At 46.8% G+C, this 115,115-nt stretch overlaps 2 protein-coding genes across 8 annotated transcripts; both read left to right on the top strand.

Annotated features, from left to right (window-relative positions):
• Positions 1 to 38,305: 38,305 nt before the first annotated feature.
• Positions 38,306 to 79,010, top strand: PARP16 (poly(ADP-ribose) polymerase family member 16). Of its 6 annotated transcripts, none has more exons than XM_082648721.1 (7): positions 38,306 to 38,761; positions 49,879 to 50,016; positions 52,312 to 52,518; positions 55,276 to 55,447; positions 56,853 to 56,994; positions 58,975 to 59,053; positions 59,668 to 60,389. In XM_082648721.1, exons 1-7 carry the CDS (start codon positions 38,588 to 38,590, stop codon positions 59,773 to 59,775), a joined length of 1,020 nt encoding a protein of 339 aa, XP_082504847.1. In that variant the 5' UTR covers positions 38,306 to 38,587; the 3' UTR covers positions 59,776 to 60,389. The 6 variants fall into 6 exon arrangements, with proteins under 6 accessions (XP_082504847.1, XP_082504846.1, XP_082504850.1 ...); XM_082648720.1 differs by having other exon boundaries at positions 58,972 to 59,053; XM_082648724.1 differs by lacking the exons at positions 58,975 to 59,053; positions 59,668 to 60,389 and adding an exon at positions 78,921 to 79,010.
• Positions 79,011 to 97,646: 18,636 nt separating this feature from the next.
• Positions 97,647 to 111,622, top strand: CILP (cartilage intermediate layer protein). 2 transcript variants are annotated; one of them, XM_082649283.1, is made up of 9 exons: positions 97,647 to 97,685; positions 99,568 to 99,737; positions 101,625 to 101,717; positions 102,694 to 102,963; positions 104,227 to 104,409; positions 104,806 to 105,120; positions 105,891 to 105,999; positions 106,629 to 106,786; positions 108,587 to 111,622. In XM_082649283.1, exons 2-9 carry the CDS (start codon positions 99,677 to 99,679, stop codon positions 110,950 to 110,952), a joined length of 3,555 nt encoding a protein of 1,184 aa, XP_082505409.1. In that variant the 5' UTR covers positions 97,647 to 97,685; positions 99,568 to 99,676; the 3' UTR covers positions 110,953 to 111,622. The 2 variants fall into 2 exon arrangements, with proteins under 2 accessions (XP_082505409.1, XP_082505410.1); XM_082649284.1 differs by lacking the exons at positions 101,625 to 101,717; positions 102,694 to 102,963.
• Positions 111,623 to 115,115: the final 3,493 nt, after the last annotated feature.

Genomic DNA, 115,115 nt, shown 5'->3' with positions numbered 1-115,115 from the left:
GAGAGATAAATTTTAATTTGCTGGAAACCAACAAAAGGGATCTAAGCTACGTCTCCAGGCTGCACCCTGCGGTTGATAAATCTTGCTGGGAGCACCTATTCTGGAGCCGGTTGGGAAAGGGGGCGGGGTGGGGGAGGGAAGCAAAGGGGTGCAGACCCCCGCGTCTGCCTCTCCCACACAGAGGGAAGGGAGCCCCAGAGGGCCTGACTCAGCGGATGCTTCCAGCGTGGCCGCGTCCCCATTAAGCCTTCTTTGGCCGTTGAAGTGAGTTAACCCACCAGCCACAGCTTCTCCTGTGTGAGCTCAGTTCCCACTTTCCCAGATGACGGAACAGGCTCCGAGCGGTCTCAAAACTGGTCCCACTTATCACAGGTAGGAAGTGGCAGGGCCAGGGCTGCAATCCAAGATTTTGTTCTCCTTGTAAAACAATGGATTCTTCCCACCCACCCCCATCCTCCCACCCCAGGGAAACAATGTAAATGTTCTTCTCATTTCCATCGTTTAAAGAAAAAACGTTCCAAACTGTTATCTAATATACAGTCCATTATCAAATGTCCCCAGTTGTGCCAACAATGTCCCCCTCACCCGTGTGTTCCCCATCCAGGATCCAGAGACTCGCCCACTCCCTTGGTTATCCTGACTCTTTCCTCTCCCTTCTTCTAGAACAGCACCAGCCTTTCCTGTTTTTCCTGACACTGATGTTTCTGAAGAAACAAGGTCAGCTGTCCTGCATAGTGAGCCACATGTGGATTTAGAGTGTCCTGTTCGGCTGCTCGTTGCTCAAGAATCCAATACTGAGAGAGAAGTGTCAGGTAAAAAGGAAAGACAGCTTTACTGAGGAAGCTGGCAACCCTGGGGAGAAGGTGGACTCGTGTCCCAGAGAACCAACTCCCCAGGTTTTGCTCGGAAATTATATAGGGAAAAGAGGAAGGGGCTACATGCTGGGGAGAGGGTTGTGGGGTGTGTGATCAGCTCGTGGACCTTCTTCTGATTGCTTGGTGGTGAAGTAACTGAGAATCAGCATCGTCAACCTTCAGGTTCCAACCAGTCTGGGGTCTACGTGCTTGTGAATAGCAGACAGTTAACTTCTCCCACCTGGTGGGGGTTTCAGTCTCTGCAAAACAGCTCAAAGGATGTGGCTCAGGATATTATCTCTAGCCCTTGAGGAGGAACTAAAGGTCCTTGACTTTGTTTAATGGCTAAACTATTATTGTTTTGTCTTGTTTGACTGTTTTCCTTTGCTTCTGCATTTTCCTCACTTCTCTGATTAAATGTATTCTTTGGAACTGGGGGAAGGCCTGGAGGCTAAAGTTTTTCTACAGACCAGAGGCAGGCAGAGGACAGGGTGGGAGGGGAGGCCACATAGGCTCCAGCTCAGTTACAGTATGTAGGGCATCACATCTGGAGGCCCACGGGGCCAGCTGTTTTTGGCAAGGGACCCAGGATTTCCAGCTCCAAGGCCAATGCTTATTCTCAGCCTCCTGGGGGCTTCCTGGCATGCAGGGAAGGAGTGTGAATGCTTCCACCTGGGGGCGCTGTCAGCACTGGCCACCAGAGAAGCTTGTTCTCTGGGATTCTTCCAACCCCACAGGTTGCAACCTTGAACCTTGGGAAGAAGCCTACCCATCGCGGCCTGAGATGCATTTGCCCAATTCTTCTCTCTGGAATGTTCCTAAGGTTGTGTCAAGGCTTCATACCTCCCTGCTTTCTGCTTCCGCAGCCCTGTGTTTCTGCCTCATTGCATGACTTGTCTCAGTGTAGCAGAGGTCACCATGGATGGGGTTTGCTGAACAGCCTGGAAGAGGTGCCAGAGGATCAATTATATTACATGTCATATTCTAAAGAGTCCTGAATATTCTCTTTGACCATCTTCTTCCCTATTATCTCATGGCTTCACCTTCACCTCCAAACCTCTCTCTCTCCCCAACTCCTGTCTATACTGGATTTTCTCTTATTCTTGCCCATATCCCTCCTCCCTCTGGATCAACTTGGTTCCTCTTCAAGTAGCTCTATGCCTTTCAATTTTTAAAAATTAATTTAAGGGACTTCCCTGGTGGTCTAGTAGATAAGAATCCACCTTCCAGTGCAGGGGATGCGGGTTCGATCTCTGCTCGGGGAACTGAGATTCCATACGCTACAGGACAACTAAGCATGTGCGCTCTAGAGCCCAAGTGCCACAACTAGAGAGCCCGCATGCCACAACCACTGAGCCCGCGTGCTGCAACGAAGATCCCGCAACTAAGGCCCGATGCAGCCAAATAAATAAATAAATAAATATTTAAAACATAAAATAAAAAAATAAAACTCAGGTCTCCCAACTTTCAGTCCCAAACATGTAGAAAACTATTGGCATAGAGATAATACCTGTAAGAATGTGAACTCCCTGGAACACCCATCAATATTTTTAATATAGAGTAGTTAACTTCTTAAAAATAAATAAATAAATAAAAATAATTTAAGTTAAATAAGCAATACACAAAAACATTCTCACTGTTAAAAAAAAATAGTAAAATATTACAGAGGTCCCCTCTCCATTGCCCCAAGCCCAGTCCCTCTCCCAGGGGTAATCATTGCTGTTGCATGGTATGGTATCCTCCCAGGCCTTATATGGAATTATAGATTTCCATATGCACTCAAGACAAATATATGGTATACTAAATAATGCCATTTATATTTTCTGTTTCCAATTTTTGGTGCTGTAGTGGATACCCTTGCACTGTCTCCCTGTATTCACCAGTGTGTGTTTCTCTAGAGTAGGAATGAGAGGAGTTGCTGTGTCTGTGGAATGACCACCCTGCACGACTGTGTGTCCTTACTGTCTGCCTGCAGACCGTGAGAGGGCTGGGCCTGTTTCTGTCTTGCACGGGCAACTTCCTTCCCTCCCAAGGCAGCTTTGCAGATCAGAGAGCATCCTGAGAACTTTGCCCATCAGTAAATGCCCAGTTCAGTCCCAACAAACCCCATCTATCAATCTTAGCTGATTTAGAAAGGATTCACCCTCTAAGTATTGCAGCTGTTTTCAAGTTGGAATGATCTGTTTTCTGACTTGGCCTCCTTCTCCAGTTTCTCGGTGTCCTACCTTCTCTCTGTCCCCTGGTCCCTCTCCATTTCCCTGACACCCCTTCCCCACATACTTGCCTCTCTGACCCTCCAATCCTCCTCAGCCAGGCTGGACAGTAGCCCCGGAGCCGGGGCTGGGAATGAACGTGCAGCCCCCAGGCCAAGGCCCCGTTCGAGTCCCTTTGCTCCTGCCCAAAGTGGACACAGGAGTCCCGCCCGCCTCTGCCGTCATGCCTCACAGCAACCCTGCAAATGTTGTGGCCTGTGTATGTATTATTTATTCAAGAACATTATATGTTTAAAAAAATCTAAATCACAAAGCAAAAAGTAATGGCACCATAATGAAATTGTCATGTAATACAAAGAAAACATCTGCATAAAAATACTCAGCATAGAAAAATTTCAATTAAAAATAAAACGTGTCTCTTTTCACATTCCTACTGTTCTCTTAACTGAGATCCTCTTTTTTTTTCCCCTCATGGTTTTTGTTTGTTTGTTTGTTTGTTTGTTTTTTGCAGTATGCGGGCTTCTCACTGTTGTGGCCTCCCGCTGCGGAGCAGGCTCCGGACGCGCAGGCTCAGCGGCCATGGCTCACGGGCCCAGCCATTCCGCGGCATGTGGGATCTTCCCGGACTGGGGCACGAACCCGTGTCCCCTGCATCGGCAGGCGGACTCTCAACTGCGCCACCAGGGAAGCCCCCTTTCCTTTTGTTTTGATTCAGATCAACGGAGAGGGCCAGTGCCTGATTTTAGTAATGTACAATAGCCTCCCTTATATGGCACAGACTAGATGCCACACGCCCATGTTGACACTCTTAAAACTAAACTTATGAGGTAGATACTACTATCATTATGCCTGCTCATGGATGAAATATTTCAGGCACAGAGAAGTTAAGTGACTTGCTTGAGGTCACACAGCTAGGAAGTAGAAAAGCTGGGATCAGAACCCAGACAGGTTGGCTCCAGTGCTAGGATGGTAACCACTGTACCACACTGCCTCTCAGCCTTAATGTGGGCAACTCCCACCCCCCAATTAGGCACATATGTTTGTTTTCCAAAGCACTATTCTTATTCTGATATTTCACTTGAATCTCTTAATGACTCTATGAGGGAAGGGAAGACCCAGCTTATGGGCCAGCACAATGCCCCACACCCAGCCTCACACACAGACCTCAAGAAATGGTAGCTTGTGACCAAGGGCAGAGAAATGGGTTGGTCCCCAGACTTGGTAGTGCTGTGTAGCACGCAGCACTTGGCGGTGTGTGTGCATGAAGTTGTGCGTGAATGCGTGAATGTGTGAGCATGCGCACATGCATGTTTGTGCATGTGTGTGTTTGCATGCACGTGCATGGTGTGTGTGTCGGGGGGCATGCACTGGTGTGTCCAGCCTGGCCATCTCGGCATGACCATGTAGCCCTGCGTTGGCCCCGCTGCGTCTTTCATCCCCGCAGGGAGCAGCGCCTCAGTCGGGCGTAGTGGGATCAGCTGTGTCACTGAAAGCAAGGGCTGTTCAGATCATAGGCAGTACTGTTTGTTTCTGTCACACTCTTATCTTTGCTCCCCTGAGCCCAGACCTTAGCATCATAAAATGTCAGAGCCTGGATGAAAATGTGGAGATTATCTAACTCAGGCTGTCCCTTGACAAATGGGAAGACCAAGCCCCAGAGAGGATATTGTTAACATTAAACACAAAATGGAGACCGGACTTGAGAATTCCCTGAGCAGATAAAACCGTGTAGGTCCTGAAAGCAAAATGAAATCCAGCTTATTTCATGAAGGTAAGTGAAAGTTAACTTAGGTTATTTCTTGTTAATGCCCCTGACAATCATAAGAGAAACTTTATAGTCTTTTTCCTAAAAATGGTATGAGATGATCACTTTAAACCTGCCAGCTGAAACCCCATTGTAATCACCAGTCATTGTAAACGCTAGTAACTTCCTCATTTTCATTTTATAAGCCATCCTATAACTTCATGCCCCTGAGCTTCGTATCAGTCTTTGAATTTGGAAGCTCCCAGTTTGCGAATTGTTTTTATAGGCATGATAAACTCTTACTATTTACTGATTTGGTGGTTTTAGTTTAGCTATTTCTGGATTTTTGACAGTACTCACGACTGGAGGAGGTCACCCAGCTAGTTAGGGGCGGGGCTGGGATGAGAACCCACATCTCCCCACCCAGTTTCACGCTCTTGCCACAGTCCTGGACTTTTGTCTGCAAATAATAGACCAAAGGTTCCCAGGCTGCGGCTGAGGCTGCCTCAAGGCTGGAGAACGTGGTCGGGAGTCAGAGCTGCTTTGATGTGTCCACCGCTGTGCCTTCTCCACCTTCTCCTCCCAGGGCTAGCATACCATCCTCTCTGGGAGAGCGCTCTGTTCTCACGCTGATCAGAACTCCAGTGCGTGAGCGAATATGCTTTTGATTCATTACAAATGGAAAATGAATAAATTCTTAGTTGATAAATGCAATGAGAAGAAATAGTAAATTGTGTCTTTGATGAAGGTCTTGGGAATGTTTGTGGAATGAATGAATGAAGCATGACAGGATAACAGGCGCCCTGGGAGAGACTGAACTTGAGAGGGCTTTGGTCTCTTCATCAAAAGAAAGGGTCAGAAAGTCCCTTGTGTCACCTCAGGAGGTAAATTACCTTTGAGGAAATGAAGAGGCTTCTCTATGGTGGAGAAGGGGTTCCCCTAGACAATAACTCAATTGTTCTGGAAAGGGGGTGTCATTAGAATTCCTGTGTGTTCTAGTGGCCATCCTGGGGCTGTCCTTAGAAAGCCAGGATGGGAAAGGGGTCTTGAGGGACGGGCTCTGAAGGGAGGGGCAGCTAGCACTTGCTGATTCGGGCTCTGAGGAAACAGAGGGGTGTGTGCTTGGGGCTGCCCTCTCAGCTATGTGGCAGGCTGAAAACAAGGAGGGGATCCCTTCATGCCCGGAAGACACCCAAAGCAAGGCGCCATCACTGAGTGGAGGTCCCCATCTGTATGATCAGGCCACTCAAGACGACTGTTCTCTTGCTCTCTGGACATCCCCTGCTCGACCAGTCCCTGCCTCACCTACACCCAACTCACCTGACTGACCTTCCCTCTTAATCATAGAGCCTACTCAGTCAATGCCTACATACTTGCCCCCAGCCTCAGCTGGTGATTGTTCTAATCTTTAGATCAGGACATCTCCACCAAGATAGCTTATGAAAGGGGCAGTGAGGGGCATGCGCCTCTGCTGGTTTCCCTGGCAACCAATGAGCCAACCTGATGTCAATTCCCTCTGTAACTAACCTCTCTCTTTACCCAGGAGTAAAGACTGCTGGTGAGGTGTCCCTCCAGGATCTTACTTCAGCCAGGTAAGCTCCCCCATCCATTAAACCACTGATGTCTCTGTCGCTGACTCCGGGCTCTTGCTTCAGTCTTGAGGCTGGGCAAGTACAGGGCTTGCAGGCCTGCGGGGTGAGCCCACTGCTGTCCTTAGCGTCCGTGAGGTGCTGTTTGCACGGTGATGTGGTGTGGCTAGAGCAGTTCTGGCTGCAGGGACTGGCTGGACAGTGGGGCTTCGGTGTGGAAGGCACCAAAGGCTCTCAAGCCTCCAGAGTTTGGAGCAAATGGTGTGTGTGTGTGTGTGTGTGTGTGTGTGTGTGTGTGTGTGTGTGTGTGTCCGGAGCAAATGGTGTGTGTGTGTGTGTGTGTGTGTGTCCGGAGCAAATGGTGTGTGTGTGTGTGTGTGTGTGTGTGTGTCCGGAGCAAATGGTGTGTGTGTGTGTGTGTGTGTGTGTGTGTCCGGAGCAAATGGTGTGTGTGTGTGTGTGTGTGTGTGTGTGTGTGTGTCCGGAGCAAATGGTGTGTGTGTGTGTGTGTGTGTCCAGAGCAAATGGTGTGTGTGTGTGTGTCCGGAGCAAATGGTGTGTGTGTGTGTGTGTGTGTGTGTGTGTGTGTGTGTGTGTGTGTCCGACTGGTTTTATTTGCCTCTTTCTGGATCAGGTAGGTCATGCCTGTTACTGAACACATAGGGAGGGGCTCCGCAGGAAGCCTCTGAGTTACTGCCTAGTTTTGGAAGATGAGAGCAATGTTTTATTTTGCATATCACTTTTAAGCATCTCTCTTTTGTATCCATCTTCTCACTTGCTTCTCACCACACCCTGTGAGGCAGGCAGGGAGGTACTTACCTCCATTTTCTCACAGAGAGGACTGCCTCCTGTGGAGATCATTTAATGAGAGACTATCTTTCTCCTGCTGCTTCCTTTTACATTTCCTGGGACCTACTGTTTCCATGGTCCTGACCAGGGACTACAGGAAGGATGAGAGTGAGGCTGTTGGGTGAAGCTTCTAGGCTGGGAGGAAAGCCAAGCCACAGGGTGACATCCAGCAGAACGCCTGAGACCAGGTGTGGTGACTTATAATATCACTGCGATAAAGATTCAGAAAGGGAGTGTCTAGGTCTTTTCCTTTTCCGAGAGTATTAAAATCAGTTTGTTGAGTGCCATGAACATTCCTCTTGAAGCAATAGAAAAATATCAGAGAAAGTAAACAGAAAAGTATACTGAAAATATAAACAGAAATTAGTGAGGAAGAAAAAGATACACTGGAGAGAGATGTCAAACTCCAAATTTAGTTATTTGAAAAAGAAAACTAATAAAATTGACAATTGTTTTTCTAAATTTTTAATTTAATTTAATTTTTGGCTGAGTTGGGTCTTCGTTGCTGCGCACAGGCTTTCTGTATTTGCAGCAAGCAGGGGCTACTCTTCGTTGCAGTGCACGGGCTTCTCATTGTGGTGGCTTCTCTTGTTGCAGAGCATGGGTTCTAGGTGTCCAGGCTCAGTAGTTGTGGCGCACTGGCTTAGTTGCTCCGCGGCATGTGGGATCTTCCCAGACCAGGGCTTGAACCCGTGTCCCTTGTATTGGCAGGCGGATTCTTAACCACTGTTCCACCAGGGAAGCCCCAAAATTGACAACTTCTGACAAGATTTATCAGATCAAGAAAAAGAGAAGGCATAAATAAATAAATAATATGGGAATGAGAACAAGGGACATAACTGAAGAGATGGCAGAAATCTAAATAATAGATTATGAACAACTGTGTGCCAATAAATCTTAAAACTGCAGAAAAGGTATTATCTATGTATCTCTCTTAGAAAAACTGACTCAAGAAGAAATAGAGAAGTTAAATATCTATAACTAATAAAGACAGGGATCACTAGCAAAGTGTCAGGTCTAGAATGACATTTTACCATTTGCAACAACATGGATGGACCTGGAGGGTATTATGCTAAGTGAAATGAGTCAGTCAGACAGAGAGAGACAAATACTGTATGCTATCACTTACATGTGGAATCTAAAAAATAAACAAATGAACATAACAAAACAGACCCACAGACATAGAGAACAAACTAGTGGTAACCAGTAGGGAGAAGGAAGGGGTGGGGCAAGATAGGGGTAGGGGATTAAGATGTACAAACTACTATGTATAAAATAAATAAGCAACAAGGATATATTGTACAGCATAGGGAATATAGCCAATATTTTATAATAACTTTAAATAGAGTATAATCTATAAAAATGTTGAATAGCTATGTATACCTGAAACTAATATAATATTGTAAATCAACTATACCTTAATTAAAAAAAAAAGTAATAATATGACCAAGTTGGGCTTTCCAATGGTCTGAATGTTTGTGTCCCCTCTCACAAGATTCATATGTTGAAACCCTAATACCAGTGTGATGATCTAGGAGATGGGGCCTCTGGGAGTAATTAGGCCATGAGGGTGGAGCCCTCATGGATGGAATTAGTGCCCTTATAAGAGGAAGCCACAGTGCTAGCTAGTTCTCTTTTCTGCCCTGTGAGGATACAAGAAGTCAGCTGTCTGCAACCCGGAGGAGGGCCTTTACCAGAACTGGAACCATGCTGGCACCCTGATCTCAGACTTACAGCCTTCAGAACTGTGAGAAATAAATTTCTGTTGTTTGTCACCCACTTTACAGTATTTTGTCATAGCGGCCTGAGCTAAGACAAGTTTATCCTAGAAATGCAAGATTGGCTCAACATTTGGAAATAAACGGCATTCACCACATTAACAATTTAAAAGAGAAAAAGCATATGATCATCCTAATACAGCAAAAACTTTAAACAGAGAGCATAAGCAAACATCTGATAAAAGGTGTCTAATACTTACAAGAAACATCCTACTCAACGGAACAGCATTTCTTTTAAAATCAGGCATAAGATAAAGAGGATCTCTATGATTTCCACTTCACATTATACAAGATCAACATCGTATATGCTAACTGCTCAATAATATAAAAAAAAAATCAGAAAAGAAGTTTTTAAAAAAATGTGTAGGGGCAGAGTCAAGATGGCTTATTAGGAGGACACAGAATTCATGTCTCCTTACAACTAGGGCACCTCCAGGCACCGGTGGGGGACCACGGATACCTAAGGGGATGGGGGGAACCCCCAGTGACTGGATAGGATGTGGGGCATGCTGGGGGGGTGAAGAGGGAGAAGTGGAGGTGGGACGGGACTGGGACCTCTGAGGGGTGGCTGGGGGAGGGGAAGGGATTGAGAGGGCAGAGGATCAAAAGGGAGTGTGGCCATGTTTCCCCTGTCCACTTGGGCCCCCAGGAGCCTGCTGATATCCAGGGCCTGATCCTCTGCCCACCGAGGCCCGTCCAGCCGCGCGGGTCCTGAGGGAGTAGGAGGGAGGGAAGGGGGAACAAAAGTAAAGGCCGGACCTTCGGGACCGGCACCCCTGAGGGCGGCTGGGGGAGGGAAGGAATTCCTACACCCAGCGGGACCCACCTACGGTTAGGGGTCCAGCGGCGAAGGTGGAGACCCTGGGGGAGACGATGGGGGAGGGGTGCAAAGGACCGGAAGGGAATGCGGCCAGTGCTTTCCCTGTCCACTTAGGCACCACGCGCTCCCGGGCCTAATCCTCTGCCCTAGGAGCCTCCCTCCTCCTGCACAGAGCCCAAGCCCCGCCCCTACACCCCCTCCCAGGGCCCCACCTCTACACTCGGAGACCCCCTCCCTCCAACTGCGCTGGGCCTGAACCCCACCCACACACCCTCACTCAGGGCCCTACTGCCAAACTCCGGAACCCCACACTCCAGAGGCCCTCCTTTCCACGTGCTGCCTCTCCCCTTCTGCGCAGGTCCTAAGCAGAGGCCCTGCCCCACATTCAAACGTCACCCCGCCCCCTGCCTAGGTCCCGCCACACCCTAAACCCTGCCCCTGCCTAAGTTCCACCTCCGCTCCTGTAGCCATGGCATTTTTTTTTTTCTTTTCTTTTTTCCTCTTTTAGATTGGGGTTCTGTTTTACCTTGTTGATTCACTGTTGTTGATTCTTTTATATTTTTATGTTTCCTAATAAATGTTTTATTTTTCTAATTTTATTTTATTCTTTATACTTTGTGAGTGATCCCTCCTTTTGGCTTGTTGCCCCTACCCCACACCCCCCCCCCTTTTTTTCTTCTTTCTGCTGTGGTTTTATTTTACCTTGTTGCAGTTGTTTCAATTATAGTTTTATTTTTCCTAATATATTTTTTATCGTCGAATTTTATTTTGTTTTTTATTCTTTGATATTGTACTGCTCCTTTTTTGTTTCTTCCTTTTTTTTTTTTTTTAACCGCACCATGAAGCTTGTGGGATCTTGGTTCCCAGGCTGGAGGTCAGGCCCGAGCTCCTGTGGTGGGAGCTCTGAGTCCAAACCGCTGGACTAACAGAGAACCCCAGACCCCAGGGAATATCAGTTGGAGTGAGGCCTCCCAGAGGTACTCATGTCAGCACCAAGACCCAGCTCTATCTAACTGCCTGCAAACTCCAGTGCTGGACGTCTCAGGGCAAACAACCAGTAAGACAGGAATACGGCACCACCCATCAAAAAAAAAAAACAAAAAAAAAAACGAAACGACAAAATAATATGTTACAGACGAAGGAGCAAGGTAAAAACCTACAAGACCAAATAAATGAAGATGAAATAGGCAACCTACCTGAAAAAGAATTTAGAGTAATGATAGTAAAGATGATCCAAAATCTCGGAAACAGAATGGAGAAATACAAGAAACATTTAACAAGGATCTAGAAGAACTAAAGAGCAAACAAACAATGATGAACAACACAGTAACTGAAGTTAAAAATACTCTAGAAGGAATCAATAGCAGAATAACTGAGGCAGAAGAACGGATAAGTGAGCTGAAAGATAAAATGGTGGAAATAACTGCTAGGGAGCAGTTTAAAGAAAAAAGAATGAAAAGAATTGAGGACAGTCTCAGAGACCTCTGGGACAACATTAAACGCACCAACATTTGAATTATAGGGGTCCCAGAAGAAGAAGAGAAAAAGAAAGTGTCTGAGAAAACATTTGAAGAGATTATAGTCAAAAACTTCCCTAACATGGGAAAGGAAATAGTCACCCAAGTCCAGGAAGCCCAGAGAGTTCCATACAGGATAAACTCAAGGAGAAACACACCAAGATACATATTAATCAAACTATCAAAAATTAAATACAAAGAAGAAATATTAAAAGCAGTAAGGGAAAAGCAACACATAACATACAAGGGAATCCCCATAAGGTTAACAGCTGATCTTTCAGCAGAAACTCTGCAAGCCAGAAGGGAGTGGCATGACATATTTAAAGTGATGAAAGGGAAAACCTACAACCAAGATTACTCTACCCGGCAAGGATCTCATTCAGATTTGATGGAGAAATTAAAACCTTTTTTTTTTTTTTTTTTGCTGTACGCGGGCCTCTCGCTGCTGTGGCCTCTCCCGTTGCGGAGCACAGGCTCCAGACGCGCAGGCTCAGCAGCCATGGCTCACGGGCCTAGCCCCTCCGCGGCATGTGGGATCTTCCCAGACCGGGGCACAAACCCGTGTCCCCTGCATCGGCAGGCGGACTCTCAACCACTGCGCCACCAGGGAAGACCCTAAAACTTTTACAGATAAGGAAAAGTTAAGAGAATTCAGCACCACCAAGCCAGCTTTACAACAAATGCTAAAGGAACTTCTCTAGGCAGGAAACACAAGAGAAGGAAAAGACCTACAAAAACAAACCCAAAACAATTAATAAAATGGTAATAGGAACATACATATCGATAATTACCTTAAATGTAAATACATTAAATGCTCCAACCAAAAGACAGACTGGCTGAATGGATACAAAAACAAGACCCATATATATGCTGTCTACAAGAGACCCACTTCAGACCTAGGGACACACACAGACTGAAAGTGAGGGGATGGAAAAAGATATTCCATGCAAATGGAAATCAAAAGAAAGCTGGAGTAGCAATTCTCATATCAGACAAAATAGACTTTAAAATAAAGACTATTACAAGAGACAAAAAAGGACATTACATAATGATCAAGGGATTAATCAAAGAAGATGATATAACAATTGTAAATATTTATGCACCCAACATAGGAGCACCTCAATACATAAGGCAAATGCTAACAGCCATAAAAGAGGAAATCGACAGGAACACAATCATAGTAGGGGACTTTAACACCCCACTGTCACCAATGGACAGATCATCCAAAATGAAAATAAATAAGGAAACACAAGCTTTAACTGACACATTAAACAAGATGGACTTAATTGATATTTATAGGACATTCCATCCAAAAACAACAGAACACACTTTCTTCTCAAGTGCTCATGGAACATTCTCCAGGATAGACCATACCTTGGCTCACAAATCAAGCCTTGGTAAATTTAAGAAAATTGAAGTCATATCAAGTATCTTTGCTGACCACAGTGCTATGAGACTAGATAATCAGTTACAGGAAAAAAAAAAAAAAACTGTAAAAAATACAAACACATGGAGGCTAAACAATATGCTACTAAATAACCAAAAGATCACTGAAGAAATCAAAGAGGAAAAAAAAAAACCCTAGAAACAAATGACAATGAAAACACGACAACCCAAAACCTATGGGATGCAGCAAAAGCAGTTCTAGGAGGGAAGTTTATAGCAACACAATCCTACCTCAAGAAACAAGAAACATCTCAGATAAACAACCTAACCTTACATCTAAAGCAATTATAGAAAGAAGAACAAAAAACCCCCAGAGTTAGCAGAAGGAAAGAAATCACAAAGATCAGATCAGAAATAAAGAAAAAAGAAATGAAGGAAACAATAGCAAAGATGAATAAAACTAAAAGCTGATTCTTTGAGAAGATAAACAAAATAGATAAACCACTAGCCAGACTCATCAAGGAAAAAAGGGAGAAGACTCAGATCAACAGAATTAGCAATGAAAAAGGAGAAGTAACAACTGACACTGCAGAAATACAAAGAATCATGAGAGATTACTACAAGCAAATCTATGCCAATAAAATGGACAACCTGGAAGAAATGGACAAATTATCAGAAAAGCACAACCTGCCAAGACTGAATCAGGAAGAAATAGAAAATATAAACAGACAAATTACAAGCACTGAAATTGAAACTGTGATTAAAAATCTTCCAACAAACAAAAGCCCAGGAGCAGATGGCTTCACAGGCAAATTCTATCAAACATTTAGAGAAGAGCTAACACCATCCTTCTCAAACTCTTCCAAAATATAGCAGAGGGAGGAACACTCCCAAACTCATTCTACGAGGCCACCATCACCCTGATACCAAAACCGGACAAAGATGTCACAAAGAAAGAAAACTACAGGCCAATACCACTGATGAACATAGATGCAAAAACCCTCAAGAAAATAATAGCAAACAGAATCCAACAGCACAATAAAGGATCATACACCATGATCAAGTGGGATTTATCCCAGGGATGCAAGGATTCTTCAATATACACAAGTCAATCAATGTGATACACCATATTAACAAATTGAAGGAGAAAAACCATATGATCATCTCAGTAGATGCAGAAAAAGCTCTTGACAAAATTGAACACCGATTTATGATAAAAACTCTCCAGAAAGTAGGCATAGAGAGAACCTACCTAAACATATGAAAGGCCATATATGACAAACCCACAGCAAACATCATTCTTAATGGTGAAAAACTGAAAGCATTTCCTCTAAGATCAGGAACAAGACAAGGATGTCCAGTCTCAGCACTGTTATTCAACATAGTTTTGGAAGTTTTAGCCACAACAATTAGAGAAGAAAAAGAAATAAAAGGAATCCAAATCGGAAAAGAAGAAGTAAAACTGTCACTTTTTGCAGATGACATGATACTATACATAGAGAATCCTAAGATGCTACCAGAAAACCACTAGATCTAATCAATGAATTTGGTAGAGTAGCAGGTTACAAAATTAATGCACAGAAATCTCTTGCATTCCTATATACGAATGATGAAAAAATCTGAAAGAGAAATTAAGGAAACACTCCCATTTACCATTGCAACAAAAAGAATGAAATACCTAGGAATAAACCTACCTAAGGAGACAAAAGACCTGTATGAAGAAAATTATAAGACACTGATGAAAGAAATTAAAGATGATACAAACAGATGGAGAGATATACCATGTTCTTGGATTGGAAGAATCAACACTGTGAAAATGACTCTACTACCCAAAGCAATCTACAGATTCAGTGCAATCCCTATCAAACTACCACTGGCATTTTTCACAGAACTAGAACAAAAAATTGCACAATTTGTATGGAAACACAAAAGACCCCAAATAGCCAAAACAATCCTGAGAAAGAAAAATGGAGCTGGAGGAATCAGGCTCCCGGACTTCAGACTATACTAAAACTACAGTAATCAAGACAGTATGGTAGTGGCACAAAAACAGAAAGATAGATCAATGGAACAGGATAGAAAGCCCAGAGATAAACCCATGCACATGTGGTCACCTTATCTTTGATAAAGGAAGCAAGAGTATACAGTGAAGAAAAGACAGCCTCTTCAATAAGTGGTAAAACTGGGAAAACTGGACAGCTACATGTAAAAGAATGAAATTAGAACACTTCTGGGAATTCCCTGGTGGCACAGTGGTTAGGAATCCGCCTGCCAATGCAGGGGACACAGGTTTGAGCCCTGGTCCAGGAAGATCCCACATGCCGCGGAGCAACTAAGCCCGTGCACTACAACTACTGAGCCTGTGCTCTAGAGCTCGTGAGCCACAACTACTGAACCTGCGTGCTGCAACTATTGAAGTCCATGCACCTAGAGCCCATGCTCCACAACAAGAGAAGCCACTGCAGTGAGTAGCCTGCGCACTGCAACGAAGAGTAGCCCCCGTTCTCCGCAACTAGAGAAAGCCTGCGCACAGAAACGAAGACCCAATGCACCCCAAAATAAATAAATAAGACTTAATAAATAAATAAATCCTGTTTTAAAAAAACAAAAAAGAACACTTCCTAACACCATACACAAAAATAAACTCAAAATGGATTAAAGACCTAAATGTAAGGCCAGACACTATAAAACTCTTAGAGGAAAACATAGGCAGAACACTCTATGACATAAATCACAGCAAGATCCTTTTTGACCCACCTCCTAGAGAAATGGAAATAAAAACAAAAATAAACAAATGGGACCTAATGAAACTTAAAAGCTTTTGCACAGCAAAGGAAACCATAAACAAGATGAAAAGACAACCCTCAGAATGAGAGAACATATTTGCAAATGAAGCAACTGACAAAGGATTAATCTCCAAAATATACAAGCAGCTTATGCAGCTCAATATCAAAAAAACAAACAACCCAATCCAAAAATGGGCAGAAGACCTAAATAGACATTTCTCCAAAGAATATATACAGATTGCCAACAAACACATGAAAAGATGCTCAATATAACTAATCATTAGAGAAATGCAAATCAAAACTACAATGAGGTATCACCTCACACCAGTCAGAATGGGCATCATCAAAAAATCTACAAACAATAAATGCTGGAGAGGGTGTGGAGAAAAGGGAACCCTCTCATACTGTTGGTGGGAATGTAAATTGATACAGCCACTATGGAGAACAGTATGGAAGTTCCTTAAAAAACTGAAAATAGAACTACCATATGACCCAGCAATCCCACTACTGGGCATATACCCTGAGAAAACCATAATTCAAAAACAGTCATGTACCACAATGTTCATTGCAGCACTATTTACGATAGCCAGGACATGGAAGCAATCTAAATGTCCATCGACAGATGAATGGATAAAGAAGATGTGGCACATGTATACAATGGAATATTACTCCGCCAGAAAAAGAAATGAAATTGAGTTATTTGTAGTGAGGTGGATGGACTTAGAGTCTGTCATACAGAGTGAAGTAAGTCAGAAAGAGAAAAACAAATACTGTATGCTAACACATATATATGGAATCTAAAAAAAAAAAAAATGGTTCTTATGAACCTAGGGGCAGGACATGAATAAAGACACAGACGTAGAGAATGGACTTGAGGACAAGGGGAGGGAAAGGGTAAGCTGGGACGAAGTGAGAGAGTGGCATTGACATATATACACTACCAAATGTAAAATAGATAGCTAGTGGGCAGCAGCTGCATGGCACAGAGAGATCAGCTAAGTGCTTTGCGACCACCTAGTGGGGTGGGATAAGGAGGGTGGGAAGGAGATGCAAGAGCGAGGGAATATGGGGATAGACGTATGCATATAGCTGATTCACTTTGTTATACAGCAGAAACACAACACTGTAAAGCAGTTATACTCCAATAAAGATATTAAAAAAAAATGTGTAGAGGGAATTCCCTGACAATCCAGTGAATTCCAGTGAATCAGGACTCTGAGCTCTCACTGCTAAGGGCCCGGGTTCGATCCCTGGTAGGGGAACTAAGATTTTGCATGCTGCATGGTATGGCCAAAAAAAAAAAAAAAAAGTTAAAAAAAAATTGTGTAGGTAGAAAATTCAAAATAATCTACACACAATTATTAGAGTTAATGAGAAGAGTCAGTTGCATTTGTATAAAACGTGAATGCACAATTAGGACATGCAATTTAAAAAATTAACAAAAGATACATCTTTAGTAGAAAAATGTAACAATTAATTGAAAAATAATAAAGAAGACCTAAACATAGACAAATCATGTCCATGAGTAAGATGAAACTTCAATTCTCCCTCAATAATTTATGTATTAAATTCAGATCCAATAGGGATTTTCATGAAAATCAACAAGGCAATTCTAAACATTTTTGGAAGGACAAAGGATAGCCAAGTTAGTTCTGGAAAGAAAACCAAAGAGGGGGATTATGCCTACCAGTTTCAAGTATTGTTATGAACCCACAGGAATTAGGATATGTGATGTTAGCTCAGGGATAGATAAATTAGACCCATGGAATAGAATAGAGAGCCCAGAATGTTTATGGCATTGATTGTGGTAACATTTTCATGGGTCTGTACTTAACTCCAAACTCAAGTTGCACACATTAAACATATGCAGCTCTTTGTATGTCAATCAGACCTCAATAGAGTGATGTGAAAAGAAAAAATAGTGTAGAAACATTCCCATGCATGTAAGGAAAGCTGATGTGTGTCAGAGCTGTCACTGCAGATCAGTGGGGAAAAAGACATCAATCAATAAAATAGTGCTGGTGGATGGTACTAGTGATTCATTCAATAAACATTCAGTGACAACACCAAAAAAAAAAAAAAAAAAAAAAAAGTGATGCTGGTGCCGTGGGACAACTAAGCCCAGGCGCCGCAACTACTCAGTCCATGTGCTCTGGAGCTCGTGCACCACAACTAGAGAGCACGCACAATTACAGAGCCCGTGTGCTGCAATAAGACTTAAAGCAACCAAATAAATAAATAAATATTAAAAAAAATAAAAACCATTACTCTGATATGAAAATAACCTTTAAAAAAACAAATCAATAGTGCCGGGCAATTGTTATCATTTTGGGGGGGAGATAAAAATGATCCACACCTCACATTCTATACAAAAATTCAGTTCCTGGTGAATCAAGGACTTAAATATGAAAGACATAACTTTAAAAGATATAGAATTGCTTTAATAATTTGAGATAATTATTTATTAAGTAAAACAGTGAAAAAGCACAAATCACAATAAAAAAATTTTAAAGAGATCAATCTGACATTAAAATTTAGACCAGGGCTTCCCTGGTGGCGCAGTGGTTGAGAGTCCGCCTGCCGATGCAGGGGACACAGGTTCGTGCCCCGGTCCGGGAAGATCCCACATGCCGTGGAGCGGCTGTACCCGTGAGCCATGGCCGCTGAGCCTGCGCGTCTGGAGCCTGTGCTCCACAACGGTAGAGGCCACAACAGTGAGGCCCGCGTACCGCAAAAAAAAAAAAAAAATTTAGACCAGCTCACCAGGAGACACTATAAGAAAAATGGACAGGAGGCTTCCTTGTGTATATCAGTTATACATATACATACATATACATATAGTGTATATGGTTAAGAATCCTCTTGCTACTGTAGGCGGCACGGGTTCCAGCCCTGGTCCGGGAAGATCCTACCTGCCAGGGAGCAATTAGACCCGTGCACCACAACTACTGAGCCTGTGGTCTAGAGCCCGCAAGCTACAACTACTGAGCCCACATGGCACAAACTACTAAAGCTCACGCACCTGGAGCCCGTGGTCCGCCACAAGAGAAGCCACCGCAAGGACAAGGAAGCACACCGCAACGAAGAGTAGCCCTCACTCGCTGCAACTAGAGAAAGCCCGCGCGCAGCAACGCAGACCCAACGCAGCCAAAAATATATAAATTAATAAAAAAAAAAGAAGAACACTACTGTAAAACAATTTCATGATTACCAGATGAACAAAACTTAAAGTCTGAGCATACCAACGGCCAGTACGGCCGAGAGGCAATGAGAATATGCATAGACCATTGGAGGAAGTGTAAGCACTATGGGGAAAAATTATTGCACCTGCCTGCCCTGAGAACCTGCAACTCCTTTCCACACTCTAGGAACGCACCAGGAGTAACATTATTATTATTTTTAAAGCAGTCTTTATTCTTCTAAAGATTCCCTTTTTTAAACTTCTTTTGACTGCGTCCGTCGAGTCTCCGTCGTGACACGCAGAATCTTCGTTTAAGGGTGCGGAATCTTTCGTTGTTGCAGACGGCATATAGGATCTTACTTCCGTCTCCACCGATCAAACCTGTTTCCCTTGCATTGCAAGGCAGATTTCACTGGACACCAGTTTAAGTCCCAGAGATAACATTCTTCTAATAACCAAAACTTGGAAGAAGCAAAACAAACTAAGTCATTCTAAATCCATGAAGGAAAAACAAGATCTACGAACTGTGTCTTGTAAGTACACTGTAATTCCACAGAGCTGAGCTGTCCAGTACTACCACCAGCCACAAATACCTCTTGCGCTCTTAAGAAGGTGACTAGTCGTAATTTAAGTGTACTGAACATAACACACGCAACGCATTCCAGAGTCCTCGTAAAACAAAGAACCAAGAAACTGCTTCCCGGGAGATCAGCTCTGTGCTTTGTGACCGCCTGGAGGAGTGGGATAGGGAGGGTGGGAGGGAGGGAGAGAGACGCAACAGAGAAGAGATATGGTGACATATGTATATGTATAACTGATTCACTTTGTTATAAAGCAGAAACTAACACCATTGTAAAGCAATTATACGCCAATTAAAAAAACACTGCTTCCCATTTTTTCACGTTGATTACATGTGTCAACGGTAAATAGATTTACTGGATTAAAACAAAACATGCTTGTCTCTTTTAAATCCACCCCTAAAGAAATGGAAAGTGAGTCTATGAACACCTAACATCACTTAACAGCAACATCAAAAAAAAACCAGTAGGTGCCTCGGGGTTATAACCGTTTTCTACCGGTAATGTAAAGATCCGGAATATCTCCATTTAAGTTTGAATTTTTTTCGGAACAATGACAGTTCCAGAAAGCGTAAAACGCAAAAGAAAATATTTTAAACCTACAGTGATCAGACTACAATCGAAACTACATTGATTGCTCGGTAACAGTCTCTTTATGAAATATTACTGTCACCGGAAACTCTCACACATAAGCGGAAAAACAAGACCTGGAAATACGGCTTAACAGAAATTCCTCCGAATAAGTCTCATTTTTTGACAGCTTTGAGTAGCCTTGCCGAAACAAGGCCTCAAAAAATTAGTTTAAAACTCAGAGTTGTTCCTCTCCACGGAAATCTTTAGTAAAAGGCGAAAGATTTATACGATCTGAAGAGAAACCAGAGTATAACAAACATTTTTGTAACTCACACCTGGGGTAAGAGAAACTCCTAGAACACTGATAGTGTCTAGTTAACACCAAGATCCAGCGCCTGAACAAAAATTTCTAGACTAGTCTGTAAATAAAGGGTCTAATTTTAGAAAATATAAGTAGAAGATAATTTAAAATTTTGCCATTTTAAACTTGTACTATGTGCAGTGCACTGTGGGTATGCAAATAAGGCAAGCCGGCGTCCTTTCCGTTAGGGAAAGATATTAGTATTCACACAGTGCCCCTGCGTCACCACTAGGCGGCGAAGCGGAGGATTGGCAGGCTGGCATCCACACGCCGGACTGATCAGAGACCCAGGTTTTATGTTTTGTACATTTGTACGTCTGAGTTTGATTTCTGTTAAAGACTTTGCAGTTAAATTGGAAAAGAAAAAAACAGCAAGTAAGTAATCGGCACAAAATTCAGGACCGTGGTTTTCTCCCTTTGGTGGAGTGAGGGCATTCGGGAGTTTTAAAATTTGACAATTTCCTTTTTCTTAAAGTGAGTGGTGGGCGCACAGGTGTTTTGTCTGTTATGCACCGTGCACGTCTGGGATGTACACTCTAGAATATTATGCCGTTTGTGAAAAATTCGTAGCGGTGTCCTCTTTAAAATTGCAGTTTGCGGAATTCCCTGGCGGTCCAGTGGTTAGGACTCGGAGCTTTCACTTCCTGGGCGGGGTTCCATCCCTGGTGGGGGAACTAAGATCCCTTAAGCTAAGCGGCAAAAAAAAAAAAAAAAAAAAAAAAAAAAAAAAATGGAGATTGCGCCCTCCGTTCGGTTTCAGGTTTCCTGCCTCCTCATCTGATGCTACTTATGGCGATGAAATCTTGTATTTCAGTTTCAGACCTCGAGTCTCATCCTGTGTTTTTAAAATGAGCTGTACTCTCAGCGGTGCTCAGCTGCTGGGTCGCCCGGCCTACACAGACTCCTTCTTAACTATTGTAGTAACTGAACCATCTTGGGAAAGGAAACTGAAGCTCCTTTTTTTTTTTTTCTGGCATCTTGTGTCAGTGTTCCACTTCCCAACTTTGACACCTTCTCTGAGCTGTCATGTTTGTTTGCATTTCTTTTTGCTGGTTCTTTTGCTAACAAGTCGATCACATTTGACATATATTTGATTTAAATTTGTCTAATACATTTTAAAAACAGCTTTTGGGGGGATATAATCCACTTACCATAAAGTTCACCAATTTAACGTGTACAATTCAATGGTTTTTAGCATATTCACAGAATTGTGCGATCATCACAGTCTAGTGGGTTTTTTTTAGGTTTTTTTTTAGGTTTTTTTGGCCTTCCCCGCGGGGCATGTGGGATCTTAGTTCCCCCAACAGGGATGGAACCTGCCCCTCCTGCAGTGGAAGCTCAGAGTCTTAACCACTGGATCACCAGGGAAGTCCCCACAGTGTAGTTTTAGAACATCTTCATCAACCCAAAAAGAAACTGTACCCATTAGCAGTTATTCCCCATCTTCCCCATCCCCCAGCCTCTACCAAACACTAAGCTACTTTCTGTCTGCACCTACTCTGGACATTTCATATAAATGGAAGCATAAAACCTGTGGCTTTTATGCTTTTTTTTTGTGACTGGCTTTTTTTGTGTGACTGGCTTCTTTCACTTAGCATAATGTTTGTGAGATTCATTCACACCTACATTTGTTTTGATACTCTTTTGCATTCTTGCTGTATTTCACAGAGTAATGGGGAATTAAAGACCCATGGAGATGCAGAGGTCCAGCACTACAATGATAGCTATTTACCTCACAGGGCTTGGCCTGGGGCTAAGGCACTGAGGAGACAGGAAAGGAGCAACTCTCTGAAGAGTGTTTCCCTGCTCGGAGATTGTAGGGGACCTTTGGTCTCCTCCATTCTAGAAGGTCCTGGGCAGCTTTCACTGGTTAGAGGACCACAAGGAAGGTTAACTTTTTTTTTTTTTTTTTTAAGTAAAGGAAAGAACTACTTTTCACAGTGGATATTCAATTAATAGGACTCCTTACTTTTATTTATTTATTAATTAAAGTTTTTATTTATTTTTGGCTGCGTTGGATCTTTATTGCTGCACGCTGGCTTTCTCTAGTTGCGACGAGTTGGGGCTACTCTCTTGTGGTGCATGGGCTTCTCATTGCGGTGGCTTCTCTTGTTGCAGAGCACGGGCTCTAGGCACACGCGCTTCAGTAGTCGTGGCACGCGGGCACAGTAGTTGTGGCTTGGGGGCTCTAGAGAACAGGCTCAGCACTTGTGGTGCACGGGCTTAGTTGCTCTGCGGCATGTGGGATCTTCGCGGACCAGGGCTCGAACCTGTGTCCCCTGCATTGGCAGGCAGATTCTTAACCGCTGCGCAGCCAGGGAAGTCCCTAGCCTTGCCTGTTCTTGTGGATTGTTCTCTGGTTCCTATTTGTTGTGGCTGGATTCCAGAGGCCACAGCTACAAGTGGCAGGTCTGAGAGTTGGAACGACACCTAACCCTTTCAGATTCTGCAGTGGAGAAGCACGCTTCTGTGGAAGGTGAACTGAGCCTCTAGGTGTCAGCTCTTGTCCCTTGCTCATTTCTGCTGCAACGTCTATTTGCCACAAGGAGGTGCTGCTTCCCTTTTAGTGTTCAATTCCTGCCACAAGGCCCACCTCTTAAGGACAGGGATTCCAACGTTTTCTCTCAGGCCTCACTGAAAGAATTTTGAAACTATGTTTCTCTTGCACATTTTAAAGATCATATGTACAGTTTTTGTAAGATAACTTAAAACATGATATGTTTAAATAGATGCAAAAGATGAATATTGTACATTGTAAATATTGATACTCTAAATTGTTACATCACTTAATTTTTTTTTACATCATTATTGGAGCATAATTGCTTTACAATGTTGTATTAGTTTCTGCTGTATAACAAAGTGAATCAGCTATACATATACATATATCCCCATATCTCCTCCCTCTTGCGTCTCCCTCCCACCCACCCTATCCCACGCCTCTAGGTGGACAAAAAGCACCGAGCTGATCTCCCTGTGTTATGCGGCTGCTTCCCACTAGCTATCTGTTTTACTTTTGGTAATGTATATATGTCAATGCTACTCTCTCACTTCGTCCCAGCTTAACCTTCTCCCTCCCTGTGTCCTCAAGTCCATTCTCTACATCTGTGTCTTTATTCCTGTTCTGCCCCTGTTACATCACTTTAAATTGTAACCAGTGGAAGATAAATGCCCAAGAAATTTGATACCTACCGTTTGTAATTATTTTTTAATAAATTAATTAATTAATTTATTGGCTGCGTTGGGTCTTCGTTGCTGCACGTGGGCTTTCTCTAGTTACAGCGAGCGGGGGCTACTCTTCGTTGTGGTGCGCGGCCTTCTCATTGCTGTGGCTTCTCTTGTCGAGGAGCACAGGCGCTAAGCACGCGGGCTTCAGTCATTGTGGCTCGTGGGCTCTAGAGCGCAAGCTCAGTAGTTGTGGCACACGGGCTTAGTTGCTCCGCGGCATGTGGGATCTTCCCAGACCAGGGCTTGAACCTATGTCCCCTGCATTGGCAGGCGGATTCTTAACCACTGCACCACCAGTGAAGTCCCTGTAATGTTTTGGTTTTTTTTTTAAGTTTTTGCGTAATTCCTTTTGATTCTTGAACTTTTTTTCCCGCTTCCATTTCCCCAAGAATTTAATACAATTACATTTTTATACCTGAAATTATTTTATTGATCACCCAATCATATTCTTCTATGACAAAATAAGTACATTAATTGAATTTTAAAACTTTTTTCACATCCTTTAATCCTTTCAAATCCTTAAAAATTTTTTAAAATATTTATTATTTAGGCTGCTCTGGGTCTTAGTTGCAGCACGTGGGATCTTCGTTGTGGCATGTTTAGTTGCGGCATGTGGACTCTTAGTTGTGGCATGCAGACTCTTAATTGTGGCATGCATGCAGGATCCAGTTCCGCACCCAGTGATCGAACCCGGGCCCCCTGCTTCGGGAGTGTGGATTCTTACCCACTGGACCATCAGGGAAGTCCCTGAACTTAAAATTTTATGCACTAATGTTTTTCTTCTGGATTGACTTATTACAGTTATTAGTACATGCTTGATCAATACAACATAAATATATTACAACTTTTGATAATTATTAAACATAAAAGTGTCGGGACTTCCCTGGTGGTCCAGTGGGTAAGACTCTGCACTCCCAATGCAGGGGGCCCAGGTTCAATCCCTTGTCAGAGAACTAGATCCCGCATGTGTGCCACAACTAAAGATCCCGCACACTGCAACGAAGTTCCCACATGCTGCAACTAACACCCAGAGCAGCCAAAATGAATAAATATTTAAACAAATAAAGTTTCCAAGAGATACTTTCCACCTCTTACATTGGCAGAGAACAACAACAACAACAAAAGTTAAAAAAAAAAGTCATTGTGTTGGAACAGCATTTCTTAATTAGATGGATGCGTAGTATTGGGTTGGTAAAAGAGTTAGTTCGGGGTTTTAACATCTTACGGAAAAAGCCGAATGAACTTTTTGGCCAACCCAATACTTATTGCTAGAGAAGACAGAGTTCAGTTTCAATGCTTCCCCCCACCACCGTTTTTATAGCTGTAACCTGAGAAAGCTTTTCCCCATGAATCAGTAGATAGAAGGGGTTTCAACAGTGTCACTCACTACTGTGACCAAATAGAACTTGGGTCTGCTCGCCCATGCCTCCAGTAATTCCCCTGACGCTCGGTTCTGGTGAAGGAAAGTGCAGCATTCATTGCAGGGCGCCAAGCAAGGAATCCAGGTAGTTAAGGCCTGATGGTTTTCAGGAAAATGTTTCTAAAGACAGGGTGCAGGAGAGGGTTGTGGTGTGAGTAATCAGCTGTGGACATTCTTCTGATTGGTTGGTGGTGAATTAATAGGGAATCAACATCATCAATCTTCAGGCGGTTCCAACACAGCTGGGGTCTATGTACTTGTGGTCAGCATACAGTTAACTTCTTTTTTCTGATGGGGATTTCAGTCTCTGCAAAACAGCTCAAAGAATATAGCTCAGAATATTATCTGTAGACCTTGAGGGGGAACTAAAAGTCCTTGACTTTGTTTAATAGCTGAACAATTTTTTTGTTTTGCTTGACCGTTTTCCCTTGTTTCTGCATTTTCTCACTTCTCTGCTTAAGTTTATTATTTGGAACTTCCGGAAGGCCTAGGAGGCTAAAGTTTTTTTTACAAACAGGAAGCAGGCAGAGGACACTGTGTGTGTGTGTGTGGGGGGGTTCTGACTTGGGAAGACCCCATAGTGTCCTGCTTGGTTATACTACCATATAATGAATCTTCAGGTGACAACTGAAGTAAGTCTTCCCTACACTCTGTTGAACGAAAAGATTTGGAATTCTTTTATTTTTGTTTTATTTGTTTATTTTGGTTGCATGGGGTCGAAGTGGCAGCCTGCAGGCTCCTACACTGGAAAATGGATTTTTTACCACTAGACCACCAGAGAAGTCCCACTCAATGATTACTTATATTATCCAGACACAGAACATACAAAGTTTTAGAAAAACCTATTTGATTAAGTAAACTGTTATTAATATCAATTTCACCTGTTTCTCTTTTATCAGGCTTCTTTTTTCAAAAAATAATTTTCCCTTTTACTTCAGTATTTATTTAGGCTGTACTGGGTTTTAGTTGCAGAATGTGGGCTTTTTAGGGATTCTTAGTTGTGGCATGTATGCATACAGGATCTAGTTGGATTGAAACTCGGTATTCTGTACGGGAACCAGGAAGTCTTACCCACTGGAACACCAGGAAAGCCCCAATCTAGCTTTTATTTGCATATCATCTGCAAAATATGTAACTCTGTAACTACCCCCCCACCCCCAGAGATTAAACAACAGAAAAAAACTACAAACACCTAAAGCTACACCTCGTGGAACACAAGTATCTAGAAAATTAATTTCACATCAACACACCCGCATATATAGCCAGACAAAAACTTGCAAGTAATTTTGCTTTTAAAAGCAAAAAAGTATTACTTTTTCTGTTTTCACCACAGTTAGACAGCCTTACCAAAGTAAGGCCTCAAAAAATTATTGTTAAGACTCAGTTGTTTCTCTCCACGGAAATCTTTAGTAAAAGGCGAAAGATTTATTCGATATGAAGAGAAACCAGAGTATACCGAACAACCTGCGTAACTCATTTTTCCAGTAACTACAACTCCTAGTTCACTGATGGTGGCTATTTATCCCCAGAGTTACTGCCGGAATAAATTTATTCAAGGAATTCTGAAAATAATATTTTCATACTTAGAAAAGTTGAGTAAGAAAGAAATTTTTATTAACTTGAAAACAATTAAACTATTTGCAGTGTATTATGGGTATGCAAATGAACCTGAATAATCTCCCTGTACACTCCGGAAATATTTTAGTACTGTATTCAACCATTGCTCTGGGGCCACCTTTAAGGGGCAAAGCGGTGGCTTGGCTGCCTGGGATCTTAACTCCATCCTTGTCTACTAGAGACGTTATGATTTTATCTATTTGTACACTGGGACTATGATATCTTTTTTTTTTTTTTTTTTTTTTTTTTGCGGTACGCGGGCCTCGTGGCCTCTCCCGTTGCAGAGCACAGGCTCCTGACGCGCAGGCTCAGCGGCCATGGCCCATGGGCCCAGCCGCTCCGCGGCACGTGGGATCCTCCAGGACCGGGGCACGAACCCGTGTCCCCTGCATCGGCAGGCGGACTCTCAACCACTGTGCCACCAGGGAAGCCCTATGATATCTTTTAAATAAAATAATTTTCTGATAGTTGGGGCGGGGGTGAGCCATGAGAATAGCAAAGTAATGGTTAATATGAAATCCAGGATACTGGTTACCTGCAGTGTGGAGTGAGGGGTAAGATTGTGGAAAGGACCACAGAGGTTTCAAAGGTGTTGGCAATATCGTTTTTTGTAAAGTGGGAGGGAGGCATCAAGTATTCATTTTATTACTTTAAAAATGTTATTTATATATCATATAACATTGTATATCATATTCATGAACATTATGAATCTTTCCCATCATTGAGGTCTACTTTTTATGTCATTTCATACAGTTTTATAATTTTACCATAAAGATTATTTTGGTTAGATTTACTTCACTCTTTTTTTTTCTTTTAAATTTTTTAACATCTTTATTGGAGTATAGTTGCTTTACAATAGTGTGTTAGTTTCTGCTTTATAACAAAGTGGATCAGCTATACATATACATATATCCCCATATCTCTTCCCTCTTGCATCTCCGTCCCACCCTCCCTATCCCACCCTTCTAGGTGGTCACAAAACACGGAGCTGATCTCACTGTGCTATATGGCTGCTTCCCACTAGCTATCTATTTTACATTTGGTAGCATATATAATTCCATGACACTCTCTCACTTCGTCCCAGCTTACCCTTCCCTCCCTGTGTCCTCAAGTCCATTCTCTATGTCTGTGTCTTTATTCCTGTCCTGCCCCTAGGTTCTTCAGAACCTTTTTTTTTTTTTTAGATTCCATATATATGTGACAATACGGTCTTTGTTTTTTTCTTTCTGACTTACTTCACTCTGTATGAGACTCTAGGTCCATCCACCTCACTACAAATAACTCAATTTCATTTCTTTTTATCGCTGAGTAATATTCCATTGTATATATGTGCCACATCTTCTTTATCCGTTCATCTGTCGATGGACACTTAGGTTGCTTCTATGTCCTGGCGATTGTAAATAGTGCTGCAATGAACATTGTGGTACATGACTCGTTTTGAATTATGGTTTCCTCAGGGTTTATGCCCAGTAGTGGGATTGCTGGGTTGTATGGTAGTTCTTTCCCCTCCCCACTTTTTTTTTTTTTTTTTTTTGCGGTACACAGGCCTCTCACTGCTGTGGCCTCTCCCGTTGTGGAGCACAGGCTCAGTGGCCATGGCTCACGGGCCTAACCGCTCCGCGGTACGCGGGATCTTCCCATACCGGGGCACGAACCCGCATCCCCTGCATCGGCAGGCAGACTCTCAACCACTGCACCACCAGGGAAGCCCTTCCCTAACTTTTTATTTATAATTTATTTTAATTAATTAATCAATTTTTTTGGTGAAGGATGACTTTTTTTTGAATTTTATTTTATTTTTTTATATAGCAGGTTCTTATTAGTCATCCATTTTATACACATCAGTGCATACATGTCAATCCCAGTCTCCCAATTCATCACACCACCCCACCCCCACCCCCCGCCGCTTTCCCCCTTTGGTGTCCATACGTTTGTCCTCTACATCTCTGTCTCAATTTCTGCCCTGCAAACCAGTTCATCTGAACTATTTTTCTAGGTTCCACATATATGTGTTAATATATGATATTTGTTTTTCTCTTTCTGACTTACTTCACTCTGTATGACAGTCTCTAGATCCACCAACGTCTCTACAAATGACCCAATTTCATTCCTTTTCATGGCTGAGTAATATTCCACTGTGTATATGTACCACATCTTCTTTACCCAGTTGTCTGTTGATGGGCATTTAGATTGCTTCCATTACCTGGCTATTGTAAATAGTGCTGCAATGAATATTGGGGTGCATATGTCTTTTTGAATTATGGTTTTCTCTGGGTATATAACTAGTAGTGGGATTGCTGGGTTGTATGGTAGTTCTACTTTTAGTTTTTTAAGGAACCTCCATACTGTTCTCCATAGTGTCTGTATCAATTTACATTCCCACCAACAGTGCAAGAGGGTTCCCTTTTCTCCACACCCTCTCCAGCATTTGTTGTTTGTAGATTTTCTGATGATACCCATTCTAACTGGTGAGAGGTGATACCTCATTGTAGTTTTGATTTGCATTTCTCTAATAATTTGTGATGTTGAGCATCTTTTCATGTGTTTCTTGGCCATCTGTATGTCTTCTTTGGATAAATGTCTATTTAGGTCTTCTACCCATTATTGGATTGAGTTGTTTGTTTTTTTAATATTGAGCTGCATGAGCTGTTTATATATTTTGGCGATCAATCCTTTGTCCGTTGATTCATTTGCAAATATTTTCTCCCATTCTGAGAGTTGTCTTTTCGTTTTCTTTATGGTTTCTTTTGCTGTGCAAAAGCTTTTAAGTTTCATTAAGTCCCATTTGTTTATTTTTGTTTTTATTTCCATTACTCTAGGAGGTGGATCATAAAAGATCTTGCTGTGACTTATGTCAAAGAGTGTTCTTCCTGTGTTTTCCTCTAAGGGTTTATAGTGTCCAATCTTACATTTAGGTTTCTAATCCATTTTGAGTTTATTTTTGTGTATGGTGTTAGGGAGTGTTCTAATTTAATTCTTTTACATGTAGCTGTCCAGTTTTCCCAGCACCACTTATTGAGGAGATTGTCTTTCTCCATTGTATATCCTTGCCTCCTTTGTCATAGACTAGTTGACCATAGGTGCGTGGGTTTATCTCAGGGTTTTCTATCTTGTTCCATTGATCAATACTTCTGTTTTTGTGCCAGTGCCATATTGTCTTGATGACTGTAGCTTTGTAGTATAGTCTGAAGTCAGGGAGTCTGATTCCTCCAACTCTGTTTTTTTCCCTCAAGACTACTTTCGTTATTTGGGGTCTTTTGTGTCTCCATACAAATATTAAGATTTTTTTTCTAGTTCTGTAAAAAATGCCAATGGTAATTTGATAGGGATTGCATTGAATCTGTAGATTGCTTTGGGTAGTATAGTCATTTTCACAATATTGATTCTTCCAATCCAAGAACATGGTATATCTCTCCATCTGTTTGTATCATCTTTAATTTCTTTCATCAGTGTCTTATAGTTTTCGGCATACAGGTCTTTTGTCTCCTTAGGTAGGTTTATTCCTAGGTATTTCATTCTTTTTGTTGCAATGGTAAATGGGAGTGTTTCCTTAATTTCTCTTTCAGATTTTTCATCATTAGTATATAGGAATGCAAGAGATTTCTGTGCATTAATTTTGTATCCTGCAACTTTACCAAATTCATTGATTAGCTCTAGTAGTTTTCTGGTGGCATCTTTAGGATTCTCTAAGTATAGTATCATGTCATCTGCAAAAAGTGACAGTTTTACTTCTTCTTTCCCGATTTGGATTCCTTTTATTTCTTTTTCTTCTCTGATTGCCGTGGCTAGGACTTCCAGTACTATGTTGAATAATAGTGATGAGAGTGGACATCCTTGTCTTGCCCCTGATCTTAGAGGAAATGCTTTCAGTTTTTCACCATTGAGAATGATGTTTGCTGTGGGTTTGTCATATATGGCCTTTATTATGTTGAGGTAGGTTCCCTCTATGCCCGCTTTCTGGAGAGTTTTTATCATAAATCGGTGTTCAATTTTGTCAAGAGCTTTTTCTGCATCTACTGAGATGATCATATGGTTTTTATTCTTCAATTTGTTAGTATGGTGTATCACATTGATTGATTTGCGTATACTGAAGAATCCTTGCATCCCTGGGATAAATCCCACTTGATCATGGTGTATGATCCTTTTAATATGTTGTTGGATTCTGTTTGCTAGTATTTTCTTGAGGATTTTTGCATCTATATTCATCAGTGATATAGGTCTGTAATTTTCTTTTTTTGTAGTATCTTTGTCTGGATTTGGTATCAGGGTGATGGTGGCCTCATAGAATGAGTTTGGGACTGTTCCTTCCTCTGCAATTTTTTGGAAGAGTTTGAGAAGGATGGTGTTAGCTCTTCTCTAAATGTTTGATAGAATTCACCTGTGAAGCCATCTGGTCCTGGACTTTTGTTTGTTGGAAGATTTTTAATCACAGTTTCAATTTCATTACTTGTGATTGGTCTGTTCATATTTTCTCTTTCTTCCTGGTTCAGTCTTGGAAAGTTATACCTTTCTAAGAATTTGACCATTTCTTCCAGGTTGTCCATTTTATTGGCGTAGATTTGCCTGTAGTAGTCTCTTAGGATGCTTTGTATTTTTGTGGTGTCTGTTGTAACTTCTCCTTTTTCATTTCTAATTTTATTGATTTGAGTCCTTTCCCTCTTTTTCCTGATGAGTCTGGCTAATGGCTTATCAATTTTGTTTATCTTCTCAGAGAACCAGCTTTTAGTTTTATTGATCTTTGCTATTGTTTTCTTTGTTTCTATATCATGTATTTCTGCTTTGGTCTTTATGATTTCTTTCCTTCTGCTAACTCTGGGTTTTGTTTGTTCTTCTTTTTCTAGTTCCTTTAGGTGTAAGGTTAGATTGTTTATTTGAGATTTTTCTTATTTCTTGAGGTAGGCTTGTACTGCTATAAACTTCCCTCCTAGAACTGCTTTTGCTGCATCCCATAGGTTTTGGATCATCATGTTTTCATTGTAATTTGTTTCTAGGTATTTTTTTGATTTCCTCTTTGATTTCTTCAGTGATCTTTTGGTTATTTAGTAGCGTATTGTTTAGCCTCCATGTGTTTGTGTTTTTTACGTTTTTTCCCTGTAATTGCTTTCTAATATCATAGCGTTGTGGTCAGAAAAGATGCTTGATATGATTTCAATTTTCTTAAATTTACCAAGCCTTGATTTGTGACCCAAGATGTGATCTATCCTGGAGAACGTTCCGTGTGCACTTGAGATGAAAGTGTAATCTGCTGTGTTTGGAGGGAATGTCCTATAAATATCAATTAAATCTATCTGGTCTATTGTGTCATTTAAAGATTGTGTTTCCTTGTTAATTTTCTGTTTGGATGATCTATCCATTGGTGTAAGTGAAGTGTTAAAGTCCCCCACTATTATTGTGTTACTGTCGATTTCCTTTTTTATAGCTAGCAGTTGCCCTATGTATTGAGGTGCTCCTATGTTGGGTGCATATATATTTATAATTGTTATATCATCTTCTTGGGTTGAACACTTGATCATTATGTAATGTCCTTCTTTGTCTCTTGTAATAGTCTTTATTTTAAAATCTATTTTGTCTGATATGAGAATTGCTACTCCAGCTTTCTTTTGATTTACATGGAATATCTTTTTCCATCCTCTCACTTTCAGTCTGTATGTGTCCTTAGGTCTGAAGTGGGTCTCTTGTAGACAGCATATACACGGGTCTTATTTTTGTATCCATTCAGCAAGCCTGTGTCTTTTGGCTGGAGCATTTAATCCATTCACGTTTAAGGTGATTATTGATGTGTATGTTCCTATTACCATTTTCTTAATTGCTACGGGTTTGTTTTTGTAGGTCCTTTTCTTCTCTTGTGTTTCCCACTTAGAGAAGTTCCTTTAGCATTTGTTGTAGAGCTGGTTTGGTGGTGCTGAATTCTCTTAGCTTTTGCTTGTCTGTAAAGTTTTTGATTTCTCTGTTGAATCTGAATGAGATCCTTGCCAGGTAGAGTAATCTTGGTTGTAGGTTCTTCCCTTTCATCACTTTAACTATATCATGCCACTCCCTTCTGGCTTGTAGAGTTTCTGCTGAGAAATCACCTGTTAACCTTATGGGAGTTCCCTTGTATGTTATTTGTTGTTTTTCCCTTGTTGCTTTCAATAATTTTTCTTTGTCTTTAATTTTTGTTAATTTGATTACTATGTGTCTTGGCGTGTTTCTCCTTGGGTTTATCCTGCCTGGGACTCTCTGTGCTTCCTGGACTTGGGTGACTATTTCCTTTCCCATATTATGGAAGTTTTTGACTATAATGTCTTCAGATATTTTCTTGGGTCCTTTCTCTCTCTCTTCTCCTTCTGGGACCACTATAAGGTGAATGTTGTTGCATTTAATGTTGCCCCAGAGGTGTCTTAGGCTGTCTTCATTTCTTTTCATTCTTTTTTCTTTATTCTGTTTCATGGCAGTGAATTCCGCCATACTGTCTTCCAGGTCACTTATCCGTTCTTCTGCCTCAGTTATTCTGCTATTGATTCCTTCTAGTGTATTTTTCATTTCAGTTATTGTATTGTTCATCTCTGTTTGTTTGTTCTTTAATTCTTCTATGTGTTTGTTCTTTAATTATTCTAGGTCTTTGTTAAACATTTCTTGCATCTTCTCAATCTTTACCTCCATTTTTTTTCCGAGGTCCTGGATCATCTTCACTATCATTATTCTGAATTCTTTTTCTGGAAGGTTGCCTATCTCCACTTCATTTAGTTTGTTTTCTGGGGTTTTATCTTGTTCCTTCATCTGGTACAAAGTCCTCTGCCTTTTCATTTTGTCTATCTTTCTGTGGATGTGGTTTTCCTTCCACAGGCTGCAAAATTGTAGTTCTTCTTGCTTCTGCTGTCTGCCCTCTTCCTTCATGAAATTCTTAATAATTTTTGAGCAAAGGTCCTGCATCTTCATTTTGTACTGGGCCTCAAAATGTATCTGGTAAAAATTGTTTTGATTAAACTAATAGCATTCTGTTCCTAGTATATTGCATTTTTTTTTCTTCTTGCAGTGTAGGTGGCTATTGAGATAATCATAAGTTTTCCCTTTTAATATATGAATGTGGGAAATTTTTCATCATAAATTATCTCTGTATTTATATCCTAAACTCAACTTAACAATAATGGATTTTTAAGTAGACATTATTATTATTATTTTTTTTTTTGCGGTACGTGGGCCTCTCACTGTTGTGGCCCCTCCAGTCACGGAGCACAGGCTCCGGACGTGCAGGCTCAGCGGCCACAGCTCATGGGCCCAGCCGCTCTGCGGCATGTGGGATCCTCCTGGACTGGGGCACAAACCCATGTCCCCTGCATCAGCAGGCGGACTGTCAACCACTGCGCCACCAGGGAAGCCCAGTAGACTTAATTTTTTAAGAAAAGTTTCGAACTTATTTTAAAAATTTAAAGAAAAATTATGAAGATAATGTGGAGTTTCTGTATACCCCACACCCAGTTACCCCAATCATTAACATGTTATTGTTAATATGGTACATTTGTTATAATTAATGAATCAATAGTCTGTAGTTTATTCAGATTTCCTTGGTTTTTATCTAATGTCCTTTTTCTGTTGAAGGATCCTACCCAGGATACTACACTGTATTTCGTTGTCTCCTTAGGTTCCTCTGGGCTGTGAGTTTCTTAGACTTTCCTTGTTTTGAAGACTTTGACAGTTTTGATATTTTGATATTTTACAGAATCCTCCTCTGTTGGAATTTGTCCGATGTTTTTCTCATGATTAGACTGGGGTAATGTGTTTTTGAGAGGAAGACCACATAGGTATATTGTCATTTTCATCATCTCATTTCAAAGGTACATACATCAACATGACTTATCACTGTTGATATGATGACATTAATCACCTCCAGAGAGGGGAGAGTGGATGGAGGTTGAATAAATCACCAGTGGCCAATGATTTAATCAACCATGCCTCAGTAATAAGGCCTCCATAAAAATCCAAAAAGGGTGGGGTTGAGAGAACTTTGGGGTTGGGGAATATGTGGTGATGCAGGGAGAATCGTGTGCCCAGAAAGAGCATGGAAGTTCTGTGCCCCTTCCCACATACTTGCCCTGTCATCTCTTTCATCTGGCTCTTCCTGCGTTCTATCTTTTTAGACAGTAAGTTAACTTTTTTTCTGAATTCCATGAGCCACTGAAGAAAACTAATCAAATCCAAGGAGGGGGACATGGGAACCTCTTATTTATAGCCAGTTGGTCAGAAGCACAGGTGACAACCTGGACTTGAGATTGCAGCAAAAAATTGTGAGACATGCAAAGATAGAGGAAAGTGTGACCCATACACTGGGAAAAAAAAAAAGTCAACAAAAACTGCCTGTGAAAGCAACCAGATGTTGGTTTAACAGGCAAAGCCTTCAAAGTAGGCATTATAAATATGTTCAAGGAATGAAAGGAAGTGATTAAAGAAGTAAAGGAAGGAATCAGGACAATGTTATATCAAGTAGAGAATATCTTATTGATAGAAATGATACAAATTATTTAAAAAGAAAACAAATGGAAATGCTGGAGTTGAAAAGTACAATAATTGAAATGAAAAATTCACTAGAGGGGACTTCCCTGGTGGTGCAGTGGTTAAGAATCTGCCTGCCAATGCAGGGGACATGGGTTTGAGCCCTGGTCCGGGAAGACAAACAATCCAACAAACAATCCTTGAGGCCAGTGAGGTGGCCCTGATACTGAGCAGGGCCTCGTGGGGCTCCTGGGCACAAAGCCTTTCTGTGTCCCCCATTTCTTTGATCACAGGAAACAGCCTTCATTCAGCCTCGATGACCTTCCCTGAGTTCCAATGGGCAGATTCAAGCAGTTGTTAATTAAGGAAGGGAGGGGATGCAAGACCTGTTTCCCCATCAGCGGATACACAAAATAATATCTTTGAGCTATTTTGCAGATACTGAAACCCCTCCAGGTGGGAAAAGTTAACGATTAAGGATGGTATGCTGCCCACAAGCATGCAGACCCCAGACCAGTTGGACCTGAGGGTTGATGATGCTGACTTCTGAGGCAGGAGATGGATGGGCTCCAGGCTAGGCATTTATAACTGGCCTCCTATTCACAGCTCCTACATGAGAAGAAGATGAGCTGCAGGCCGGACATTCATTACCAGCCCGTTTACATTTCCTGAAGCAAGAGACAAACAGGCTCTAGGAGTACGTATTTATGACCAGACTCCTGTCTATATTTTGATATCTGCACCTCAATATAAAAACCAGCAACAGGAATAGGGTAAATAACCAGACATTGGACACTTTTATGGCAGGGACAGAGACGGGCTAAACCCTGTTAAAAGATCAAGAGGTCATACATTTCCCATCCTTGGGGCAAGGGAGACATTGCACGTGCGCTGAAAGGCTCCTTGGGGTCAAAAAGGAGGGGGCACCACCCCATAACATGTGATATTAAGGCCATCCCGTAGGCCTCTGGGCTGTAATCCATATTGGAAAAAAGTTGCGCATGCATGTTGGGGAGGGTCCTAGGGCAGGTCAGGTGTGGAAACAGAAACCAGATAATTGGCCAAAGGTAATCAAAGACCTGGAAGAACTGCCCTATATAAATGACTTAACCTCCTCTTTACTGCACTCCTCCTCATTAGGGAGGATGCCCACACCCTTACTTTCTGGGTGTGCATCTCTGCCTTGCTTCTTTTTTTTTTAATTTAATTTTATTTATTTTTATACAGCAGGTTCTTATTAGTTATCTATTTTATACATATTAGTGTATACATGTCAGTCCCAATCTCCCAATTCATCCCACCACCACCCCACCACCTCTGCCACTTTCCCCTCTTCTGCCTTGCTTCTATCTTAACTAAACAAACTGTTTCTCTGTGTGCTCTCCCACTTGTTGTTGTGCTATGTCTCTAATAATAAACATTGTACCTGTTTTTACAGTTTTTGCCTCCATGAGAAATGCATTTTTCACTGGGGGCAAAAGCCAGGGGGTATGGTAGCTAGGATTCCTGGTTTTTATCCAGGCTACCCAGGTTCAATTCCTGGACAGGGAATTAACATCTTGCTTCACGCCACCACTCACTGCTGCCTCTCCGAGATCACTCCTACTTACCTCACCAGCAACCCATCAGAAGAATGTCCACAAGCTGATCACGCCCTCTTTGAACAATTACTATAAAACTTCTCACTATCTTCTCCAAGTGGGGGGATGCACGGTTTTGAAGGCATTAGCCCGTTGTGGCCCCCTTTGTCTGGGAAACCAATAAAGCTATTCTTTTCCACTTCACCCAAAACTCTGTCTCCGAGATTCAATTCAGCCCTGGTGTACAGAGAAGCTGAGTTTTTGGCATCAGCCTTGCCTAAGGGCCCATAGTGAAGAAGAGGAGGAAGGAGGGATGGTTCCCAGGTCACCCGCCCTCCTGCTGCAGGCCCTGCCTTTCTGGGCCTGAGCTTCAGCAGCCGTGTTAGAACTCCTGGGTCCCATGAGGCTCCCAGGACTTTGGGGGCACTAAGGGCCTTTTCTGAGGCCGTAAGGCTCTCAGAACTTTTTGGTGCTTCTGGAGCAGTACAGGCCTCACAGCAACCAGAGGTTTGATGCAGACTCCTGGAAGCAGCCAGCACTCATTCCCCGGCCTGGGAAGCCCTGTGGTGGCTGGGGTCTGGTCTCACTCTTGCTCCCAGAGTCATACATACAATCCAACAGCAAGGACCTCTGCTCTGAGCTCAGGGTCCTGCTCAGCCTGGATGCAGAAGGTGGAGAAGTTCCTCCCTCAGAGGATGCTGGAGTGTGGAGGTGTGGGTAGGGTGCTGAGGGGCTTCTTGGTGTAGGAATTAGTGATGACCTGTGCTTAGATTTCCATGTGACCATGAGGCCAAAATGTGGGGTTTTCTCTAATGGGCAGAGGGCATGGGAGTCTTGTCCCTTCCCTCCTGCAGAGTTGGGTCAATCTCCCCTCTGCCCTCCCCCATTACTTGTCTCCTCAGGCTCCCTTTCATGCAGGGCCCCAAAGGAGGCTCTTGGCATGTCTTGTGAGAGGCCAGAGACTTTAGCAATGCAGAGAATTCTGGAGGCTGAAAGGCAGAGGAAAGGTCTTTTAGTTTTCAGAATCCCAGATTTACCTCGTCTGGCTGTGCAACCTTGGGCAATCATGCCAGCAGTCTGGGACTCAGTTGCCGTGGGTGTTAAATGGCTCCTTCTGCACGGCCCATCTTGGAGGGAAATGATTCAAGACGGAGGCAGTAGGTAGTAGCAATTCCCCAGGAGAGACGAGCAGGCTGAGCCCGCGGAGCTGGGACAAAGGGAAGTCCAAGGGTGGGTCAAAAGGGTGCCTGGGTCATTTTCTACTCGGGGCTTCAGTGAGGATGGCCCGCAGCAGCGTGGGCGACTCAGCCGGGTCCGCATACCTGGCAACTGGGGAACACTCACTCGGTCGGGCGGACACACCCTGCACCGGGGAGCGGGTGGAGGCGGGCGCGGAAAGGGGCGGGCCCTCGCTGGGCTGGGCGGAGCGGTAGCCGCGGTCGGGAGGTCAGGTAGGCCTGGGCGCGCGATGGGGCGGGGGAGTCCATCCGGCGGGCGGCGCGCGGCGAGTGGACGCGCACGGCTGGCGGAACGCAGGCAGCGCCGAGGGCAGCCAGGCGAACGCTGGGGCTTCGGCGGCGCCTGTCGGAGGCGGGGCAGGAAGGCCCGTGCAGCGCCTTAGCCTCGCCGGGCGTGGGGAGAGGGCTCGGCCCACGGTCCCCGCTGGGGGTGCCCCCCCACCCCAGGCCTCTTCAGAGGACACGTGTCAGTACTTTGTCGTCTCACCCCATGTCATAGCCCCTCCCCCAGGCCTGGGATCCCCCGTCCGTCAGGCTCCGTTATCCCCAGGCCCAACCCCCCGCTGACCCGCGCGCGGTCCCGGCCGGATCCCTCTCCTCCCTGGCCCGTCTCCCTGGGCGGCGAGCGGCCCGGCCCCCGCAGAAGACACTCGTCAGCAAGTTCTCACCCCTGTCATCTCATCCCTCTGCATAACTCACCCCAGGCCTAGGGACTCCGGCCCATTGTCCCCGGACCCAGCCCCTCGCTGAACGCAGGCTCGGCCCTAGCCCCCGCCCGGCGCGTCTCCGGCAACACGCCGCGACCCGGGATGCAGCCCACAAGCTGGGCGACCGTCAGGGAGGCGGCGGGCCGTGACGTGCTGGCTGCCGACCTCCGCTGCAGCTTCTTCGCCTCGGCCCTGCAGAGCTACAAGCGCGACTCTGTACTTCGGCCCTTCCCCGCATCCTATGCCCGCCACGACTGCAAGGATTTTGAGGCCCTGGTGAGTGTACTTTTCCCCTGTGCTGTCCACTGCTTCGCAGGGCACGTTGTCTGTGGAACTCCTGTTAGTGATGGTGCCAGCCCCCGGACTTAACATTCCTAGCCCGGCCGTGGGGAAGGTTTGTTTCCAGGAGCTAAGAACACTCCCAACAACCTTCACACTCCCAAGTGACTCCCAGGGGTGAACTGAGGAATTCAACAGTTGCACAGGCCTCCACAACATTTCCTAGTGTGGCTTAGGGTGTTGATCTGAATCAGCTGGTTCTGCTAAATAGGAAGTTATCTATCCCTTTGCAAATAATGAGACACCGTAAGTCCCCAAAGCCACCCGGACCTCATCTTCAGATGAGGTAATATATGGCCAGTACTTTTATAAATTATAACATATGTACAGTACACATGTGAGCTGTTATTTCTCTGATGATTCAGGAGGCACTTAATTTCTTGCAGAGTTCACCTCAGGCTCAGCGTTCCAGATATTAGTTATCTTTGTAATCCAAATGTTTGAAATTACCTAGAAAAATATAACTTGCCAAAATTGATTCTGTAAGAAATACAAAGTCAAAAGCCTATAATCATTAAAGACATTGAATTAGTAGTCAAAGATTTTCCCTCAGAGAAAACTCCAGGCCTACCCAGTTTCATTGGTGAGTTCTACCAATCACTGAGGGAATAAGTAATTCCAGTTTTACACAATTCTTCCAGCGTATTGAAAAATAGGGTAGTGTAATCTTGATACTAAATCTAATAAGAATGATACAAGAAAAGAAAATTATAGGCCAATGTCACTCAAGAGTATAAATATAGAAATCCTCTATAACAGGATCCTAGCAATATATAAGAAGAATAATTCCTTATTAATAGGTTGGGTTTATCCCAGGAATACGAAATTAGTTCAACATTAGAAAATCTCTTAATGTTATGAACCACATTAACAGAATGTTGATCATGTTTAGAATCAACAGATGTTTAAAATTATCTCCGATGAGGTGGTCAGTATTGGGTGACCCTCTTTGCTATTGCTCCCAGGTGGTCAAGGGACAAAGGCCAGCCTCCTGTCCCCTACCAGGTCCATTGCAGCTTAGGCTGGGGATGTGTTGAGGGCACCTCAGGTCTTGACCACAGTGCACAGGGGTTTCGGGTACAGGGAGTGGGAGGTTGGAGAAAGAGGCAAGCAGATTGACTTCCCCCATGGTTTGTTCTGCAAATTCAGATATTTAATTTTGTGAGTTTGTGATATCAGAGTGTTGGAGATGAAACTTTCTTCAGTTTTGTCAGTGGATATTTATGGAGCTCCTGTTGTGGGCCAGGTGCTGAGAATACAGAATTAAAGACTCGAGGAGAGGTTAACAGCCTGCTCAGCTATACTATGGGATAAGCCCTATATATACAACATGGAAGCCCAGAGCAGGACTCCAGGCCTTGGCAGTAGGCTGGAATCAGGGAGCACTAACCAGGGGCGGTTATGATGCCCTGCTGAGTCCCCAGGGACATGGAGGATTTCGAGGAGCAGAGAGGAGGAAAGGGGTATTCCAGGAGGAGTAGCAGGATGGGCAGAAAGCCAGGACCTCACCAGGAAGGATAAGTCTGTCCTTTAGTGTGGCTTTCATGGGGAACGGAAAGAGATGAGGCCAACCAGAGCAAGCAGGACTGGGCATGTCCTGCCCAGATGTGTAGACTTTTTCCTTGGGCTGGGAGGTCATTGGTGACATCCAGGATGCATTTCTGAAAGACCCTTGTGGTGGCAGGGTGACAGAGAGATCTGTTCAGGAGGAGTAGAGGGAGGAGGAGAGATTGGGGGTCAGAGGGACCAAACTCACCAGAGATGATGCCTCACAATGCGCTTTATTAATTTTTGCCAAGAAACATCCAAATGGATTAGAATGCTCAGTGTGTTCTCTTTCTGCTGGAACAGAATCGGGTTACTTTGATGAATATGGGATAAATACAAAGGGATCTTTGGAATTGCTTTGATTTATTCATGCCTTTAAAAAATTTCGTTTTAATTACACAAGTAATGTTTCATTATATTCTTGTTTTAAAAAAAGCAAGTGATAAAGTATAAGCTCCCCTGATAGAGCTCACCCTGTCCCATGTCCCTCCCCTCAGTTTGAGGCATACCCTTCCTCCCATACCTGTAATTTCTTAGGAGAGCTTTGGCAATATGGGTAGCCCCAAATAGCCTCCTCCTCGGTAGAGACAGACTGTCCTGCACGTGGGTCTCCCTTTGGGGACAGTTTTAGACAATGCACTCTTTCTCTTGGGGGTCACTGGAGAAACACAGACAGATTCTTACCATCCCACCCTGTTGCTGTATTCCTTATTGGGCACTGGTGTTAGGGAAATTAGCCCAGGCCATGCAGATTCTTGGCTTTCTGTTAGGCATGGCTTTCAGGAGCTCTTTCTGAGGAGAGGCCCCCCACCAGGCAGGATCCGGCGCGACCTCTGGGGGCATGCACATTCTTAGATAAACACGCTTTAGGTTTCATTTTGTCACATGTTACATGAGTTAAAGAAAAGCTGCCCAGAACTTAGCATCTAACCTGTGTCTCTCTGACTCAAAGGTTAACTTTTTTAAAAAATAAATTTATTATTTATTTATTTATTTATTTATGGCCGCCTTGGGTCTTCATTGCTGCGCGCGGGCTTTATTTTTAGTTGCGGTGAGCGGGGGCTACCCTTCGTTGCGGCGCGCGGGCTTCGCATTGCGGTGGCTTCTCTTGTTGCGGAGCACGGGCTCTAGGTGTGCAGACTTCAGTAGTTGTGGCACATGGGCTCAATAGTTGTGGATCGCGGGCTCTAGAGCGCAGGTTCAGTAGTTGTGGTGCGTGGGCTTAGTTGCTCCGCGGCATGTGGGATCTTCCTGGACCAGGGCTGGAACTCGTGTCCCCTGCATTGGCAGTATTCTTAACCACTGTGCCACCAGGGAAGTCCCTCTCAGATTACCTTTTTATTTCTGTTCTCAGGAGAACTATGTGTAACTTGTTTAACCTTCCTAACAACTCAGCGATGTAGGTTCTATTATCATCTCTGTCACCATCAGCTAATCAGTATATGTGCTGGTGGCAGACATCCTCCAGCTCCAGGTGATGCCGGTGTGTAGTCAGGGTAGAGAACCACCCCTTTAAAAGGTTCCCCTGATGACTTTTTTTTTTTTTTTTTTAAAGAAGATGTCGGGGGTAGGAATTTAGTAATTTATTTATTTATTTTTGCTGTGTTAGGTCTTCATTTCTGTGCGAGGGCTTTCTCTAGTTGTGGCAAGCGGGGGCCACACTTCATCGCGGTGCGCGAGCCTCTGACTATCGCGGCCTCTCTTGTTGCGGAGCACAGGCTCCAGACGCGCAGGCTCAGTAGTTGTGGTGCACAGGCCTAGCTGCTCCACGTCATGTGGGATCCTCCCAGACCAGGGCTCGAACCCATGTCCCCTGCATTAGTAGGCAGATTCTCAACCACTGCGCCACCAGGGAAGCCCCCTGATGACTCTTTTTATGAAGCGGACTGTTGTAGACTTTCACCCCCAATCTGTTTTAGTAAATCTGGATTTTCATACCTTAGGTTTATGCAAAGCAAGGTGTACCTGTATGTAACTGTGCAGTCCATCTTTCCCACCTTCATCTCAGTGGCCCACCACCTCCACCCATCCTGCCCACCCCACTTCTAGGTGTCACTCTGTTTGTCAGGTCCCTGAGGCTGGTGACCTTGGCTATACCTTTGGTTCATTTCCTTCCAGCACCTCCACCCACAACTAGTAACTATGGCCTTTGGCATCTTCCTAGACAAGGATTTTTTTCAGATGTTCTTTCCTGCCGCCAGCCCTTCTAGGACAACATTGCTTAACACCTAAACCTGAGTATCCCCACCTTTTCCTGGTAGTAAGAATCACTTGTGGCAACTTCTGTAAACACAGATTCTTGGGCTGCCTCCCCAGGAGATTGTGATCTGCATGGTTGCAAAGTGTCCACTGGGCTGTCCTGCCGCCTCCTGACTCAAAGCAAAGAGATTGAATTGTCTCCTTCTAAGGTCACTGGTCCTCTCTCTCCTCTGCTCACCCCCTGCTGGTTCCCTGTCCTTGGCTTCTCAGTCACCCAGACCACCTCTTTCCTGAGACTTCCTTTCTCAAACCCCTGTGACTGCCCAGCACTGCCCAACATTCAGGACTGGCCCAGGCTCCCTCAGCCACTTCTCCAACTGAATCCTCCCTTATTCCTCAGAGCAGAGGCTGCGAACATGTGGCCTGTGAGATGACAGATTTTGTTTGTCCTCTGGTCTTTTAGAAATTCGGAAATTAAAAAAAAAGTGTGTGTGTGTGAATTCCCTGGTGGTCCAGTGTTTAGGACTGCAGCCTTCCTCTGCAGGGGGCATGGGTTCCATCCCGGGTCCATCAGGGAACTAAGATCCTGCAAGCTTTCAGGTGTGGCCAAAAAAAAAAAAAAAAAAAAAAAAAAAAAAAAAAGCAGCTTACTGATTTCTTTTAAAAAGAAAAAAAATCTGAGGCCCCATAGCCTGGGTAGAGGTCGCCCTTGGGCAGAAAGCAGCTGGAGCTGGGGGGGGTTGGTGCCTGGTCCCTTTGCTAGGCCAGGGGTCTCCAGTTCAACACAGTCCTTACTATTCTTTCCTGGATAACCCCTTACTCATATATATATATATATTTTTTTCGGTACGCGGGCCACTCACTGTTGTGGCCTCTCTCGTTGCGGAGCACAGGCTCCGGACGCGCAGGCTCAGCGGCCATGGCTCACGGGCCCAGCCGCTCCGCGGCATGTGGGATCTTCCCGGACCAGGGCACAAACCTGTGTCCCCTGCATCGACAGGCGGACTCTCAACCACTGCGCCACCAGGGAAGCCCCCCCTTACTCATTTTCATCACCTCTCTGGCCCTAGGGACATTTGAGCCCTGACCACCTTTTGGGACAGGCACTGTTTCCTTCTCTGCCTCCTCACCGTGTTCTTTCCCACTGGGAATGCTCTCTCTCAGATTCCTCCCCCTCACTCCAGGCCCCACTCCCATCCTACTTGCTTTGAAAACCTTTCCCTTTGCCTGCCCCTCAGCCCCCAGAAACAGCTGCCTTCCTCCTGCACACTTTCTCCTCAAGCCAGTTGTTGATAAATGCCTTCCACTGTCACCAGCTGTGGTTCATAACTCTTGTCTAGATGGAGGGTTTTCTGTCTCCTGCCCCTGCCCCATACTACACGTGACATACATCTTTCTTCCTACCTTTGATAGGGGTTAAGCATACCCAGTAGCAGTCTTGGTTGTGTTATTCAGGAAACATACCTAAAGCTTCCCAAGTAGCCTCTTAAAGTCCTACTTGGATTGACTCTTTTGGGCTAAAATATTCAGTCTATTACTAAATTTCTCCATTGATTTGGTAGGAGAGCATCACAGAGAATGGACTCTGGAGTCAGACCACCTGGCTTCATGTCTCTTCCTTGCCAATGAATAGCTATGTGACCCTAGGCAAGGTACTTAACCTTTCTAAGCCTCAGTTTCCTCACTTGTATGTATGTATTTATGTTTTAAAATTAAAAAAAATTCTTTTATTGAGGTTTAGTTGATTTACAGTATTATATAGGTTTCAGGTGTATAACAGTGATTCACAATTTTTAAAGGTTATACTCCATTTATAATTATTAAAAAATATTGGCTATTTCCCTGCACTGTACAACATATCCTTGTAGCTTGTCTAGTTTGTACATAGTAGTTTGTACCTCCTAATCCCGTACCTCTCTCCTGCCCCTCCCCCCTTCCTTCTTCCCACTGATAACCACTAGTTCTTTATATCTGTGAGTCTGTTGCTGTTTTGTTATATTCACTAGTTTTATTTTTTAGATTCCACATATAAGTGATATCATTTGTCTTTCTCTGTTGGACTTATTTCACTTAGCATAATACCCTCCAAGTCCATCCATGTTGTTGCAAATGGCAAATTTTCATTCTTTTTTATGGCTGAGTAGTATTCCATAGTGTGTGTGTGTGTGTGTGTGTGTGTGTATACACACACAAACACCTATCTTATTTATCCATTCATCTGCTGATGGACACTTAGGTTGCTTCCATATCTTGGCTATTGTAAATAGAGCTGCTATGAACGTTGGGGCGCATGTGTCTTCTCAAATTAGTGTTTTCCTTTTCTTCAGATATATACCGAGCAGTGGTAGGTGGGTAGGTGGGTAGATGGCCATTCTGACACGTGTGAGGTGATACCTCATTGTGGTTTTGATTTGCATGTCTCTGATGATCATCTTTAAGCTGGGCTGTCGTGAGGATAAAATGAGACGAGACATGCACAGCATTTAGCCCAGTGCCTGGCATGTAATAAGGCCTCAACAAATCGTAGCTATTACTATCTCATTCTGAACTTGATGTCAGGCTGCAGGCTGGCCTCTGAGACTCCAGGATACGTAAGATGTGGTTGGCCCTCAGGAAGCGTTTGTCTTAAGCAGATTTGAGATGGTCCCAGAGAGTCAAGGACGAACCTGGGATTCTGCACTGAGCACAAGGGGAGCACAGAGGTCATGGGGGGTCAGGGACAGGGCAGGTGACTTTAGGCTGGCTTTGAAGACTGAATGTTATGCTGGGCAGCTGCAGAAGCACAGGGGAGGAGAGACATAGGGCAGCTGAGGAACAACATGGGGGGAGCAGGTGGGAAGTCTGTGGCAGAAGGTTCTCTTAGGCAGAGGCCAGCCCAGATTCTGAAGGGCCTTGTTAAGGGGAGGGCTGCTGGTTTTAGCAGATTAAAAAATATAGACCGAAATACAAATTCGAACTTCAGAGAAGCAACAAATAATTTTTTTAGCACAGGTATGCCCCAAATATTGCATGGGTTATATATTTAAAAAAATATTGTTGTTTATCTGAAATTCAAATTTAACTGAGCAGATTGTATGTTATCTGGCTGCCTGGGAGGAGAGCTCGTACAGTTAACCTCCCTCGTTGCCATCCACGTCCCTCACTACACGCTGGTTGCCAGATAAAATACAGTCTACCTGGTCCTCAGAAAGCCCTGCTCAAATACAGACAGGTTTGGTCACAAGAGGAAGAAGCCTGTTAACTTTTTGTAGCAGATTGATTTTTCAGAGTAGCTTGAAAAGTGAAACAGGACATTAGGGAGGTCAGCCGAGGGGTTAAGAGTGGGGACGAGGGCAGCCCTGCAGGACACACAGGCAGCAGTGGGCAGGCAGCAGTGTGTCTGAGGGCCTGAGCCCTGGAAGAGGCCTGGGCCCAGCTCAGAGTTGGGAGAGTTCTCTCCCACTTCCACAGACTGAACCCCTGAAAGGGGCCTGGGTTAACTGACGGTCCTTTTGTGAGGCCCCCTGTGCCTTGATCTGGACTGTTGGCAAAGGCTGCGGCTCACAGGTGGGATTGGGGAGCAGTGATGGGAGTGGTGATCCCAGTGGGAGAGAAGACTGCTCTGGCTCTGGCGTAACAGGTGTGGACCAGGAGTAGAGAAGAGGGACAGGGGAGGCCGAGGTGTCCCTGAGGGTATGTCATTCGGAATGCATCTTCAGGTACCCTCAGGGGCTCCATGTTGCCTACAGAACAAAGGCCAGAGTCCCCAAGGGGGATACAAGGCCCTTCACTGGCTGATCTCAAGTCACCTCACTCCTGTTCCTCCTGGCGACCCCTCCCCCATACTCTAGGCTCCAGGCATACTGAACTATTTGCAGTTAATGATAACAATCATGGCAGTCCCACTAACTTAATACCTTCCTGTTGCTCTAAGCACTGCACTAGTTTAACTTGGTTAACCTTCACTGGCATCCTGTGAAGTGGCTCACCTTGTCCCAATTATATGTTTGAGGAAACTGAGACACAGGTTAACTCACCCAGGTCACACAGCTAGTAAGGGGTGTAAGAGCCCAGGTTTGGACCTGGGCCGCCCAGGAGGAGAGCTCGCACAGTTAACCTCCCTCGTTGCCATCCACATCCCTGACTACATGCTGCACTTCCGTGCTTCTGTGCCTTTGCCTGTCCAACCCGAGCACACAGCATCTCCCCTTTGAAGACTTGCCTGACCACTCCCTTTTCTCAAAGCGCCTACCCAACAGGAGTCCCGCCTGGCCCCTTTTGTAGTTTGTATCCGTCTTTGTTATGACAGTGAATAGTTTTAAGTCATAATTATTTACCTTTCTGCCTCCCTGCTGTGGAGCATCTACACATCCATGTTTTTATTTATTTATTTATAACATCTTTATTGGAGTATAATTGCTTTACAGTGGTGTGTTAGTTTCTGCTTTATAACAAAGTGAATCAACCATACATATGCATATATCCCCATGTCTCCTCCCTCTTGCGTCTCCCTCCCACCCTCCCTATCCCACCCCTCTAGGTGGTCACAAAGCACCGAGCTGATCTCCCTGTGCTATGCAGCTGCTTCCCACTAGCTATTTATTTTACATTTGGTAGTGTATATATGTCCATGCCACTCTCTCACTTCGTCCCAGCTTACCCTTCCTCCTTCCCTTATCCTCAAGTCCATTCTCTAGTAGGTCTGTGTCTTTATTCCTGTCCTGCCCCTAGGTTCTTCAGAACTTTTTTTTTTTTTAGATTCTATATATATGTGTTACCATATGGTATTTGTTCTTCTCTTTCTGACTTACTTCACTCTGTATGACAGACTCTAGGTCCATCCACCTCACTACAAATAACTCAATTTCATTTCTTTTTATGGCTGAGTAATATTCCATTGTATATATGTGCCACATCTTCTTTATGCATTCATCTGTCGCTGGACACTTAGGTTGCTTCCATGTCCTGGCTATTGCACATAGAGCTGCAATGAACATTATGGTACATGACTATTTTTGAATTTTGGTTTTCTCAGGGTATATGCCCAGTAGTGGGATTGCTGGGTTGTATGGTAGTTCTATTTTTAGTTTTTTAAGGAACCTCCATACTGTTCTCCATAGTGGCTATATCAATTTATATTCCCACCAACAGTGCAGGAAGGTTCCCTTTTATTCACACCCTCTCCAGCATTTATTGTTTGTAGATTTTTTGATGATGGCCATTCTGACTGGTGTGAGATGATATCTCATTGTAGTTTTGATTTGCATTTCTCTAATGATTAATGATGTTGAGCATTCTTTCATGTGTTTGTTGGCTGTCTGTATATCTTCTTTGGAGAAATGTCTATTTCGTTCTTCTGCCCATTTTTCATATCCATGTCTTTGTTATTTTTTTGTTGTTGTTGTTCTTGTTTTTTTTCAGTACGTGGGCCTCTCACTGTTGTGGCCTCTCCCGTTGCGGAGCACAGGCTCCAGACACGTAGGCTCAGTGGCCACGGCTCACGGGCCCAGCCGCTCTGCGGCGTGTGGGATCTTCCCTGACCGGGGCACGAACCCGTATCTGTTGCATCGGCAGGCGGACTCTCAACCACTGCGCCACCAGGGAAGCCCCATGTCTTTAAATTGGATCCTCACGGATGGCCTGCAAGGCATGTAGAGATAGTTTTTTCAGAAGGCTGAGGCTATTGATTGAATCTTTAGAAATAGAGACAGGAATAAAGCAGCCCTGAAAGGTTTCTGATTTTCAACTACAGGGTTAAGAAATGAACCCCCCAAGGTTGGCAACAGTGAACTATCTAGAAACGGGGGAAAAAGCTACTGGTATTCATGAAGTACCAGCTACATCCCTAGGAAAGGTATGTGTTGTCCAGGGAGAAATACAAAGAACAGAAATGGACATACACTGTATAGACCAGACCCTGAGATTCTGTTACCTTCTTTAATCTTCCTGACAATCCACATGGAGATAGTGGGGTTCCCGTGTTAGAGAGATCGAGGCTCAGCCAGGTCTGGTGCTTTGCCTGAGGAGCAGGGAATCAATCTGAGATCTGTCTGCTCTTTTCTCTACATCCAGGAAACAGGAGAGCTAGAAAAACACAAGACAGTCCTTGGTCTCCGCGAGTCCTGGCCATTCTGGGGAGAGAGTATTGGGGCTGAGTGCTTTAGGGTTTTGGAGGAGAGGGGATACCTGGGTTGGTAGAGGTGGGGAAGGGGCGCTCCAGGGGACTGAGTGAGCAAAGCTTGGAGGAGGTATGTTCACAGATTGCACCAGTCTGCAGTGGTGTTTTAAATGCCATGCTGGAGAGATCTGGCTTCTAGTCAGTTTTAATTTCTGAGCAAAAGCTACAGATACCTTGTAGCTCTCTGCTAGTCCAGGTCCACAGTCCCTTATCAGAAATCCCGGCACCAGATCTGTTTCGGAATTGATTCTGCCTGATTTTACAAAGGCAATATTGTCCCCCTCAAGACACCTGTCACAGGCCACACCGGGTACCAGCCTAAATCAGAAGGCTCTGGGATGGATCACAGCTCACAGGAGGGCATTCCATTTCTGCAGAAGTCCTTGCTATAGTCCACATAGAGGTCCAGGAGCTAGTCTTGCCCCCGAGAGGGACAGTTCGGGTGTAAGGAGATGAGATTCATGTTGGGTGGCTGCAGGAACTGCACTGGTCTAATGAAGCCCCATGTTCCATGGAGGCTGGTCTCTCTAGTAAGAACAGCGTAGACATAGCTGCCAGTGTCCTCACAAAAAGTCACCACACTCAGGGAAACCCAAAACCATGGATTCCCCACTGTTTCCTCCAGTCCAGATGCAGTTACCGTTCTGGGTCATCTTTACCAAAAGCAGCGTTGCCTGGTTCTGTATGTAGTTGCTATATTACCTTTGTCTGGTCTCCAGGGGAACAGGTTAACAGAAAATTAACTCATGCTGAAGGGAGAAGGCTTTGTAACCCTTTACCGACATGTGTATATACCATGTATTTGGTAACACCTCCAGCGGGGTGCGTCCCATAATCAGGTATTAATAGTTCTGCAGCAAAATGCATCTCATCAGTAGTAACACAAAGTGGGATAATTAAGATTAAACGAACCGCACATCAGCTCAGGTTAGGTTTTGTACCAGTTGAGTTACAGATAACCTTCCAGTGTTCAGAACATTTGGAGTTGGGCAGTATTTGGAAAGGGATCGTAGACCTGTTGCATTTCCCTCTGAAGAAATTCCTTGGAACCTGAAATAAGTGCAGGTCGCCTGCCTTACCACTAGAGGGCACCTGGGGTTACGATCATTTTGTCCAAGATCCTTGCTAACGGAGGTTTTCCTCACTTCAGCTTGCAGATGCCACTAAGTTACCCAACCTGAAAGAACTTCTCCAGTCCTCAGGAGACAAAGACACATGGGCCTGGGACCTGGTGAGCTGGATTTTATCCTCAAAGGTCCTGACAATCCACAGTGCAGGAAAGTCAGAGGTGAGACTTTGGTCTATAGGATCACAGATTCCTGGGCCTGGAGGGCTCTGGGACCTCTTTGTGCACCAGCATGACCTGGGAAGCTTATTGAAAATGCAGATTCCTGGACCTTGTGTCCCCAGAAATTCTGATTCTGTGTCTAGAGTGGGGCCCAGGAACTTGTACACTGGCACTACAAAGCTGTGTTCTCCCTCTTACCAGCGGGACCTTGAGCAGGTTACTGGGTGCATTTCAGTACCTCAGTTTCCTCATCTGTAAAATGGGGATAATAATAGTATACTTCCATCAGGGAACTGGCTGTGAGAATTAAATGAATTTTCTCACTTAGAACAATGCCTAAGGGCACATGCTAGGGGCTCAGTAAAAGTTGGGTATCAGAAGCACCCCAGGTACTTCTGGCAAGGGTGGACCAAACATTCCAGCTGTCAGGAAGCAAAGAGACAGAACGCGAAGTGGTGGAAATCCTCAGGCTCTGGGTTCAAATCCCATTCCCATCTATTATTGAGTCTTCTTTTCCCCATTTGTAAATTGAGAATATTAATAGTTACCTCAGAAGGGAGCTATAATAGAATGTGTCTCACCCGCAGTACAGTCTCTGGCACAGGCCAGATATTCCATAATTTGGCTTCCCTTGCTTGGCTGCGATCTTGCGGGGACGGGCTGGGATGACAAGGATCAGGGTGTAGGACAGGCACATCCCTGATCAGGTGTTCTTTCCTGTAAGCGGCAGCAGGAGTTTGTACTATTCCTCACTTAATCAGTTTTAATTTAAGAGCATTCAGTTTTATAAGTTCCTGCTAAAGACAGAAATCCTCCTTAAGTGGCGTAGAATTAGGCATCTCGTTTGTGGTGTCTAGGGACATCCTCCATCCATGTTGGATGGTAAGATAACATAAACAGCCCTGGAGAGGGAGTCAGGAGACCTGTATTCAGGTCGGGCTGGGCTGCTAACTCCTAGATGATCTCTGGGTTTCACTTTCGTCATCTGTTAAATTTAGATTTATTCATTCATTTACTCATTCCTCATAAGGGCATCAAGCGCCTACTGGAGTTGGGTGCTATTTGTAAAGTAGATAAGGCAGCTGCTCCTTGATTTTTGATTATCGTAGTGGAAATCCTCAGGCTCTGGGTTCAAATCCCAATCCCATCTGCTAAGTTCCATTAAAATATGGAGTGTTGGGACCCAGGATTATCAACTTTTTATTGTGCCCAAGTAAGGATATTGTCTACCATGTATCATTTTATAAAAGGATATTTTAATACAAAAAAAAAAGGATGGCCCTGACTTCAGAATAAAGGACAGTTCTTCCAAAGAAGGGATCATGGCAACCTTACATCAATGTAAATATATCTGTTAAATTGCCCTTATTTTTGTCATGTAATCACAACCCAGAGAAAACTTTAACACAGACTGGCTTTGGTCTGTGACGTACTGTTTGGAAATCTTGGAAATGGTGTGGTCTCTGCCCTGAAGAGGATTATTACCCTTTAGGAAGGAGCTTACCCTTCTGTATCAGTTAACTTTCATTGCATAACAAACCATCCCCCAAATCTACTGGCTTAAAACAACACTGATTGCTTCTCGTGATTCTGTGGGTTGGCTGGGTGGTTCTTATTGGTGGGGCTGGCTCGCCTGGGGCTGATCCAGGGTAGCCTCACTTGTGTGTGGGGGGCTTCAGCGGGGATGGCTGCTGTGGTTGGGGCCTTCCTCTACGAGGCTGTCATCCTATAGAAGGTTAGCAGGGCTTGTGAAGGGTTCCCAGCAGCAGACAAGGAAGGGCAAGCTCTTTTCAAGTCTCTGTTTGCCGTATGTTTACCAAGGGAAGTGACATGGCCAAGCCCAGATTTAAGGGGTGGAGAAATAGATTCCATCTCCTGATGAAATCTTGGTGGAATTCCACCTGCAAACTCGCATTGCAGAGGGGTGAGTGGACAGGGATGGGAGGAAAAAATGTTGTGGCCATTTCTGTAATTCATCATCACATCTTTCCACCTCCTAAGATTATTGTCAAGATGGAATGCAGGAAATAGATGTGAAAGTGTAATGAAAATTTGAAGTGATCTTTAGTTAGAAGGAGCAATTCATGCTTCTCAGGGAAAAATATTGTTAGAGGAAAGCAGCCTTGAGCTATAAGCTCTGGACTTGTTTATAAACTGATGTTTTTATTCCTGTGAAGCCAGTTCTTCTCATGAGCAGAGCCCATAGGCGTTAAGCCCAAGGCTTTAGGAGGCCATTTTGGCAGCACATTTAACCAACTTCCCAAATAAAACTTCAACTTCTTGCATGTTTTCAAGTTTGAAAAGATCCAAAAGCTGACTGGTGCCCCTCACACGCCTGTCCCCGTGCCGGACTTCCTGTTTGAAATTGAGTACTCCGACCCAGCCAACGCCAAATTTTATGAGACCAAAGGAGAACGAGACCTAATCTACGCCTTCCATGGGAGCCGCCTAGAAAACTTCCATTCCATCATCCACAATGGCCTGCACTGCCACCTGAACAAGGTGGGGCCCGAGGCTGCTGACATGGGGGGGGCTGTGTGTCAGGGCTGGTAGGGGTGAGGGTGGGTAGGCTCACTAAGGCCTTGCCACTCAAAGTGTGGTCTGCAGACCAGCAACAGCAGCGTTGCTCGGGAGCCTGTGAAAAGGCAGAATCCTGGGCCCCCCTGACCTTCTGCGTCAGAGCCTGCATTTTAACAAGATCTCCAGGTGACTCCTATACTGATTAATGTTTGAGAAGCATCGGTTTAAAGATGGTTCCCAGCCTTGGCTGCACATTTAGAGTCACTTGGGGAGCTATTAAAAATCCCAATGCCTGGCCGCATCCCCGACCAACGTGGGGCCCGGGCACCAGTGTGCTTTCAGAGCTCCCCAGGCGATCCCAGTGGGTGGCCAGCCCTCACTCCTCAGCATGATCCCTGGACCAGTGGCGTCCACATCACCTGGGAGCTTGTTGAACACGTGGACTCTCGGGCCCACCGCAGACTGCCTGATCAGAAATCACAATTTAACAAACTCCTAGGTGATTCGTATGCATGTTGAAGTTTGAGAAACACCTGCCTAGGGGACCCGCCAACAGAGTCAGCCCTTGGGGAAACAGGAGAGGAGCTCCCTCTTTGAGCACCTTTCCTTCCTTTGTCAGGAGTGTCAACCACCCCTTCTTTGTCAGCACTTATTTTGTCCCTCAGTGAGGCGAAGGAGGAAGAATACAGACAGGAGCCAGAAAGACCACCTTTGCAGCTCTGCAATCCTGGGGAAGTTTACTTAACCTCTCAGAGCTCCGGTGTCCTCATCTGTAAAATAGGATTCCATGACCCAAGTGCTGGTGCCCTGATAGGATTGAAACAGTTCATGTATGCAAAGGGCTCTTCCTGTACTTAAGTACCAAGGAAGCAGTGGCTGCTTTTAGAGGCTGACGGAGAGCGACTCTGGGGTGTCTGGAGGGCTGCAGCCTTTCCGCCAGTCGTCCCAGCATCTGCCTTGTCTGGGGAACTGGCTCCGCGAGCTGTGGGCTCAGTCGTGGCTGATGCAGCCCCGAGGCTGGAGAGGCTTTTCCAGCACGGCTGCCGCTGATTAGCACAGTTGGGTTTTGCGAGGATGATGGGCTTGTTTACAGCTGGCTCTCAGCTTATTATTATGGCCAGGCTACTGGAATCCAGGGGGCCTCTGCTTCACACCAGAGCCCACCTGGAGAAGTTGCCTGCAGATTCTAGTCTTGTAACCAAACCTTCACTTCAGTGCCTGAGGGAGTTGGCTGCTTAGAAGCATCTCATCATAGTCCTTTGGTGACGTGGATGCTCTTCTGGCTCCTCTGTCTGGGTTTTCAGTGAGGGGCTTGCTTGGGGGAGCCTACCTGCCAGTTGAAGCTCTGAGATTGTTTTTCTCGTAGGGATACCCCAAGTTTCCTGCTGTTGTGCTCTCCTGCTCATGGTTCTTGAGTCTAGGGAATGGCGTATACATGGCAGGCATAAGCAGAAATGGATGTGGGGTCAGATCAGAGGACATCCGTGTCCTTGGAGAAAGTCTGTGTTAACTTTTGAGACATGGGGACACTGTAACAAGGCCAAGGAAAGGCTTGTTTCATTTCCCCTACACTTCCCTTAATCGGCTTAGAGTTGTGGAAGCCTGGTGCCACTGACTAGGATGTTTCTCAGTTAGCAAGTAGAGGACATTCAGTGAGCTGTTTGAGGCCATTCATCATCTTAAGGTACTGACACCGTGGCCCAAGAATAGCATCTGGATTACAGCTCATGTCAAATTCCATCCACTGGTAGCAGTTACCTAGAATGTTGTGCTGAGAAGGATTCTGAGTCAGTATGAATGAGTGCCATGATTGATATTTTTATGTCGGCGTCACGGTTGATTATTGATGTCTACCATGGGCAAAGGATATGTTTGCTATGCCTGCTGTAGCCTCAGCTTGTAGGTATTTCACCTGAGATCCTTCTCTTTCACCTGGCATGCTTCCTCGTGGAGGACACCAAATTAGCATCACCACCAGGGACCTGCCTCCTAGAATTTTGGACATTTTCTTGGTCGACACCAACACAAAGAGCAAAACTTACCCTGCCCCTCATATAGGCCTGCCTCATTTGGTTACAGTTTCTGGCCTGAGAGATGCGTTTCTGTTCCAAGTAATGACTCCGATTACTTCCCTTAGTCACTCAGGTGTTACCCCCTCCCTGTACATAAGGGCATGACTTTGCTTCTGCAAGCCTGTCAGTGTAGCCATGCTTAACACATTCATGTAGCAGGAATGCCTGATACCCTACGACATCAGAACCTGTGACGGCATACCCACCCCTGTCTTGTGCCAGGTGTCCTGTGCGGTGCTCTATGTGCATCATCTCATTGAATCCTTGAGGAGACAGTGTTGTCACCGCTTTGCAGATGTAGAAACTGAGACCCAGAGAGTTTATATAACTTGCTAGCTTGTTAGAGGGATAGGCAGGATTCAAACTTGGGTCCGTTTGACTCTTATCCCTGTGGTTTTCTCACTCAGCCTTAAGCACTGGAACTACTAGTTTGCCAGGTTAGTTAGCCACACCCACAATCAGTTAAACTGTCGTCAGATAGGAATGTGTTTTGTAATAACCCTGTGACGATGTCATAGGATTATTTGATCTTATGCCTTTTGCTGGGGGAAAAAAAGAGGCTTGAAGATTGTGTTAACAACCTGTTGAAGAAAGACCTGTGTCATCTTGCTGTGCCAACTCTGCATTCACCCAGCCCTGTTTCTTTTCTGTTGATCTGCCATTTCAGACATCCTTGTTCGGGGAAGGGACCTACCTCACCAGTGACTTGAGCCTGGCTCTCATTTACAGCCCCCATGGCCATGGGTGGCAGCACAGCCTCCTGGGCCCCATCCTTAGCTGTGTGGCCGTGTGCGAGGTCATCGACCATCCAGACGTCAAGTGCCACACGAAGAAGAAGGGTGAGTGAGCACTTAGCCCAGACCTGTGCTGCAGGCCTCTGGGTGTCAGGCTTTTGCCTTTGGCCCAGCTGCTGGGTGGAGCACCCACTGCATGCCAAGGGATGTGCTGGGTTAACAGTGTAGGACAGGGCCTGCCTTCAGGCAGTGAGCAGTCTCCTTATGGACTGAACGCACAGTGGAAAAGGTATCACTGACTACAGGGCAGTGGGTAGGGAGTGCCAGCTGAGGGTGCTGATGAGGTCCACAGCGGCAGCTCAGAGGAAGGGGCAATCATGGTGGGTCCAAGTGCTCAAGGAAAACTTTGGGGTGGAGAAGATGAAAATGAGTGTGTGAGGCCAGAGCACAGTCTCACTGAAGGTAGAGACTGGATCTGATTCACTCTTGGGCACCTGGGGTCAGCAGGGAGTCTGGTACATACTTGACATTCAATAAACATTTGCTAAACTGAAGCTAAAGACTTGCGTCCACACGCTGTTCCTCCAGGCTGCTCTGCTGTGTGCTGGAGCCCCCAGAGGATGTGAGGGGCACCTGAGGCCATGGGGGTGAATCCTGGACTCTCTAGGGAGTGGATGAATACTGGGCCACCTCAGTCTGCTCTCCTGATATGTGCCTTAGATCTTTGCCCCGTGCCCCCTGCTGTTTTGCCCTCAAAGGCAGAGGTCATAGAACTGTCATTCTAGTCTCCAGAGCTGGCCTGTTGGTTCCACTGAGAAAAGGAGAATTGAGAAAACTGTCTGTTCCTGGCCTCTAATGTAAAACAATTGGAATCCTGAGGAATGGGCCCAGGTCTGACGCCACTCTCCCAAACCAGACAGCACGAATATTCGCTTTTGTAATTCTTAGGAAGTCTGCAAACCGTGACATTAAACATTAGGACAAAACCTTGCAACGTCTGCTGTCACGAAGCTTTGACCTTTTGTGGGTTTTTTTGTTTTGGTTCTTTCTGGTAAAGCTTTTCATGTTACTAAAAGGAAAGGTTTTGTTTTGTTTTTTGAAACAAGTCTTGGTACAAAAGGTGGAAGATAAGTGTTCTAAGAAACTCGAATCCAGAACCGTTAATTTAAAATGCTGTTAAAAAGTTTGTTTCAGATCAAGTCTTATTTCTAGTCCCAGATTATTTTTCTGTTATGGCCATCAATCTGCTTCTTCCCTCTGCTTTCCCAACTCAGTTTTTTCCCTCTTGTATCCCTTTTAGTTTCCTATCCCTTTTCCTCCTCCCGGTTGTCTGCTTGTCGGACTCTCCTATTTTTAAGTCCTGCTTCACGTACACACACAGCCCATTCCTCTGCCTCTCGGGGCTTCTCCACCCTCAGGACCAGGGTGCTTGACCCATTTCTTTTCATAGTTTGCTTCTGTTTTTATTGTATCTTCCCCCTGTAAAGTTGTGCTTTATCTCCTTATTTAGATTCCAGGGAGATAGATCGCAGAAGAGCGAGGATCAAGCACAGTGAAGGGGGAGACATCCCTCCAAAGTACTTTGTGGTCACCAATAACCAGCTCCTGCGAGTGAAGTACCTGCTGGTGTACTCACAGAAGCAGCCCAAGAGGTGAGAAGGATGGTCCCTGTGTGAGGTCCAGGAGAACAACTAAAGGCTGCATTCATAGTGTTGGGTTCTTAGTTATCAGCAGCTCCTCTCCCCCAGCCTTACACCTCAGCTATCTCCGCTTTATGTAAGGGGTAAGAAGTGAGGAATACAGGTCGAATAGAATCTGGTCCTGGCCCTAAGGGACTGTATATTCTAGTGAAGAAGAGCTTTGTTAACATAAATAACTTGAGGGACTGAATGAAGCCCAACTGTGAAGCCCCTTTGCCACTTGGGCTCCTGATCACGGTCTGAAACCCACTCACTGGCTTGCGCTGAGAGGCAGGGTGGTGCCAGGATCTGGCTGGGATTATGTGCCGTCCAGCTTGGTCACTTCCCAAGCTGGCTGTCGAACCACCACCTGCTCCTCTCTGGACCTGAGATGCTTCATCTTTATCTCTAAAATGAGAGTGTTGAATCCAACAGCAGATGAGGCCTTCCAGCGCCTAAGAACCTGAGAGCGGTGGATTCCTCATGCCGTCTCAGCATTGTGTTTTCGAGGGTATGGCAGGGCTCTCCAGGGTTGCGGGTCACTTTGAGATTTTGTCACACTGTTGGGGGTCCGTGGTAGAGTTTCTCATGGGGATGAGCAGCAGGTGAACAGGCAAGACAGGGAAAGGGTGATTGTTAATACTCTTGACTCCTACTCGTACACACCAGTGGCTTCTATGCTTCAGAATGCAGTATCTAGTAAAATCCTCCCTCCTTAAATCTGGGAAATACGTACCGGGTTCCTAAGTGTGGGGGACGTTATCCTTTGGTTTAAAATCATCCGGCTTTTTCAAGTTGAAAATTCCATTCCTTTCCCACTTCTTCCTGGAGTGTCTCTCTAGTGCACACTTGGATGGTTTAGATCCTCTCCCAGCGGGCAAAAGAGGATTTCCCCTGCTCAGAATAATACTTGTGCATGTCTGAGAGTGAAAAGACTTGCTGAATACCCTGCCACTTGCTGTCATCTGGTCAGACACCCTTAGTGAGATCATCCTTCTAGATACCAAAGTCTTGCTTAGGAAAAGACAGGTTATAAAAGGTACAAGAGGAGCTATAAAAGAAAAGATCAGGATGAGCTCATTGCATAGCTGTCTTTGTACATCTAGAAAAGATCTTCGTGGTGTTGGTCAGCGACAGACGTGTTAGCTGTAATTTGTCCGCGTGCTCCAGTGAGGCCCACCAACCACCTTTATACTCTTCTACTTGGTTCCCATGGTGACTCAAGTTCCCTCTTCATTTAATAGAATTCTACTTTTCATCTAAATCTGCCCGTATCTCTGTTCTTTCTGGTTTCTTTAGCCCAGCTGTGAGCATGATTTAGTTTTCAGTTGCTTAATTTTACTCATTCTATTATTCCTACCAATGAAGGGAAATAACTTTTGGAATAGGTAACCAGGTTGAGAAATTCTGGTGAAAGGCGTGTCAGCGCCAGGGCAAATAGCCCCAGATTTTTAAAAATTAATTAATTAATTTATTATTTATTTTTGGCTGCATCGGGTCTTTGTTGCTGTGTGCGGCTTTCTCTAGTTGCGGCGAGCAGGGGCTACTCTTCACTGTGGTGCGCGGGCTTCTCATTGCGGTGGCTTCTCTTGTTGCAGAGCTCGGGCTCTAGACACGCGGGCTTCAGTAGTTGTGGCTCACGGGTTCTAGAGCGCAGGCTCAGTAGTTGTGGCCCACGGGCTTAGTTGCTCCACGGCATGTGGGATCTTCCCGGACTAGGGCTCGAACCCGTGTCCCCTGCATTGGCAGGTGGATTCTTAACCACTGTGCCACCAGGGAAGCCCAGCCTCAGATTCTTTGAGCAAAGGAGCATGCACAAAGCTGCTTTTCATGGCTCATTCAGAGGATGAAATCGATCATTTCATCTTCTTTGAGCCAGAAGTTGTTGCATACACTTTAAAAAAATGTTTTTCTCTTTGTTCCAACATCAACTCTTTTTTCCCCCTGAAGCAGGGCTTCAAGCCAGCTCTCCTGGGTTTCCAGCCATTGGTTCACGGTCATGATATCCCTGTATCTGCTGCTGCTGCTCATAGTGAGTGTCATCAACTCCTCAGCTTTCCAACACTTTTGGAATCGCGAGAAGAGATGATCTTTCTGGGCCTGGTGTGGGGACCACCGCAACCACGTGCCTTATGATAACTTGTTCTGTCCCTCCCGGGCCTCACATCCAGCTAGGTCAAGCCTGGGGGCCAGTTGGGGACCACAGGACAATTTTTATATGCCATAAATGTATCAATTGCCTTTGATGATGCTCTCAGCCACACTCTAGTCAACGGAGGCTACTGGCCCCTCCCTCTTAGGTTTTGGGGGAGATTTCCTGTCTGCGCCTTCCTAAGTAGTCTTAGGGAGTTGTCTTTTTTGCCAGGGCCAAAGGAGAAAGTCCTGCTGCATTTAAAAACAAAGTGTCCAGGCTGTCAGTGGGGTGTTTACAATTGCTTCTGGCGGACGTTGGCCCTTCTCTAACGCCTTCTGGAAGGCGGAAATGTGTAGTGGGGACTATAAATCACTAGGCGGTTGCCTTGTTTTGACTTGAGATACCCGAGAGGAACAGTCATGTTTCCCATAAAAATCGGTGGGATTGGTTTGAATTCCATCAGCCTTTGTATGTGAGTGCAAAACACTTTCACAGTTTTCTCACATTAACAGAGAGCCTTCTGCTACAGCTGTAACCCCTCTGCCCCAACCATGGATGAGAAAGGAAGGAGTCAGAGAACCGATAGAAAACAAAGAGCAAATCAAGTCATCTTTTTCTAAAAATTACCAACTGCTGATTACAGCTGAAATGGAACCAAATGTTTGTTTTCTGATTTTTTTTTTTTTAAAGTAGCTGTTTGACAAATTAGTCTTTGTGAGCTGAGTAAAAGGGGAATTTCTAAACCTAGAGCACCATTTGGCCAGTGTCCACAGCCTCTTTCCTGGCCGTATTTTAGAGAGAAGGATTTGAGCTGTAGGCCTGCCTCCTGCTCTCCTTCTCACGAACCTGCCTTGATTGTGGCCTGTTAGCCACAGGTGCCACACTGCAGGCCTTCTGTGGGCAGCTGGCCTTTGAGATAGAGGCCTGCCTCGGTGTGCCACGGATGTGTGTGGGCTGAGCCTCCCTCACAGGGCCCGCAAGTCTCTGGGACTCAGCCTGGGCTTTAAATGTTCAGGAAAAGCCTCAGGCTGCTCAGAGAGCCCTGGTTCTACCTGCTGTATTCTCTGCCCCGTGTCAGCTGTCACGGAGCCCTATCTGATTTAGGGGGGAGATTTCTGTAAAGAATGTGGAAATTCACTTTTCTATAATTTGTGAGGTTGTGAAAAAGCCACTATCTTGGTTTTTACATTGAATATTGGCGCATTTCAGAGATAATAAAGGTATTTTCCTAATTTCCAAGTTGCCTTTGTGACTGCTTTCAGCCTCAGCACGAGGCTGCTGTGTATTCATTGTTGGGAAAAATTTTATCCGTCCTTGTTCGAGGTGGCCGTTTGCTGGAGAGTATATATCTCCAGGATATCTGTAGGCATTGGATTTATAGTTATTGATTTAGCAAATATGAGACCCTACTGTGTGCCAGGGACTAGAAGTAGGAGCAGAATCAGGTCAGACTGCCCCTGCCCTCACAGAGCTGACAGTCTAGCAAGGTAGGCAGATGGACAAACATCCTCAGAAGTGAAGTTGGCATTATACGGTATCATAAGGGAGTTTTGGAAGCTACTTGGCAAGGAATCTTAACATGGTCTGGGGTCAGGAAATATGGAGGTGACACCCTGGAGCCTGCAAGGCACCTTACATGTATTGATTTCTTTAATCCTCACGACAGATAAGAAAGTGAAGGCCCAGAGAGTTGAATAGGTTGCCCAAGGTTACATGGCTGGGAAGTGGCAGAGCTGGGGGTTGAACCTGGCTCAGTGTCAGTCTCGTAAGCATCATGCTCTTCAGCCCCACGGGGCACCCAGGAAAGGTGACGTTCAACTGAAACCTGAAAGACATTGGTATCAGGCTAAGAGGTGGAGGAAAAGCATTTCAGGCAGTGCGAACAGCGCAAAGACCTAGAGTTCTTTCTGGAGAAGGTGAAAGCAGGAGGGTCCTACAGGAAGAGGCTGTGGTGAGAAATGAGGCTGGAAAGGTGGGCAGGGAACAGATCATGAAAGACCTTAAAAGTGGTGGGCTGGGGAGAGCCATTAGATTTTAACCAAGGAAGTGATATCAGATTTGGTTTGCAGAAAAATCGCTCTGGCTGGTGGTTGGAGAATGGATTTAGGATTATTTTGAGGATTAAAAGAACTGACGGTTACAATAGCTCAGCACAGAGCAAGTAGCTGATTTGTTTCAGCTGCTATTATTATTATCGTTATTATTTGTTTCTAATGGCTCAGCAGAGGAGATAAGCATGCAAAGGAGACAGAGCAGTAATGCCCAGGGACCCTGGAACGGTGAAGTGTCACAGAAGCGAAAAACGAAGGCTTGGTGAGCACTGTCAAATGCTGCCAAGCAATCGAGATTATGCCTGAGAAGTTCTATGGGATTTACTGAGTTGGAGATCATTGGTGAACTTGGCCGGAGCAGTTTCCATAGAGTTCAGCATAGGGGATGTGAACAAAGTCCGACTGCACAGATGTGAAATGTGCACAGTTTCCTGGTGTTCTCAGGCAATATTTATTTAAAACCTAATCCCCTTTTTCTGAGTTTTCTGTCCCCTCCCAACCCCCCCCAAAAAAGAGGTTGTATAATACCTGATGTGACTGTGGGGCAGGCACTGGGCTTACGATGGGGACATGAGGATGGATGAAGAACGGTCCTGTCCTCCAGGAACTTCCAAGGCAGTGGGCTCCATGGGACACGTACATTTTGATATGAGGGAAGGAAATTCCTGGAGCCTAGAGGGTTGGAATGGACGGGAGGGAAGACTAGGACAGGGCCACACTATGACTTTCATGAGCCCTGGGCGCTTTTGCCTTCATGGGCCCCTTCCTCTAAAAAAAAAAAAAAAAAAAAATCTAAAATTATACTGTAGGGGGCTTCCCTGGTGGCACAGTGGTTAAGAATCCGCTGGCCAATGCAGGGGACACGGGTTCAAGCCCTGGTTCGGGAAGATCCCATGTGCCGCAGAGCAACTAAGCCCGTGTGCCACAACCACTGAAGCCCGTGTGCCTAGAGCCCGTGCTCTGCAACAAGAGAAGCCACCACAATGAGAATCCCGTGCACCGCAACGAAGAGTAGCCCCCGCTTGCTGCAACTAGAGGAAGCCTGCGCGCAGCAATGAAGACCCAAAAATAAGTAAATAAAATACATAAATTAAAATAAATAAATAAATAAAATTACACCGTAGGACTGTGTTAGTGTAAAGATGAATGTATTACTCTTATGTACTAAAATGTTTTCTACCACTTAAAAGCTCATTTTCCCCTTCTAATTTTATTGTTTTTAATTTTATTTATTTTTGGCTGTTGGGTCTTTGTTGTGTGTGGGGGCTTTCTCTAGTTGCGGCAAGGGGGGCTACTCTTTGTTGCCATGCATGGGCTTCTCATTGCAGTGGCTTCTCTAGGCACGGGCTCTAGGCACACGGGCTTCAGTAGTTGTGGCTTGCGGGCTCTAGAGCGCAGGCTCAGTAGTTGTGGTGCGTTGGGCTTAGTTGTTCCGCAGCATGTGGGATCTTCCCCGACCAGGGATTGAACCCGTGTCCCCTGCATTGGCGGGTGGATTTTTAACCACTGCGCTACCAGGAAGGTCCCCCACTTCTAATTTTAAAGGGAATTAAATCCTTTTCGTAACGGGGACTCTAGGCCCTGTGCCTACCATGAGTCGTGGACTAGGGTCATGGGGGATAGTATGAGATCCATGGGTACCTGGGAATGGAGAGGCAGGAAGGAGACAAACCCTGAAGACTCAGTTCTGTTTAGCACTGACGCCACATCTAAGGCGGATCCCCTAGGCCAACCAGCTCAGGAAAGGGCAAAATTGGGTTCTGAGGGTTGAGAGCTCAGGGGGCTCATGCTGCAAACGCTTTCATGGAGGAGGAAGCACCCGTCTCCTTGCTGACAAACCCGCTATGGGCCAAGAGCTTCCCCAGGCGGCTGATGGCAGACGAGACCAGATGGTGGTTCAGCTGGAGCCACCTCCCATCAGAGCCCCAGCTGCCTTGGTCTTGTCAAAGCAACCTCATCAGCCTTCTGTCACTGCTGCCACTGTCAGGGGGAGTAGTTTTGGGAGGTGGCAAATGGACCTCTCACAGGCTAGGTCCCTGCTTCTGAGAAGAGCTAAGAATCCAATGAGCTGTCAGTTTCCACCACGAAAGGAAGGATTTTACTCTGTAGGCTTTGGATTAGTGTATATGTGTATGTGAGAGAGATGTGGAATAGGGATGTGGTTCACTGTTGTTTCTTTTCATTTTTTTAAACACTGATTGTCTGCAGAACCAGTAGTGGGGGGGGGAGGTTGTGATTTTAAAAGCCCAATTCAGATATTTTTCTTTAGAACATGGCCCTATGCATCTGAGCCCATTCCTGCTGCTAAGCCAAGGAGGTTTGTACTGGCTTGGAATCAGCCATACTCACCCTCCCCGTTGCCATGGTGATTCTTAGTAGGGAGTGGGGCAGGAGCTGGATTCAGCTCCCCAGAAAAAAACCAGGACCACACCCCTCCCTAAGTCCCTTCCACAGCCCTCCACTCTCCTCCTCTCCACCCTGCCCCACCTCGTGAGTTTTCCATCTCTTGGCCTTTGTTTGTTTTGGCTTTTGTCAGTCTCTTTCCTCTGGACGAGTTACTGTTTGTTTCCAAACTGTCTGGGGCTGTGCACCGTGCAGACAGTGTCCTGGGCCGCCTCTAGCCCTGATCTGGTTAGAATAAGACCCTCTCCTTTGTGTGAATCTCCAGCCTGACATTTGGAGCATCCAAAATAAATCGTGACATTCTGAAGCGAGATGGAAACCACCATTCCCACCCACTCCTGCTGGCACTCTTACCACCTGGATAAAGTTTTTAGAAAATTTCCAGTATTCACTGTAGTGCCCACATAGTGGAGCCCTGAGAAGGAGAAGCAGCTTTTACTGAATACCTACTTTATACCAGCCACTGGGCTAGACTTTGCTTGTGTTAAAAATCTGGTGGTGAAGGTGATGTTTCAACTGCAAGCTGCCTGAGGTCAGGGCCTAGGTCATCTTTGTAAACCCAAGTATCTAAGACATGGTGGAAGTTCAAGAAAAGTTTGTTGACTGAATAAATGGAGGAAAGGATACAAGAAACTTCTTTGCCATAGTAGAGGGTAATGTCAGCAAAGGTGACTGAAGACAGACGAGAAAAAATTCACTGGCAAGCCAAAGAGGATGGGTGAGGGTTTCAGAGAATTTTGTGGACATTTATTGCTTGATTTCAGGGAGTCCCATTTGCTCTCTGTCACCAAAAGTACCTTTTGGGAGTAGAGTGGGGTGGGCAGAACAGAGTCTTTTAAAAGTTTCATTTGAAAGGCTCAGACTTAAAATGCAAATGGTCCTGAGAGATTAAACTGTTGATTTGATGCTTATTCATACAAACATGTGAAGGACTGATGAGGAAGCCTTTCTTTTTTATAAATTTATTTATTTATTTAGGCTGTGTTGGGTCTTCATTTCTGTGTGGGGGCTTTCTCTAGTTGCGGCGAGCGGGGGCCACTCTTCATCGCGGTGCGTGGGCCTCTCATTGTCACGGCCTCTCGTGTTGTGGAACACAAGCTCCAGACACGCAGGCTCAGTAGCTGTGGCTCACGGGCCCAGTTGCTCCGCGGCATGTGGGATCTCCCCAGACCAGGGCTTGAACCCGTGTCCCCTACATTGGTAGGCAGATTCTCAACCACTGCGCCACCAGGGAAGCCCAGGAATCCTTTCTTAAGAACAGGTTTTAGTAAGACTTGTGGAGCTGGGGGTGGTGGAGGGGGTGGGGGAGAGGTGAGAGAGGAAGAAATCACTGGAGATTCAAGGGTGAGAGGAGCTTTGACCATGTGAGGAGGTAGGCGGAGAGGGCTGGGGCCACTGGAGTCAGAGTTTGCTTGATACCCGATACCCCTTTGGCTCAGTGAAATAAGCTTGCGGTGCTGACAGGCCCTTCCAGCCCTGGCAACACTGGTCACTTCAGTCAAACTGCCTGCTAGTGGGACAAGAAGGAGACAAGGCCAGTCTGAATTCCTGGGAAGTATGGATTGCAGACCAGTTGAAAGGTGTAGTTTTTTTTTACTGTTCTTAAGCAAGTCCAGGCTATCCCAAATGGGTCCATAACACATTGTCTATCAGAGGTGTCTAGGGATTTAAAACTAGCACATCAATAATATTTTTAGAGGGCTTGAAGGTGCTTGAAAAGCATTTGTCATCTTAGTTTTTGACCCACTGATTTCCGTTGTTTGACATCTGTTGTTCTTGTCCCCTGTGGTCCGTATCACTCTACTGATACCTACCGCAGCTTCTCTGTGGGGAACCAACCTCTTTTCACTCTCACTGGATCTTGGTAAAGCTGACTGCCCCTCTCACCCACACACTCTAGGGGTGGACCAGTGGCTGAGGCCCTAGCCAGTCAGCAAGTTGCACCGCCCTACTTCCGCCTCAGTGATTGGTTCAGACGTGGGCATGTGACCCAGTCAGAGTCCACGGGAGGTTTGTTTTCGGGGGCTGCTGGGAAAGAGACTTGCCTTCCTCCTGATGACGTCTTGCTGCCTTGTGAAGCTTCAGACTGACACCAACACCGTGGAAAGTAGAGCCAAGAGAGGAAGAGGAAAAGAGTCATGATGATGATGTTTGAGTACTGAATGCAGTTGTGCCTAAAGCTAGGCCTTTCACTTAAGTGACCAATGAATCCACTTTTTAACAGAATTTAAATTGGATCTTGGGAATAAAAGGAGGGGGGAGTCCATAACTTATACCCATTATCATCCCCAGTGCTCCATTGTTTTTGGTGTAAACTTTTATTGAATATAGAAAGATGTGGTTTTCAGATGTGTGAGTCAGGATTGATGAATTTTTTTTTTTTTTTTTTTTGCTGTACGCGGGCCTCTCACTGTTGTGGCCTCTCCCATTGCGGAGCACAGGCTCCGGATGCGCAGGCTCAGTGGCCATGGCTCACGGGCCCAGCCGCTCCGCGGCACGTGGGATCTTCCCGGACTGGGGCACGAACCCATGTCCCCTGCATTGGCAGGCAGACTCTCAACCACTGCGCCACCAGGGAAGCCCAGGATTGATGAATTTTGACTGTCCTCACCCCTGGACTCTACCCACAAGGCATTCAAACCTGTGCAAAATGAGAATTGGGCAAATCACACACAAAAAACACCATGTTCTGGGTTATTCTGCAGCCTGAGCATCAAGGTGCTTCCTTGGGTCACTTGGACTCCTCCAGAAAGTCTTCTGGCCTAGGGAACCCCAGAGCACTCTGAGGTCTGCGAGCAGCAGTAGGTAGATGTGACCAGGGTCCGGGGTTATAAACTATACTGGAGGGTCCTGGCCCACAGGAAAACCAGAGCTTGGGTCTGTAGCAATAGAAGGAATGAGGGAGAAAGGCACTATCATTTATTAAGTGCCTCCTGCATGATGAGCATATTGAAAGAATTATTTAATCCTCACAATACCCTTTCAAGGCAGATACTATTACCTTTGTTTTATAGGAGAAGAAAGAGGCTTGGAGAGGTGACTATCCAAGGTGAGAAAGCCCGAAAGAGGCAGAGCCAGAGCTGACTAGCTGCAAGGCCGCAGCTAGAGGGGCTGCCTGAGCAAAAGGGATCTGGGCTGGTGGTGTAGGGAGGCTGGAGTGGGCAGCGCCAGCTCAAGGCATGCCAAATGAGCTCCCTCCCCAGGTGAAGACTGTTAGGTCTGCCGTGTCTCATAAGCAGGGGGCAGCTGGATGCTGGAGGTGGGACCTCGGGAAGTCTCCATCCCTGCCCCCCCGCCCCCCTCAATGGCCACACTATTAATGAGAGCTTCAGGCTCAGCTCCATTCACCCTTCCAGCTCTGTCACTGCAGACCCAGGAGGTGAGCTCTGAGGTGCACATGGCACTGAATGTGGGGCAGGGAGGGGTGGCCTCTTCCTTCCACCCCCACTGCCTGCTCAGAGCTTGGGCCATCAGCCTTCTCTGATTAAGTTGACTTCTTCTAAACCTTGCAACCAGGGGCTGCCAGCAGCCAAATCCCCCTGATTGAGATGTTCCCGACATCAGAGAATAAACAGCCTCCCTTGTCCAAACAGCTGTGCTGAGCAGCATTCCTGTCTCTCAGGCTGCTCGGCTGGGTGGGGCTGCAGCCCTGTGTCTACCTCCAGCAGAGGCCTGGGGGACCTGGTGAGTGGCTGGAAGGGAGAGGGGAGGTGGCCTTCTGTCTTCAGACTGCACAGGACATTCCTGTGCCTGAGTCCCCATTTTGCCCCACTGCCAAGCATCTCAGCCCTCAGCCCCTCCTGGCACAAGCTCTGTGTTTGTAACAATGACTCTGACTTCAGAAGAGGTCAACACCAGGCCACTGTCCCTGGGTTTGGAGTGCCTTCACCCTTGTGCAGAGGCTGCCTGGTGAATTTGAAACTCATACATTGTTCTAGCTAGATCTGAAGGCATCACACCCACATGGCTTGTTTTACAGAGGTGGACATAGCGAGTCAGTGCAGAAGCAGGATGAGACCCCGGGCCTTTCTTGCCATCTACTACCTTGGGATGTTGTGGCTAGAATGACGTGAGGGGCTCTGAGTGAGAGGCACGGCCCATGTTATTGGAGAGGAGCAGAGGTGTTTTCACCCTATGCCTGTTTTGGAGATCAGGCTTGCGGCCGAGCCATTTCCTGAGAAAGCAAGGCCTCTGGAAAAGCACTGTTCACCAGCCCCTCCTAAATCATCCTGCTGGGAGTGGAGCTGGGACAGCAGGACCTGAGTGGGGCTCTGCCACTGTCCACAGTCCAGCGTCCAGTGGAGGCTTGGCCAGGGTGTGGGAGGCAGCCAGGGCCAGAGGGCAGATTACGTGGGAAGGGGGAGCCCCCCAGCACACAGCATCTGCTTCTCTGCCCTAGGGCTCTGGCCTGAACTGTCGGGAAGGAGAGAGAACAGCATTCCTGTCTGCAGAAGGAATTCCTCTAGGATCCCCCTCTGGCCGCAGACAGACAGGAGGAGGAGGGAGGCAGACAGGAGGAGGAGGGAGGCAGACAGGAGGAGGAGGGAGGCAGACAGTGTGGGAGCCCAGGGCAGCCTGAGGGTCTCTGTGGACAGGTGTCTTACTCAGTCTTCCTTGGGCCTATGGCTTTGTCTTCATCTAGCTGCATGTATCAGTGTGGATTCATGTGACTGTTCCATGTTTGTATGTGTAGGTGGCTACATTTCTGGTTGGAGTTAGATTCTCAGTGGGAAAGTATATACTTATATGTTTGTCTGCATGTGTATATATCCACCTCTCTGTGTAAGCTTGTGTGTGTGGGTATCATCATGGGAAAGTGTGGGCCTCTGTGTCTTTGCATAGGTGAGTAGGTTTACGCCTACCTACAGGTGGAAGTGCACGTGTGAGCATTTAGGTTATTTTGGTACAAACATGGACTTGTCTTTGTAGATGTAAGTTTAGGCATATGTGTCTTTGAGAGCGTGGGCATATATTTGTCACTAATATGTTGGTGAGTCTCTGAAAGCATGTATGTCTGTCTACTTATATTTGTGCAGAAGCATTCATTCACTCAATCTTCAATTCATTCATAAAGTGATTTGCTCATTTACTAACAGACATCTTTAAAGTGCTTGTGCTGTGACTGGGCCCACACTGACACAGGGAAGTTAGAGAGGTGTCTAGGGTGGCTCCTAACATTTGAAAGACCCAGAGCAAGAGCACAAATGAAGGCTTACGTTCATGTCTAAATATTTAAATAAGTCAAAACAACAAACGGCTAAATGAAAGACTCAATCCTAATAACTGGAGAGCTGGGTTTGATTTTGAATTCCTAGCTCCTCTGAGTTTTGTGCTAGGAACACAGCAACACAGAGCAAGTGGCCCCAGCCTCTCCTTCCCCATCCCAGCTCCATCCTGTACCTCGAGGGGCCTCGCATGCATGCGTGACTCCTCACACATTGCAAACTCCATGCATACACCCCACCCCCTGGCCACCCTTTGGGCCTAGGGGTGCCCACACCATTGGCAAAGTCTGACCATATGGCTCTGAGCAGGAGATAATAGGGTCCCATGTACCTGATTTGTAGTCTAGGAGTGGGGCATGGGCTCCCAGTTGGCCCATCCTCTTGACCCCATGGACTTCTCACTGTGTGGGATGGAAAGGGCCAGAATAGAGCCAGAGTGTGGCCATCTAAAGGGTAGACCTGGGGACTTCCCTGGCGATATGGTGGTTAAGACTCCACACTCCCAATGCAAGGGGCACAGGTTCCATCCCTGGTCAGGGAACTACGATCCTGCATGCCAAGTGGTGTGGCCTAAAAATAAAATAAATAAAATTAAATAAAATTAAAATAAAATAAAAAAGGGTAGACCTGGAGTAAGGACCCTTCTTGCCTGTTTCCTCATGGAGCTGTGTCTCTGCATGTCTGCCTGTGTGGTTGTCTGTGTGTGGCTATATATGTGTTTCTCTTTGTCTTGTCTTCTAGAGGGCAGAGCCCACAGCTTTTCTCCCACCGTTCCCTCACCTGACTTAGTGAAGACTTAGGGCTGTGAGACAGGCTGGGGTGGTGGGAGGAACACTGACCTAAGTCTGAGCCACTGTCCTATGCTCAGCTCAGACTCTGTGATCTGGCCTCAGTTTCCTCATCTGTTAGAATGGAGAGGTTGGATGACCATGTCTTTAATTTACAGGCTTGCTTGCTTTACGGAAGGAGTAGGATTGATTTCCTGAGTTAATTACTTTCTAGAAGTTCAAATTGGGAATGCCTTATTGTAGATGGTCTATGTTCAGACAGAACCAGGTTTGAATACCAGCTTTGCCATATGAGTTGTGCCTCCTTTAGAGTTACTTGATCTCCCTCAGGGTTGTTGTGAGGATTGAATAAGATAAATGTGTGTAAAGCGTTGAGCACCATGCCAGGCTCACAGTAGATGTTCAAAAAACGTTAGCTTCTGTCCTGACATAGGGTCTTTCCAGCTTTCTTACCTTGAAGATTCTGCGTTAGTAGACATGTTGACTAACTGAGATAATTGGAACCACATGTTTAGGGATTTCTGGTGCTATGTTGGTTGGGGTGAGGGGAAGACAGTTGGGTGAGAAAGTCTGGCCCTTTCTTAAGTGCCTTCTAAGAAGCCGCTAACTCAGATCTGTGTGTGAGACGCTCCCTCCACCCCATTCTCTGATGTGGACCCTTGACATTTTCTTAGTCTTACGAAAAGCACTATGAAACACAGATTCAATGCCCTCTTCTGACCTGATTCTTCCCTGAGCCCATCCCTGGTGTCACAAGACGCTGAGCTAAGTAGGATCAGGACACAGGGAAGAGCTGGGTCAGGTAAGGCCTCAGGCTGCCTGACATGTCTGGGCCTGTCTGACCAGCCCCAGTAGTGGGCAGACCCCTCTAGGCGGAGGGCACCTGTCTTCCATGATTGATACTCCTGGGAGGGTATCACTGTGCTCCTGGCGCAAGTGGCCTTAGGATCCTGGAGCACTGGGGAGACCTCCAAAACCCCTGTCCCCTCAAGTCTTCTAGAATGGTGAGTTCCAGCAGGAATAACACGGAGAGGGTGGGGGGAGGGCAGGTGACAGCATCTGTCAGCCAGGGCAGGTGGGGGTGACCATCTTGGGAATCCCCTGCAGCCTGTGAAAACTGGCAGCTCTTGGGCTCTCCTGAAATATCCCTGACCTGAAGGGAATGAGGGAGGGGTTTAGGGCCTAGCCAGGGTTGCTGAGTTGAGAAATGCTCTGAGTATGAGCTCAGGTGGCTAAGGCCCTGAGGGAGGCCTTCACAGAGAGGGTCTGCCCTAGAGGTCATGCTGGCCATCCCTCTGACTCCCCACACAATGGGTGTTGGAGAATTGGTTTGATGATCTCCCAGCTCCAGGGATGACTGGGAGGTGGGAGCAACTTAACCTGCAAAAGTCCTTATGGGGGTTATTTTGATATCCCCCTATCATCACTGGGCTGCTCTATTTGGGGCCAGAATTGGGAATTTTCCTCTTTAAGAAAAAATTGAAAACAAGGGCGCAAGTGGGTTGAGTCCAAAGTAATGTGTTTAAGGAAATTTCTGCTTCATGCTGGCTAGGACAGGAAATGTCTGGTCAAAGAGCTGCTGACAGCCAGGGTCTCTGTAAGTAAACAGACCGCCTCCGATGGCCCCCCTGAGCTCATTTCCCTCAGCAGTGTGTGAGGAGGCTGATGTCATTGGAGCAGGGCCTCCTGGTCATGGAGTTTGTTGGTGAGCAGGATGGAGGCCCAGTTATTGCCGGCTGGCTAGCTGCTGCTTCCCAATTACTGCAAACAGCTGCTTCCCATACAAGCCGTTCTGACACCCTCCTACACATACTCATCTGTGACAGGACTCCAGCCATAACTATGACCCCACAGCTGGGGGTGTTCCTGGGGAAACTCGGGATTAACTGTGAAGTCCCCAGCTTTCATGCAAGGCCTCTTCTTCAACCAGAGCTGGGCCTCCTCTGGTCTATGGAGAGGAGTACCTAGGTTGGGTTCAGTTGCAAGGAGTGGCCTCTGGAGTTACAGGCCCATGTCCTGCCCCCGTGGTGAGCTGGCAGTGGCAAAATGCACCACCACCTGTCTCCTGGGGCCAGACAGCCAGGTCCATTGGGGGAGTTTCCATGAGCGAGGGCCCAGGTCAGGGGAGGCTGGGAAGTGGGGTGGGGAAGAAGCCACAAAGCTCTCTCTGTGTTTCCTGCACAGGCTCTTCCTAAGCACAGCAGTTGCCAGGTAAGGCTTTTATGGGGTTTGGAAGCCCTGCAGCAGAGTTGCTGAGGACTAGCTGCCAGAGGTTGGGTCATGCTCTGTAGCTTTCCCCCTATTCACCCTGTACCACCCTCACTTTACCTCCTGGCTGGGCAGTGGGGAGCAGTGAGCCTCCAAGTAGACAGGTGGCCAGAAGCTTCTTGGGGGTAGGCCACAGCTTTTCATTTCTTTGTGTCCCCCAGAATCCTGACTTTACAGGGGACTTATCAGTCACACAGACCCACCCCACAGAGCAACCAGTCCACTCAAAGCCTACCTGACCTACCTCAGGCTGACTGAAAACCTCAGACTGGGACTTCCCTGGTGGTCAAGTGGTTAAGAATCTGCCTTCCAATGCAGGGGACGCAGGGTTGATCCCTGGTTGGAGAACTAAGATCCCACATGCAGCGGGGTAACTAAGCCCACGCGCCGCAACTACTGAGCCCGTGCACTCTGGAGCCCGTGCACCACAACTAGAGAGACGCCCGTGCGCTGCAACTAAAACCTGACACAGCCAAAAATAAATAAATAAACAAACCCCAAAACAAGCAATAAAACCCTCAGATTGACCAGCAAGCTCACAGAAGACTCACTGCCTGCCTGATGTGCAGCTTGACTGACGAATAAGTCTACTTATTCAACAAGTAATAATTGAACACCTTGTTTGTGCCCAGTTATGCTGGGTGCAGGGGATATAGTGAACAAGACAGAAAAGGTTCCTGCTCTTAGGGAGCTGACAGTGAGTAAACAAAACAATGACAGAGTGTGGTATATATATTATGAAGGAAGTAAACAGGATTCTGTGGGGGAGAGTATCCATCAGGCCCTACCCTGCATATAATGGTCAGGGAAGACCTCCCTGACACATAATCTGAGAACTGGGAGATGAGAATGAGAAAAAAACACAAAAAGAGCCTGTGGAAGAGCTTTCCAGATAGAATGAAAAGCAGTGCCGAGGCCTTGAGATGAGGAAGAGCTTGGTGTTATCTTGGAATAGCCAGAAGACCAATTTGACTGGAACATGGTGAGCAAACAGAGGGCGGCATGTAGATGAGGTTGAAGAGGAGGCCAGAGCAGACCAGACAGGGCCTTGTAAGCCTCCGTAAGGATTTAGGTAGGTGTGAGGGGAAGGCCCTGAGGACTTTAAGGAAAAGCATGACACATACTCAAGAAGAAATAGATAACCTGGATAACACTCTTATCTACTATAGAGATTGAATTTATAGTTTCAAATCTTCCCACAAAGAAAACTTCAGACCCAGATGCCTTTACTGGTGAATTCTCCCAAACATTAAAGGAAGAAAAATTACCAATTTTATATAAAATCCTCCAGGAAATTGCAAAGGAAGGAATACTTCCCAACTCATTCTGTGAGACTAGCATTACTCTGATACCAAAACGAGACAAAGACATGCCAAGAAAGCAAACTACAGACCAATATGTGTCATAAACATAAATGTAAAAATTTAATCAAAATTCTAGCAAAGTAAACACAACAATACATAAAAGGATAGTTCATCATGACCAAGTGGGGTTTACTCAGAAATGCCAGCTTGGAGAAATGTTTGAAAATCAATTAATGTAATTCACAATATTAACAAACTGAAAAAGAAAAAAAAATCACCTCAGTAGATGCAGGAAAATGATTTAACAAAATCCAACATTCATTTTTGGTAAAAACCCTCAGCAAAGTAGGAGAAGAAGGGAAGTTCTCCAATCTGGCATCTATGAAAAAATGAAGGCTAACACATAATAGTTAATGGTTAAAGACTGAATACTTTGCCTCTACAATTAGTAATGAGGCAAGAATGTCTGTTCTTACTACTTCTGTTCAACATTGTACCAGAGGTCCTAGCCAGTGCAATATAGCAAGAAAAATTAATAAAAGGAGAAGAGGGACTTCCCTGGTGGTGCAGTGGTTAGGAATCCGCCTGCCAGTGCAGGGGACACAGGTTCGATCCCTGGTGTGGGAAGATCCCACATGCCGTGGAGCAACTAAGCCCGTTCACCACAACTACTGAGCCTGCTCTCTAGAGCCCGCGAGCCGCAACTACTGAGCCTGCGTGCCACAGCTACTGAAGCCCATGTGCCTAGAGCCTGTGCTCCTCGACAAGAGAAGCCACTGCAATGAGAAGCCCACGCACCACAACGAAGAGTAGCCCCCGCTCGCCGCAACTAGAGAAAGCCCACGCGCAGCAACGACGACCCAATGCAGCCAAAAATAAATAAATAAAATAAATAAATAAATAAAAAACAGGAGAAGAATAACTGGGTCATATGGGAGGTATATGTTTAACTTTTTGAGAAATTGCCAAAATGTTTTCCAAAGTGTTTACACTATTTTACATTCCCACCAGCAGTGTAGGAGAATTATAGTGTTATAGCATGTGCCACATGCTTTCTAACACTTGGTAAGGTCAGTCTTTTAATTTTAGCTTTCCTAAAAGTGGATGTGTAGTGGTATCTCATTGAATTTTAATTTACATTTCCCTGATAGCCAAGGAGCCTCTTTTCATGTTCTTATTTGCTATTTGTATATCTTTGGAGAAGTGTCTAAAGTTTTTTGCTCATTAAAAAAAATTTTTTTTCTGTCTTCCTATTGAGCTGCATATATTTTAAAATATATTCTAAATACAAATTCTTTCTTCATGTATTCCAGGCCTATTCTTTCTCCATGTATTCTAGGTCTGTAAAGAGGTTTTTAAAAAATACGTTCTAGATACAAGCCCTCTGTTGGATATATGTTTTACAAATATTTTCTCCAAATGGTGGCCATCTTTTTATTTTCCTTGTGGTTTCTTAATTAGAGAGCAAAAGTTTTAAATTTTAATGAAGTCTAGTTTATTGCCTTTTTCTTTTATTGTTAGCACTTTTTGTGTCATATCTGAGAACTCTGCCCAACTCAAGGTTATAAAGATTACTGATGATTTCACAGGTGTATACATATGTCAAAACTTATCTAATTGTATACTTTAAGTGTATGGTTAATTGTATGTCAACTATACTGCAATAAAGTTCAAAAAACTGCAACCTGATCTAATTTTTTCTTTTTTTTTTTTTTTTTTTCCTTGCGGTACGCGGGCCTCTCACTGTTGTGGCCTCTCCCGTTGCGGAGCACAGGCTCCAGACGGGCAGGTTCAGCGGCCACGGCTCACGGGCCGCTCCACGGCATATGGGATCTTCCCAGACCGGGGCACGAACCCATGTCCCCTGCATCAGCAGGCAGACTCTCAACCACTGCGCCACCAGGGAAGCCCCTGATCTAATTTTTTAAACTCATTCTGGCCGCTGTGAGGAGAAGGGACTTGGGCGAGGTGGGGTAAGAGTAGAAACTGGTGGTGGTTAGGAGGCTGTTACAGTCATCCTGGTAAGAGATGCTGGTGACCGTGGAAATGAAGAGGAGTAGACATATTTGAGAAACATTTTGAGACCTAAATAACAAGACTTACTAACACATAAGATATGAGAGAAGGGGAGACATCTAGGATGGCTACCACATTTCTAGCCTAAGTATTGAGTGGCTGGAGATGCCTGTCCAGGGAGATTTGGGGGTGGAGATGGGAGTGGAACCAAAGTCCTCTTTTCGTCTACCTGTGAAGATGGCTAGGCTTCATGAAAAGGGTCTGGGTGGAGATAAAATTTGGAGGGTATTAGCAAATAAATGGTTTTTGTTTTTTTTGTTTTTTTTTGCGGTACGTGGGCCTCTCACTGTTGTGGCCTCTCCCGTTGCAGAGCACAGGCTCTGGACGTGCAGGCTCAGCGGCCATGGCTCACAGGCCCAGCCGCTCTGCGGCACATGGGATCTTCCTGGACCGGGGCACGAACCCGTGTCCCCTGCATCGGCAGGCGGACTCTCAACCACTGCGCCACCAGGGAAGCCCTATGTTTTGGTTTTTTGGCCATGAGGCATGTGGGATCTTAGCTCTCCGACCAGGGATCGAACCCACACCCCCTGCATTGGAAGTCTTAACCGCTGGACCGCCAGGCAAGTCCAATAAATGGTCTTTTAAAGCCACGTGAATGGATGAGATCACATAGGAAGAGAAAATAGACAAAGAAGAAGGCTGAAAACTGAGACTTTGGGCATTCCAACACTTGGAGATTCCCTGAAGGAGCCAGTAAAGCTCATCAGGAAGGAACAGCTACAGCAGGACCCAACCATATTAATTTCCTATCGCTGCTGTGACAAATTACCACAAACCGGTGGCTTAAAACAACCAGAAGATTGTTATCTCAGTTTTATTGTTGTTATCTGGAGATTGTTATCTGGAGGCCAGAAGTTCAAAATCAGATCACTGGGCTGAAATCAAGGCATCGGCAGGGCCGTACTCCTTCTGGAGGCTCCAGGGGGCGATGCATTTCGTGACTCTTTCGGCTTCTGGCAGCTGTTGGCATTCCCTGACCTGAGACCTCATCACTCCAATCTCTGTCTCTGTGGTCACTTACTTTCTCCTCTCTTGTCCACTTCAAATCTCCCTCTGCCTCACTCTTCTAAGGACGTTTGTCATAGGATTTAGCATCCACCCAGAAAATCAAGGATGATCTCCCCAGGGGACTTCCCTGGTGGCACAGTGGTTAAGACTCCGTGCTCCCAATGCAGGGGACCTGGGTTCGATCCCTGGTCAGGGAACTAGATCCCACATGTATGCCGCAACTAAGGAGCCTGCCTGCCGCAACGAAGACCCAGCACAACCACAAATTGAAAAAAAAAGGAAGATCTCCTCATCTTGAGATCTTTAACTTAATTATATTCATCTTGAGATCTTTAACTTAATTATATTCATAAGGATCTTTTTTTTTTTCCCCCAAATAAGTGACCTTCTTAGGTTCTGGGGATTAGCAGGTGGACATATCTTTTGGGAGCCATTGTTCAACCCACTGTACCAACAGGCTGACAGACTAAAGGAGTGACTAATTGAGTAATGCAAGATGGCAGAACTTCCTGTGCCTGGAAGAGGGACCAAGGAAGTCAAGTATAGGGCGCAGAAGCCTAAGCTAGAGATTTAGGACTGAGGCTGCTGTTAGCTTGATCATGTGTGTGGGAGTGTGTCATGGAGAGGGGAAGTGCTGCACATAAGAATTTCCCAACCCGGGCTTCCCTGGTGGCACAGTGGTTAAGAATCCGCCTGCCAATGCAGGGGACATGGGTTTGAGCCCTGGTCCGTAAAGATCCCACATGCTGTGGAGCAACTAAGCCCGTGCACCACAACTACTGAGCCTGCGCTCTATAGACTGCGAGCCACAACTACTGAGCCTGAGTGCTACAACTACGGAAGCCCGCACGCCTAGAGCCCGTGCTCCACATCAAGAGAAGCCACCCAATGAGAAGCCCACGCACTGCAATGAAGAGTAGCCCCCGCTCGCTGCAACTAGAGAAAAGCCCACGCGCAGCAACAAAGACCCAATGCAGCCAAAAAAAAAAATTAAAATGAATAAATTAATTAAAAAAAAAAAAAAAGAATTTCCCAACCCTTCCAGACCTGACTCAGCATCTGGCAGGGGCCATCCACGCGGGAGCCAACGTGACCATTAGATTACAAATCTGTTCATATCACGCTCCAGTGAGTGACCCTTCAACAGTTTCCTGCAGCTTTAGGCCAAAGACAAATATTCTCACCTGCCTACAAAGTCCAGGGGTCTGGCCCCAGCCCACCTCTGCAGCCTTGTCTCACACCTTCCTCCCCTGCTATCTGCCTCCAGACACGCTGGCTGCCTCTCGGTCACCTTGCCTCCTGTCGTAGGGCCATGGCCTATGGTTTCCTCTGCCTGGAAGGCTCTTCTCCAAATCACTTCATGAAGTTCGCATCCACTAATGCTTCAGATCTCAACCCAGATGTCTCTTCTTCAGGGAATTCATCCTTGGGTCCCTGGTCCAGGTCTTACTAATGTGTAATACAATTTCTCATGGCTCCTTGTACTCATCTTCCATAGCACTGTCAAAGTTCACAGTTATGTACATATTTGTAATATTATTTTATTAGTGTTTAGATCATAAGGGAGGGTTTGTATAACTCACCACTCTATCACAAGTGCCTTGTCCACTGCTTGGCACACAGAAGGAGTGTGTGGTGGTTTTAAAACATGTCTGCAAATTTTTTGACACCCTTCCCAGCAAGGGATAGAGTCTAATTGACCTCCCTTTAAATATGGGCTGGTCTAATGACTTGCATCTAGTTAACAGAATGTGGCAGAAGCAATGCAGTATGACATCTAAGGCTAGGCTATAAAAGGTAATATGGTTTCCTCCTGGCCTGATTTCTTTTTGAATGCTCCGTTTCAGAATAAGCTGCCATGCTGTGAGTATGCCTAGGCCACACAGAGAGGGCACATGTAGGTGTTTCAGTTAAAAGCCCCACTGAGAACTTAGCCAACAGCCAGTATCAACTGGCAGACATGTGCTGAGGGAGGCTTTGAGGTGATTCCAGCCTCAGCTGCCATCTGACTGCAACCACATGAGAGACCTTGCAACCCTAGCTGAGCCCAGTTACTCCTAGAACGGTGAGAGATGAAAAAGTAAATGATTGTTGTTATTATTATGTCACTAAGTTTGGGGATGATTTTTTACATAGCAGTAGATTAGAACAGGGTCCAATAAGTACTCATTGAATGAGTCAATGTGGAGAGGTCTGGTTGAAGGAATATTGCCTGTGCTTTAGCTCGGTGTAAGTTTTGGTCGACAGCTCTCAGTTTTTCCTTCCCCAAGAGGCCCTGGAGATCCTGGAAGCCCCAGTCCAGAAGTCTGTACTCCCCGTACTTAGCCAAGAGGAGACTCGCAGAAACTCTGCTCAAGGCTGAGAACATGGCGGGGCCATCAAAAGTTAGCTCTGGCAAGACCCTCAGAGAGCATTCATGTCATTGGGCATTCTTAATCTTGGGCCCATGCATGGTTTCAGGGGAGCAAAAACACATTTCCTCTGTGTGTGTATTTTCCTGGGGAAAGGGTCTCTAGGCTCTAATTTTTATCAAAATTTTGAAAAGCCTGTGTCTCCAAGGTGTTAAGAACTACTGATTTAGCACAACGATCTCAATTTCTGGTTAAGAAACTGAGAACGCTTCATTTTCTCGTAAAAAGGTGGACGAGGTACCGTAAATAAGCTTCATTCTGCAAACAATTCTGGATAAAAGAAAAAAACCCCAACTTTTTTTAATGCACTGATGAGCTGGCAAGAAAGTGAGGAATACTCAGGCCAAAAAACTCAAGAATCCAAAGAGGTAAGTTGAGCTATTTTATTTGTTTGTTTATATTGTGGAGATCTCTCTCTCCCTCCCTCCCTCCCCCACCCACCCTTTCTCTCTCTCTCTCTCTCTCCATATATATATATATATATATATATATATATATATATATATATATATATAGTGAGATCTACCCTCAACAAATTTTTAACTGTACAGTACAGTATTGTTAACTATAAGCACAATGTTGTACAGCAGAGTCCTAGAAATTTTTCATCTTGCACAACTGAAACTTTATCATTTTTATTTTTTAACTCAGTAAACTTGAACTTGGTTGTATGGGCTGGGGTGATATGAGAGAAACCAGTGTTATATTAGTAACTGGCTCTCCAACAAAACAAAGTACCCTGTTTTTAGTGTTTGCTGATTTCCACAGTGTAAATACTCTCACCATAGCCAATTTCAAGCTCTCAATGGTACCAGGAACTGCGAAATTCCTAAATATTGGTTCTTCTGAGCTGGTAGGAGCCAGTTCCAGCACACTACTGCAAGAAACTCAAGCCTCCTCTAAGGTTGGAAGTCTGATAAGACCTTCCTCACATAAGATTGGGACTTCAGTGAATGAATGAACTAGATAGAAGCACCACCACATCCCAACAGACTGAAAAGAAAAATGCCCATCTTAATTTCCCTTTTCTCAGGAGAAAATAAAATAGCCCCTGCAAATTCACAATATAAGCCATACCTATGTCATTTGAAGCCCAAATTCACACTACTTAGGTGGTCTGAAAAATTTCAGTCCAGCATTTAACTTAAATTGGGCCCAGTCTGGTTAACACCATAAGCATCTGGCAAATCAAACGCAAACCCTCTTGGAAAAACCCACCTTCACCCCAGGCCTCAAGAATTCCCACAGAGAAATCTCCAAAGAAATAGTAGCTCCTAATTGAAGATCACGAAACACGCAAGGGAACAACAGATGATGGAAACAAGTCTACGCTGACTTAAGGTATTGGAATTATCAAATAGTATAAAATAACTATGTTTAAAATGCTGCAAGAGTAGAAGAGAAACTTAAAAACTTGAACAGGGAACAAGATACTCTGAAGAAGGACCAAGTATATTTGAACAAGAAATAGAATGTCCCTCTAGAAATTTAAGATATTGTAACTAAATCTACAAATTTAATGGTTGTATTTAATAGAAGATTAGATACAATTGAATATATCAGACACAATAAAATTATAAGTGGAATAAAGACCTGAAGAAATTCTCTAAAAGGCAGCACAGAAAAATAAAAAGATGGAATATATGAAAGAATAGTTAAAAGACATGGAGGATAGAGTGAGATGGTCCAAAATACATATAATCAGAGGTTTCAGAAGGAGAGGAGAGAGATGATGGGACAGAAGTAATATTTGAATAGTTAGTGGCTGAGACTCATCCAGAAATCCATCAATTCATGCAATCAAGAATCTTGAAATCCTCAAAAGAATAAATAAAAAGAAATCCACAAGTAGTCATATCATAGTGAAGCAGATTACCAAAGACAGAGAAAGTCTTAAGGTCAGATTATTTTCGAAGTAGTGACAATTAGACTAAAACAGCTGATTTCTTAATAGCTGGAAGATAGTAGAATTATATTTTCAATGTGCTGAGAAAAAATGACTGTCAACCAAGAATTCTAAAACTAGTGAAAAGATATTTTAAGAATAAGGAAAAATAATGACATGATGAGATGAACAAAAACATATTTGCCACCAGCAGGCAGAAAGAAAGTGATTCCAAATGGAAGGAATTAAAGACAAGAAGGATTGCAGAGCAAAGAAAGTGGTATCTGTATGAGTAAAAACAAAGATTGTATAAACAATACTAACAATGTCTTGTAAGCTTAAAAAAAGATAAAATTCAAATACATGAAAGTAATATATAAGCTAAAAGAGGGGTGATTAGAATTAGTTCTAACGTCCTTGCTTTATTTAAGAAAAAATAGAAGATACTGGTTAACTTCAGACAGGCAAAATAAGCATATTAAAGTTTCCAGTATAACCCCTAAGAGTAGCAAAAAAAAAAAAAAAAAAAAAAAAAAGGTATAATTTGCAAACTAGTAAAGGAGAAAAATGGAATAAGAAAAACTAATCAAGAAAACAAGAAAGAATAGAAAAAGAAATCGAGAAAAGGCAGGAAAAATACAAATTAATAAGGTAAAGTACATATACGTACACACATAAACATATATATAAATGTATGTGTGTGTATGTATCAGTATTTCAATAAATGTACATGGACTAAATGCTTCAGTTAGTAGAAAAAGATTGCCAAACTAGACAAAGCAAATGAATCCACCTATCAGCTGTTCATAGAGGCGTATCTAAAACATAATACAGAAAGATTGAGAGTAAAAAGGATGAAAAAAAATCTGCCAAATACTAAGCAAAGGAAGATTGACATATCTATATTAATTTTAGTCAAAATAGACTTTGACAAAAAAAGCATTATGAGAGACAAAAGGGTCACTTCATAATGATTAAAAAGTCCAATTCATCAGTAAGATGGAATAATCTTACATTTATATGCACTTAATAACATAACTTCAAAATAAAGCAAAAAGAAAAATCAAGGAAAGCAAAATAAAAACAAATTCACAATGCAGTGGGAGATGTTAACACACCTCTCTCAGTAACTGATAGATCAAGCAAACAATCAGTGAGAATTAGGAAAGTGGGGTCCATAGAGGGGAAGTGACAGATGTTCATTCATCCTTGCACAAACACTGAGTGCCTGGATGTCCCAGATACCACAATTATATGCTTTGCCAGAAAGAAAAAATGCTTTTAGTACTTTTATGAGTGAGAATTTTAGTCCCATTTTATAAATTGGGAGGCTGAGAGACATGGAGAAGTTAAATAACTTGGGTAAGATGCTCTTCCTCAGAAATCTTAAATGTCAAATCCTACTGCCTTACACAGCCTTTGACCTTCCTACTTGTGGACAACCTTAATCCCCTTATATCTCCTCCTGGACTTTAACTTCCTGGAGACCTCTGGTCCAGTCTTTTTAGCCCCTCTCATCACTCTTCTTTCTTTCCCAGCCTGAACCTCTGGAGGGTCATATGAATCCCTCCCTCCTCAGTATCCCTGATTCCCTTGCATCCCTATCCTCTTGGGCTCAGCCCATCCTTGTATCATGCCTGGAGCCCACCTTCTGTGCTCCTGAGACTGGCTAGCTTGCTGAGCCCTGCTGGAGAAAGATGCCCATCTCTACGAATTCTCCCAGTTCCTGGATCCCAGTCTCCCCACTAATTCTGGGATCTTGCTCCATCAGCTTTACTCGCCCCCATATCTATAAGACCTCATTCTCTTCGCTCTTTCTCCTTAGCCTAACAACTTGCTCAAGTCTCTTCCATTCTAAAAAGGATCCTCTCCTCCCCTTTCCGGCCACCATGTAACCATTTTGCTCCTCTCCACATCCAAGTTTCTCCAAAGAGTAATTAACTATGTGTCCACTTCCTCACTCTTTGTAAGCTGGCTTCATCCCTCATCACCCCACTGAAACCTCTCTTTCTAAAACTACCAAGAATCTACTAATTACCAAGTCCAAGAGATATTTTTCATTCTTGTTAGAACCTGGGCTCCCCAGGCCTCAATAGCCTTAGGATACAAATGGACCTACATGACTAAAAATGAAACAATAAGCACCAAATTTCACCCATTCTTTGCATCTACCTGCTGAGGTAGGCGAGGAGACCGTCTGGTCCACCCACGTATTTCTGAGAGTCCACAGGCCATTGCTCCTATTGACTCACAAATAGCCTGATTCAGTAGGGCATGTCCGTGGCCCTACGTTTTCCTGCTTTGGTTGAGGCAAAGAGCCCTGTGGAGGGGAAAATGCTTCTCTTTGCTTTATGAGTTCCCAAAGCAGATTTGTTTGCTCCTTGAAATCCTACATTTTTTTCTTTACACTATTTCCCTTGGTAGGACTCAGACGAGTCCAGTGGGCCAAATTAGGTGTTGAATCTGAATGCAGACTCAGAAGTGAGTTCAAATTCTTCATCCTCCCACTCGCCCTGCTTGCCCTAAGCACTAAGATGTTTCCTCTGGGTCAAGTTCATACACTTGAGTTCTTCCCTCAGTGAAGCAGGCCCTGCTGCTTGGCTACTCAATGGCTATTCCCCCTTCCTTTTGCCTAACAGCCCCTGACCTTATTCAGGTACCTACTTTAGGGAAAGCAGTCCCAGGCCTAGCCCCAAGGGGAGAGTCACCATTAGTCTCTTGTCATCGAAGTAGTCTCAGGCCCCCCAGCTAGTGATTGTTTTAAGCATGGACTTCTTCTAAATGTCCCATTTCCATGAGGCTGAAACACTGAGGCTCAGGGTCACTAAGTTCAAACAGTGTCTTCAGGGTAGAAGCTGATTTCATTGCTTAGAATCCACTGCCCTCTCAATTCTAGCTTTTGTTTCTTTCTGGCCTGAGTATTCCTTACTTCATTGCCAGCCAGGATGGGTTTTCACACAAAATTGCACTCTTTCCTGGCTTCTTTCTCTTCTCCTATTATCCTGTGCTTTCCCTTCTCCCTAACTGGTTTCTCCTGGGAACACTTCTTTACTAAATCATCTTTACTGAATCTTCATCTCAGAATTTGCTTCTGGGAGAACCTGACCTATAGCATGGATTACTTTAAGAATCTGATGAAAGTTATGGACCTTGTCCCCAGAAAAGTACACATACACACATTCAAAATGTTATGCCTTTTTGCTCCCCCAAAGTCATCCATGGACCCAAGATTAAGAACTCTGGATAAAATGATCTTTGGGGTCCCTCCATAGCTAACTTTGCTTTGTCTCTGGGTGGGTTTGAGGAGCTTAGCTTTGAGTTTCTGAATTGAGGCTTTCAGGAGTATGGGATCCAACATCCCTTTAGTGGATTTCTTTTCTGTCAGATTCTTAGTTGAGAGTTTCTGTTGCTCTCAACTAAAAAAAAATTTTTTTTTTCCCACACCACACAGCTTGCGGGATTTTTAGTTCCCCGACCAGGGATTGAACCTGGGCCCTTGGTAGTGGGAGTGCGGAGTCCTAACCACTGGAGCGCCAGGGGAATTCCCTCAACTAAGAACCTTGATAGAGACACTGCCGCATGCTGCATCTTCCAGCATCTCCTGACTCTTCATTGTCCCCAGCACACCGTACGGGTTTTACTAATGCTATCTTCTCTGCCCAGAGTGCCCTTCCTCTTCCTTTTAGTCCAATGGCCATTCATTTTTATACTCAGCTCTGACACCACCTCCTCCAGGAAGACTTCCCCGAGAGTCACTCTTGGGAGGATGCCCCAGAGGGATCCCAAGACAGGTGGTCCACACAACCCATGCAGTGATCTAGTTTTATGGGGCTATGTTTACGGGTTCATCTCCCTATCTATGGGGTAAGTTCCTCAAAGTTAAGAACTGTGCGTCATTCTTTTGTGTACCCCCAGCACCTATTTCAGGGCCTGGTACACAGTAGAAACTAAAAATATTTGTGGGATGAATGAATGAATACCGGTAATTTGTGGTGGAGACAGGGCTTAAACCAGTTTTTCTGGCTTCGAAGCCTCTGCATTTTCCACCGTAGATGCCAGGGGCTGGGGGCAGGCTTGTTTGGGATTAAAGTTTTTTCCAGCTCGGTAGTGCCCTGTTCCCCATGGCCTTGCTGAGGCTGTTGATGCTTCGCTAGAGGCCACAGCCCAGCCCAAGCATCCTAGAGCCTCCCTGTGCCCACACTTAATGTGCCTTCAGCTGGAAAACAAACCTGGGCAGGAGAGCACTCCCTGAGGCCCCTCTGGTGGCCCCAGTCTGGTAACTAAGCTGTCCCCTCCTCCTTCCTGACTTTTGTGCTGGGCCCTCGCACCACGCTCCTGTACCTCCCTCCTTCTCCTTCCCTCCTTCTCCTTCCCTCCCTCTGGCCAGGAGCCTGGGACCCCGGCTGTGAGTCAACCCCAGAACAGGGTGTCCAGCCTCTTCTTCCCATGGCCGAAGTCGCCCACGGGGGCTCTAGCTCTCTAACCCCCCGCCTGGTCGCTGCCCCTTTGAGAACCTGGGGTCCGGGGAGGCCGAGGGCTCTGGTCTCCGCTGGGGAAACTGGACTCTGGCTGAAGCCCCCAGGCAGGGGCTGCGCTGCCCCGGAGAGAAGCTGTCCTCCTGCCTGTGTCCAAGGCCGGCTCTGGGGGTGAAGGCGTCCCCGGGAGAAGCGAGCTGTTCTCCACTCCGCCACCCCCTCGCCAGGTGCCCGGCTCTCCAGCTGTTTTCCTCCTCTGGGCTGTGGGACCTTCTGCAGATCTCCTCTCCTCAGGATGAGGAAAGCAGGTGGCTCTCCCCGCCAAGGCCCCCAAGGGTCTTCCCGCCTCTCCCAGCAGGCACCTGGCTCTCTGCTCGCTTCATTCTCCCGTGGCCGCGGCCCTTCTCCGCAGTGACAGGTGACGGGAGCAGGGTGCCCTCCACCCCTAGCCTCACTCTCTGGGCTCGGGGCCTGTGTCTGGGGAAGGGAGGCTGGGTCCCCCTAGGGAGGACCTGGCCGCCCAGCAGCGGGGACACCGGGGCAGGTTTGCCGGGCCGCGGCCTGTGGCCGGGACGGGCCCGTGGCTCAGAGGCGTCTGTCTGTGGGCAGGGCCGGCTCGGAAAGTCATGGCGCACCTGCAGGACCCCTCACCTGCCTTTTCAGAGTGCTCTCCCTCCACCCCGTCAGTGGCTCTCAGGCGTCCCTGGGGTCATATTTTCAGGAAAATGGGCGTGTGGCGCCCTCGCTCATCAAAGCAGCAGCCGGCGCCTGGCAAGAGTCCCCTTGGGAGGAGCTTTCCCCTCAGAGCAGCGGTTCTCAGCTGCGAGTGAGAATCACCTGAGCGCTTTTTTTTTTTTTTTTCCCGCGGTACGCGGGCCTCTCACTGCTGTGGCCTCTCCCGTTGCGGAGCGCAGGCTCTGGACGCGCAGGCTTAGCGGCCATGGCTCACGGGCCCAGCCGCTCCGCGGCATGTGGGATCCTCCCGGACCCTCCCGGACCGGGGCACGAACCCGTGTCCCCTGCATCGGCGGGCGGACTCTCAACCACTGCGCCACGAGGGAAGCCCACCTGAGCGCTTTTAAAAACCACCGATGTCCCAGCCGCACCCACACCGGTTGAATCAGCACCGCCGAGGAGGGGCGCCTCAGGGTGGGCCTTAAAGCTCCCGGATGGTCCAAACGGGCGGCATTTGAGCCTCACAAGGACACTGAAAGACAGGTACTGTCGTCATCCCCACCGTACAGGCAGGGACACTGGGCTCCGAGAAGTGAAGCCACTTGACCGGGGTCAGAGGGCAAGTGGGAGGGATGGGACTGGAGTCCCAAACGGGAGGGGCGGGTGGCCCCCCTGCTGACCGTGGATCTGGGCTTCCAGGGGGGCTTCGAGTGGGACCACGAGGTCTCAGGCTGGCCCAGGAGCCTGGGCCTCGGGCTGACTCAAGAGCTGGCCGTCTCCCCACAAATGTGGAGACATTTCTGCCACCTCCTCCTCCAAAGCACTGGACTGGGCCTCCTCCAAGCCCCAGGACGCGGTGGGTCACGTCCACTCACCCAGCCGGGTCCTCTCTGGAACAGCGTGCCCTTTGGTGACGGGGAGGATGCATTTTTGAGGTGAAATATTATATAACAGCCAGGAACGGAAAATATTAAAAGCCCACGGGTGCCAGCAAGGTTCGCACCAGGGCCAGAAAGTTCAGAAAAAGGAGGCAGGCTCCCTGCAGTGGAGGCCACGGGGTGGGGCGGGATCAGCTCGACCACCCACACCCTGAATCCCAGGCTGCCTCCGTCTTCAGGGTGAGCGGGCCTTGCCTGGGCCACAGGAAGGTCCCAGGGTGGTGACCCCAAGCGGAGAGCTGAAGCTGCTCAGATCCCTCATAAAGCTGGAGCAGCTGTGTCAGCCTGCCCGTCCGCGTCCCTCTCCCACTCCAGGCCTTGAGGATCATGAGGCCCGTAGGGGGAAGTGTAACATTCGGGAACCTGGGGTCAGGCTGCCTGTGGGTCTGCTCTGAGCATCCCCTGGAGGCTCCCTCAAGCAGGGCAGGCCATTCACCCCTAGAACTGACTCAGAGCTGCCCAGGTGTCAGGAGTCATGGCTGGGCCTGCATCCTCAAGGGAGGATGTCTCAGTGTCTCAGGGCAGAGCCAGAAGCCTCACCAGACCCAGAACTCGGACTGTAGTCCCCTAGCTTCACAGCTCAGTGAGATGCCGGGGAGCCTACTGGAGGCCTAGATGTGGAGCAGCAGACCTGCGCCACCGTGGCTCTGCCCCTCCCAGCATGAATGGCCTTGGGTAAGTCCCTTACCCTCTCGGGATCTATGAATTTATGACACTGAGCCAGGTGCTGGGGACACAGAGATAAGGCACGGGCCTTGCCCTTCAGGAGCTCACAGTCAATTGAAAGAAGACAGCATTTCCAGGTGAAGCAAAGAGCTCTTCAACTCAGGGTGGGGCTAAGTGGAAAATGATGGGGCTGGGGCAGCTCAGAGGTGGGGAGTGGTGTGGGCTATAGGGCTCAGGGCATGTGTCTGCCTGTTTTGGGTAGGAGGATAAACTCCCATATTGTGCATGTAACCCTAATGCTGCCACCACACCCCAGATCCCCATCTAGCTGTAACTGCAGACCCACTGCTCCCTACTTAGGGAAGCACTGTTACTCTGGTATTTGACTGACAGGGGCCACTGATTGGCTTAGGCTGAGCATCTGACCTAAACCCAGTCCATCCACCCACTGGCAGGTGACTGGTGAAGTGGGCTTCTTGGGAATCGTTCCACCCAATAGGGATGGAGATGGCAACTAGCTGAGCCAATCAGAATGGCTCCTGGTGGAATCTGAACTAAGCAAGTGCAGGAGGTGGACCCATGAGGAGCAAGAGGCAGGCAGAGCTACCATATAGAGAGAAGCACATACCCCACAGGAGAAACACCAGGCAGCCTGAGGGGCTGAGAGAGGGGCCTGCCTCAGCCCAGCTCTTGACTTCAGCTGTCTTTACAACAAGCCTCCATTTTTTTTCAGAATGGCCTGAATGAGTCACCATTCTCGTTCCCTAAAGTGCATAACCAGCTAAGGAGCCCCCTCATCTCCCTGGCGTGCCAGAGAGCAGCCAACTCTCTCCTCCATCCTGTATGAGGCCACTGTGAGGAAATGGAAAGATCAGAGGGCAGGAAATTAGGAGGCCTGGCCTGGGTTCAAGCCTGATTCAAGTTCCTAAGCGTCCCCAAGAGCCAGGCCTTGGCAGAAGTCTGGTACACCTTGCACAGTGTGCTTTCTCTTTCACTGGTTATGAGCAGGCTCAAATGAAAATGACAGATAAAAGCAGCCAGAAAGGTAAAGGTAGCTGCTGCCTATTCAGGGCATTCTCCCGCTGTTTGATGGGAGCTGATTAGTTGGGTGTAGAGGATTCAGAACCTCTCTGTTCAAGGGGCCTCTAGGGAGATCTGAGAGTCATCGGAGAGTAGGGGCAGTTCTGGATCCAGCAACGTGCTTGACAGTCTTAGCAGTCTCCTGGGGCAGTTCTCAGTAGACCTGTGTCTGAGTCCTAGGGAGAGCAGTAGGGCTGTAAGTAAAAGCTAAAAGAGCTGTTCCACTGAAAAGTCTGTGTCTTATTTGGGCATAAGCAGTCCTGTTTTGGGATCAGGCAAGAGAGGCATTTGTTCCTGCTGTGCTACTGACTTTTGTGCATGGAGAAGGCTCTAGGGTGCTGGCATCAATGCTTTGAAGAGCCACAGTGTTAAAGAAAAAGGGGGGGGGGGTGGTCAGTGGAGAAACGTTCCTTTCAACAAATAGTGCAGAAACAGTTGGACATCCACATGCAAAAAAGGAACCTTGATTCACAGACTTTACACCATGTGCAAAAACTAGTTAAAAATGAATCATAGACCTAAAGGTAAAACCTAAAACTCCTAGAGAAAACCTTTGTGACTGTGGGTTAGGTAAAAATTTCTTAGAGCCAACACCAAAAGCACAAATTTATAAAATAAAAAATTGATAGATTGGATTTCATCAAAATTAAGAGCTTCTGCTCTTCAAAAGACACTTAAGAAAATGGAAAAACAAGCTACAGACTGGGAAAAAGTATTTTCAAAACATATCTGATAGGGACTTCCCTGGTGGTCCAGTGGTTAAGATTCTTTTTTTTTTTTTTTTAATTTATTTATTTATTTTTGCGGTACGCGGGCCTCTCACTGCTGTGGCCTCTCGCGTTGCAGAGCACAGGCTCCGGACGTGCAGGCCCAGCGGCCATGGCTCACGGGCCCAGCCGCTCCGCGGCACGCGGGATCCTCCCGGACCGGGGCACGAACCCGCGTCCCCTGCATCGGCAGGCAGACTCCCAACCACTGTGCCACCAGGGAAGCCCCCAGTGGTTAAGATTCTGTGCTTCCACTGCACGGGGCCTAGGTTTGATCCCTGGTTGGGGAACTAAGATTCCACATGCCTTGTGGCCAAAAAGTAAAAAACAAAAAAACCCCATATCTGATAAAGGACTTGTATCTAGAATATATAAAGTACACTCAGATTTCAGTAATGAGAAAACAAATAACCTAATTACAAATGGGCAAAATATTTGAACAGGCACTTCATCAAAGAAGACATAGAAATGGCAAATAAGAGTATGAAAAGCTGGGGGCTTCCCTGGTGGCACAGTGGTTAAGAATCCTCCTGCCATTGCAGGGGACACGGTTTTGAGCCTTGGTCTGGGAAGATCCCACATGCCATGGAGCAACTAAGCCCGTGTGCGACAACTACTGAGCCTGTGCTCTAGAGCCCATGAGCCACAACTACTGAGCCCGCGTGCCACAACTACTGAAGCCCGCGCACCTAGAGCCCGGGCTCTAGAGAACCTACCACAATGAGAAGCCACGCACCACAATGAAGAGTAGCCCCTGCTCACTGCAACCAGAGAAAAGCCCACACGCAGCAACGAAGACCCAACACAGCCAAAAATAAAATAAATAAATTTATTTTTTTAAAAATGTATGAAAAGCTGCTTAACATCATTGGTTACCAGGGAAATGCAAATTAAAACAAGACACTACACAACCATGGGAAAGGCTTAAAAACGGTCAAACATGAAACTTTAACAGTATCAAGTATTAATAAAAATGCTGAGCAGCTGGAACTCTCATGTTGCTGGTTGGAAAGTAAATGGAAAAATCACTCTGGGAAACAGTTTGAAAGTTTCTTATAAAGTTAAACATACACTTCACATATAACCTAACAATCGCACTCCTAGATATTTACCCAAAAGAAATGAAAAACCTGTTTACACAAAAACCTGTACATAAATATCCATAGTGAAAAGGTAGTTGCTAGAAACTGGAGACAACCCAAATGTCCTTCAACTGGTGAACGGAAAAAGAAACTGTGGCACATCCATACAATAGAATATTACTCAGCAGTAAAAAGGAATGAACTATTGACACGTGCAACAGCATGGATGATTATACTAAGTGAAAGAAGGCAGACTTAAAAGGCTCTTACCAGGGACTTCCCTGGTGGTCCAAGGGTTCAGAATCCGCCTTCCAATGCAGGGGATGCGGGTTCGATCCCTGATCGGGGAACTAAGATCCCACATGCCGCGGGGCAACTAAGCCTGTGCACTGCAACAGAGCCCATGCACCACAACTAGAGAGAAGCCGGTGCACCGCAATGAAGATCCTGCATGCCACAACCAAGACCTGATGCAGCCAAATAAATAAATATTTTTAAAAAACCAACGCTCATACCTAAAGGATTCCACTTGCAGGACATTCTTGAAAAGGCAAAATGACAGGGAAAGAGAACAGATCAGTGGTGGTCAGCAGCTAGGGATCGGGGAGAGGGCTGACTACAAAGGGAGCTTCTGAGGTGATGGAAATATTTTGTATCTTGATGGTGATGGTGGTTATAAGATTGTTTGCATTTGTCAAAAATCATAGAACTTTCCACTCAAAAGGGTGACTTCTACAGAATGACAGTCGTGCTCCAATTTTTAAAAATGGGAAGTGGGATTCAAACTTCTTCTTCCCTTTCTTTGCCTTCCCTGTCACTGGCCAACATTCTGTCCTCAAAGCTCTTGTTTTCCTGGGGGGAAAAACACCCCAATTCGGCCACCCTGAACACTGCTTTGCTTCTGGGAACAAAAAGCCAACCCACTAAGAATGGTCTGTGCAGGCCCATGTCTGTTTCTCTTCCTCTGTCCCACCCTGTCTGGCTAAGCCTGCTCACCAAGGCCCTTCTAACCTCCATTTCCCCTTCCCTGCCTGCTCATCCGGGCCATCTGGAGTCCCAAATCTTTATGGCCCAGGCTTTGTGTGGGTGAAAGATCCTGCTTGGAAAGAGATCCTTACGCTCAACTTCCCACAGCTCTAGCCCATTAAACGTCCACGGGTCCCAGGGATGCACAGCCAGAGAGGACAACTACCTGGCATCCGCCTCACCTCACCCCTGACTGAGGCCACCCCCATCACGACTGCAGGCTCTTCTGGGCTGCCAGCATCGTGGTCAGAGCTGAAGCCATACTACAGCCAGAGCCACCTGGGGCCTCTCAGGGGAGTCATGAAAAGAGGCCCCGGGTCATGGGAAGCAAGCAGCAGAGTCTGGTAGATGCTTCGGGGCGAGCCTGATGAACCACCAGGGCAAACACATCCCACTGAGTGTGACTAGTCCAGGAGGGGAGTGTGAACACTCTTGCGATGACTCCCTGGTAAGTGTGCACCCAGTAATCCTGTACAAAATCATGAGTGTGGGTGTCCCTGAGAAACAGCAGGGCACCGTGGGGACACTAAGATGTAAACTCAAGGCTGTGACCATGGTGAGTCACCACAGGGACAGTGAGGTGACCTTTTTTTTTTTTAAGCTTGAAGAGCATTCTGTGATGACCACGGTGAGCACACTACGCAAGGTGGAGGGCTCTACCTGACATGTCTTGGGGGATCCGCCAGACCATGGCCCATTCTCAGGGAATCTGCTCCCACCTACAACCTGTGCGGGGTAAGCACACCCTTACAAGACCAGGTGCTGACTGTCAGGCGGCGGTGCGTGCAGCAACCCATGTGGCTTACATAGTTCTGAAGGTTTCTTTGTTTTTCTTCCATTTTCCAAGCTGGAGTTGTTATTATAGTTGCTCAGCTTTGCTCAACTCTTCTGGGATGTGTTGATGTGGTTACAGGGTGAGGGGAAGTCATACATGGGTAGGTTTGCAGCAGAACAAAGGGAGTGCAAATGCTGAGGTTGACAGCTGTTAAAGTGGTCTCTTGATATCAGGATTCAACTACTGGTATCAAGGTGAGTAGTTAGACATTTCGGGTTGACTCCTACTAGGAAAGGGGTGCTTGTGTTTGTGGTTGTGTTTTAGGTGCGTACGTGTCACTTTTTACTTCCTAGCATCCGTTCTTCCTACTTCTGGTGACAGCACCACAATTTTCCTTTGAGAAAAATCAGTCCATGTGATTCCAGTGGGATGATCTACCCCTACCTCTGGAAGTGGGCTAATCAGAGCTTTCCACCCACATGGTTACAGGAACTGGGTCAGGAATAGGCCAATGAGAGCCTTTCCCAGGACTTCTGCTGGAACAATGGGGGGAGAGACATGCTTTTTCCATTGGAGATTTGAGATGTGCTAGAAGGGAGTCTGGAGCTTCTGGAAGATAATACATGGGAATGGCATCTGTTCCAGTTACTGTTGCTGTGTAACAAACTACCCCAAGTTTTAGTGGCTTAAATGATAATCATTTTATCATATCCCCTGAATTCTGTAGGTCAGGATTTCAGGTAGGGCTTGACTGGGCCATTCTGCCTTTTATGACTTTGATTGAGGCCACTCAGTGGCATCCATCTGGTAAATGAGCTGGTCTGTCCTAGAGGGTACAAGACAGCTACACTCACATGACTGGTGATGTGAGGGCTGGAAGGCTGGGCTCAGCTGGGACTACCCACCAGAACACCTACACCAGGCCTCTCTGATTTGGTGGTCTCTTGGTAGTTAGCTGGCTTTCCCCAGAGCAAGCATCCAAGTGGAAGCTGCATGACTTTTTCTGACCTAGCCTGAGAAGTTCACCTCATTCCTGGTTACAAGCAAGTCATAGCCCCGCTCACATTCAAGGGGAAGGAAATTAGATTCTACCTCTTGATGGCAGAGTAGGGCAGTCACCTTGTACGAGAACACACGCAGTGGGAGCTATCGTTGCAGCCAACTTGGGAAAACACAGGCTACAGCCTCCCTGGGAAAAAAGCCATCTCAGAGGAAGCAGTTGAGAAATGGAAAGAGAGCAGTCCTGATGATATTGTTTGAGTCCCTGGATCCAATTTTTCCCAGGACTTCAGTTATGACAACCATCAGTTTCCTTTCCTGCATAGTCCAATCTGAGTTGTGCTTTTGTCTCTTGCAACTGAAAGATCTTTTACTCTTAGTGTGTATATCAGTTATCTATTACAGTACAACAAATCACCCCAAAACTCAGTGGCTTACAACAATGATTATTATTTCTCACGATTCTATGGGTGGCTAGACCATTCCTCTGCTGGTCTTACCTGGCTCACTTATGCAACTGCTGAGGTGGAAAATTCAAGATGGCCTCATTCACATGTCTGGCTGTTGGCTGGGGGCCTCAGTTCTCCTTCATGTGGTCTCTTATCCTCTAGGAGGATAGATTGACTTCTTTCTATGGTGGTCTCAGGACCGTGTTCCTGGGGCGTGGAGGCGGCAAAGTCTCTTGAGTGTCATTTCTGTCATTCCTTTGTTCAAAGCAAGTGACAAAGCCAACCCAGGTCAAAGGTGAGTAAAGAGACTCCACCTCTTAACGGGAGAGCTGCAAAGAATTTGTGGCCATATTTAATCCACCACAGTACGATAGATAGCTGGATCACGTTAGATGGGGACATGTTTGAAATTAGTGTATGTATGGGAAGCAGGGTGTATGTGCCAGGCAGGCAGAGCCAGCGTGTTCTAGTATGTTCTCGCTGAGGAGCATATGGCTGGAGTGTCATTTCCATGGTGGCTTCTCTGAGCTGAGGGCACCCCAGGACAAGGTCTACACTAGGTCACCGGTTCCCAGGGGCGACTCTGAGTTGAAGACCTACTGTGTCTGAGTGACTTCACCTCTCTGAGCCTCAGTTTTCCCTCTATAAAATGGGTGTGGTCATCCCTGCCTCGCAGATCAACTGTGAGGCTGAAGATGAGCTGGTGACCATGAATGTGCCTTGTGTATTACAGGATGGTGAACATTATCATCTGAGACCCGAGAAGGAATAGTCAAGGTGGGCCTGGGTGGTCAGAGAGGGCAGGAGGGAGGAGACTAAATTGGGGCATCGAAAGGTGGGGGACACTCACATGGGAGGGGAGGAAGGGCTGTATTTCAAGATGGGAAGCTGAGGAATAAAACTATAAAGGCATTGGGTTGGAACAGTGACAGACTGTATCTAGGATAGGGAGGAGAACAACAGGGTCAGAGAGCGAGCTCTCCCACTCCCGTAGACTCTGGGTGTCTAGGTTCCCATACACACTGGGTCAGCAGCCCCTGAGGGTTACTCAGAGCTACAGTCAAGTCTTCCAGTCCCCAGGGATCTTTAGTGGCTTGTCCCTACCCAGGCCTGCAAAGCCCCCTCAGGCCGCAGGGGGGCAATGATGGGAGCATGGGAGTGGTGGTCAGAGAGCATGTTAGAGACACAGCACCTTCCTCTGGAGCCACCGGCATCATGTCAGACCCCTCCCAGTGTTCCCAAGCTCCTTTCCCCTCAGCAGGGTGGGGACCCCTGGCCTTAGGCTTGGGTCACAGTTGGCCTGGCTAAACATGGCTCCAAGCCCCTCAATCCCCTGGATAGGGGTGGAAGTGATTGATGGGTTTCAGTGTGTTCCAAGCCGGGGCTTGGAGCTGCAGCAGACTAGCCTGGCCTGCAGAAGCCCCAGGTGGCCACTCATGGCTGGTGCCGACCCATCTAGGCCAGGCCCTGGACAGTCCAGATCTGTGGCTGCCTCCCAAGCCCTGACTATCCTAAGGTCCTGGCCAAGGAGAGCAGCAGCCTCTCCCTCAAAGGAGTTCTGGGAGCACCGGGTGGGAGCGGGCTCAGATCCCACCAATCTAGCCCTGCGCAGTTCACAGCTTAGCCCCACTTGGCGACAGAAAGGGATTCTTTGATGGGGGAGGTGGGAGGACATGAGCTAGAGGGACACAACCTGCTGGGCTGTAATCAGAACCCAGGGATTCTAGCTCACAGTCCCTCAGCCTGTGCCAACCATGACAATACCCTCTGGCCACTGGGGCAGGATAGATGGGGCCTCAGTGTGAGTTCTGGGCCAAGCAAGGACACCTAGGCAGGAATCATGGCCTAAGGAGCTCCACTTTGCCAAGCCCTCACCTTATAGGCTTCCCTCCTCCCACTACAGAAAGAGAAGAGAGAGGTGCATTCGGGAGGCTGGGGAGACCTCTTTCACATACTCTGGGATTCCATAGAGTAGAGACCTTGGAAAGCAGCTGATTACCCTGACCTTGACCTCTGGTCCTCTGGTTTACCTTTCCCCACCTTGCTTTCCTGTCTACCTTGCTCTCCTTATCTAGAGTCTGTGGTCAGGTAGCTTCTCGGGCCTCCTTCCTGACCTCTGGTGAGATTCTTTGGAGCTGTCATTTCTTCTTTTCTCTCCTTTCTGCAGTGTTTGTTGTCAGCATCTTATCAAATCTTGTAAGAGCTGGTGGGGGCCTCAGAGCTCACTCAGTCCAAACTCCTGTTACACAGGTGGGGACACTGAGGTCCAGGGTCACTTGGGTCATTGCTTGTCCAAGATCACACATCAAAATTAGCAACAGAGCCAGCACTAGGCTTTTGACTCCCAAGTTCTTGTTTTTCTCCTGTTCTTTGATCAGGCTATTGTGGCTCAGCTTTTGTCTGACCATGGACCAGCAGAGTTCTCAGGGGCTTCACTTAGTTCAGGCTAAAGCTGCTTCGTGGCTTGGCTCTGATAGTAATTGGACGGGACTGGGTCTACTACAGGATCTATGGGCCAAAAGCTGGGGGCCAGGAGGGAGACCAGGCTCCAAGAGGAAAAGCAAACCAGCTCCGTGCCCCAGATCTGCTTAGGGGCTGTCCCTGCTCAACATCCTTCCTCCACCATCCTCCTCTCCCCCAACAGCTCCTGTCCAGGATGATGCTCAGAGAAACAGAGCTCCTAAACCCTTGTTTGTACACACACACACACACACACACACACACATTCACATAGAGAGAAAGACACAGACGTACACACATACAGCATATACACAGGCACACACACACACAACCACACACACACAGCTCTCTGGATAAGAGTGTGCACGGCTACACTGTGGGATCATTTCCATACAAGGCTCTTTCCTCTGAATGCATGGATACATCTCCTCCCTATGGCCTCCCAGTGCCCAGCCTGGAGCCTGCCCCCAAACAGGCGCTCAGTGAGGGTGTGTGGAAAGAGTGAGCTGACACTGGTGTGGAGGGCCACACGGGCCAGGCCTCCATCTCCAGGCCCTGCATGAGGCAGAAAGCCCAGCCCAGGCCAGATGAGCCTGAGACATGAGGCAGACCTTGGAAGCTCCTGCTGTCTCCCTGGCTCACCCCTCCCCATCTTCTTCCTCCACCTGGTACTCTCTCCTTGTGTGGTCTGTTAGCCAACCGCATCAAAATCACCTGGGAGCTTGTTAGAAAGGCAAAGTCTCGGTCCTCGCCTCAGACCTACTGAACTAGAGTCAGGGTGAGGGGCCCAGCATCTGTGTTTTAACAAGCCCTCCAGGGGATTCTAATACACGCTGAAGTTACAGAACTGCTGCCTGTGACGACAGGCAAACTCATGCTGCAGGGGAGGCGGGTGAAGTCTGGGAACACAAGCAGCTGCCTGTGCCACCTATGGGTAAGGCACTGCTGGTGGCACCCATACCCAAAGTCAGACACACGCACATATGAGCATCTGGCAGGATCTCAGAGAATCCACATGCAGGAGCTCCTCTCGGGTCCAATGGGTATAGGCAGGTACCCAAATGGAAGCAGGCAGGGGTAAGGAAGAACTACTCTCATCCTGTGCCCCACCACTCCTCTGCCCCTTGTCCCTCTGAGGTTCCCTGAGTGCTCCCTCAGGGGCCACAGAAGCTCAGTATTTGCCCAACTCTGACCAAGCACCCCCAGCTGAGAGGCCAGGTGATCTGTGGCCCTAAGAGAGCTTGGGGTATGTGCTAAGGCCAGCATAGGTGGGCCAGGGCCGGGGCCATGCAGGGGATCAGCAAGCAAAGCTTAGGCAAGAGCATCCCACCTCCTGAGCTATGAAATGCTGCCCACGTGTAGAATTGCCCTTGGCCCCTTCCCAGGGCTGCTCAGTGCCCAGCCGCCTCTTCACCCATCCCTCTGCTCTGGCCTATGGAGCCCCAGGCAGCTGCCCACCTGGCCCATCCCCAGGCCCTGCGGCCTCTCCCTCTGAGAATCTGGAAGCGAAATCCGGGCCCCTGGAGTCTGCAGGGGGTGTGGGGAGGGGTGGGGAAGGCCGAGCTTCCTCAGGCTTGGATCTGGTTTCGCAGCCGTTTCCCGTGGTGCATTGCCACGGGCTGAGCCACCAGCTGTGCTATATAAGGCCCCGTGGCTGGACTGCTGGGGAGAGGAAGACCTGGACCCCCCCAGCTGAGGAGTCCCACTCAGGACACGGTGAGCCCCACTCCTATTCTCCTCAGCCCATCCCTGCACCCCACTGCCTGGCTCAGCTATTCCTGACCACCCCTTATCTCCCCCAGAGAAGACTCCCCTTTCTGCTTTGGAGTTCTCTCCTTTCTCCCATTGACCCAAGGTCTTTTCCCTCCCCCACCTGAGGATAGGGGGCCTCAGAGAGTCCCAGTCAGGATCTTTGTACCTCTGGGCACTCTGCTTTTTTCCTGCGGTCAGCCAGTCTTCTTTATCCGAGAGTTCTGGGACCCGTGGGATGGGGAGCCTCACCCGCAGAGCATATGCTGAGGAAACTTCCATGCGCTGCCAGATGGGAAATGGTTTTTCCATAAGGTGCCTCAGGCCACTTTGGCTCCCCAGACAGTTGCGGAGCAATCCCAGACTGAATGCTGTGCAGGCCCGCGGAGCGCTCAGCCCTCTGCTCAGAGCCTGGGAGCATGGCGTGAGACACTCAAGAACTGGAGACCTCGGGGACACCCGTGCTCTGTTCTCTGGGCTGAGAAACAGGTGGTGGTGGAGTTAGTGGGCTTAGAGCTGGATGATCTGCAGCATGGGGTTGGTCTGTTCTTCTTTTGGGACAACAAAGTGCTATTTTTTTTTTTATAAATTTATTTATTTGTGGTTTTTTTTGGCTGTGTTGGGTCTTCATTGCTGCGCGTGGGCTTTCTCTAGTTGTGGTGAGCGAGGGCTACTCTTCGTTGCGGTGCGCGGGCTTCTCATTGTCGTGGCTTCTCTTGTTGCGGAGCACAGGCTCTAGGCGCGCGGGCTTCAGTAGTTGTGGCATGTGGGCTCAGTAGTTGTGGCTCGCGGGCTCTAGAGAGCTGGCTCAGTAGTTGTGGCACACGGGCTTAGTTGCTCCGTGGCATGTGGGATCTTCCCGGACCAGGGCTCGAACCCGTGTCCTTTGCATTGGCAGGTGGATTCGTAACCACTGCGCCTCCAGGGAAGTCCCAACAAAGTGCTTTTGAATCTTTTTTCCAGAAAGGAGGAATCTCCCTTTTCTCACCACACCCTGGACTTCGGAGGTTGAAGGGAATCACTTTTGAATTTCCAGGCACTGGTCAGATTCTGGGTTGGCCAGAGCTCTGGGGAGAGAGAAAATTGAGTGGGAGCCTGGGCCACTCCCGCTGCATCCTTGCCCTATTGCCAGGCCTGCTCTCCTCTCCCTGCTCCTGCAGCCCGTAACCCATGCTCAGCAGTTACTGGGGGGCCCTAGCCTCTCCCAGTGCATCCCCTCTGCTCTCCCTCAGCAGGCTCCTGAGGGAGGCCCAGGAGCAGCCAGGCCAGAAACTCCCAGCCAGGCCCCAAACAAACAGGCCAGAAATGTGTTCCAGCTGCAGCCAGTGCATATCTGGGAATGTGTTCATGGAGGCGTGTGTCTGAAGCATCTGCACCCTTCAGCTGGCCTGCCCTGTGAGGCGCCACTGTAGTCGGGGCAGGGGCTGCGTAGCCTTAATATGTAAGCCTGTTGTGTGAGAATGGGAGCCCCACCAAGGGGTAGCAAAACATGCCCCCAAGCCCGGGTCTGGGAAGTGATTAATGAGTCACCCAGAGGCTGCCGCGGGTGAGCCCAGGCCCCTCCTCATTGGCAAGGAAACTTCTCACCCCTACTGTCCCTTGTGTCCCATCTCGATGTGGGACCCTGGCACCTGGACCCAGGGTTTGAATCCAGATCTGCCTCATGTGAACTCAGAGTCTGACTCTGTGCATCTTGCAAGCTGACCAGATCTGCAATTTGGGCAGGTGTCACTCTCACAAGACTTCATTCTGTCCACTTTTCACCCTTGGTAGGTCAAGAACTAGTTCTGCTCAAGCCCTAAGAGGTGACTTAGAGAAGTGGAACCTGACAAGCTTTGTTTCTTTGCAGGTCACTGATCTGAGAAACTTCTCAGGGGTCACGTTCCAGGGACAATCCGACTCTGTGAAGGAACCCTCACTCAACTGCTGCCACGTTCCCCACGGGACCTGGAGGAAAGATGGTGGTGATCAAGGCCTGCGTGTTCTTCTTCCTGGTCCTAGAGGTCACCTCTCTGTTGGGTACAGGCTAAGTATCTACTGTCTCTCTAATCCCCCACTTGTCATAATGAAGTCACTATGGTCTGGGACCCAACTCTGCATCTGCCTTAAGCCACAGCAGTGGCACTAAGATCTGAGGCTGGTTTGTCTGTTTATTCATAATTTATACCCTGCTTGTTTTCCTAAAGGATTTGAGATAAGTACCAATATTACAACTCACTGAACAGAATCTTTTAAATGAGGAGCAGGGTAAGTGTCACTCAGAAGGCAGAAAAAAGATAAGAGTGTTACCACTCCCCCTGAGTGTTAAATTTAGCTCTGAGCTTTCTGATAGCCAAAGCAAAAGGGATCACTGAGTTCTCACAGCCAGATTTTTGGTTTTAGTTTCATGAAAATTCATTTAGACCCTGTAACCAAATTTGACAGAGACACCAGAACCCCTTCTGGTCTCCTTGTCCTCTGACCCCATTCTCTGGTGACACTGAGTTCTCAAGGGAACAGGTAGAGAGAATTTGCCTGGTGGGCTCCCCAAGGCTTCTAAGCATCAGAGCTCCCAGCACTAACCTGTATACTCTCTCCCATCTCCCCTTCCTTTCCTGATTTCTAGCCACATACTCAGGTAAAGCAAAAATATGCTCAAAATCCTCTCATAAAGCAGCGAGCACTGCAGGCTTTGTGACCACAGATGCAGGAACAAAGGCTGTCTCAGCATCTTGCCAAACCCTACATGTGCCCACCTCCTGCCTTGCTCTTTCTACCCTGACAGCTGCTGTTGGGGAAGATGATTAACATTCAGCCATCTGAGGGGAAATCAGATTAGTTTGATTAAAAGAGCTCCTATCACCCCAATTAAGCAGCAAAGAGAATACTGATTTGGCTCTCTCACGTGAGAGTTAATTACCTTTCAAAGCTTTTGCAGTGCTCTGCTCTCCTTTCTCCTTTCCATTTGGGAGCCCCCAACGCAGCCTCCGGTGGCGTGGGCCTGGAGGCTCACTGCCTGTGGCCCGAGGTCCCTATACCCTTCCTCAGGCAGACTTTGCCAGCCTGGGGTCAGTAAATTAAAGGACCACTCCTCCAGTTAGGTCCTATGAAGGTGAGGGTGGATTCCCAAAGCCAAACTTTGCCAGGAGAAGGGAAATGGACATCTATTGTCCAGGTCTTGAGCTTAAAAGGAGTTGCTAACACTTATTCAGCAAACATTCTGTGCTAGGCATTGTTCTAAGTGGATTTTATGAACGAGCTTATTTAATCCCTACAATCCTCTGAGATAGGAACTATTATTATCCTCACTTTATGATGAGGGGTCAGATGAGTTAAGTATCTGGCCCAAGGTCACAGAGTCAGGAAGTGGCAGAGTGTCTGGGGCTCACAGTCTCAATCTCCGTATACTTCAGAGATGTTTACTTTGTGTTACCTCATGGAATCCTCATGCCAACTGGACCACCATATGTGCAGTGGGAACTAATATCTCCATTTTACAGATGAGGAAAGTAAGGTTCCATTCCGCCAAGAAGAACAGGCTCAGACCCTAAAGTAGGAGCCCCAGGTGCTCAGCAGCATCCCATGGTCCCTTTCTAGAACAAGAGTGAAAAGAGAACCACCATTTGTTGACCACGCACTGCATGCCATGTCCCTTCACCTTCACCATCACCCTGAATATGCACCAGGACCCTATGATGTGGTGATTGTTGATGCAGTTCTATTTTATGGGGAAACAGATTTAAAGGAATAAAGCTTTTGTGAAGTCACACAGCCAGTAAGTGGCAGAGGGGGATTTGAACCCATGCCCAGTGCTCATGTTCCATCCCCCACATCACACTGCTTCCCTATGTCTTGAGAGGCTAGTAGCAGGACCCTGCTGGGCCCCTGTAACTGTTTTGGCCTCTCACTTATCCTCCTGGCCCTCAGGGAGGCAGATGATGCTCACTCAGTCGGTGAGAAGAGCCCAGCCTGGGAAGAGGACCTCAGGCATCTTTGCCAAGCCTGCTGACCCCCTGGACAGTGAGTTGTGGCTGGAGCAGGGAGTAACTGGGGGGAGGGTTTTTACTGAGCTTGCTAAGAGGATCTCTGCAGCCAGGGAACAATGTCAGGGGTCCATAGAAACCCACTTTTTTTTTAATTTTCAAAAATGTTTTATTTATAGCTATTTGGCTAATGGTCATGGTTGTAATATATATATATATTTAGATATCTTTTTTTAACATCTTTTTGGAGTATAATTGCTTTACAATGTTGTGTTAGTTTCTGCTGTATAACAAGGACCTAGAGTCTGTCATACAGAGTGAAACCCACTTTTAAAAGGCATTTGGGGACTTCCCTGGTGATCCAATAGTTAAGACTCCATGCTTTCCACTGCAGGGGGTGTGGTTTCCATCCTTGGGGGGAGGAGCTAAGATCCCGCATGCTGCACGGTGTGGCAAAAAAAAAAAAAAAAGGCATTTGGCCTACATCTCTGTCCAGGCAGAGGGACCAAGTATATAGGACAGCTCAGAATCATGCAGCCGCCTGATAGCTTCCAGAAATGCTGTAGGGCTTGCTGGGGCCAGAGCACAGGCTGGCAGGGAGAGAGCAGGGAGATGAAGATGGAGAGATACCAGGGGCCAGCTCACCAGCACCTGAATGCCTGGTTAAGAGAGTTAAAGCCAGGAGTGATGTGGCCCAAGCCACGTGGAGAAAGCTCACCCTGACTGCAGTGTTTGGAGAGGGGTGCGGATGGGTTCGGAGGAAGCTGGAGGTAGAGACCCAGGCAGGAAGTTTCTGACGTGGTACAGCCAAGGCTGCTGAGAGCTTTAACAGAATCTTTGGTGGTAGGGTGTAAGCAGAAGTGTAAGAGATTGGAGAGATGCTGGAGAGAGAGATGCAATGAGGGCCTGAGACCAGTGAGGGGGGGTGAGGGGTATTAGGGATGACTTCCAGGGCTTGAGCTCACCTGTAGCTCCAGGGCCTGGCTCCTCTCCTACCTGGCTCTCTCTCTCAGGTCCTGGGGAGTGGACAACGTGGTTCAACATTGACCACCCAGGTGGGCAGGGCGACTACGAGCGGCTAGATGCCATTCACTTCTACTACGGGCACCAGGTGTGTCCTCGGCCCCTGCGGCTAGAGGCTAGGACCACCGACTGGATACCCGCAGGCAGCACTGGCCAAGTGGTCCATGGCAGCCCCCTTGAGGGCTTCTGGTGCCTCAACAGGGAGCAGCGGCCTGGCCAGAACTGCTTCAATTATACCGTGCGCTTCCTCTGCCCGCCAGGTGAGCCTGACCAGTCCCCACCCGCTACCTCCCACCAGCCTCGGCAAAGGGAGAGCCAGGACCTGCGTCTGGCTATGGGAACTCTGGTGGTCACACACATCCACATGCTTTGACTCCATAATAACACATTAGTGTCATGAGAACCATAATCTTCCCAACAGTATTCTGTGTGGATGGGTAATTTCCTTTCGATCCACTTTACTGAGTGCCTGTGGCACGGTGGTGAAGACCACAGGCTCTGCAGTTGGGCTGCTTGGTCTGAATCTGGGCCTACCATCTCTACTGTGTTCCTTAGACAAATGTTCTGAAGCTCTCTGAGCCTCATGTTTCTCACATGTAAAACAGGGGTAATATTAGTAATCCTTCGTAGGGGTTTTTATGAGGATTAAATGAGATAATGAATGTAGAGGGTTTAATGCAGGTGAACATCCACTAATTGTCAGTTTCTATGTTAGTTCTTCTGTGCCAGACACTGCTAGTTATCTCCATTACTCAACCTTTACAACTGACCTGTGAGGAATCTCCATTTTGACAAGTTATTCCAGGTTCAGGGAGTTTAGGTAACTTCTTGGGACGACACGGCTGATAAATGGAATGCTGGGATTTAAACCCATGCCTGTGTTTGCAGAGCCCAAGAGTTCGTGCTCTTTCCATCTCCTCTCCCCACACTGGATAATTCAGAGCCAGCTGCAGGCCTGCCCGCTTCTTGGATATGCACGCTCCCCTCCCGGGATCCCGCCAGTGCACACAGCCTGACCCTGCAGGCCCGGGAGGCAGTGGTGGTCGTCTGCAGTGGGAGCTCAGGCTGAGCAAGGTCTCCTGAGTGAGGTCCGAGGCCTCCATTCTTGTACACAGGCCTCAGACCAGAGGTGAGGAGGGTGGGCAGAGGGGGCTTGATGTCACAGAGGCCCCAGGCCCTGACTTCCCAGGGGGCCCTTCTTCAGGAACATGGGTAAAGTGTAAGATGGTGCTATCCCTGCACCTCCTAGGACAGCGCATCAAAGTCCCAGTGCTTGGCCAACAAGTCCCTCTCAGGGCCACCTCTAGCCCATTCGGTGTTTTTGTAAAACTTAGATACACCACTTCCTCAAGACTCTTGATGTCCATCTGCTGGAAAAATCATTGCAGGAAATATAAATATCAGTGACATCTGTGATGTAAATGGAGGCCTTGCTCTCTGAGAAAAAACAGCCTCTGGGTCAGATTTCCTGACAGAGTCCCTCTGAGAGGGAAGTCAGACCATCTGCTGATCCTGCTTTGCAGGATCCCTGCGCCAAGACACAGAACACAGCCTCTGGAGCATGTGGTCTCCCTGGAGCAAGTGTTCTGCTGCTTGTGGTCACCCTGGGGTCCAGACCCGAACACGCACCTGCTTGGCGGAGACGGTGTCACTGTGCAATGATGCCACCGAGGAGGGTCGGCTCTGCATGGAGCAGGCCTGTTCAGGTACTACCCCTACTCTTGGTACTGGGCAGGCATGGGGCTGGGGCTGAAGCAGCCTAGAATAGTTTAGAGGGTCAGACTGAGACAGATTCATCCATTCATTCATCAGGTATTAAGTGAGCATCTATTACGTGCACCGATGGGGGATGTAGAGGATAATGTGGGAGCATAGTGCATGGTCAATTATTATAGCTTAGGGGGATTGAGGAAGCCTTTCTAGAGGAGGTGTCCTGAACTAAGTCTTGAAAGATGAGTAGAAATTAGTCATGCAGGCTGATGAGGAAGGGTAACAAAGGCCTAAGGGGGAGAGGAAGCATATGTGAGTCCACAGGCTGGGACGTGACTGAAGGAGGGCCAGAATCCATACACGCCCTCCTGATGTGGCCCCTTCTTCCACAGCCTGTGACCTGACCTGCCCCATGGGCCAGGTGAATGCTGACTGTGACGCCTGCATGTGCCAGGACTTCGTGCTGTATGGGGTTGTCTCCCTCCCTGGGGGTGCCCCAGCCTCAGGGGCTACTGTCTACATCCTGACCAAAACACCTAAGCTATTGACCCAGACGGACAGCAGCGGGAGGTTCCGAGTCCCTGGCTTGTGCCCCGATGGCAAAAGCATCCTGAAGATCACAAAGACCAAGTTTGCCCCTATCAGGCTCACAATGCCTAAGACTAGACTGAAGGCAGCCACCATCAAGGCGGAGTTCATGAGGGCAGGTACTTAACTTCTCTGGGATAGGGCTCAGGAAGAAGGCTGGACTTTTAAATAAAAGGATTACAGTACTAAGAGCTGGCTTTCCAGGTTGCCCAGAGTAAAACTGAAAAATCCCCAAGTCACAACATCATCTGCCAGACCCCCCCATTCCTTCTCTTCTCTCTTCCCCTCTCCTCTCCTATTATAGTCCCCTCCACCCACACTGAGTCACTCTACTCCTATCCATTCCTCAAACACACAGGCACACTCCTGCCTCAGGGCCTTTGCACTTGCTATATACTCTGCTTGTAGTGTTCTTCCCCCAGATATTGGAATGGCTTGCTCCCTCAAATGTATGAGTTCTTTCCTGGTTACCTTATCTAACATAGTCAATTACAATACAGTATAACGTTTGAAAGGCATAGAGAGAGAGGCTGGGGGAATTCAGAAATGGTGCAGAATGGCCAGAAAATTCTGCTGGAGTCCGCAGAGCAGCCAGCTCTGTCTCAATGGCAGTGTTTGGGAATCTTGGCTGGTACAAGGTCCTCTTGGTTCTCCACTGCCTCACCCAGATGCTGCCTGAGAGGCCATGGGAGCAGGTCCCAGGCTGAGTAGATGGAGGGAGTGGACTCCATTCTGGACCAGCTACTTATTAGGACCATTAGAGAGGGGCTGGGTGGTGTGTGTGAAGTTGTACAATTTTAACGCATGTCAAAATACCTGAGGGAGCAAGGCTCTGGAGAACCTGTCACAAAGAAAAACCCAAAACACTATGTCTCATCTTCTGTCTCAGAGACTCCATACATTGTGATGAACCCCAAGGCAAAAGCACGGAGAGCTGGGCAGAGTGTGTCCCTGTGCTGTAAGGCCACGGGGAAGCCCAAACCAGACAAGTATCTCTGGTGAGTATTCTGCCAGCTACCTGGCCCAGGTCTCCTCTTGGAAGCCAGAGCTTTCTTGCATTGGGTCTGGACTTATTAGTCATGGCAATAATTAACAAGTGGGGGCCAGCAGGGCTGAGGCCACCCAGACAACGAGCAAGCCCTGTTGTTGTCCTATCAAAGCTGGGGTCCCCCAGAGCAGCTCTGGTCTTGGGGTCCTGACTCATATCCTTGGGCCACAGAACCAGGTTCCCCAGCCCTAATTTCCCAGACAAGGGCAAACAAGGTCAGTGTCCCCAGTGGCTGTCCTTTACCCTTCACAAACATTTTATAGCCGTTATCTTGTTTGACGCTCTCAACAATTCTATGGAGTCAGCTAGGCATCACTTCTCCTATTTCATAGAACAGGAAGCTGAAACTCAGATGTGAAATGGTTTGTCTAAGGGTCCATAGCCAGTTAGTGGTGGGGCTGAGACTCAGAATCGAGTACCCTGACTCCCAGGCCAGTCAGCGTTCTTGAATGAGCTGAGTCAGTGGTGGTGTTGGCATCTGCAGGGACCCGTCCACCATCTGCCTTGCTCCTGGCACTGTCCCCAAGGATACCAGCCCTCCTACTGCCCCCTCAGGCCGTCCCTCTCCATCCCTTTCAGGTACCATAACAGCACACTGTTGGACCCCTCCCTCTACAAGCACGAGAGCAAGCTGGTGCTGAGGAACCTGCAACGGGACCAGGCCGGGGAGTACTTCTGCAAGGCCCAGAGCGACACTGGGGCTGCAAAGTCCCATGTCGCCCGGCTGACTGTCATAGGTAAGACTGTCAGGGCCCCTGGGGAGCCCCTGCTACAGCACTGGGGAGCACTCCAGTGGGCATTCCTGGGCAGTAAAACCTTGGGCTTTTCTAGACTGTGCTCTCTGGGACACAAAGATGGCACAGACCTCGATCCTACCCTCACAGAGCTGCCACTCCAGGATGGGTGGAGAAATAAGAGACAAGTCAGTAAAGATGAAAAAATGTAGTTAAAACAGGAGATAAGGAATTGTGGACTCTATAGATGAGAGACAGAGACCTTCCAGGTGGGAGTGACTATGGCTGGTTACTTGAGGCTTAAATAGGGATCATCTGTTGAGTTTTTTAAACTACTGACGCCTGGGTCTTACCTCCAGAGAGCCTGATTTCATTGGTTTGGGATGTGGCCTGGTCATGCACAGGTTAAAATCTTCCCCAGGTAATTCTAATTTGCAGCCAATGTTGTGAATCCCTGGTCTTAAACAATGGCCAGGGTCTGTGTGTATGGAGATGGGAGCATTCCAGATCAAGGGGCCAGCATGAGCAAGGTATAGAAGTGGGAAACTGAGGGGGCTTTACAAGAAAGGGTGACCTGATTAAAGCTGGTTTCTAGAAGTGAGCTGGAGGAGGAGAGACTGGAGGCCAAGACCAATCAGGAAACTGTACTTGGAAAGTGAGGGAGAAGGAGGATATCTTAGTAATTGGCCTAAACAAAACCAAACAAAAGGCAGAAGAGATTTTGTTGGAAGGATTTTGGAATATTTCAGAGACTCCAAGAAAGTTGAGTAACACACCTCGGGACAGGCAGGACACAGGGGACTTGAATCCTGGCAGAGGAGATGTGGAGAACTGTCAGCAGTGGTTCCCCGCTCATTATACCAATGCTCCCCGCTTGTCACAGTTATTCTTTCTTTCCTTTTTTTTTTCAGTTATTCTTAATACTTTAAATTTTAAATATTTTCAATTAAAAATATTTTTTACTATTCTAAAGTTAAATTTATAGATAATAACTACATATAATTTCCAAATATACATGCACATGGCCCTAATAACATAAAAGGGAAATACAAAGAAAATAATTTTAATACAAAATAGTATGTATTTCAATATGTAAGTGCTTTGGCATAATGACACAAGAACATCAACCAAGAGGTCAGATACTTGCACTTGAATCCAGTCACCATGAATGTGGCAGCTACAAATGCTGATGGATACAGGGGCGTCATTTCACATTCCTTGGGCAATTGTTGTAGGTACATGATTTTTCTGAAACAAGAAGCAATTCTTGGTATTTTTCCAAGCTAAACAAAGTACAATCTTAGCTTGATTTATATGGTAGTTGCATTCTTGAAAAATTCAATGTATGGTAAAGCCATGTAAAAAATACCAGGCTCCGATAATTTTAAACAAGTTTTCCACCTACATGAATGTCTGTAGAATATGTGAAAGTCAAACAGGATGCAGAAGAATTCCGTTTGAGAGACAGTGTCAGGCACTGCAGAAAATAGAGCTGCAAGGCCCCCTGCCCACTATAAGTCAGTAGCACTGCCAATTTTGGTGGTAACTCAAAACACTCTCACGAATTTTCAAGACCCCTCCAATTAGGACGATTACTCTACTGGTCTCAGCAGCAAACTCTGTTCCCTGTGTGTGAAATGGAATTAGTAACAGCTGTTCTATCTCCCTCAGAGGAGTTTTGTGAGAGTTGGGAATCACACAAGTACTTTGAAAACCCTGAAGTATGGCAGAGAGGGGAGGTTGAGGTCCCCTTTATGTGGGAAAAGAACTTGCATTTAATATCCGAACTATTTCCCTCCATAGCCCCCGATGAGACTCCTTGCAACCCAACCCCCGAGAGCTACCTTATCCAGCTGCCCCATGATTGTTTCCAGAATGCCACCAACTCCTTCTACTATGATGTGGGTCGTTGCCCTGTCAAGACCTGTGCAGGGCAGCAGGATAATGGGATCAGGTGCCAGGATGCTGTGGAGAACTGCTGTGGGATCTCCAAAACAGAGGAGAGGGAGATCCAGTGCAGTGGGTACACACTGCCCACCAAGGTGGCCATGGAGTGCAGCTGCCAGCGGTGTACGGAGACCCAGAGTATCGTTCGGGGACGCGTCAGCGCCTCTGACAATGGGGAACCCATGCGCTTTGGCCACGTGTACATGGGGAACAGCCGTGTGAGCATGACTGGCTACAAGGGCACGTTCACCCTCCACGTCCCTCAGGACACTGAGAGGCTGGTGCTCACATTTGTGGACAGGCTGCAGAAGTTTGTCAACACCACCAAAGTGCTACCCTTCAATAAGAAAGGGAGTGCGGTGTTCCATGAGATCAAGATGCTTCGGCGGAAAGAGCCCATCACCTTGGAGGCCATGGAGACCAACATTATCCCCTTGGGGGATGTGGCTGGTGAAGATCCTGTGGCTGAGCTGGAGATCCCATCCAAGAGTTTCTACCGGCAGAACGGGGAGCCCTACACAGGAAAAGTAAAGGCCAGTGTGACCTTCCTGGATCCTCGGAATATTTCCACAGCTACTGCTGCCCAGAGTGACCTGAACTTCATCAATGATGAAGGAGACACCTTCCCCCTTCGAACATACGGCATGTTCTCTGTGGACTTCACAGATGAGGCCACCTCAGAGTCACTTAATGTTGGCAAGGTAAAGGTCCACCTCGACTCAACCCAGGTCAAGATGCCAGAGCACTTGCCCATGATGAAACTCTGGTCCCTCAACCCAGGCACAGGGCTGTGGGAGGAGGAAGGTGACTTCAAATTTGAAAGCCAAAGGCGGAACAGAAGAGAAGACAGGACCTTCCTGGTGGGCAACATGGAGATTCGTGAGAGGAGGCTCTTTAACCTGGATGTCCCTGAAAGCAGGAGGTGCTTCATCAAGGTGAGGGCCTACCGAAGTGAGAGGTTCTTGCCCAGTGAGCAGATGCAGGGTGTCGTGGTCTCTGTGATCAACCTGGAGCCCCGGACTGGCTTCTCCTCTAACCCCAGGGCCTGGGGCCGCTTTGACAGTGTCATCACTGGTCCCAATGGGGCCTGTCTGCCTGCCTTCTGCGATGACCAGTCCCCTGATGCCTACTCTGCCTACGTCTTAGCAAGCCTGGCTGGGGACGAGCTGGAAGCAGTGGAGTCTTTTCCTAAATTCAACCCAAATGCAATTGGTGTCCCTCAGCCCTACCTCAACAAGCTCAAGTACCGCCGGACAGACCATGAGGACCCACAGGCCAAGAAGACAGCTTTCCAGATCAGCATGGCCAAACCAAGGCCCAACTCAGCCGAGGAGAGCAATGGACCCATCTATGCATTTGAGAACCTCCAGGCATGCGAGGAAGCACCTCCCAGTGCAGCCCACTTCCGGTTCTACCAGATTGAGGGGGATCGGTATGACTACAACACGGTCCCTTTCAACGAGGATGACCCCATGAGCTGGACTGAAGACTACCTGGCATGGTGGCCCAAGCCAATGGAGTTCAGGGCCTGCTATATCAAGGTGAAGATCATGGGGCCACTGGAGGTGAACGTGCGATCCCGTAACATGGGGGGCACCCACCGGCAGACAGTGGGAAAGCTGTATGGAATCCGGGATGTGAAGAGCACACGGGACAGGGACCAGCCCAATGTCTCAGCTGCTTGTTTGGAGTTCAAGTGCAGTGGGATGCTCTATGACCAGGACCGTGTAGACCGCACGCTGGTGAAGGTTATCCCCCAGGGCAGCTGCCATCGAGTCAGCGTAAACTCCATGCTGCATGAGTACCTGGTCAACCACCTGCCACTGGCGGTCAATGACAACACCACTGAGTACACCATGCTGGCGCCCTTGGACCCACTGGGCCACAACTATGGCATCTACACTGTCACTGACCAGGACCCTCGCACAGCCAAGGAGATTGCGCTTGGCCGGTGCTTTGATGGCACATCTGATGGCTCCTCCAGAGTCATGAAGAGCAATGTGGGAGTGGCCCTGACCTTTAACTGCGTAGAGAGGCAGGTGGGCCGTCAGAGTGCCTTCCAGTACCTCCAAAGCACCCCGGCCCGGCCCTCCCCCGCAAGCACTGTCAGGGGAAGAGCGCCCTCAAGGAGGCAGCGGTCAAGTCAGGGTGGCCAGCGCTGGCGCAGAGGGGCGGCCTCTCTGAGGTTTTCTGGGGTTGCTCAGCAGCCTCTGAGCAACTAAGGCTTGTGGTACTTCCCTTCTCCCCACAGCCATTGTGAGACTGACACCCAAACAGTCACTCGGTTAACTTAAGCCCATCTGTTCCGGTGCAACTTGCTCGTTTGTTTCTTCATTCCCTTTCTTACTGTCTTTGTCTTGTGATACTGATTGGCATGGAGCCCCCAAAATGTCAAAATAAAGCCTCTTTGCCCTGTTCTTTACAAGAAACACAGGAAATTGGCCATGGGCAAACTCTGTAGCTTTGAGCATTCTTCATTTAGTGCCATTCATGGAAATGTCCTTCATTTTCTTTTTTGCATGGTTTTGCCCACCTCTACAATAAGGATAATCTGATGTTGAAGATCAAATAACCAATATAAAGCATATTTCTTGGCCTTGCTCCACAGGATGTAAGCAAGGCCTCCATCACAGTTCATACATATAAAAGGTGGTGAAATATTTTTACTTGAATTATAAATAACATTTATTTCTTTGCTGAATCTGGAACTCTAGTGCACATTCAGTGTTACACTGTTGAGTATAAGGTAATCCTAGTTCCTCTACCAAGTCTGGAAAAAACATCTCCTGGTATCCACAACTGCCCTAGGTTGCTAATTATATTAGCGTGTTTCCCTTTATATTTGCTTTTGTTCTTTCTAGAAGCCCAGTGTGGCCCAGAACACATGTCAATAAATGCACATTTTGTACTTGATTTTGAGGTCACTGACCTGTCTTTAAACCATTAATCTGAGCCAACTGCTCAGAGGGACAAAGGGGTCTCTGGAAAGTGGTCACCAGGTGGCATGAGGCACAGTGCCACCTAACCCTAAGTTACAGGGCTGGGTGACTAGGCACGTATTCTACTGGTCAAGTTTGTTCTCATAGATCATATTTTCCATTTGCAGAGAAGAGCAGAGATTCCTGGAGTTGTGAGCCCCTCCCAGATGTTCTGGGCCCCTGAGCAAAGCTGAAAACATGTCCTGATTTTTTTTTCCTTTCTTTCATTCCAGTACTGGGGAGCTTATACAGTGGCTTGGCCCAGGGTCTGGCAAGCTGGCCCAGTGGTCCTTTGGCATTCCCCCACAGCCTGCTGCCTTCTCCAGCTGGGCTGGCTGACCTCACTCAGAAGTGATGGGCTTTTTCTTTTTTTATTCCAAGCTCTTCTAAAGTTGCCCAGCTTTTCCAGACGCCAGCCTCTGTGTGTAACGGCCTCTGCCAGGTAACAGCCTCTGTCCCTTGAGTAAAATGACTGGATGACTGATCCAAAAGGACAGGGTTTTTTTTGTTTTTGGAAAAGGTGTTTGGTTTAAAACAGTAAATCAAGAGGCCACTGGATGGTGCCAAAGTGATCTTGGAGGCATCAGTAGCCAGGGATGTAGGGTTGAGTAAGATGCACTGATTGCCTCTTTCCCAACCTCTCCAGAGTCTATTAGGAAAGAGGCCAAGGGGATTGGGGGAGGAGAGGGCATCATTTACAATCAGGACAAAAAGCTCTCCTTGATCCCCCGGCTGGCCCAGTGCAGTTCCTTCTGGCCACCTCTGGTCTGGCCTGGATTTGTACTCTTGGATCAGCATCTGCCCAGCTCCCAGGGGTTTGGTTCGTAATCAATTAGAAATTTCTCTGGCTAAGCACCGCATCCCCATGACCTCTGAGAAAGTGGTTGTATGTAGGGCTGGGGCCTAGTGGCCTTTGATTGCTCCTTGACCTACTTCCAGACTATGCTTCCCAGGGAGTGGCTCCCACTGACTGCATGGTTTGGGGGTTGGGAAGCTTGACTGAAGGGGTCTGTGTTCAGCTATCTACAGCACAGATGCCTCGCTGCTTCGGGAGTGAGTATGTGCTGCTTCGACCTGACCATCCAGTTCCCTTCAAACTCACCAAAAGAGGCCACTGGGAAAGGTGGGCTGACTGGGCTCCCAACTTATGGCCTTCCCTTTCTGTTTTCCATTGAGGGCCTGAATAAATAGATCCCAGCAAGCAGTAGCTGGTACTTGATTTTTCTTTCTTCAGTCATCAAACATTTATTGAGTGCCTATTCTATGCAAACCCATGTGTGCAAGTAGACAGGCCTTCATGAGTATATAAAATATACTACACATAGTGGCACCAGATTTGGAGGGGACGGTGGTCAGAGGAGGCTTCTTAGAGGAGGTGACATTTAATTTGAGGTGTGAATGATAGCTAGGAGCTGGCTTGCTGAAGGTGTGGCTGTCAGGAGCAAGGGGCACAAGCTTGTGCAAAACCAGGAGGTGGAGGCTGGGAAGGGATGGCAGATACCTCTCTTTTCAGACAGGAAACACTATTGAGTTGAGCTCATGACACCTACTTTCTAAACATCTTGCTTCCAAAGACAGTTGTGCTCCCTGCTAGCTGTCTGACTTTGGTTGTCATTTTCCTCACCTATAAATGAAGGGGTTGGGGAACTTCCCTGGCGGTCCAGTGGTTAAGACTCTGCACTTCCACTGCAGGGGGCTCAGGTTCGATCCCTGATTAAGATTAAGATCCCGGGCTTCCCTGGTGGTGCAGTGGTTGAGAGTCCGCCTGCCGATGCAGGAGACACGGGTTCGTGCCCCGGTCCAGGAGGATCCCACATGCCGCGGAGTGGCTGTGCCCGTGAGCCATGGCCGCTGAACCTGTGCGTCCGGAGCCTGTGCTCCGCAACGGGAGAGGCCACAACACTGAGAGGCCCGCGTACCGAAAAAAAAAAAAAGAAGATTAAGATCCCGCAGGCTGTGTGGCACAGCCTAAATAAAGGAATAAACAAATAAATAAATGAAGGGGTTGGTTGTACACCTAAAACTAATACAATGTTATGTGTAAATTATATCTAAATTATCAGTAAATAAATAGGAAAAAATTTAAATGAAGGATTTATCTAGATTGAATCTAAACCACCTCTAAAGTCCTTTTCATGATTTTCAGTGAGGCTAAGAGCACAGTTCCCAAGATGCTTTTGCTTTAACAAACAGCTGATGATTCATTGGGTGTTCCCTTCCCCTGTGGAGACTCTGCAGACTGGATGGACAAAATGTTCAGTTCAAAAAAGCCCCGGGTTTTTGTCTCAGACTGCTGTGCACTGGCTGATAACTCAGTTACTGAGAGTGAACTGTAAGAAGACAGACACCAGATGGCAGGGAGGAAGGGCACAGGCAGGAAGACAGAGGGGCCAATCAGGCTGCTTCTGTTTCCAACCAAGGACGTTCCAGGCAGAATGCTCTCTACAGTTTGGAGAGTTCCAGCAGCTGAGTTGGTAGAGAAAAATGTCACCAAGCTCTCTCAGTCTTGAAGGATTGAGAGAACTTAGACAAGCCAAGTTGGAAGCAGTGCAGGATAGGTGGAGTTCCAGGCAAAGGGATCAGCTAGAGCCAAGGAGTAAAGATGGGACCGCACAGTGGAATACTTTTGGTTATAAGTAACAGGGGTACCAGCAGACATCAGGAAGGACCAGAACCAGGAAATGCAAAGCCATCAGAATCTAGGCTATCATTCTCAAGCTGATTATGACTTATGGCAATTTGGTAAATTATACCTTTGTAAATAGAACTGAAACATGTCTTTTCTCTCTACCTGATCCCTCCAGAAATTGGGATCTCTTAGTTTCCCCAGCAACTTTATCAGGCAAATAAGAATGGCTACCTGCTAACAGGTACAGGAGTCTCAAGGTACTTGGGGGGAAATGAGAGGAATTCACCAAAATCTATGGATATCACAGGTGGAATCTGTGACAAGCCCTTGGTATGGCTTTCCTGCCCCTGTGAGGCCTTTTAAAAGCTCAATCTGAGGGACTTCCCTGGTGGTGCAGTGGTTAAGAATCCGCCTGCCAATGCAGGGGACACAGGTTCGAGCCCTGGTCCAGGAAGATTCCCACATGCCGAGGAGCCGCTAAGCCCATGCACCACAGCTACTGAGCCTGCACTCTAGAGCCCACGAGCCATGACTACTGAGCCCGCGCGCCTACAGCCCGTGCTCCGCAACAAGAGAAGCCACCACAAGGAGAAGCCCACGCATCGCAACGAAGAATAGCCCCCGCTTGCCGCAACTAGAGAAAGCCCACACGCGGCAACGAAGACCCAACGCAGCCAGATAAATAAATAAATTTATTTTAAAAAAGTAATCCTCAAAAAAACCCAAAACAAAACAACAGCTTAATCTGAAATTCCATATGAAAAGTTCCAGCACAGCC

The sequence above is a fragment of the Grampus griseus genome, assembly GCF_964374135.1.
Source record: "Grampus griseus genome assembly, chromosome: 2".
Taxonomy (NCBI): domain Eukaryota; kingdom Metazoa; phylum Chordata; class Mammalia; order Artiodactyla; family Delphinidae; genus Grampus; species Grampus griseus.
The sequence above is the reverse complement of the archived record's forward strand: the minus strand, read 5'-3'. Positions and strand labels throughout refer to the sequence as shown.

Excerpts from the sequence above, each read along its gene's own strand:
- CILP (XM_082649283.1), top strand. The coding sequence starts at position 99,677 with ATGGTGGTGATCAAGGCCTGCGTGTTCTTCTTCCTGGTCCTAGAGGTC. Across the intron at positions 101,718-102,693 it reads GCCTGCTGACCCCCTGGACA|GTCCTGGGGAGTGGACAACG; the intron begins GTGAGTTGTGGC and ends TCTCTCTCTCAG. Across the intron at positions 106,000-106,628 it reads AAACCAGACAAGTATCTCTG|GTACCATAACAGCACACTGT; the intron begins GTGAGTATTCTG and ends CATCCCTTTCAG.
- PARP16 (XM_082648720.1), top strand. The coding sequence starts at position 38,588 with ATGCAGCCCACAAGCTGGGCGACCGTCAGGGAGGCGGCGGGCCGTGAC. Across the intron at positions 38,762-49,878 it reads GCAAGGATTTTGAGGCCCTG|CTTGCAGATGCCACTAAGTT; the intron begins GTGAGTGTACTT and ends TCCTCACTTCAG. Across the intron at positions 50,017-52,311 it reads ACAGTGCAGGAAAGTCAGAG|TTTGAAAAGATCCAAAAGCT; the intron begins GTGAGACTTTGG and ends CATGTTTTCAAG.